Source organism: Vulpes vulpes, chromosome 15 (genome assembly GCF_048418805.1).
Source record: "Vulpes vulpes isolate BD-2025 chromosome 15, VulVul3, whole genome shotgun sequence".
NCBI lineage: Eukaryota > Metazoa > Chordata > Mammalia > Carnivora > Canidae > Vulpes > Vulpes vulpes.
Genome location: NC_132794.1, coordinates 2866894 through 3006259, shown reverse-complemented (window position 1 = coordinate 3006259; position 139366 = coordinate 2866894). Strand labels below are relative to the sequence as shown.

Sequence of the window (139366 nt, the reverse complement as noted above, 5' to 3'; positions counted from 1 at the left end):
CCATGTGGGACTTGATCCCAGGACTCCAGCATCACAATCTAAGCTGAAGGCAGATAGATGCTCAGCCACTGAGCCACCCAGGTGTCCCTTGCCTCACTTTTAAATCCAGTGTTCTGTCTCTTTCTTATGTTTTTAAATAGAGATCTTAAAAATTAGGACCCTTTTTTTTTTTTTTAAACACAGCCACAGTACCTTGATCACTCCTAAAAAATGTTTACAACCAGAGTGTCAGTTCAGTTCTGTATTATGCCCGGCACATTTTTGACATTCTTTCAGTGTTTACTGCTGATTGGCTGCATCTCATCACTAATGTTCTCGCTGTGTTTGGTGAATTTTAGTCTTGTCTCTGCAATCCTACATCATAGATTTATGAAACTGGACTAGTGGCTACATGAGTGGAATAGGGCACTTGGTCATGTGACAGTTTTGGGTGCAGGCATGAGACAGGAACACTGACCTGGGAGTTGGCCTTGGTAGGCTACTACAACTCCCAGTGTAGTTTCTGCCCCTGGAAACAGTTCCTCCCTGCCTGAGCAGGGCCAGCATGAGATGTGCGTCTGTGTCGTGTCCACCATAGAGTGCTTTCAGGTAGGAAGACAGAATGCTGAACCACACTGTCTTTAAGACACATTTCATTTGTGTCTTGTCATTTCAAAATAATTACAATTCTTGTATAAAGAGAAAGACGGGCGCCTGGGTGGCTCAGTGGTTGAGCGTCTGCCTTTAGCTCAGGTCGTGATCTCGGAGTCCTGGGATCAAGTCCCACATCGGGGTCCCTGCAGGGATCCTGCTCCTCCCTCTTCCTGTGTCTTTGCCTCTCTGTGTGTCTCTCATGAATAACTAAATCCCCCCCCCCCCCAAAAAAAAAAAAGAAAAAAAAGAATACTTCTAAATTGACATTTATGCAGGCCTCAGACTGGTTAAGTGTCGGACGCTGAAATGGCTTTTGCCTGCTAGTGGCACATTGTCAGGTCAACCGCTGTCAACTCTCAGGGGCTTAGCCCCAAACACTCAGTGTGAAAAGAAGCTCAAGTGGAAGCTTGCACACAGGGTGCTAAGCACTCACCCGTGTGCTCACATCTCTAGTCAGTGCCTGCCTTAGAGGCAGGACCCCAAGGTTACAGAACACCTGCCTTATGCCCTCCAGAGCTCCAGCTTCTGGTAGCACGTGCTTCCTTCCTGAGGAGAGCCCCCAGTGCAGAAACCAGAATCCAGGGTCTCTTTGTAGCCCCCCCTCCTGCAGAAGCGCCTGGCTCCCCTACTTTTTTTTTTTTTAAGATTTTTTTAAAATTTATTTATTAATGAGAGATAAAGAGAGAGAAAGGGAGGCAGAGGGAGAAGCAGGCTCGATGCAGGGAGCCCAACATGGGACTCGATCCTGGGACTCCAGGATTAGGCCCTGGGCGGAAGGCAGGCGGCCCTAAACCCCTGAACCACCACTGAGCCTTCCCCCTGGGCTCCCCTGGCTCCCCTACCTCCCCTACTTTGATGTTACTTTGAATCTAGGCACTAGGCTGTTTTGCAACAATCAGTACTAAATCATTGACTAGCTCCAGTGTTGCTTTTTAAAGAATCTGTCAAGAAGCCAAAGTTAATTATCCATTTCCAGTCCTTACTTCAGCTTGAAAAGTGAGAAATCTCTGGAAATAGGGATTTGTTGTATTTAATTCTAACCAACAGTGCGAGGCACTGTTCCAAGCACTCCATATATTATCTTATCTGGTCCTCAGAACCCCGTGAGTGGATACTATTAGTAACCCTGCATTATGGATAAGAAAGTAGAGAGAGGAGATCCATGAGCTGCCTGAGGTCACACATAGGTCAGTAGTGGAGCGAGACGTGAACCCCAGCGGTGAGGCCCCACCATCTGTACTTTTAATCACTGTGCTGTCTTGCCTCTGGAAAACAAAATCTTGATTCTCGTGTATTCATTAAAAAAAAAAATCACTTAAAAAAAAATCACTTTATAGTCCTGTACATGTAAAAAAAAAAGTTTTAGCATGTAAAAGTTGAGTATTCTTTCATGTCGTCAAAATATGCCTTTGTTTTGGAGTGTGCTTTGTTTCCAGGATTAGTTTTGTGACCCAGTGACAGGATATGAAAGAATTCTAAGATGGCTAATCTATTTCAAACACCAATACATCATTTTTGCTTTGATAGGGAGGCCGCTAGGGATGCCCTGGTGGCTCAGTAGGTAGACCACACGATTCTTGATATCAGGGTCATGAGTTTGAGCCCCACTTTGGGTGTAGAGATTACTTAAAATCTTTTTTTTTTTTTTTTTTTTAAGATTTTATTTATTCATGAGAGACAGAGAGAGAGAGAGAGAGAGAGGCAGAGATACAGGCAGAAGGAGAAGCAGGCTCCATGCAGGGTGCCTGACGTGAGACACAATCCTGGGTCTCCAGGATTAGGCCCTGGGCTGAAGGCAGCGCTAAACCGCTGACCCACCCAGGTTGCCCACTTTAAATCTTTAAAAAAGAAAAAAAAAATAAATAAAAGCTTTGATCAGGAGATCACTAAAAACTTGAAGGTCATGCCCTCACTTTTCAACTGAGCTGAAAAGATTCGGGAAGTGGAAGTTGTTTTGAGAAGAGATAGAGAAGCAGTAAGATTTGTCCCGGTGCTGTTACTGGTATTCATAGCCCTTAATTGTGTGTAGGCTGATATGGTCATTTGTATGGTCTCTGACAGAGTAGAAACAGTCCAGGAAAGTCTTCGACTTGTGCAGTGTGATGTGCCTCCTCGGTTGACTTAACTTAGGTAGCGTGGTGTTTTCATATACTTGTTTTTCAAGGAAGGTCAGCATCAAACTAAAACATAGAGTATATGGGCATCCTGCCTCTAGGTGAAAGTAAGGGACCTCATGAAAACAGACTGGTAAGGTCATAAGGGGAAAGCCATTGTTCCTCTGCATGATGAGCCTGTTTTCACGGTGACGACATTCTGCTCTGCACGGTTGAATGCAGACGTGATCTGCACCCTGGCACTCTGGAACAGCAGTTACTAGCGGCAGCTCCAGATCATTGTGGCAGCTTCCTTCTGAGTCACAAGAGGACACTGGGCCCCTGCTGCAGTGGGTCAGAAATTGGCTCTCATTAAAAATTAGCAAAATGCATCAGTCAGAGAAAGACAAATATCGTATGATCTCACTCGTATGTGGAATTTAAGAAATAAAACAGAGGAGCACAGAGGAGGGAGGGAAAAGTAAAACAGGATAAAATCAGAGAGGGAGACAAAGCCTAAGAACCTTAGGAAACAGAGAGGGTTGTTGGAGGGCAGGGCCTGGGGGGATGGGGTAACTGGGTGATGAGCATCAAGGAGGGCACGTGATGTCATGAACACTGGGTGTTATATAAGACCGATGAATCACTGACCTCTACCTCTGAAACCAATGACACATTATATGTTAATTAGTAGAGTTTAAATAATATTTTGAAATTTTTTTAAAAAGCATTACTATGTTTTAGTCTATTAGCCTTTCTGTGGAACTCTTCAGTAATTTAGCATGAATAAAAGAAACCTTAAAACATTCTTATTACATATTACAGAAATTTTCTTTTCAAACAGAATTTCTAAATGATACCACTGTTAATCCCATTTGAAATTTTCTTTCCTTTTTTTTTTTATTAAAGATTTTATTTATTTATTCTTGAGAGAGAGAGAGTGTGTGTGTGTCAGAGACACAGGCAGAGGGAGAAGCAGGCTCCATGGTGGGAGCCCGACATGGGACTCAGTCCTGGGTCTCCAGGAGATCCCTGGGTGGCGCAGTGGTTTAGCACCTGCCTTTGGCCCAGGGCGCGATCCTGGAAACCCGGGATCGAGTCCCACATCGGGCTCCAGGTGCATGGAGCCTGCTTCTCCCTCTGCCTGTGTTTCTGCCTCTCTCTCTCTCTCTCTCTCTCTATCATAAATAAATTAAAAAAAAAAAATCCTGGGTCTCCACCTGGGTTGCCCTTCTTTTCATTTTTAATAGATAATAAATCAACCTATAATGTAGTTTTGGTAACTTATTTGCAATTTAAAAAATCTCCACAGCACTTTTTTTTTTCTTAATATTTTATTTATTTATTCGTGAGAGACAGAGGCAGAGGTAGAAACCGGCTCCACACAGGGAGCCTGATGTGGGACTCGATCCCAGGTCTCCAGGATCATGCCTGGACCAAAGACAGCGCTAAACCACTGAGCCACCTGGGCTGCCCTCCACAGCACTTTTTGGAAGATTCAGGCATTGTAATTTTTGTATTCAAAGCAGCATATATAAGATATGCCTATTTTAACTTAACTTTTCATTCTTGGAAAATTCTGACCCCACATAAACATGGATGAATGATACAGGTGAGCAGGCTAGGAGGTTGTAGGGGCCATTAGGGATTTCTGAGCTGATTTAGGTACAGCTGAGAGAAATTCAGTACATGTACACTCTTTTCCTCTTTTTTTTTTTTTCTTTTAAGATTTTATTTAAGAGACAGATAGCAAGAGAGAGCCCAAGTGAGAAGAGGGAAAAGAAGCAGGCTCCCCACAATTCCCAGATTATGACCTGAGCCATAGGCAGAGGCTTAACCTGGGTGCCACCCAGGCGCCCCCCTTTGTCCCATTTTTAGGTTTAACATGATCCTAGAGCTCTGTGTGAGTTCTGAGAGTTAGCTGCCTCGGCACCTGCTCCGCATTTAGAATGCAGATTCTGGACTGGCATGTAGCCACGGAATCACATGGCATGGAGGAGGTACTACTGCTCCTGCTGATGGTGCTGGTGGAGGTGAAGGTGGTGGTGGAGGTTGGTGGGGTTGGATGTTGGAGGTAGTAGTGGAGGGGGTGGTCGAGATGGTGGAAGTGGTAGAGAGATGGGTGAGGGTGGAACTGGGGGTGATAGGTGTGATCCTAGGTGTCCGGGGGGTCCTGGGAGTCCTGGGATCAAGCCCTGAGTCTGACTCCCTGCTCAATGGGGAATTTCCTTCTCCCTCTGACTCTGGCCCTACCCCTGCTCATGTTTGCTCACTCTGTTTTTCCCTCAATCAAAATATTTTTGAAAAATAATAATTGAGTCTAAAAAAAATGCAAGGTTTTATATTAGTACTCTTCTCCCCTCCCCCCATTTTAAAACCTGTTGTTTCCGATGATAGACACATCAAGTTATTTTAGAATTTTTTGGTCATTAAACTTTTCTCTGGCTAAAGAAGCCCCCAGATGACTTGTGATTTTAAAGGACTTTTCTTCCACTCAGGGCATGTTCATTTGTATGACATCATCCCCACCCAGTGATCCCTAGCACTCACACATGTATGTGCACACTCAGATACAAATGAGGCTCTTGTCCCTGCTCTGCTTTGCCGTTTTGTTCATAAGGTTAAGGTTCATCCAGTATGAATGGCTTTCTTTTTTTTTTTTTTTTTTTTTAATTTTTATTTATTTATGATAGAGAGAGAGAGAGAGAGGCAGAGACACAGGCAGAGGGAGAAGCAGGCTCCATGCACCGGGAGCCCGATGTGGGATTCGATCCCGGGTCTCCAGGATCGCGCCCTGGGCCAAAGGCAGGCGCCAAACCGCTGCGCCACCCAGGGATCCCATGAATGGCTTTCTTAATCTTTGAAGATCTTTGTAAAGATTTAAGAAATTACGATTTATAAAATGTATAATAGTCACTTAGAAATCTCTTTATAGCTTAACTGTTTGAAACTTGGATGAAATAGTTTAAAAATTATCAAAGAAGCCCTCATTGTCAAAAGTGGAGACAAGTTTGTTACTTCTGTCAGTAAAAATCCCTGTTTTTTAAATATTTTGGCTGCAAAGAAAAACATCTGCATTTCTTACTGTTCTCTGTCGTGTGGCTTGGCTTTGACCTACAAGTGCATTCCCAGGAAACATTTCTTAGGATGAGTACATTGAAGATTTTATAATAACAAGTTGTTAGTAATAAAATGTGAGTTACTGATGAATTTAGATTGTTTTGCAAAATATTGAAAATAATATTCCTCTTTATGCCATTTCCTAGATGTAGTGGAACGAAAGGAGAGGGGCAGGCTACTCGCCACCCCAACCGCAGCCGAATTGTCTAAAAACTTGTCTTCACCCAGTTCTTACCCGTCAATTGTGAATCGAGGCAGGGTGGTAGCTAGCCCTAGCACCAGTCCCGATGATAGCATGCCATTCACAGATGAAGGGCTTCCAGAGTTTTTATCAAGAAAGACTTTGGTAGAGTTTCCTCAAAAAGTTCTGCCTCCATTCAGAAAACAGGGTTTGGATGCAAAAGTTCCTCAGGAGAGCAAAGGAAGGACAAATGATTCATCATCATCTTCGTCATCTTCAACATCTTCGTCCAGCTCCTCCAGTTCAGACTCCTCCTCGGATTCAGAGTCTGACGAGGAGGGTGATGCCTCCAAGGTTGATCCTCAGATGATGAGCAGGGGCAAAGAAGGGCTTCCGACACCACAGGCCCCCCGTTCCCCTGAAAGTAGAGCCTCCAAAATTGCAACAGCAGCAAGAGAGAAGATCCGGTCACAGCAAGTGCAGCCAGATCTCAGCCCTTCAGAGAGGCCCCGTCAGGCAAAGAAGAAAGGGCCCACCGTGAAGCCATCAGAGGACAGAAAAGATGCTAAACCAAAAGCTACAACCCCCAAGTTACAAGCAGATAAAGAGATTGTGAAGCAAAATATAAAGGAAAAACAAATGGAGAAAATACTTAGATCAAGTGAAAAAGATCAAGAAAGCCAAAAGCCACTTGAAGTTAAAAAAACCTTCCCTGACCCCACAAAGTCAGGATTGTCTACACAGCCAGATGTCAGCCCAGCACCTGGGCAATCGACAGAAAGAACCAGAGCGGCAGGACAGCTGCAAGCATCTCCTGATTCCAGAGAAAGACATTTTGAAAAGCAAGTACTGGAAGGTGACGGGGAGGTGGCATTTCCCCTACCCGACAAGGAAAATGCAGGGAAGCAGGTAACGGGAGGAGTCTTGGAGGCTAAAGAGGAGATTTTGGAAGATCAGACGCCACTGCAACATCCAAAGCCAGTTCCTGCCCCTGATGCGGGTGTGTTCAAGCAGAAGACCACAGGTCTGGAGCCTGAGGGGAAGGACGGGACAGCTGAAGACGCGGCGCCAGGCCTGCAAGAGCAGGACAACACACCGGGTATACCTTCCCTTGTGCCCTCTTGAGAACCTCCTTTCCTGTGCGGGTGGTGGGCCTCTGGAGGCCCCTGCGGGGTGAAGACGTGCTCCAGTTAGTCAGACCCCGCAGGAGAAGTCTGCCCCCTTCCACGGCCGTAATTGTGATGACACACAGCCGAGGCACAGCCCCGGGGCCCTGGATGTTTCCTCTGCACTGGAAGCGTGTTACCTGGGCACTCCCCACCAGCCCACAACCAGTGCCGTTTCTGCCCTCGGGCAGTTCACATCCTCACCCTTAGCCTCGGAGGCTGTCCTCGGAGGCTGTCCACGTGTCTGTTTGGTGAACTTGCAGAGCCTCCTCTTGGCGGAAGGGGTCCTGTGTGACCCCAGAGGCCGTGCTCACCCCCACTGGGAGGGTCTTCTGGGCGACTACACTGAGCAGTGCTCTTAGATTCCTCAGGTCCGAGGGGACATCCACATGTTAGGAGAGAGACCAGTCAGTAACACAGGGACAGCCAGGAGCAGCTTCAGTCTTCTTTCCACTGGATGACGTTTCCTTCTCTGGTTTCCCCAAAAAACACAATGGGCGGCTTTGTTTTTCTATACTGAATTTTTATGAAGGGCTACTTCGCGGTCATAAACGTTTAGTGTTTTATTCCTACTATGCTACCGTCTGGCAGTGCCCTGAAGTTTAGAAAGGGTGTGTGCTGTAGGTGGGCGGTGGCCAGGCAGTAAGGGAGGGCTCTGGGTTCAGAGCCTGGCTCCGCAGAATATCTGTAAAATGCATTACTAACAAACCCAGCCCCTTCCTGTTGGCTCTGTAGTCCTCCTAAAGCCTCTCCTTGCCTGATTTCCACTACGTGCTAATTGTTGTTACTGGTTGTGTGTTATGTGGACAGAATTTGTGTTTTCTTCCCTCCGTTTTCTCCCTCTTTCATTAATATGCAAAGTGCCTGCAGTTTCCAGACTGGTCAAGAACCCAAGAACCGCATTTCCTGAGCCTACTGTTTCACTCATCCTGCCATAAATTGGAGAGGAATACCTAAACCTTTAGGACGACGACAGGGTCCACATTGCAAACCATTTTGAAAACAATTTGCTTCTAATTTTTCACGGATGTGTTCTTTTTCCCACATTCCTTGTGCCTTTCGGAGGCTACAAGCACCACCGCCCTGGAGCACAGCCCACGTGTCGGTGTCCCGAAGCAGTCGTCCTCGCTCCTGCCACCTGGCTTCTTGTCCCCTGACGGGATTGATTTTCATATGAGTTTTCTGAACCCACATGTCCCTTCAGTTACCACGCTCCCTGTATCTGCTTTGAAGATGTGCCTACACCATGGGGAGTCTCTGCTCTTTGAGATTGGAAAGGTGTCAGCTCTGAATAAGACATCATTTTTGTTTAATACAACTAAACACATGAAAAACAAAGCTTTGATATGAATTTAAGTAGGGGCACTATTTAGGTTATTTTTTGTGCAGCTCAAGTAGGAGTTGAGAGAGCCCCGATGGCAGAAGCCCAGGATCAGTAGGCACTTCACCCCACCCTCCACCTGCCGCCCCACATGCCACACCTCCCGTCCTCTTACGCTGCATGTCACATGGCAGGAGAGTGATATTTCTTTTGCTTCAACCACACACTTTTTTTTTTAACCACACACTTTTAGTTCTTCGACTACCATTCTTTTTCACGTAAAGAAATAAAATCTAGTTTGTATATTTTAGTCTGAATCTAAAGCATACGAACAACTTTTTCAGAAAAAGTTGAAAACTATACACCTTGTTTCCATTTCCCCTTAAGTTGGTATTAATGTTATTAAAACAGGGTCTAATTTTCTTGTACCCAGAGACTTATTAGAAGGCTCACTTAAGCTTCTGCTTTTGAAAATTGTTTTCTATAAGTGGTTTATTTCTATTATAAGACAGATTTCTAATAGATCAGGGTTTTTTTCCTGCATCTTTAAGTGGCCTGAAAGTCCCTCCATAATTGTTATAGGCATTTTCAAAATTCTGCAAAGTACAGGATCTAGAAGTGTATGAAGTAAGGTGTTAAGACATCTCGTAAAAACCATCATGTTGCTCCCACTGTTAAGGCTTTGTGTTTCAGAATCCATTTTCAGCTAATTCCTTTATTTTGCTTCTGAGGATCCTGTTGCTTTCACGGGGCTTTTCATTACTAATTAGACAGTTTATTATTTCAGGTAGGGTTTGTGTGACAGATGCTAGATGCTCGGGTGTTTGTGAGCTGAGCCCTGCAGAGGCGCTTCCTGTCCCGTGTTCTCACGGCCTTGCTTTTCCCCACAGAGCCTGCTCAAGCCGAGCCGTTCGACAACACCACGTACAGGAACCTCCAGCACCACGACTACACCCCGTACACCTTCTTAGACCTCAACCTGGACCTGTCCAAGTACCGGATGCCTCAGCCCTCTTCGGGTCGGGAGTCGCCTCGCCACTGAGCGCTCCCCTTGAGAGAGTAAACCTATCGGTGTCTGGGCTACAGAAATAAAATCCGCTCCAGCCATGAGGCCTGACATGTATAATCAGTGTCCCTTTTACGGGAAATGGTGAATTAGTTTATTTAACACCCATTTAGAAACATCTGTGCACAAGGGATTTTTCTCCCGTGAGCCAGAACCTCAGAAAATTCTAGGCACTTTCCATCACTGTGATCCCACTATGTCGAGTCCCTGGTCAGTTTAATGTTAGTCTCCCTTACCAGCTAAGTGTTAATAAATGTAATGATAACTTCTAATTTGGTAGAACGCATTCTCGATAAAGCGAAAGTAGGAGTTTTACTGATTTTAACTATGGTACTGCAAAAGAATTGTAACATTAAGTTCTAGCACTTTGAACAGAATCCTTTTGTTCACTTGAATTCAGGATTAGATGTAAACTCAGGGAAGTTTTCAGCAGTGGCATTAGGGAGCCATGGAAGTTTTGTAGGGCCCAGCAGAGCAGCACTGTTTCCAGGTGGCCATGGTGGACTCTGCGCTGTTTTAGCTACAGTTTCTGGGTTGGCTGAGTAACCTTCCAACACTCATGATAACGTTACTCACGCACCTGGGGGCATAAGTGGTGTGAACAGGCTCAAGTGTGTGTGGGGGGGTGTCTCTGTGCTAGCACCCTGTGGGGACGAAATAACCGATTCCTGGAGGACGTAACAAGTCGAGGTGACGTTACTCCCCATCGCACAAGTGAAGATGGAAGCTGGGGCCATTGGTTAGGGTGGCGCCACTCAGCCTGGCGGGGAAGGCCGCCCACAAATCCGTGTCCTTTTCATGGTTTGCTTTGTTCTCCCACGGCCCCTGTTTATGGGTCCAAACGCCTGGGCCTTCTCTCACTTCATTTGGAATCCAGTCCCTGGCCTCAGTATGGTGTATTTGTTATTATGGTTCATGTTTCTGTAATCCTGCGCTGCTTACATTGAGTTAGAGCGCCGAGATTGAACACTACTACTGTGATCATCTGCCTCGGGTTTTATTACCTCCTAGAGGCTTAGCACCTCGGTGAGATTCTCCTTATCACATTTTTTTATTATTATTATTACAAAAGTCCTAAAACCACATTGCCCAAAAGAAAGGAAATGAGAAATACAACGGTGCCAACCCCGCCGTGACTAACCTGTCCCATGCCTGCCCGGTGCTGGGGCTGCGGATAGACGGTGCTCTTGGCAGTTTTCTATCCTGCTGGGTGTTTCTGTGTAATAGCCAGCTTCATGGACTAACCACTGAGACCTGTGTGGCGTGTGGGGTTCGTGGGGCGGGGTGGCGTAGGGTGGAGTGCAGAGTTGCAGTGGGTTTCCTCGGACTGCTCCTGCCATGGGGTCCTGCAACTCCGGAGCGAACAACAAGTACAAGTATATTTCCATGTGCGTGAAGCTTTTCCCTGGGAACCAGGACTATTAGTTTATCCTCCAGTCTCCAGGAGTTGGCTCCCTCTCCTCTGTCCCCCAGGAAGGCTTGAAAGCAGACACAAGGGGCACCTGGGAGGCTTAGTCAGTTGGCCACCTGCCTTTGGCTCAGGTCATGATCTCAGGGTTTTGGGATTGAGCCCCATGTTGGGCTCCCAGCTCAGTGGGGAGTTGGCTTCTCCCTTTCCCCCTGCTGGTGCTCTCTCTGTCCAATAAAATTTAAAAATTAAAAAAAGCCAAAATGAGCGGTGTCAGCCATGGCTGTGCTTGAAAGACCTGCCATGGTGCATCTGCTAGCAGCATAACTGTTGCCCATGGAGCACAGTTTTCAGATGTGTGCTAGTGCCCGTGCTCTCTTAGCAAGCACTGCCAGAAACATTGATGTGACTATTACTCATGTTGTGTTTTGTATTGTTTCCCTAAGATGGATTTCCAGAACCCAGTCTGATGAATCACATGTGATTCACAAACATTTTTTTTTTAAATATTTGGGGGGAGGGTTTTTTTTTTTTTAATTTATTTATTCATGTTAGTCACAGAGAGAGAGAGAGAGAGAAGCAGAGACACAGGCAGAGGGAGAAGCAGGTTCCATGCAGGGAGCCCAATGTGGGACTTGATCCCGGGTCTCCAGGATCGCTCCCTGGGCCAAAGGCAGGCGCCAAACCGCTGTGCCACCCAGGGATCCCTGATTCACAAACATTTGTGTTGCTTCCATTTCCACAAGGTTTTTACTTTTTTAAAATTTTTATTTATTTTTTAATATATTTAATACCTTTTTTTTTTAAGATTTTATTTTTTTCATGAGAGAGAGAGAGAGAAGCAGGTCCCATGCAGGGAGCCCGACATGGGACTTGATCCGGGAACTCCAGCATCACGCCCTGGTCCAAAGGCAAGCACTAAACCGCTGAGCCACCCAGGGATCCCCTTTTTTTTATTTTTAAAATATTTTTTAAGATTTTGTTGACAGAGTGAGCAGGGGAGCTGCAGAAGGAGAGAGAATCCTCAAGCAGACTCCTCACTGAGCGCAGAGCCCAACATGGGGCTCAATCTTATGACATTGAGGTCATGACCCAAGCCGAAACCAAGAGTTGGACACTCGATCCACTGAGCCATCCAGGTGTCCCTCCACAAGGTTTTTTGTTGTTGGTTTTTTTTTTTTTCCTCTACGGGGTTTTGAAACCAGTTTAATATGTTTGAGTTAAGCAAGGTAATTATTGTTTTGTGTTTTGCCTGTCACCTGAATTCTAGCATCCTTCTAGACATTTGTTCTTTTACACCTGTTACAAATAAACACCCTCAGGCTGGAGGGGATGGTACATGAAGCATAAGTCTGTCCCTCGCTTATTGTGAATTCTTGTCCTAATGTTGACTGGCAGCCAGTTCATAACTGAAAACCAGAAGAGTGTTGTGTGACTTTTATGATTCTGCTTCCAAGCACGTGCTTTGTGTTTGAAAGGTTGGTGTTGTCCTGCCTGTCTCCACTAGCATCCGCAAACCAGGGAGGTGCTCCTCGGCTCTGAGGTCGCCACCAGCACCATCTGGCCGTGGCCCCATACCTTGCACATAGGAAGCACCCACATCGGGCTCCCTGCACGGAGCCTGCTTCTCCCTCTGCCTGTGTCTCTGCTTCTCTCTGTGTGTGTCTCTCATGAATGAATAAATAAAATCTTTAAAAAAAAAAAAAAGAATTTACTACACCCTAAGGGATGACACAATACAAAACCATTGCTTCCCATAAAGCAGAGCCAGCTGGCTTTCGATGAAGGACCAGATAGGAAATCATTTGGGGGTTTGCCACATGCAGTCACTACTGCAGGGTCTTTTTTTCTTACAACCCTTGAAAAAATGGGAAGCCCATTCTCAGTCTTCGGCCTATCACAATGACAGAGAGCAGGGGTTTCCCAGGGGCTGTGGGATTGAAGGGGCTGCTGTAAGCCGCTTAATACAAGGGCCCACTAGACCTTCAGATCACTGGTGCATTTCAGGTACTCAGCACCCATGCTTCTACCGTGTTCTCTCCCGACCACCTTTCTTTACCCTCCTCCTGTCTTTATTCTAGAAAGTTTTGGGGGTTTGTTTTTTAAGATTTTATTTATTCCTGAGAGACACAGAGAGAGAGAGGCAGAGACACAGGCAGAGGGAGAAGCAGGCTCCCTGCATGTGGGACTTGATCCCGGGACTCCAGGGTCATGCCCTGGGCCGAAGGCAGCACTAAACTGCTGAGCCACCGGGGCTGCCCTGTATAAATAAATTCTAATTTTTTTTTTTTTATAAATTCTAATTTTAATGAACATTCATAAACTTAAAAAGTAAATTTTATTGGGCATGCATTTCTTAGTGAAATGTACTGGAACTCTTACTACTTTTTAGTTTTTCCAGTTATTTCCTGTATCCATGAATAAATATTACTTAAGGCTAGAAGGGGTTCAATTAAAACAGCCAAATAAAGAAAAAGAGGGAGAGCAAGTATAGAGCAATCATGGAGAATGGATGCAGGTTTTATGGGGCCTAAAACTTAGAGAGTTTGCGGAGCTCTCTCAAAACTAACGCAGAGTTATGAATTCAAAGTCAAGTGTGACAGTGAATATTATGTAGGTTGAGGAAAAGTAGCTTACAAATCTTAAAGAGTGGTAGATGCTATAAACTGCACAAAATCTAGAAAAATAACCTAGTTTAATTAGCCACACAACATACCTCTATGTGTCAGGCAGCTAATAAAAAACATAACTTTGAGAGGCACCTGGGTAACTCAGTCGGTTAAGTGTCCAACTCTTCGTTTCGGCTCAGCTTGGTCCCAGGGTTGTGAGATCGAGCCCCGTGTCCAGCACAGTGCTGCTGAGTGTGGATCCTGCTTAAGATCCTCTCCCTCCCAGGGCACCCGGGTGGCTCAGCAGTTGAGCCTCTGCCTTTGGCTCATGTCATCATCCCGGGGTCCTGGGATCAAGTCCCATGTGGGGCTCCCCACAGGGAGCCTGCTTCTCCCTCTGTGTCCCTGCCTCTCTCCGTGTCTCTCATAAAAAAATAAATAATCTTAAAAAAAAAAAAAGATTCTCTCTCTCCCTCGCCCTCTGCCCCTCCCCAACACATGCAGGCACACACTTGCTCAAAAATAAAAAATAATGTTGCGCTGTATACTTAAAAAAAAAAAGATGTATTCATTTGAGAGAGGGAGAGAGAGCACACAAGATGGGGGGAGAGGCAGAGGGAGGGGGAGGGAGAATCCCAAGCAGGCTCCCCCTATTGAGCCTGGAGGCGGACGCGGGCCTCGAGCTCGTGACCTGAACCGAAATCAAGAGTCAGCCCCGGGCTGCGTCCTTCTTGATTGCTCCTTCACACGACGATCGGGCTCTGTTTTGCCAGATGTGAAGATGACGCCATCGCTCCTCCCGCACGGCTGATCGAAATTTGGTTTTGGTAGTTCAGGTTCACAAACACGTGACCCCACACAGAAGTCTCGGCTGTGGGTAGCGCTGCTCCAAACGCAGGGGTTCCGCTAACTATTTCCCACCATCCCCTGAAAAGAGGGAAAGTAAGGGCCGCGTTTAACCGCATCTGCTGCGTCACGGAGTCCGTCCTCGCCAGAGGATTCTGTTCGTGCAGATGGGGACCAAGCCCGCTCATAGGAGTTTTCATGATTTAAAAGGATTTTGCACCGAGTAGCTTCTGTTCCATGTGCTTCAGGACCCGCACACTATCCCCCCCCCCGCCCCCCGGCCCGGCTCGCAGGACCCGGTCACATCACGTTTGTGCCGCGCACTCCTGGTCACGTACCTGGTCACAGCCGTGTCTGTGATGGCACACGAGCCCGAGCCGCGTATCCCCTCTGGTCACCGCCTTCACACCCGAGCGCCTGGCGCGTCGGCTCCGTGGGAAGCAGGGCTGTGGTTGAAGCCATCCCCACGCCAGACCAGCGACCCGCTTCAATACATCCCACCTGCCCAGACTGTACCCCCGGGGCGGGCAGGTCAGCGGGCCCCCAGCCACCCCAGCACCAGGCAGGGGACAGAGCAGGCTGGGGTGGAGCGAGGCTGTGGTCGGTAGCAGTTGGGACCCAGATGTCTTCCTTTTGCAAATTTGACACCAGCGATCAGGTGAAGCCTTGCCTGGACCCCACGGCACCCTAGTGGGGGCTAAAGCTTGTGGCCGCATGGGAGTGTCCCCACTGGGCGGGAGTAAGTGTCCTGCTTGCTCACACGGACGCGGTTGGCAAGTGACAGCGGGCAGGATGGCCCCCCACAGGAAGTGAGTGTGGATTTATGGCATTCCATCCTCACAATTGAATCTTCCCCACGAGGCTGGAGAACCCACAGAACATCCGGGGTCTTGAGGGTGTCACCTTGATCTGCCCGGGGTCAGCGGGCCTCTCCGTCTGTCTCCGTGAAGTCGCAGCAAATACGCAGCGGAGACCCGGTCAGCGGGCACAGCGCCACGTCCTTCCTCGCAGTAAAGATCGCGGAAGATGCCCCCGGGCTGGCGTTCCCGGCCTGCTTTTGGCTTTTTGCAAATATTGAATGCTCCTGGAGTCCTGTGGCCGAGGGACTGTCCCGCTGCCTGAGGACTCCCCTCTCGCTCCCCGACAGGATGTGCAAGAGGCACAGGCAGCTGTGACCGCTGCCCCACGCCCCCGGCCCTGGATGCGCAGCACCCCGACACGGGCCGAACGTCCGCGGGTAACACTACGTCTTGCTCTCAGCAGAAATACATATGTGAGGGGCACCCGGGTGGCTCAGCAGTTGAGCGTCTGCCCTCAGCTCAGGGTGTGACCTCAGGGTCCTGGGATCGAGTCCCGCGTCGGGCTCCCCACTGGGAGCCTGCTTCTCCCTCTGCCTGTGTCTCTGCCTCTCTCTGGGTCTCTCATGAATAAATAAATAAAATCTTTAAAAAAAAGAGAGAGAGAAGGAAATGCTTATGTGACACCAGGGAAGAGGGCTCCGCCGTGGGGTCAGGGGCCTGACTACGGGCACTGCCCTGGAAGCGTGCACGTGTCTGGGCCCACGCGGCCAGGTAGGCTGCCAGGTGGGTGAAAGGGCTGCCTGCCACCCCAGCGAGAGGGTGGGCCCTCCAGAGCACGGCCCATGCCGTGGGCCACGCGCAGTCTGCTGCCCTGCAGCACACTGCAGATACCTCCCGTCTGCACCGGGTTGGGCGCCTGCAAACTGACTATAAACCTAAGTCACGTTGGGAATGAAACAGGAATGTTGGCAATGAACCCCCTCCTCGGCCTCTGCGGGTGGAGAGGCCAGAAGGCGGGCTGGGCTGTTGGACTCTGTGAAGAAGCAGCTCTTCTTACCCAAAGAGGATGACATGTCTCTCCTGTGGCCCGGTGGGACAAATCGGGACACTGAACATAGCCCGGGGCAGCCGTGCCAGTCTAGCGTCTCAGACAGGCAGCCGGCAGTTTGCAGACGCACGAAAGGGACAAAGGTGGGAGGAGAGGGAGGTTTCTCTGCACTGTCCGTGGCAGTCAAGGCCTGGCCACCAGCTGGACCCCCTTGATGGGAGTGTCATATGACTGAGGACACCTGCCCGGGCCCGGGGGCAGGACCAATCCCTCCACGTTGGCACCCACTACCCTTTCTCTCTTTCTTTGAAGCACTGGTTTAGAAATCTCTCAAAATCCAAACTAATCAGAGCCCAGGTTACAAGTACATCTTGATGTTTTCAGTTTGTTGGAAGCCTTGCCAAAGCTTTTATTTTTGAGTACGGGGCTTAAAATATACCCTCCTCAGCTCCGAGCCAGCCGGGGCAAGCCAACATGAAACCCCATCTTCCCTGGAACATATGGCAAGTCACTGCTGCTGGAACAAGAGAGAAAGCAGAAGAGAAAGGATGTTCTGGAAATAAAAATGTAGGCCTCACGCATGGCAATAGGCATAGCTTCATGCCACCAAAAGCTGTTTTTTTTTTTTTTTAAGATTTTATTTATTCATTCATGAGAGACACACACAGAGAGAGGCAGAGACACAGGCTGAGGGAGAAGCAGGCTCCATGCAGAGAAGCCTGATGCGGGACTCGATCCCAGGATCCAGGATCATGACCTGAGCTAAAGGCAGACGCTCAACCGCTGAACCACCCATGTGCCCCTAAAAGCTGTTTCTGAGCAAGAAAATGGCAACGATAGAGTTTATGAGAACAAGAAAGGGAGACAAGGCGTCCCTGAAAACAGACTCAGGCCCCGGGACCTGACGTCCTGTCCAAGACCCACGTGCAGGAAGGACCCGAGAGGCGCCCTTTCCACGCTGCTACCAGCGAGATGCTCCTGCGGGAGGAGCCCCCCTGCCTTGGCCTGAATGATACTTAAAGCAGCTACTTTTCTTCCTCCAGCCTCTCGGTGTGTCCACCCTGGTGTGTCCACCCTTCGTCCCTTGGCACTGGGCCCGGGGTCCTCAAAGCATCCTGACAGCGTCCCCAGGCCCCCACTTGCAAACCGAGGTCATGCGCACCCCGAGGGCCGCGCACAGAGCTCATGCTGCTTGGACTGTGTTTAAGGCTGACTTTTCAGCATCCTTTTAATGTCCCCTGTATTTTTTTTTCCAGTCTTTTGGTTATTTAACCTAAAACCATAATTCTCCTCCCATGCTTTTAGCATTCTGGGGGTTTCCATGTCTCTCTTGTCTTTTCAGTGACTGCTGTAATTTATGGTTGTCGTTCCTAAAGAGCTGACAACACAGAGAGTCGGAAATTTTATGTCGTGTTACCGGAGAGCAACGTTTTAGATATTCGGATTTATTGTTGGAGTCAGAGTGTCATTAGGAAAAAATGCGTCCGCCGAAGGAGACCGCGGGTAGTGTAATCGTAGAGGTATCGGGTTAATATATAATGTATAAGTCTGCGTAATGGATAGTTTTTATTATTCATAAAATGTTCAAATGACTCGCAGATGTGCGGCCCCGCAGCTGCTCCCTCCTCGCGAGCGGCCTCGGGCTGTGACTCAGGGAGGAATGTGGAGCCAAGGGGTCCTGGCAGGGAGCGCAGCCCTTGTGATATTCCCAGGGAGGAAATCGCTCATTGTCAGCGGGGGTGATGATGACAGTCCCATAAAAGGCTGAGCGGGGAGGAGCTGCTGGAGACAGAAGCTCCGACCGCGTGCTCCGTGCTCCGTGCTTTCGAAAACAAATGTATTGACTTCAAAATCCTTTCCCGTGATTTACTGTAGTCTGCTCTCTGCGCCCCCCACCCCCCGACCCCAGGGCAAATCAGAGTGGCCCGCGGACACAGGGTCAGGAACGGGGCAGTGGGGAGAGCGGACTCCTGCGTGGTGGCGCCCCCGCCCCCCCATGCACTCCCCACCCCCCTGCACCCCTATGCCACCCCCCACCGAAGATGCAGAAAGCATCCTTCAGAGGGCCCACTGCTCAGCCCTCACGGCATGCCCTGCCCGGGGCACACCGGGGCCCGCGCGGCCCAGCGGCTCACACGTGATCCTGCAGGAATCACCCAAGGGTGCTGGTGGAAATGCTGATTCCTGGGCCCGCAGAGGGCGCTGCCAGGACAAGACCAACAAGCAAGGAGAACGATTTTCTGTGGGCCACTGCAACAAGCGGGGGCCCCATCCACAGATCGGGGGGGTCTCGCCTTGGACTTTTGCAGGGAAGGTGGGACGAGTTACAAGTGGGTGACTCACGGTGTCACTACCACCCGGCCGAGGGGGGCTCGGTCGGTCTGCTGAGCGGGAAATGTTTGTCTCTGTCTAGCCGGTCTTGCTGGGACAATTCGAATCTCAGCTAACTATGGATGAGACAAAGGACGGGAAACTGGAGAGTCTGCGTGTAAAAGGGCATCTTTGTGAGCCGTACGGGAACAGAGAGAACAGAGAGAAAGACGGGCAGGGAGTCTCACCCGAGGCACACGGGGAAGTGGGGGCTTCTCGAGGTTGCTGTTTTCTGGGGGATCAGGTGACGTTCATTATTGTCAGCATCAATAATCTACATTTTTTAATATATATGTTTTAATAATCTACATTTTGACCAATGCCCAGACCTTGAGAAGGTCTGGAAACTTCGGGGGACTCTGCTATGGGGCATCGGAGCCATGCAGGTGCTGAGTCACCCCAAAACTTCGCCCATCGTGTGGTGACCTGAGACGCCGTCACGTGGCCAACCACCCAAGTCCTCTCCGGGGTTTGCTGTTATTCCTGCTCATGGATGTTGGTCTTCCACGTCTCAGACCTCAGAGACCTCGGGCCTCTGCGTTCCCCACGACGACGAGGGGCCTCACCACCCCCGTTGCACAGTCTGTACGGGGATGGCCTGGCCCGCCCAGCACGGGGTACCTGGCCTTGCCTGCTCTCCTCAGTGGCCTTGGCCGCCCTGTCCTCTCTCCTGGACTTGGACTGCCCAGAACGATCCCGGGCGTCTCCGTGACAACCCTTTGTGGCCGGCAGGTGGCTTCTGCTCCTAAAGGGCCCCAGCCACCTCTCACCTGGCCCAGGCTGCTGTCTGCTGCCCTCTGCCCACGTGCTGGCCAGGGCCAGTGGGACACGGAGCGCTCTCAACCCGAGGGACCTGGAGACACTTTATGCGGGCGGCCAAGGGATGCTGCGCTGTTAGTTCCCAACACAAAGTTATCTCAGGCTGGGAGCCCATCAGGAGAGGACAAAGGGAGGCAGCGGTTCGCTGAAGCCAAGGAGGCAGATGAATGCGGGACGCGGGCAGTGGGGCATGGACACCGCACCCACGGGGGCCTGGGCCTGAGCTCCACCTCCCTTCCCTCCTACCCTCTGAATTCTGGGAGCCAGAAGGAGGGAGCCCAGGAAGCAGCCGGTGCGGGTGGCCCCTCTGGGCCCAGAGAGGGAGAGGGGTGCACAGACCTGGCGGGGCCAGCACCTCTGTCCTCCCCGGGGACCCAGGGCCAACCCTTCTCCTCAAAATTGCTGGAATGCCTTGGAGAGTCTGGAAGGGACACCTCTTCCAGGGGATAGTGGGCACCTCCATCTTCATCTCTTGGCTACTATATTTTTATTTATTTGCTTCTGCATTTGAGCTTCTAACAAGGTGTGTGTTATTCCACAATAAGATCCAATACGCCTGTTTGAGGACATAAAGCAGTAGCGCAGGGGGAGGTGCTAGAGCAGCTGACCCACCCCGGATCCACCCTCCGGCCCTGGCCTGGCCCCTGAGCTGCTGTGCTGAGGGCTGGGGCTGGATGCGGGTCTGATTACTGTCCAGCCCGAGGCGCACCTGTAATATCGGCTCAGGGCCATCGCGCCGGGACAGTGTGACCCTGACAGAGGCTCCCGGGCGTGGTGCAGACCCCGCAGCCCCCCTCCCTTCAATGGCCCTCGCTCCAGATGCCAGCTGCGCTCTAGGGGTCCCAGCTTACACTCGTGCTTCTGACCGACTGGCTGCGGATTCGAGAATTCCTACCTCCTCCTCTGGCTCGATCATTTGCTAGAACTACTCAGAGAATTCAGGAAAGCACTTGATGGTGCTTATAGTTTCACCGTAAAGGACACAGATCAAGACCTGCCGGAAGAGGAGACCTCAAGGTGAAGTCAAGGGGGCGGGGCTCAAATGCAGAGCGTCTGGGCCCTCGGGTGCACCATCCTCCCGGCACGTCCCCACGTTCCCAGCCCTGGAAGCTCATCTGAGCGAGGGACTTCTGGAGTTCTTATCAGGGGTTTATCACTGGGGCACGTTGAATCACAGGTCACGTGGCTGAGCTCAATCTGCAGCACCCCCTCTTCCCCAGAGATCAAAAGTTTTGCCTGATATCACTCGGCTCAAAGTCCCAACCCTGTAACCCAGGTTGGTCTCTCTGGCATGAAGGGCTGGCATCCTGAGGCTGTGGCGGGCGTTAGCCACCTCCCTACCTCCCTAGCACAAACGCAGGTGTGGCCTGACGGTTTAGAGGCCGCCTCCCAGGAACTAGCCACAAAGACCTGCCACATTCTTCCTGTTAGGCCACATCGGCTTCCCACGGGCACAGCCAGGGACCGAGGGAGCCACCCTGGAAGCCACAGCCCTGTGGGGGAACCAGAGGACGCCAACGTGTCGGCCGTGCTCCCCTGACGGGTACCCAGGGGTTCCCGAAGCTCGAAAAGTGGTCGGGAGAAAACCCAGACATCCAAGATGTCAATTCTCCTGGCAGGAACAACAAAAGCGAGTAGGGGATGTTATTCAGAGTTGCAGGTGATCGCGAGTTCCCACATTTACTCTTTATGACTCCCTTTGTTTGGATTTTTATGTATTTTTTTAAAAAGATTTTTATTTATTTATTCATGAGAAACACACACACACACAGAGGCAGAGACACAGGCAGAGGGAGAAGCAGGCTCCATGCAGGGAGCCCGACGTGGGACTCGATCCTGGTACTCCAGGATCACGCCCTGGGCCAAAGGCAGGTGCTCAACCGCTGAGCCACCCAGGGATCCCTGTTTGGATTTTTAAATGACTTTTCCACCTAAATGTAACTTTGGGGATTTAGCTTGTAATTAATCCTTTCGAGGGGACTCTGATAGCTTCAGGAAGTGAACTCTTTCAACCCATTTAAATATTTATAGACCGAGATAAATCTGTCTATGTTCTTAATCTGGTTGAGTATCTTGGCCACAGCCAGCACCAGGGAGTTGGTGACCGGCTGTACATGTAACTAAGCAAATCATTTCATGGGAGTTTGTCTGTTCTGAGGAGCAGGGGTGTCGGGATGGAGGGGACCACTCCCGAGGCCTATCCTACCGTAGACTCGGTGTAACGTGTCGGATGAGATGCCTCACTTTACGGTGCCCCTTCTTCCCCATAAAATGGAACGGATCACACTTTCTCCTGCTGCAGTGAAATAACCCGATGTCTGGGATTTGTCTGAAACTCCTTAAGAGGGGGAAAAACAACGGGAAGTGGATGGGCCAAGACTTGGGAAACATTGATAATCTTACAGTGGAACGATGGGTACTCAGAGGTTCATTACATTTCTCTCTCTGCTTTGGTGCATGTGACAATTTCCAAAATAAAAAGCTAAAAAAAAAATAATAATAACAATAATGCCCTCCTTGGTGTGCCGTGCAGGAACGTTCAGCAGTGTCCTCAGAGTACCTTTGCCTCTTGGAGAGGAGGATGGCACATAAATACATTCTGAGTTATTGCTCTGTGGCCCTCAAATGATTGTATCACCCCTGGAGGTATCGTTGACAAGGAGACAGAGAATAGATTAGGACCCACGGGACCCACGGCTATGAAACACGAAGACGAAGCGTCCGGGGCGTCGGATGCTACGCGGAGGCTTTCATCTTAGTGTGACAAACTGGAAGCCCATCTGGGCAAATCGGCAACGTAGGAAATAAATTCGCAATATATCAAAAATATGTTGCCCACTAGCTGATAATTTATCTCTGCATCTCCGTATGTGTCACATTTCCAGGCTCGTGAATGATAAATAATAAATGTTTATTTATAAATCACCGGTTCCCAGCAGCAGATGAGCAGCCTGGATGGAGAGACGCGGCTGCAGACGCTGGTTCATTCCCACCAGTGCGACTCGGTCCACATGTCCCCCCAGTTCGGGGAATCGGGGAGCCAGTAAGAAAAGCGGATACACTGAGGAAACCGGGCCTGTCCTCACCGGCGGCCGATCTCGTGCAAAGTGCATCTGAGGGCAGGGAGCAGCGGAGCACAGGAACACGGGCGGTCAGGTCTGTGCGGTCAGGTCTGTGCGGGCGTGAAGATGAACCAACGCACACGCATCCGTCGTCGGAAGAAGCCTGTTTGAGAAGACGTTGCAGCTGGCTTCCTGCAAAGCCCGGAGCTTTCTGGGGTAGTATAAAGGGAATGACCCGGTGTGAAATATCCCGAAAGGACAAGAATGCCTCCTGGGGATGTCGGCGGCACCCCTCAGAGACCTGGGCTGTACGGGTCCGCATGGGCCACGGCGCTGGCTGGGGGCGGGGGTGCACCTGCAGGTGCTCAGCCGCGCTTGGGCAGCAGGAACCCAGAACCTTGGACAAATATGACAGTTGTGGACAAAAGCAATGTGGTTGTGGCTGAAAATGGGGAGGAAGATGTATGCAGAAGTATCCTATACCTCTAGGCCTCCCGATTATTTAATTATTATTATTTTTTAAAGGTTTCATTTATTTATTCATGAGAGACAGAGAGAGAGGCAGAGACACAGGCAGAGGGAGAAGCAGGCTCCCCATAGGGAGCCCGATGTGGGACTTGATCCCGGGTCCCCAGGGTCACGTTCTGAGCCGCAGGCAGACGCTCAACCGCTGAGCCACCCAGGCGTCCCACAGGGGGATCTTTAAGTCAGCAAAAAGTACCTTTTTTTTGTTGTTTTTTAGTAATCTCTGCCTCCCACATGGGGCTCAAACCCATGACCCAAGATCAAGCATCACACACTCTTTCCACGGAGTCAGCCAGGTGCCCCAATAAGGAATAACTTTTGAAAAGACTTGTAAACTTTTACATAGACTTAGAAAAAGTTAGGCTAATTATAAATGATTCCCCCCTTTTTTTTTTTTAAGATTCTTTAATTTATTTATTTGAGAGAGAGAGACAGAAAGAGAGAGAACACAAGCGAGGGAGAGGCAGAGGGAGAGGGAGAGGGAGGAGCAGACTCCCTGATGAGCTGGGATCCAAATGCGGGGCTTGATCCCAAGACCTGGAGATCACAACCCGAGCTGAGGGCAGACACCCAGCCATCTGAGCCACCGGGCGCCCCTAATTATAAATGATTCCATCCTGTTGGTGACAAACCTTCTAAAGAGCCTTATTAGGCCAGAACGTGTGTCCCTTGTTCACAATGAACAAAGGTAGGAAAAGGGGACACCCAGATACCAGTGAAGAGCACCCGCTGGGAGGGGGACCCGGACCTCGTCTTCTCTGCGCCTTGAACTTGTCCAGATGGTCCCTCCCCATAAAAGGACCCAGAGAGCCTCCCTCCAGCTCTAAAGCTCCGTGAGCTCTTTCTGTTTTCTGGAAAAAGAATCCCTCCCTCCACGGATCCTGCCCATTTGCACACAAGAGTACACGCGTTTGCAGGTACGGAATCGTGTGGAGGTGACAGGCAAGAGTGGGTCCAGCCGGACAGGCCGCGGGGCGGACAGACACACAGCCGCATGGCGCGCGGGCCGTCGGACCCAGCCCTCGGGTCCGGCCCAGGCTTTGTGCTTTGCTTTTTCCTCGTTGAAAACTTGCTACAGAAACAGCAGCTCCATCCTCTGATGTCTCAAGAGATGCTAAAGGCTCATTTCAGCAGGATTAGGAAACAGCCGAGAGGGAGAGGGACGGGCAAGAAGGAACAGAAGACTTTTCTGGCGCGAGGTGTCTGCGTGCGCTCAGCTTGCGCTCAGAGCCCGCCCGCTCCTCACCCCTTGGGCGCCCACCTGCAGCCTCCCCAGAGGCTCCAGTGGACCTGGGTCCCCGCGAGGGCCATGCGGCCTGCCAGTGGGCGGGGAGGCCAGAGAGGGGCCTGCAGCCAGGCCACCACCTCTCTGCCCCCCTGCACCCCCAGGCAGGAGTGTCTGAGCCCTGGGGGCTTGCACGGGCAGGAGGGGCAGCCTTACACCCTTTGTGGGCAGACGGGAGCGGGAGGTGGGATTGGAAGGCACGTTTTTTTTTTTCTTGTTTTTTTTTTTAAGATATTTTATTTATTTATTCATGAGAGACACAGAGAGAGAGGCAGAGATACAGGAGGAAGGAGAAGCAGGCTCCCTGTGGGGGAGCCCGATGCAGGACTCGATCCCGGGACCCGGGGGTCACGCCCTGAGCCGAGGGCAGACCCTCAACAGCTGAGCCACCCCGGCATCCCTGAAGGCCTGTTTCTCTGAGGCTGACACTCAACTGTGTAATCCCGCCAGGAAGAACCACGGGTAAGTGGCTAACTTGGCACAGGCCTTCCAGAACCGTCCACAGCAGCCGTGGCAGTCCACAGTGCCTGCCTGCTGTCCTGACGGCCTCCATGTGCCATCATAAAGGCCTAAATAGAAATGAAGAGGGTGGGACCCCTGGGTGCCTCAGTGGCTGAGCGTCTGCCTTCAGTTCAGGGCATGATCCCAGGGTCCTTGGATCGAGCCCCACGTCGGGCTCCCTGCTCAGCGGGGAGCCTGCTTCTCCCTCTCCTCCTCACTTGTGCTCTCTGTCTCGGTCTCAACTAAATAAATACAATCTTAAAAAAAAAAAAAAAAAAAAGGAGATGGTGTTGTAGCTCAGGGCACCTGGGTGGTGCAGTCAGGGGAGCATCCAACTCTTGATTTCAGCTCAGGTCATGATCTCAGAGTTGTGAGATCAAACCCTGTCTGGGGCTCCAGACTCAGCGCAGAATCTACTTGAGATTCTCTCCTCCCTCTGCCCTTCCCTGCCCTCCCATAAATAAATAAAATCTTAAAGAGAGAGAGAGAGAGAGATGATGCTGCAGCTTGAGTCCAAGGCCAAAGGCTGTCTGCTGGTAGATTCCTGCCTCTGGGGGGAACCTGTCTTTGCTCTCAAGACCTTCCTTCCACTGTTGGGACGAGGCCCACCCCCGAGGCCCACCCCCCTGATGCAGAGTAATCTGCTTTACTGATTTACATGTTAATTGCATCTAAAAGAAACCTTCACGCCCACATCTAAACTGGTGCTTGACCAAACATCTGGACACCATGGTCCAGCCAAGCTGAGGTACAAAACTAAGCATCACAGGTTCCAAAGCTGGGGAGGTACCGCCCCGCCCCCGTGCAGCTAAGCCCGCGCCCAGAGCCAGCTGCACACACTTGGGTCACTTCACAGTTCCTGCCCCTTGTGCTTCCTTCAGCCCGTCTGAGCACGTCGGCAGCCCCCCGTCGAGGGGGACGTGCACACAGCCGCTGTGCCCCCGCGACCCCCGCCTGCTTCTGTTGTGCAGCGTGGGCCCCTCCTCTGCCCGCCGTGGGGTATTAGGTTTTAGCTGATCACTGACCTAGTCTAGAAATTCTCTTTCTCATTCCCTGTCTCTTTTTACACATACACCAGACTATCATTGAGCCTTAAAAGGGAAGGAAATTCTGACCCGCGCCGTAATGTGAACCCCGAGGACACGATGCCAAATGAAATAAGCCGGTCACAAAAGGACAAAGGCTGCGTGATCCCACGCGTACGAGGCACCTGGAGGAGATGGAAAGAAGAACCGTGAGTACCAGGGACGAGGCACAGAGCCCCCCCCCCCCCCCCCCGCCAGATGGAAGCGCTCTGTGGACACAGCAACGTGCCTGCTCTCGAGGTCATTGCCCCCGACATACAGTCAAAGCAGCAAACTTTATGCTACATGTTGTTTATTGTTAAGTGTGTTACATGGTTTCCAAAACTTGGGGATTTTTAGTTCTCTCTCTAGGACTGATTGGTGGTTTAGAGCCACGGAGAGCGAGAACATGCCTTGGAAGACTTAAAATCCTCCTGAATTCCTTGAAACCAGGGCATCCTCGCTGGCTGGCTCTGTCCTGATGCTGGTGATCATGTTTCGACTGTTCATTGACTTCATCAAGAAATGATCTCTTTGAAGAGCCGGCGTCTATCAGGTTGCAGAATCGGATAATTTGGAGAATCGCTGGAGCATACACTGTATTATGGTATTTGAACGGCTCCTGGCACGTGCTGGGTGTGACCCGGAGGAGGGTGTAAAAACTCAACTCCAATTAGAGTAAAAAGCAGGCAGGATTGCACGTAGCATGTAACACCCAGCAGGGGACCTTGCACCTTCTGGGCTCTCATTACAGCTTAATAAGCAAGTGAGAGATGTAGATGAGGGGAAGAAAACTCCAGAAAGAGATCCTGCTGCGTAACAAATCAGAAGTCAGTTCAAAGAACGCCCCCTCTTCTGTGTGACATTAAAGTCCAACCAGGTGGGGCGCCTGGGGGGCTCAGTCGGTTAAGCATCTGATTTCGGCTCCGGTCATGATTTCAGGGTCTTGGGATCGAGCCCCGCATGGAGCCCCACGCTCAGCAGAGCTGATCGTCCTCTCTTCTCTCTCTCTTTCTCTCTCAAATAAATAATATCTTTTTAAAGGGTGTCCAACCAGCTGCTCTGAGAGCATGGCCCGTGGGCCCCAAGGACCCCCTGGACCCATTCAGGGGAGTGTCTGTGGTCAGAACTATGGTTATAACAACACCGAGATGCTACTCGCCTTTTTCCCAGGGACCTGGGCCGAGCTGGTGCGGGAGCAACGGTGGGAAAAACCCGGGCTCCTCGGCACATCCAGGCAGTGGCATCAAGTCATGGGCTCTGCGCCTGCACCCACTCACCATCAAGACAGGATGGTTTAGGGACGCCTGGGTGGCTCAGCGGTTGAGCGTCTGCCTTTGCCTCCGGAGTTCTGGGATCGCGTCCTGCATCGGGCTCCTGCTTCTCCCTCTGCCTGTGTCTCTGCCTCTCTCTGGGTCTCTCATGAATAAATAAATAAAATCTTAAAATAAAAAACAACAGGATGGTTTCTCTAAGGATGTGCTGAGGAAGCAGAATGTATCAACCAATTGCCATAAGGTCTGACCGCTGGATATGCGAGTTTTGATATTCTGTGTAAGGAAATGGGAAGTGCCCTCATCAGTTCCTCCGCTGCGGCCCCAAGTAGGGCGATGCCTGGAGGAAGGCTTGGGTGATGGTTTGAGCCGCCGCGGCTGCTGTTTCTCCATGGAACACCCCTCTCACTTGAAAGCACAAGTGACAGACAAACTTTTGCCTATTTAGACTCGGGGATTTGGCAGACATTTTCTTAAAAATGAACAAAGTAAGTTTGCCATTTCAAGGAAAGCAACGGATGGGATTTGCTCTCAAGTGATAAAATGCAAACTCTCAAGTAAAAATTAAAATTCTGAAAAACTAAAAAAAAAATAAAAATAAAATTCTGAAAAACTTGGGGTCACCTGGCTGGCTCAGTTGGTGAAACATCTGCCTTCAGCTCAGGTTATGATCCCAGGGGTCCTGGGATCGAGCCCCGCGTCGGGTTCCCTGCTCAGCAAGGAGGCTGCTTCTCCTTTTCCCTTCACCTGGCTCATGCTCTCTCCCTCTCTCAAATATACAAAATCTTAAAAAAAAATTCTGGAACTCTGAACTTGATCACATCCCAATGCCTAAAGACTGTTCGGATGAGGTGGTGATGTTGACAATTGTGACTTTTCATACTGTCTAGTGAAATGTACCAACACTTGCAGAATCTGTAGGACTCAGGCAGCCCCGGTGGCCCAGTGGTTTAGCGCCACCTTCAGCCCAGGGTGTGATTCTGGAGACCCCGGATCAAGTCCCACGTCGGGCTCCCCACGTGGAGCCTGCTTCTCCCTCTGCCTGTGTCTCTGCCTCTCTCTTTCTCTGTGTGTCTGTTGTGAATAAATAAATAAAAAATCTCAAAAAAAAAAAAAAAAGAATCTGTATAACTCAGTGGATTACTATTTTTCAAATGACCGGAGTGGCCGTGTGACAAAATCACGAATGGGTAATAGGTCCATTTGAAGTGCCGGAGAGACCAGTGGATTTTAGGCTAACAGCACAAAAAGTTCATTGATGCGGTGTCGGACTCCACATGGCCACACACCTTTCAGAAACATCTACGTATAGGTTTTGCTGGAGTATCTATATAAATACTCCGGCACTTTCCAACTGCACATCTCTGCGAGGCCAAATTTCCTTCACATACATCATCTAGAACAATATACCACGACAGACTGAACACAGAAGCAGATATGAAAATCCAGCCATCTCCTCTTAAGCTACACATTAGAGACTTGCAAAACTGTGAAACATTTTATTCTTTTAATTATTTTTTGAATTTGTTTTTCCTAAAATACACCTTTTATATCATCAGAGAATACTATGGAATAGGTTTCTTTTTTTAAAATATTTTATTTATTTATTCATGAGAGACACACAGAGAGAGGCAGAGCCACAGGCAGAGGGAGAAACAGGCTCCATGCAGGGACCCGATGTGGGACTCGATCCTGGGTCTCCAGGATCAGGCCCTGGGCTGAAGGCGGCGCTAAACCGCTGAGCCACCCAGGCTGCCCATGGAATAGATTTCTTAATGAAAAGAAATTATTATTTTTAAACTTTTTAAAAATTGTATTTATTTATTTGAGAGAGAGTGAAAGAGAGAGAATGAGAGAGGTGAGAAGCAGAGGGAGAAGCAGATTCCCTGATGAGTAGGGAGCCTAACATGGGGGCTCAATCCCAGGACCCTGAGATTATCACCTGAATTGAAGACAGATGTGTAACCAACTCAGCCACCCAGGCACCCTCCTAATGAAATTAAATCAATTAATAAAAATCTTTTAAAAGCAATTTCTTCGTTTGATTCTCTAATGCCATATGTGTTCATAAGCCAAAAGCCAGCTGGGAAGAGTGGCAGGGCAGTGTCTGGCTGGCACAGCTCAGGGCCGGGTAAAGGGATTCATTCCAACTGCTCTGGGGAATGTAAGTCCAAATTTCCCAAATCTTCACATTTAGGAAATGCCTTATCTTATAAATTTAACCTCTTGAGTATTTCAGAAGGCAGGAGGGGAGAGACAGGAGCTAAAGAAACTCAGAACCAAATGGTCTTTAAAAATCATTGATACCATCTTACACTCACTAGAATGGCTACGACAAAAACAAAAACAGAAAATAACCAGTGTTGGCAAGGATTTGGAGAAATTGGAGCCTTTATACGTGGCTGATGGGAATGTAAAATGGTGAAAAACAGGATGGCAGTTCCTTAAAAAATTAAAAATAGAACTGCCATATGATCCAGCAACCCCATTTCTGGGTATATACCCAAAATAATTGGAATCAGGGACTCATGAACTGGAACAGATATTTGGATATCCATGCTCTTAAAAACAATTTTTAAAAAACTTTTTTGGGGCCCCCGGGTGGCTCAGTGTTTGAGCGTCTGCCTTTGACTCAGGTCGTGACCCTGGGGATCCTGGGATCAAGTTCCACATCCGGTTCCCCTCAGGGAGCCAGCTTCTCCCTCTGCCTGTGTCTCTGCCTCTCTCAGGAATAAATAAATAAAATCTTTTAAAAAAACCCAACACAACACTTTTTGTATACCCACATTCATAGCAGCATTATTCACAATAGTCAAGGGGTGAAAATAACCCAAGTGTCCATCGGTAGATGAATGGATGAGTAAAATATGGTATATGCAAACAATGAAAGATTATTCAGCCTTAAAAAGGAAGGAAATCTACATGGAAAGCCAAGTCATTGATGAAAGAAATTGTAGAAGACAGAAAGATCTGGAAAGATGTTCTATGTTCATGTTAAAATGTCCATATTACCCAAAGCAATATACAGATTCATGCCCTATCACAGGCAAGCCCTGTCCAATCTCAATAACACTATTCACAGTAGAGAACAAACAATCTTAAATTTTGTGTGGAACAGAAGATCCCGAATAGCCAAAGCAATCTTGAGAAAGGATAAATCCAAAGGTAATCACCCTCCCTGATTTCAAATATATTACAATGTTGTACTAGTCAAAACAGTATGGTGCTGGCACAAAAACAGACACCTAGCTCAGTGGAACAGAATAGAGAGGCCAGAAATAAGACCATATATATAAGATTAATTAATTTATGACAAAGGAGGCAACAGTATACAATGGGGAAAGGACGGTCTCTTCAATAAATGGTGCTGGGAAAGCTGGACAGCCCCAAGCCAAAAAAAAAAAAAAAAAAAACATATATATATAGAGAGAGAGAGAGAGAAAATATATATATATAGAAATCAGACCATTATCTTGAACCATACACAAAAATTCACTAAACATGGATTACAGGCTTGCATGTGAGCCCTGAAACCATGAAACTCCTAGAAGAAAACAGAGGTGGGGCAGCCCTAGTGGCTCAGCCGTTTAGCGCCGCCTTCTGCCCGGAGCCTGATCCTGGAGACCCGGGATCGAGTCCCGCGTCAGGCTCCCTGCATGGAGCCTGCTTCTCCCTCTGCCTCTCTCTCTGTGTGTGTCTGTCATGAATAAATAAATAAAATCTTTAAAAGAGAAAGAAAAAAAAAGAAAACACAGGTGGTGAGCTACTTGACATCGGTCTTACGAGTATTTGGATCGGATGCCAAAAGCAAAGGCAACAAAAGCAAAGATAAACTAAAAAGGTTTTGCACAAGAAAGGAGACCTATGGAATAAAAAGACGACCTATGGAATGGAAGAAAATATTTGCAAATTACGTATTTGGTACGGGGTTAATACTCAAAATATATAAAGTACTCATAAAACACAACAAAAAACACACAATCTAATTTAAAAATGGACAGATGGGAAAAAATGCACAGATGGGACATGTGGGTGGCTCAGTTGAGTGTCCAACTCTTGATCTCAGCTCTGGTCTTGGTCTCAGGGTGGTGAGTTTAATGTCCACATTGGGTTCCACACTGGGTGTGGAGCCTACTTAAAAAAAGAAAAAAGAAAAGTAAAAAGAGAAAGGAATGCCTGGGTGGGTCAGTGGTTGAGCATCTGCCTTCGGCTCACGGTGTGACCCAGGGGTCCTGGGACTCTAGGATCACGCCCTGGGCCCAAGGCAGGCGCCAAACCACTGAGCCACCCAGGGATCCCCGGTCAAGTATACTTTTTATAAATTTATATATTTATTTATTTGAGAAAGAGAGAAAGACTGAGTGAGTGAGAGCACGAGCGGGCTGGGGGTCAGAGGGACAAGCAGACGCCCCAACGAGCAGGGAGCCCGATGTGGGGCTTGATCCCAGGATCCCAGGATCATACCTGAGCCGAAGGCAGACGCCCAACCGACTGAGCCACCCGGGCTGCCCCCCTCAAGTGTACCTTAATAAAAGCAATGTGTGTACAGGAAGGCCGACCTGTCACATGCGACAACAGGGACATCACAGAGGACCCTCGGGGACGTTATACCAACGGGCGTGAGCAAGAGGCTTTCGAGCAGTGGTTCGACTGGGTCACTCTTCGTAACAAACAATGAAGACAAGCGCACTTCTGCTTATCGGTTCCATCTCTCAGACCAGCGAGGGGTGCCGGCTTGGCTGGCAGCTTCAGGCGCAGGTGGGTGGGCTGTCCCCCCACCTCCCCGGGCCCCCGACCCTGGGCAGCAGCGGGTGGGACAGTCAGCTGGACTCTGCGGGGGCTTCCGTGTTGTGAGTTTTGTAACTTCAACGAGAAACAGATTTTTGCAAAAATGACACCACCAGACAATGCCTCTTGCCTCTGAAGCTAATTTAGAAACGGGCTGGGCAGGCCGGGAAACCGAGGCAGCCGTGGTGTCAGGAGTTGCTGGCCGCCCGGTCACCCGGTCACTCGCTGCTGCCACGGGCAGAGGAGGCCTGCCCTGGTCGGGCTGAGACAGAGGCACCCCCAGCCTTCCGGGGAGCGACAGAGCGTGGCCGGCCAGCTTCAGGCCCCCTCCACTCGCCAGGGTTTGGGTGGTGACCCGGGTGCGACTTCGAATACCTGCTCGGTATTCCCCCCGCCCCCCCCCCCCGGCGGGTGGTTCAGGGGGGCAGGCCTTGCACAGGGGAGCCCTGGGGGTCGGGGCCCTGCACAGAACCCTCTCCCGAGTGGATTTGAAGTTCCCCACCTGGTACCTACAGGGAATAAGGATCACTCTTCCCAGAAAGGCTGGCTCGGGGTCTCTGGTGGGAAACTGCTTTCTTTAGAGCTCAGCCTCTGGGTTACCTGCTTCCAGCTTTTCCTCGCCTGGGAGCTTTTCTACAGCCCAAGTTGTGGAGAGCAGACACCGATGCAGGCGACTTTTGCCCGTTGGCATGAAAACCACGGGCGTGGGGGGGGCAACCCTCACCCCACACCTGCTTGCAAGTCCACGCCAATGTTCCTGGCCCATAAGTGTGTCTGCCCTTCCCGCTTTCCTTTGAACTGCTTGCGATGTGGGAAACAAAGGCCGAAGAGAAATTATTCAATGTCCTGACTGCCTACAGCCCACTGACAAGTCCTTGAAACAGGCAGAGTGACCTCCCTCTACGGAGTCACCTCCTCGATGGTGACACTTTGCTCAGGGCTAAAGGCAATCTTAGCCCCACCCCGGGGACCCTGCAAGTCTGCTTTCACATATAACAATTCCTTTAGAAATGTCATTTATCTCTACTCAGATACGTGTTAGCGATCATCCCCAACACACGGGCCACCCAAATCCATCTGGAGGGTCTCATGCCTCGGGTTTTGTTAGACGGTAATAAATGAGCTTTTCCCAACAACAGCGAACCCCCTTGAGGTCCTGGAAACCTTGCTCCCAAAATTCTTCAGAGACTTACACTCTCCCTCACCCCTCCCAACTTGAAAGTGTATCATGGGCCACTCCTCGTGACCCCAGGGCAGCTCTTCCAGGCTATGGGTCCTGACCCCATGCTTTAGTAAAATCACTTTTTTTTTTTTAAGATTTTATTTATTTATTCACGAGAGATGAGACACACACAGAGAGAGGCAGAGACACAGGCAGAGACACAGGCAGAGGGAGAAGCAGGCTCCATGTGGGGAGCCTGACGTGGGACTCGACCCGGGGTCTCCAGGATCACGCCCTGGGCCAAAGGAAGGTGCCAAACTGCTGAGTCACCCAGGCATCCCACCTTTGTTTTCTTTTTTAAAGATTTTATGTATTTATTCATGAGAGACCCAGAGAGAGAGGCAGAGACACAGGTAGAGGGAGAAGCAGGCTCCATGTGGGGAGCCCGATGCAGGACTCGATCCCAGGACCCCCAGGGTCGCGCCCTGAGCCAAAAGCAGACGCTCAGCCCCTGAGCCACCCAGGTGCCCTAAAATCACCTTTTCGAACCAAAGATATCTCAAGAATTCTTTCTTGGCCGTCGGCTCCGAAGCCTAAGCCTTTCCCCCATCGCTCGCACCGTCTTACCGGTTCTCCGGATTGGGAGTCAGGAGGGCGGGCGTCTGGCACACGCTGCCTGCGGACCCGCAGGCTCAGGATTCTCCTTCGGTCCACAGCTGGTTGGACATCGGTCCGCCCCGCACGTGGCCGCGGCTGCCGTTCCCCGGCCGCGTTTTGCTGGGATCCTTGAGGGATGGTGGTGAGGACAGCGTCTCCTGATCTCTTAGGACCTCACTGTCGGGACTGGTCTCTCGAGAAAGCCAAGGCTTGGGAATGAAAGTGCGCGTCGGGACCCTCCTCCCAGCCGGAGCTCTTCACAAGCGCCGCTAGCCCGGCGCCCCCACACTTTCCATCTGCCGCCCCATTTTCCCCTCTGCGCAAGCCTCTCAGACAGGTACCGCGGCCCCCCTGAAGACAGGGAACTGAGTGAAACTGCCTCCTGGGGTTTACCTGGCAAGTGGCAAAGCCAGACTTTGTACCCGGACTGCGGGCTGCAAGCCCAGGGCTCCTTTGACCATACCACAAGCGTCTCTCTCTAAGATATTTATGTATTGATTGATTGATTGATTCATTCATTCATTCATTCATTCATTTGTTGTAGAGAGAGATGAAGAGAGACAGCAAGCAGAGGGAGAGAGAATCTCCAGCTGACTGATGAGCACGGAGCCCAATGTGGGGCTTCATCTCACGACCCCGAGATCATGACCTGAGCCAAATAAGGGCTGGATGTTTAACCCCTTGAGCCCCCCACAACTGTCTCTTTAACACGGACAAGGAAACTGTCTCGTGTGAGCAGCCCCTGAGGTGGCCTGCTGGGATCCTCTCCTCCTGGAGGTCATGTCTTCGTGTGATCTCCCCTCGAGTGTGAGCGGGACCTGGGACTTGCTTCTCACCAATAGAGTACAGCAAAGGTGATGAGATGTCACTTCTGGGACGCCCGAGTGGCTCGGTGGCTGAGCATCTGCCTTGGGCTCAGGGCGTGATCCCGGGGTCCCGGGTTCAAGTGCCACGTCGGGGTCCCTGCATGGAGCCTGCTTCTCCCTCTGCCTGTGTCTCTGCCTCTCTCTCGAATTAAAAGAAAAAAAAAATCTTAAAAAAAAGTTATTTCTGTCTTCCTAGCAGACTCTGTTCCTTGCTGGCCTTAGCTGCCCGGTCATGAGTTACCCCATAAAGAGGTCCAGGTGGCAAGAAACTGAAGGTGACCTCCTGCCAAATGCCAGCAAGGAGCTGAGACCCTTAGACCATCCGCCCACCAGGAAATGAGCCCTGACAACAACCAGGTGAGCTTGGAGATGGATCCATCCCCAGTGGAGCCTTCCAAGGAGGCCCCCAGTCCTGGCTGGCACCTGTGAGACCCTGAGGCAGAGGACCCAGCCAAGCTAGGCCTGGATTCCCGAGGAGCAGAAGCCGTGAGATGATAAATACGTGTTGTTTGGAGCCACTAAGTTTGTGGTAATTTGTTACAAAGCGATGGACTGCTAACACACCGGGTCTTAGACACCTTCACTCATGCGTTCGGCAAATACTAGTTTGCCAGGCACCCGTCCAGGTGCTCAGCATCCATCAGTGAAGTGAAATTCGTGCTCTTAGGAAGTGTAAATTCTAGTGTTTGCATGTGTCTGGGGTGGTGGTGGTGGTGAAACAGTAGACGGAGTCAATAAGTTACCTCGTCACCCACCTATACAGTATGTTCCACGTAGCTACGCAAGTTCCCTGGAGAAGAAAGTGAGGTGAGCTGCTAGGGAGAGAGCCCGGAGTTTGTGACGACGTTTTGAGAAAGGATCTTAAGAACTGAAGGAAGCCAAGCAGAGCCCTTTGGGAAGAGTGCTTCAGGCAGAGGAACAGCCAGTGCAAACACCCCGAGGCCCAATACACCTGGAGTGAGGGAGCAGCAGGAGGGAGGCTGAAGGGTGTGGGGGCAGGATGACGTCAGGGTGCCCAGGGGCACAGAATTTTTTTTTTAAGATTTAATTTATTTATTCATCACACACACACACACACACACACACACACACACACAGGCAGAGACACGGGCAGAGGGAGAAGCAGGCTCCCTGCAGGGAGCTCGAAGGGACTCCATCCCTGAGCCAAAGGCAGACACTCAACCCCTGAGCCACCCAAGTGTCCCAGGGGCACAGAATCCTGCAGGTCCCCTTTGGCTACTACTGTAAGGACTTGGCTTTTACAGCGAATATGATGGGGAGCCTCCAAGGGGTTGAGCTGAGCAGTGACATGATCTGACTTATACACTTTTAAGGTTTTATTTACTTATTTATTGAGAGAGAGAACAAGAGCAGAGGGAGAGGAGCAGACTCTCCACTGATCTGGAGCCCGATGCGGGGCTTGAGCCTAGGACCTTGGGATCATGACCTAAGCCAAAGGTGACTGAGCCGCCACCCAGGTGCCCCCTGACTCATAGTTTTAAAAGAATCACCCCATCAGGATGCCTGGGTGGCTCAGTGGTTGAGCGTCTGCCTTCAGGTCAGGTCGTGATCCTGGGATCAGGGATCGAGTCCCACATCGGGCTCCCTGCAAGGTGCCTGCTTCTCCCTTTGCCTGTGTCTCTGCCTCTCTTGCGGTATGTCTCATGAGTAAAAAAGTAAAAAGAAAAAAAAAAAAAGATCATCCCATAATTGCAGCCCAGCACTGCTGGTGCCTTGGGGCCCCTGTCCACCCATGCAACCCGGGGCAGTTTATACATCAGCCACCTTGGCTGCCTTAATAAGCTTAGAGACCTGCCCTTATTTTTTTTCTTAAGATTTTATTTATTTATTCATGAGAGAGGCAGAGACAGAGACACAGGCAGAGGGAGAAGCAGGCTCCATGCAGGGAGCCCCATGTGGGACTCGATCCCCGGACTCCAGGATCACGCCCTGAACTGAAGGCAGGTGCTAAACCGCTGAGCCACCCAGGGATCCCAAGACCTGGCCTTATTTTTAAGTGGTTTTCTCGCTCATTTTCCTTACTGATGCCTCCAGATCCTAGCCATCCGTCAAGGCCAGCTCAAGCCCTGCCTCCCCCCACCGCCTGCAGCCTTAACCTGGAGCCCTCCCCCACGCAGGGCATTAAGTACCTTTGTGCCATTAGTGGTGACTGGTGAAGTTTTGGAATACAGGTGAGGCCCGGAGCCGACGACCAAGAAAGGATTCCGGGGGTGTCTTTGGTGCAGAGTGGGGGGGTTTATGGAAGCCCCGGGACGGACCCGTGGGCAGGAAGAACGGCTGCCCCGGGGCCTGGGTGGGGCTATGCCTGGGAGTCCGGGAGGACTTCAGAATTGTCATCTGCTAAGGAGGACCTAGATGCGGGAGGCCTTGCCATTGTCACGTTAAAGATTGCTTCTCCCTCAGGCGAGGCATTAACATGAAGACAATTGGAAACTTCCTGAAGAATGTCACACATCCCACCCTGGCTGGGGGTTGTTTGCGGGTTATCAGCTGGGCTTTGTCCTCAGCGAGCCCTGCTGCACAGCATCAGGGCTGCAAAAACTGGAGGTGATTGCTGGCGGCGCCCCCAGCCCTTTGTCTCCCCCCCACCCCAGTGAAAGGAAGAAAGGTTCGAAGATCAACGGGGTACAGTGAGGAAACCAGAGCACAGAGGCCACAGAGTAGGGGAGCGGAGCCCCGGGGCTCATGGGCCTCGTGACCTGTACCGGCTGTCACGTGACCCCACGCACCCAGGTCCTCTCTCCGGGTTCCAGAACCCCTGCAGAGCGCGCTCTTGAGGGAGAGGCGGGTGGGGAAGGATGGCCAGCCACATCCCAAAGCCTTGTGTGCCCCCCCTCCAGTCTGGTTCAGTGTGGATGGATCCTCATCTTCAACTCCCTCGGGAGGCCTGGCTCTCCCAGTTCCACCAGCCCTACGTTGAGAGGCTCCATAGCAAGCTGATTCGTAGACGTTATGTCACCTTATGTTTTGTCTTCTGTGTGCGTTCTTCAGAGAGTGAACTTGGCATTTTAGGTCTCGTGCATGTGTTTGGGGAAACATGGGACAGGTGTTTTGAAAACACCCATGAGCTGGATTTGACCTTTTCCATCTAGAGGAGGTTCACAGTACTCTTGCTGAAATGGTGACGTGGGGGGGGGGGTGGTTTTGGAGACCAACATGAATGAGATTGTTAACGCAAACCGATGCACGTGATGGGGCACCTGGGTGGCTCAATGGTGGAGCGTCGGCCTTCCCTTCAGGGTGTGATCCTGGGGTCCTGGGATTGAGTTCTGCATGGGGGTCCCCGCAGGGAGCCTGCTTCTCCCTGTGCCTGGGTCCCTGCCTCTCTTTCTGTGTCTCTCATGAATAAATAAAATCTTTTTTTTTTAAGGTTATTTATTTATTTATTTATTTATTTATGAGAGACACAGGCAGAGGGAGAAGCAGGCTCCATGCCAGGAGCCCGACATGGGACTCGATCCAGGGTCTCCAGGATCACGCCCTGGGCCGAAGGCAGGCGCCAAGCCGCTGAGCCTCCCAGGGATCCCCTAAATAAATAAAATCTTAAAAAAAAAATCGATGCACGTGATAAACGAGAACTCTGAGGCTGGCTAGCCGGAGCTGGAGCCGGTGCTATATCGGCTGTGAAGAATATGAATCTTCCTCGGATCCCAAGAAATATCACCATTGGCGACTTCAGTATAAAAGTGCCAAATCTGCCCACTTAGTAATAAAATTAAAAGGGCCACAGCCCCAGGTGAAATCTAGGGGCAAAAGTCATTTAAGCTCACCATGCAGCTGCTCACCAAAAATAGAGACAGTCTTCACTTCTGCTCTTGGATTCAGGCCAACACACTGTATAGAAGTCGTGCAAAGGGGATCCCTGGGTGGCGCAGCGGTTTGGCGCCTGCCTTTGGCTCAGGGCGCGATCCTGGAGACCCGGGATCAAGTCCCACGTCAGGCTCCCACTGCATGGAGCCTGCTTCTCCCTCTGCCTGTGTCTCTGCCTCTCTCTCTCTCTCTCTCTGTATGACTATCAAAAATAAATTAAAAAAAAAAAAAAAAAAAGTCGTGCAAAACCAGGATGGAAGTCTAATGTCGCTTTTCTGCTCAGCGGCTTTGAAGGCACCGGGCAGTTCCGGGGTGATCCTTGTTTCTTTTCTGAACTGCATCCCCACGGCTACCCCAGGCGCGCCTCTGTGCTTTGGCAACTGTGTTTCAAAAAGTGAGACGTTTCTTTAAATGCCGTAGGCTCCCAGATGTCGGTGCTGTGCGCGCATCAGCAGGGCAGCCTCCCGGATCCCAGGGCCCCGGGGTCACGACCTGAGCCAGAGGCCCTCGCCCAGCCGCCGAGCCGCCCGGGGGGCCCCGCGCATCTGCACTTCGCGCTGCCTCCGCACTCCGTGGGGTCCCCGAGCCGCGCCCCCAGCACAGGCCCCGCCGCAGCCCTCCCCGTAAACCGCCGAGCCACAGCGGCTGCAGCGCGGCGCAGGAGCGGCCCGAGGCGCGCAGCCCCGAGCTGGGCACCGAACCCCGGAGGGCGCGGAGGTCACCCCGGGGCGCGGCCGGCCCGCCGACTGGGGCCCCGGGGACAGGTGCGCTCGGGGCCCGGCGCGGCCGCTGCAGCCCCGCCCGGGGGCCGCGGGCGCATGTGCGCACCCGCCGGGGGAAGGCGCACAAAGGGGCCCGCGCGGGGCCCGCCGGCTCGCACCTGCGCCAGGTCGCGCCCCGGCCGGCCCGATGGTTCGGCCCGCCCTCCCCGCCGGCCCGCGGCCGATGGTTCCGCCCACCGCGGCCCCGCCCCCTGCTGCATAGTCATGAGGCGGGCCGCTCCTCGCCCTCCCCGGCGCGCCCTCCTGGGGGCGGGGCCCGGCGCGGGCGCGAGGCGGGGGCGGGGCCGGCGCCGCCCGCCCCCGCCTCGCTCCCCGCCCCCCGCGCGCAGGCCCCGCCCCCGCGCGCAGGCCCCGCCCCCGCGCGCAGGCCCCGCCCCGCGCCGCCGCGGCGCAGGGGCGGGGCGGGGCCCGGGCGGCGCAGGCCCCGCCCCCCGCCTGAATATTGATGCGGCGCGCGTCGGCGTCGCCCTCCTCCCATTGAGCGAGGCTGTGTCGCGTGGCCCAGCGTCGGCGTGACGGTTGGACGCGGGCGCGGCACTGCGGGTCCCGATTGCTGCAGCCGCTTGTCAGTGTGATGAAGATTGGCACCCAGGTAAGCTGTCACTCAAGCGCTCCGCCGCCGCCGCCGCTCCGCCGCCCCGTCCCTATCAATCACGCCGGCCCGCAGGCGCCGCGGCCGTCGCCCCGCCGCCGCCGCCCGGGTCCCCGCGGGCCGCCATCGCCCGGGAGGGCCGCGCCGGACCCGCCGCCCGGGGCAGGGGGCGGGGAGGGGGCGCGGGTGGGGGAGGGGAGCCGCGGCCGCGGGGAGGGGCGCTGGCGGCCGGGCCGGCGCGGGGGCGCGCCCCGCTGGGGGTTCCGTGTGGCCGGAGGGACGCGGAAATTTCTGGAAGGCGCCGCCGCTGCCGCGCGGGCCCCGCTGCGAGGCGCGCGCTCCCAACCGTCCCTCTTGGAGCGCGGCGCGCGGGCCTGCGCGGGCGGGGGCGCGGGGGCGCGCGCGGGGGGCGGGGCCGGGCGGGGGCGCGCGGGGCGGGGCCTGCGCGGGGGCGGGGCCTGCAGGGGGCGGGGCGGCTCGGACCCCCCTGGGGGCGGGCGCCCCGGGTTCCTGGAATCGGCGCAGCGCGCGGGGGGCGGTGGCGGGCGCGGGCGCCGGGAGGTGCGGGGCAGGGGCGGCCGCTCGCCGGCGCCCGCATCCTGCTGGGGCATCGTGAGTCACCCGGGAAGAATTAGGAAAAGTTGAGTCCGCCGTGCCCGGGGCCCCGCAGGCTCGCCGCTCGCCGGCCCGTTGGAACCAGCTTTTCCGCAGAAGCTCCGCGGCCGCAGGGAGCGAGTGCTCCCCCGCTTTGGGGTGAACGACACCCCCAGCTGTCGTGGGGCGTCGGGGTGCAGCGTCTTCCAATTCGGGCTGGCGAGGGGACTCCGACCCGGCGGATCGGTGCATTGCGTAACGCCCCGGGGCGTGTGCCCTAAGCGTGCTAAGGGCGGGTCCAGGCGGAAAGGACAGGCGGGCCCGTGCGCTCGCGGCGGTGCCCCCCAGGAGTCGTGCGCGGGTGGACCAGAGCCCCCCGTGCCCTCGGGGTGCAGGGCGTGCAGGGCGTGCAGGCCCACGTGGGCTCGCGGGTGGCAGGAGCGCGGGCCTCGGCAGCCCCCACCGCAGGGCTCCCCTCCCAGCGGGGCACGGGCGCTTCCCTTGCCAGAGATGGTTTATTTTCCTAATTGCGTTTATTTATGAATGAGAAGCACAGGGAGAGAGGCAGAGGGAGGAGCAGGCTGCACGCGGGGAGCCCGACGTGGGACTCGACCCCCCCGGGACCCCGGGGTCACGCCCTGGGCCGGACCGCCGAGCCCCCCCCCCCCCCCCCCCGCCCCGGGCTGCCCAGTCAGAGATTTAAAAGCGGAGTTAGAATCGGTGAAATATGTGCATGAAGTGTGGCTTGAAAGCCTGTAGCCCGGCGTGCCGAGACCGCAGTGTCAACAGGCTGCGTGCGCGCAGACACATTTTGTCGGGTCTCTGCCCACCGGTTTCCACGCGTTTACGCTCGTGTGTCCGCGTGCTACAGCTTGGGCGGCTCTGCGGGGAGCGCCGGGGAGGTGCTGGGAAGGGCGACGCTCTAGCTGTGACTTTCACTTTTGTTGCAAGTTGTTAAGGCGCTGGAAACTGTTGCGGAGAAAGGCTGAAACCCCGGGGTGAGGCAAAGCCTGTGCCTCCTGGGGCTTTCCCCCGGCCTCTGGGCTCCTCCCAGAAACACTGTAGGGAAAATAGGGTGGAGGAGAGCGGCCTTATATAGTGTTGAAATACAGTCACCAAAATACCGAAGCAAATCTATGCCCAGGATGCTCAGGAGCCCTCTGTTAGGTCACTTACGGCAGGTGAAGTCCCGGCTTCAGCGATTCCTTGTGGAGCAGTGACCAGCAAAACTGATAGTTGGAGGTGTCTGTGGCAGCTCTAGTGCTTTGTGGAAATCTCTGTAGTTTCCGTTGGGGACAAAGTCACAGGCACTGCTGAGACTCCCAGGATTTCACGTCTTCTGTGATTGGGTGGGTGCTGGATTTCAGCGCGAGGTCGTTGCAGACAAAGACGTGATGTGGTTTCTCATCCAGGTGCGCGAAGCCCAGGGTCAGAACGTGTGCAGCGGACATCAGTGCCCTCCCATCACCCATTTGTGGGGATATGTATGTGCCCTTGTGTTTCCTTCCTCCATGGCTGTCCTGGTGGCCAAAGGGGTGAGGGAATAAAAGTGCAGAGGACGGAGCTCACAGCTTAGCAGTCCGGGGTCAGCAGGGGTGAGGGGAGAGCTGCAGCAGCCATGGTCACGGGCGTGGGGGGGGTGGTGCCATCTCATGCCGCCACCAGGATCAGTTGCTGTTTTGTCTTGGACAGTGGAGATAATAGTGTCAAAAACGTTCAGTCTGGGAATTGTTAGAATCAACATTTAAGAGCCGGGAAGCCTTAATTTGGTAGAGGCCTGGCTGCAGGGCCTGTCACATGAGGCTACACCTGCCATACCATCAGCCGCCCCTTGTTTTGGGGTGTCAGCCCCACCACGTTAGTTACTGTTTCTGGAAAGTCGGTTCACACAAGCCTGTGTGACATCACAGCAAACGTGCTGACAGGGTAGTTTGAAACCGGTGACTTGGAAGCACTGTGGTTCTGAGGGTGCCGGGGGTGGGGTGGGGGTAGAGCAGCTTCTGAACTCTCTAGGATTCCTTAAGGGAAAGGTTTTACAGTGTTTTCAAAGTCTTGAAAACTGACCTACCAGGTTACAAGACTGAGAGTCTGTGAGTAGAATTTTTTTTTTTTACTTTTATTTATTCATTCATGAGAGACACAGAGAGGCAGAGACGGAGGGAGCCTGATGCGGGACTCGATCCCAGGACCCTGGGGTCACGCCCTGAGCCACCCAGGCGCCCCTTAGATTCATTTTCTTGTCCTGAGTTTTCCTTTAGGTGATAGCACACAGGTCCTGACAGATGAGCTGCCAGGTCCTGCCTCCTCTCCCCGTAGGGTACGCCGCTCAGTGTGGCTTGTGGGTGCTCCTGCCTGAGGGAGCTCCCCACCACCCAGAAGGCGGGTGTAACTTCGTGCAGCCCCTAGCCCAGTGCAGCCGGTTGGCCGCAAACCTGCAAACGCCTTTCTCTTTGCCGTCCCTGAGTGATGCGTACACAGTGATAAGCGGCTGTGTCAGGTCTCGAGGTGGCGGGGAGCAGGCTGGCTGCCAGTCCCGGGGTTGAGGGTTACACAGCAGTAAGGAAAATAGGAATCTAGTGGGATCCCGGGGCCCACAGAAGGGTCGGCAGCCCGGCAGGAGTCTGGGCCTTCCCGGTTGGGTTGGACTCTCCCCTGCTGCCTGCCGCTCTGCACACGCTCTGCACGCTCCCCGGTGCAAGGTCCCCTCCCCGCAGCTGGGGCCCAGCACCACTGCTCATCCTCTTCCTGTTTCTCGGCGTGTGCACCCCGGGGAGACAGGCTGACTCTCCCTCCGCCTGCCTCCCAGGCGCTGACGCCCCCTGACCCACCGGCTGGGTGCTGCTCGTCCCCTGCCTGGCCTGGGTGGGCAGCTCCTGCCTCCCGCACAGCGCCCTTCCCAGCGGAGGTTGGGCCGCCCCAGGGGCCGGTGTGGGTGGGTAGGTACTGTGGGGCAGGTTCCAGCCGGAAGGTCTGAGCAGACTTGGGAAAATAAAGCTTCGGGAGAGCTTGGCGAGCTCGCAGTACGTGAATTTTAGCTCTGCGTTCTTTTAAGTTGTGTGTGTGTGTGTCCTTCCCCCCACCCCCAAGAATGCACTTTAGCAGAATTTCTTGCAGCGTCAGTGCAAACACTTCTGTGGCCCTGTAGGGCAGGGGTTCTCAACTGTGGAACTCCTGACATGTGGGGCCGGATGCTTCTGTGGTGTGGAGGCCGTCCTGGGCGTTGTGAGCCGTAGCAGATGCCAACGGGAGCCTTACTTCCAGCTGTGACAACCAAAATGTCTTCACATGTTGCCAAATGTCACCCTTGGTTGAGAACTGATCTGAAACGGCATTTCCCAAAATGTAGTATGTGCAACCTGAGTTTAATGGGATACGCATCTGTGTTTACATATTGTTATTTTGTATCGTATTTGTAGTGGGCATTGTTCTATGTTTCCATACACTTATATAACCCACATGTTTCTCTTTTAAAAAATGTATCTAAGATCTCCACATAACTTTGTGATTCTGTTGTTTGTTTCCTGCTTTGTGGCCAGGTCTGATGTTGCACAGCCTTTTGAGCATTTAAGTTTTGATATCTTCTCTGTTCTTCCCATTATTCTCTGGCCTGCCAAGCTTGGTGCTGGTGAGATCACAGGGGATGTGGGTAGGAAGGACGGTGCTCCTGGGTCCATTTCTAGGAGCGCACAGCGCCCCGGGAGGAAGGATTGTCCCTGTGAAAGGGCCCTTGCTTTGAAGAGTCGGCTTTCTGATTTTTCATAAAGTACTCGTTAACTCTTGATAACAAGTCCCTCATGAAGGTTTTGAGTGTCAGTTTTTAATGACGCCGATGATAGTCACAGTCGGAAAAGCCAAAGGTGTGGTGTAATTTTAAATTCTCCCAGCGGTCTCCTGAGACCATCCAGCTCCGAATTTGCCAAAACGGGCACGTTGTTGACTCAGGTTGAGTGTCTGCCTTCAGCTCAGGTCATGATCCTGGGGTCCTGGGGTCCTGGATCAGCGACTCAGGATCCCTGCTGGGGGGTGGGGAGGGGGGAGAGTCTGCTTCTTCTCCCTCTGCCATTCTCCCTGCTTGTTTCCTCTTTCTCTCTTTCTCAAGTGAATAAATAAAACTTAAAAATTACTAAAACAGATTCTTTTGTTTTTAGAGACTTTATTTATTCATGAGAGACACGGAGAAAGAGGCAGAGACACAGGCAGAGGGAGAAGCAGGCTTCTTGCAGGGAGCCTGATGTGAGACTCGATCCTGGAACCCTGGGATCACGCCCTGAGCCGTACGCAGATGCTCGGCCGCTTGAGCCACTGAGGCGTCCCACTAAAACAGATTCTAATACCATTAAAACACCTTTGTTATTGGAACTTTTCTGTGACTTTAATGGATGTGGGAACCTTTGGCTTGGAAATGGTATAAAAATTGTTTTTAATTAATTAATTTAAAAAGATTTTATTTATTCATGAGAGGCAGAGAGAGAGGCAGAGACACAGGCAGAAGGAGAAGCAGGCTCTCTATGTGGGGCCTGATGCTGGACTCCATCCTGGGACTCCAGGGTCACACTCAGAGCCAAAGGCAGGTGCTCAACCATTGAGCCACCCAGACGTTCCCCCCCCCCTTTTTTTTAACACAGAGTTTGTTTTAACAGGATTTAGTATCTGATTTTATTTGAATATTATTATTATTATTAAAGATTTTATTTATTTGATGGGGAGAGAGCACAAGTAGGCAGAGTGGCAGGCAAAGGGAGAGGGAGAAGCAGACTCCCTGGTGAGCAGGAAGCCCAATGTGGGGCTCGAACCCAGGACCCTGGGATCATGACCTGAGCCAAAGGCAGATGCTAAGCCAACGAAACCACCCAGGTGCCCCTTTATTTGAATATTAAACTTCAACAGGTACTCCCCAAACCTTGTTTGAAAAATAATTTCTTGATGAGTGTTTCCCTCAATATGGGTTGTGGACTGAACACCTCCCAGGGAAGAGGGCTGTGAAGCCGGAATGGAAGGCAGCGGACGGGTGGCCTGTGCTGCTGAGCTGCAGACACTGATGACTTCCCACACGCAAAAGGGAAAATCCTTGAACCACAGTGACAGTTTCCTGAAAGGTATCTGCGAAAAGATCTCTTTTTAAATAAGAATTTTGACAGTTTTCTTGGATTCCTCGACAGCTTTCTTAGCTTTATTAATAAAAAGGCTTAGGGATGCCTGGGTGGCTCAGCGATTGAGCACCTGCCTTTGGTTCAGGGCATGACCCCGGGATCCTGGGATTGAGTCCCCACATTGGGGTCCCTGTGAGGAGCCTGCTTCTCCCTCTGCCTGTGTCTCTGCCTCTCTCTCTGTGTCTCATGAGTAAATAAATAAAATCTTAAAAAAAATAAAAAAAGCTTAGTTTGAATGCTAAGTATTCTCTAAGTAGTCCTGTGCTGGCTACATAACCGGCTCTTCTAGAGACAATAAACCTGAAATTCCCCTAGAATTTCTTGCATTTCTTGATCGGTGGAATTGATCATGCTCCTTAGTTAAAGCAGCTTTTGAGAGCAGCTGTGAAGTGGCCCCCTGGGAAAATAAACCCCTTGCTAAGTCTGGCAGCTAGGGACGGATGGGGCTGCTCCTGCATCAGGCATGTGTGTAGAGTCACTGAAAAATGCAAATGACTCCATGTCACCAAAACTGAGTTAGCAGATTTTAGATGGGTTAAAAATAGTATAGTTCAATTTTTAAAGTATCACATGTCTCTTTTGGACAGCTATACTCTAGGCCAGGGGTTGGCAGGGACAGAGTCCCACTGTGGGCTGTTCTCGTGTGGCCCTGGGGCCATGCATTATACATTTCAAAGGGTCATAAAAGAAGGAAAGAAGACTACATGATGAAGATAGTATGTGGCCCACAAAGCCTAAAGTTTACCTAAAATCTGGCCCTTTACAGAAAAAGTTTGCTGACCGCCACTCAGTTCTGAACTGAAATGTGGAAGTTGCTCTGGATCTAAATGGATAAAATTGCATAACTCTGTTGGGGATAAACGGAATAACAAAAGGGAAGAAGTAGGATAGTTTCCCTTGGTGGACTGTCCCCTGCTGGGGCTGGTCTGTGATATCATCTGTGTAAAAACACGGCTGTGTAAATAGCTCCTAAACCAGAATTAGAATCGTGAAGGCTTCCATGTGACTACATGCTGGAAGCTAAATCTAGAAGTCTGCTTTAGTGACTAGTTCCTGTTGCTTCTGTGCTCAATTGTTTTTCTCTGTTGTTGGCATCTGAGCACTGGGAAACCTTGCTTCACTGATGAAGTCAGTACATAGGATTGAATTTTCTCCTGGGTTCCACCACCTCGCCCAGAAGCAGTTGTTCTGGGACCCCAGATGCTGCTGGGAAAGCGGGGGTGGAGGGGTTCCTTGGTCAGGAGCCTCTCCTGTGGGTAGTGCCCCCTGTGTGGGCCGGGCTCAGGGATTGAGTGTGTGCTGGGTGCAGGGACTGAGGGCGGGTGGGCCCTGGGGTGTGGGGTGTGGGGCTGGGCTGGGGCGCCCTCGCTGTTCTTTGGTTGTTCTTTCTAGAATCCCCCCCCCCCCCCCCCCCCCGCCCCCGACCTTTTTGTTTGCTTGCTTTCAAATCTGTTTCAGCATTTCCTTTGTTAAAAGGAAGAAAAAGGGGACTAACAATCTTCAGCTCCTTTATGACAGCTGTCTTCTCCCGGATGTTTTTAACCTGTCAGGATAATGTCAAGTTAACTTGCCTGAGGATGCGCTATACCTGTTGTGGATTTAAATGTTTGTTTATCTGTTTCAATTTTAATGTCAGTCCAGTATATCCTTTTCCAGTGTATTCCTTATAAAGAATATAACCTTTAACGGTTTTAAGTTTTTAAAAAAGTTATCATTTTGTCTGTTATTTTCCTTGTTTTTTTAAATCTTTTTTTTTTAAATTTTATTTTATTTATTTATGATAGTCATACAGAGAGAAAGAGAGAGAGGCAGAGACACAGGCAGAGGGAGAAGCAGGCTCCATGCACCGGGAGCCTGATGTGGGATTCGATCCCAGGTCTCCAGGATCGCGCCCTGGGCCAAAGGCAGGCGCCAAACCACTGCGCCACCCAGGGATCCCTTCCTTGTTTTTTTAAAAATATTTTATATGAATTGACTTCCAAGTGGATAATTTAGTTAATTGAATTTACAAGGAGTGGAAAACATTATGGAACATTCCCAGTATCCCTGCCTTCAAGCTTAAAAGAATGTTTTTCTAATGTTTTTTAATGTAATAAATAATACTGAAAGTGACGAGTATAGTGCAAATAAAACATTTAAATATTTTTTCTTTTTAGTTATATTCTTGATAGGGTGTCAGTTAAATTATCTGAAACCTGTCTAGACTAGTGAGACTAATTAGATGTTCAGAATAGTTAATGTAATATGCTTTGCTGTGTTTGATGTGGCTCCTCATTAAAAGGAGGCATCACACTACTGTACTAGGAGTATATAGAATATTAAATGTGTGGATGTGTACATTATGGTATAATACAGGCTACATGGCATTAATTGGGAATGAAGCATTACAGCTAAGAGAAACCCACAGACGATAAAGTTTAACCTTTAAGTGCCCTGAAATTCATTTTAAGGGGTTAAAAATGTTCCAAAATGATCCTAGATGTGTTTGCCCTCCCAGACTGTTCTGTATGCACAACCAGCACTGAGCTTGTTAAGGACACAATGTCCCAGCCCCTTCTGCTAGAGGACAAATTCACGGGTGGAAGTACAGAGAATGTAAGTGTATGTTTTGTTGGTGCAGCGAGGACTGTTAGAGCCATGGCTTGGGAAGCTGGGGTTAGTGTTGATTTTGGGTGGTTTGAGAGCCGGCGGTAGAAGACCGAAGGGGGGCTGTGGGATTCCCAAAGTACCAGAGGGAAGTGATCACGAAAGAACTTCATTTCAACAAAAGTGTGTTAAGAAGAACGAAGAGGGGTGCCTGGCTGGCTCAGCCGGTGGAACATGTGACGTGTAAGATGAACTTCCATCTTGGGAAGTAAGTTCAAGCCCCACTTTGGGTGTAGAGATTACTTGAAAACAAAAACTTAGAAAAGGAGAAGAAAACAAGGAGGTTTACTTGGTGTATTAAAGCCAAACAACTAATAGTAGATGGCATGAATAACCCCAAAGGTATCAGTAACTACAATTAATGTAAAAAGGTTTAAATCTCCCAGGTGATGAGAATTCCAGACTTAGGAGAAAAGTGAAATCTAGTTAAATGCTATATGTAAGTGATACATCTAGAGCACAGGGAAGTGGGAGACTAAGGGATGGGACACTATATATCAGTCTTATCCAAAAGAAAGCAGGTTTAGAAACGTTAAACCGGACACAACTAGATTCAATTTACAAAGCTCTAGGGGAATACGTCATATTACTCAAAGGTATGGCCAATAACTATAAACTAATGTAACAGTAAAACTTTCCAAAGTAGAGGGTGATGGTTCTGTGTGTAAAGGGGAGGACTCTCATGTGACTCTTTGCTAGCTGCAAACCAAGTAGACCAAAAAGGAGAAAAGATATGGAAGGGGAGTTCTTAACCTGACTGTTGACATTTGGGGCCAGACCATTCTTTATTAGGGAGCCACCCTGTGCTCTGTAGGTTATTTAACAACATCCCTGGTCTCTACTCACTAGATACCAGTAGCTACCCATCTCCCTGATTGTGATAGCCAGAAATGGTTCTGGACGTTGCCAGATGTCCCTGGGGAGCCAAATGACCCCCAGTTGAGAGCCACTGATACAAAGGATCTAAATAATGCGGCCAATAGGGGGGATGCCTGGGTGGCTCAGTGGTTGAACAATCTGCCTTTGGCTTAGGTCATGATCCCAGAGTCCTGGGATCAAGTCCTGCATCAGACTCCCTGCAAGGGGCCTGCTTCTCCCTCTGCCCATGTCTCTGCCTCTCTTTGTCTCTCATGAATAAATAAATCTTAAAAAATATAATGTAACCAATAGATATGTACAGGAATTTGTACCCAACAAACATTAAAATGTGGATTCTCTTCATTTACATGGAACATGGAACAAAACTGACCACATATAGGCCACAGAGAAAAACCCCAAGTTTCAAAAAGTAAGTCCCGTGGGCCAGATTCTCAGACCATAATGTACCCTAGTTATGAACTTAAGAGTGAAAGGATAGCCAAGAATAACTCCCTGAAAATGTTAGGACCCCCTTCATTATATCTCTTGGACCAAAGAGGAGATTGAAAACTATTTTCAGACAGTATAAGTGAATGGGCTACATACCACAAGCATGGGATCAGGCAAGAACAGTTCTCAGGAGAAAGAAAATGTATAACTGAAATGCATTAGAAAACAAGAGAAGTAAATGCATTCAACTTTCAACTCAAGAAGCCAGGAAAATAAAATAAATCAAAGAAAATAGACACAGATCTATTTTTGCTTTTTGCAAATCTGATTAAGAAGAAATGAGACCATAATATTTACAGAGGCGATCTAACTGCATATCTGAAGATTTATAAATAATATACCAGGTACAATTTGTTGGCAACACTTCTGCAGAGTTGTGGATGGTGTAAGTGACCAGAATTGACCTTGGAGGTGGAAAACTTCCTCCTACAGACCAGCTTTAGATGAAATTGAGAAGTTAAAGATTTATCTGTTTAAAAAGACACTAGAGGGGCATGTGGGTTGCTTAGTCAGTGAAGCATCTGCCTTCAGCTCAGGTCATGATCCCAGGATCCTGCGATTGAGCCCTGCCTTGGGTGCCCTGCTCAGCAAGGAGCCTGCTTCTCCCTCTCCCTTTGCCTGGCACTCCCCCTGCTTGCTTTTTCTCTGTCATATAAATAAATAAAATGTTTTAAAAAATAAATAAAAAGACACTAGGAGCCATTGTGTGAGTTCGATTAAACTTTGTATAAATTGTAGCAACCATCAACTTGATAAAAATTTATTTGTCATTATGTTACATGGTCAAGGTTTTCAGGGTAAAGAAAAGATACACAAGTATGAAGTCAAAGTAGTTAGGTACATACCCTGTAATCCCAAATTTGAATTGTAGACATTAACATTAGTGTTAATCTGTTTTGAAAAAAAAATTTTTTTTGAAAAATTTTTAATGAGAAAACATTTCCTGTGTCCTCTGAAAAGCCTAGAAACAGTGACCAAGCAGTAGCAGTGAGCACCCATGGCATCTAGATTGTGGTCTCTACATATCATTTCCCACTGAAAGGAATCAGGGCCCTGTGAATGGATGGGAAAGTCAGAGTTTGGTGTAGAAAATGAACAAAATGAGCCTGGAGTAGCATGTTTTACCTGAAAGCAAGAAAGCTATCGAGAAATAGGGCGTATTAAAGGCTCTAGGATGGGCAGCCCGGGTGGCTCAGCGGTTTGGCGCTGCCTTTGGCCCAGGGCCCGATCCTGGAGACCCGGGAGTCGAGTCCATGTTGGGCTCCGTGCATGGAGCCTGTTTCTCCCTCTGCCTGTGTCTCTACCCCTCTCTGTCTGTTTCTCATGAATAAATAAATCTTTTTTGTTTTTTTTTAAATAAAGGCTCTAGGAGGTAACTAAAGGGGCTTGCATTGGCCAAAGATGGGATAATTTGGAACATCAAAAAATATATACATTTATATAAAACTGTACTTACTTTTTAAATGTTCAAGCCCATGAGATCATAATGTACTAAAAAGAGCCTCACTGGTCACTATTGGAGGATGCTGGGGAACCGGCACATTATTCTGAGAGTTGATAGCTCAAGGTAAAGAAGCAAGCCTGGGGATGCCTGGGTGGCTCAGCGGTTTCACGCCTGCCTTTGGCCCAGTGCGCAATCCTGGAGTCCTGAGATCGAGTCCCGCGTCGGGCTCCCGGCATGGAGCCTGCTTCTCCCTCTGCCTGTGTCTCTGCCCCCCCCCCCTCTCTATGTCTATCATAAATAAATAAAAATAAATCTTAAAAAAAAAAAAAAAAAAAAAAAGAAGCAAGCCTTAAGGAACCCCATCACTGGGGCTGCAGTGGGGAGGATGGACTTTGGAAGGTTGGGGTGTGGTGGGGGTTGGGAAGAGTGGCCATGGGAGAAACATCTGGAAGCATTGCTGGGAGGTCAGGAAATGGAGACTTGGGGGGGGGGGGTCCTTCACCCCCTCCTCAGTGATTGTTTCAGTAAACTTGTTGAATCAAAGCTAGATGACTTTTCTCCAAAGTGAAATTCTGGAAAATAATCTTCACAGTTGCAATTAGAGTCTTTGTTGCCCAACATTTTAACCCTTATATGCTCACGAGTAGTGTCAAGAATCCTTCACTTGCTACCATATACTTTTTGCTACATCGGATATTTTTTGTATGTGTTGATGAGGCACGAGGAAGGAGTTCTTTCCTTTTCAGTAATTCGTCTTATGGTATTTTGGAGATGCCTGACTTCCAAACCATGACTGTGGGAGGTGCCACTTCTACACCTAAGCACCAGGCTGTCACTCTCTTTTGACTCTCGTTAATGTTTGCAGAGCAGTTACGCATGTGGGCAGCATCAAGCATTACATCCTGGCTGGGATTGAAAGGCATTCCTGTGTGCCCGTGGATCTGCGCCTTCCTCCACGCTCAGTGTTTCCCATTCGGAATGACACCATAATTCATAGATTGGATTCATGAACTTAACATTGTAGGCATCAAAGTTGCACAGGTTACCAGATACTGTACTGATTTGCCTGCGAGTTCTACGGTTCTGTTAGAACCAGGGTTATCGTATTCTCAGAGATAATGTGTCAAAGACACAGCAGGGCTTCAGAGCCAGACTGACCTCACAAGAGGATTTCACATCTGAGGACCCTGTTATAAATGATCTACCAGAGTGTTCTGATTAACCACTAGTGTGAACCCGATCACTCCAGAAAGCAACCATTTCATTATGCTTGTGGCTGTGTGGATCAGGAATTTGAGAAAGGGCTACAGTGGGAACGGCCTGTCTCTGCCCCACAGTGTTTGGGTCCTGAGCTAGGAAGACTCAGGCTGGCAGTGGCTTGATCGCTGAGGGCTGGAGTACTTCGGGAGGACTTTTCTCAAATCATTTCCACTGCCTTCGTGTTCTGAGTGAATCACTAAGGTCAACCCAGATTTAAGAGCTGGGGACAAAGACCCTGCATCTCAATGCGAAGTCAGTGCATTAGGGGATACATGAATATATATATATATATACATATATATATATATATTTTTAAAGATTTTATTTATTCACGAGAGACACAACACACAGAGAGAGAGAGAGAGAGGCAGAGGGAGAAGCAGGCTCTCTATGGGGAGCCTGATGCAGGACTCGATCTTGGGACCCTAGGCTCATGCCCTGAGCTGAAGGCAGATGCTTAACCACTGAGCCACCCAGGCACCCAGGGGTATGTTTTAAAAGCATTTAAAAGTCTCAAAGAGGTCTTGACATATGGAGTAGACATTTAGCTGATATTTCTTCTCTCATTTTCCCTTTTCTACCCTTTGTACAAAATGAAGAGTGAGCCTCTTAGGACAAATTGCCCATGCATCCATGCATTGGCATGGACTACATAAATAGGACTATGACACAGAGCTTTGAGGCAGTGTCCTTCCAAATCGGTAGCGATTTTATCTTTTGAGTGCTTCTGCCTTAACCATAACCAGCTTGGTCATCAAGAGTCAAGGTGTCCGTGGCTGAACAAGAGAGCACATGGTTGATCGTAGCGCCCTTGGAGAGTAGTGCCAAAACCAGTTTTGCTAGCATTTTGCAGGAATTGACTGAGTTCTGAGATTTTTGTAAAAGCATCAAAATTGCAAAGTTTTGTGCATTTTTGTTACTACTTCAAGCCTTGGCAAATCTCAGGTCTTATTTCTTCTATTCCATTGGCCTGTTTATTTGTTCCTGTGCCATTACCCACGTTTGGTTGTTACTGTGGCTCTGTAGGAGGTTTTGGAAGTTGGTGTTTCTTAAACCTTTCAAGAGGGATTTGGCTATTCATGGACCTTTATTCTCCTGTATGCATTTTTAGAATAGGCCTCTTGAGTTTCTCAAAAACAACAGGAATCTTGATTGACTGCATGTGCCAAGAACAACTGGTCTCTCCATGAACTACCAGAAGGAGAGGCAGGCCAAGCAAAGTTGGCAGGTACGAGGTTCGTGCGCACAAACTGGGGGCATTTCTTATCCGGCAGCCCACCAGAAAGCATATAAGAACAATGGTATACTTTTGACAGTAGTGAGAAAAGCCACAAGATACTTAGGAATAAATGTAGCCAAGAATACAGAAGACCTCCACAGAGACCACCCAACTTCATAAGGGACGTGGGAGGGGGCCCCATGTTCTTAGATGGGGTCACCTGGTCCTAGAGAGATGTCTCCTCTCCCTAGATTAATCCATAAATACCTTTTTGACATTGTTAAAAAAAACTGTGTCTTGACAGCAGGAACCTTGTTTTTGTTTCTGCTCCATCCCCAGCATTTAGAACCAGAGAAGACTGTCCCTAAATATGCCGACTGAATGAATGCACAGCAAATGTATGCCCCCGCCCCCTTTCCACTGCACAGGTTGCTGGGAGCCCTTTCCAGGCGGCTCTTGGATGTGACCATCCTGTTAATGATTGATGACAGGTGACTATAGTTGATTTCACCATTCCTCTGCGGATGACATGTAGGTTCTGTTTCCACTTTTTCTTAAGGTGGCTAAAAAACATTGTTAGCATCTAGCTTTTCTTCTGTGAGTTTTTTGGCCTTTGAGGCTTTTGAGCATCAAAAAGAGGTTATTTAACAAAAAAATTTTTAAGGATTTTATTTATTTGACCGAAAGAGCAAGCAGGGAGAGCAACAGGCAAAGGGAGAGGGAGAAACAGGCTTCCCATTGAGCAGGGAGCTGATGCAGGGCTCAGTCCCATGACCCTGGGGTCATGACCTGAGCCAAAACTAAGGGTAGGATGCTGAACCCACTGAGCCACCCAGGTTCCCTATTACATACTTTAAATGAAGAGTCAAGGCTAAAATGTGAGATTAATTTGCCAAATTTTCTTAAATACTACAAATACCTTAAATAAAGGTCAAATACATGTTTTATTCTGAAGCTTAACATAAAAATATTAAAATCTAAATCTTCACAGGGCTGAACAACCCAACCCCCCTGCCCAAAGCCATCATTGAATCCTCTCAGACCAGCAGGAGCTCCCTTGTGGGAGCGCCACCTTAGCTAGGGGGCTGTGGCTGGGGTGACAAGAGAAGACAGGCCCACCCTCCGCCCCACATGCAGTGTCTTCCCTGATTCGTCCACCTGGTCAGAGCACAAAACACTTCACCACTTGGTGGAATTCAACCAATCCGTTTATATCTCTCCTTTTCTGAAAAACTAAGCTTACTCTTCTCATCCACCTGGACAGGAATGCATGAAAAACGGTAAAATGCCTGCCTATCGGATTTGGACCATGTTTCGTATTTTTGTCCACCTTTAAGGTCACAACACTAACACTATATTCTTAGGTTGATTTTGAGAAGACTGTGACCTGGTTTTTGGCTAAATGTGCTTATGGTCAGATTGCTCTCCAGACCAGTTACATGGTTCCTGAGTCCCAGGACTCCTTCAGGATTCCAGGTGTCACTTCATCTTTGCTAGGGAAGTGTGGGACTCTTATTTAAATGTAATAATTGCTAGGGATCCCTGGGTGGCGCAGCGGTTTGGCGCCTGCCTTTGGCCCAGGGCGCGATCCTGGAGACCCGGGATCGAATCCCACGTCGGGCTCCCGGTGCATGGAGCCTGCTTCTCCCTCCTCCTGTGTCTCTGCCTCTCTCTCTCTCTCTATGACTATCATAAATAAATAAAAATTAAAAAAAAATGTAATAATTGCTAGATGAAAAAGGATTATTATTTAAAAATTTGTGTTTCTTTAGTTACTAGTGAGTTTTAATATTTCTGTACATAGAGATTGGAAAATTGTGTTTTTTTCATCTGTACTAGTCCGGCTAGAACTCTTGAAAGGGCACCAAAGTAACAACTTCAGTAAATGATGTGTCCCCTTTTCAGAGCGCCTGGGTGGCTCAGTCATGAAGTGTCTGCCTTCAGCTCAGGTCATGATCCTGGGGTCCTGGGATCGAGCCCTGTGTCGCGCTCCCTGCTCAGCGGGGACCCTGCTTCTCCCCCCCCTCCCTGCTCATGCTCTCTCTAACTATCTCTGTCACTATCTTTGTCTCTCTCTCTCTCTGTCACATAAGTAAATAATAAAATCTTTTTTAAAAATGGTGTGTCTTTTTTTTTATTGTATGAAATTTTTAAAAGAGATAGATAAAAACTACATCGAACCCTTTGACAGCATGATATTGTAAGCACATCGGATTGGCAGTTCTTTGAGTTGCATTTTAGAGCTCTGTGTAATGTTAAGTGAAGACAGTGTTGTGTAAGTTTGAACATAAGAGGAATTTATTTTTCTGTGTAATGGTGAGAAGAGCTAAGAACTGATTGATTTTCTAAACCTCATGTTAGCCTTGGTTTTTACATACTGCTTAACAAAGCAGGTATTTTATTTTATTTTATTTTATTTTTTCATGAGAGACACACAGAGAGAGGCAGAACCACAGGCAGAGGGAGAAGCAGGCTCCCTGTGGGGACCCCGACATGGGACTCGATCCCGGGTCTCCAGGATCAGGCCCCGGGCCGAAGGCGGTGCTAAACCACTGAGCCACCCGGGCTGCCCACAAAGCAGGTTTTGCTACAGATGAGCTTGCTGCCTGCCCATCCTTGGGGCGGGTGCCTGTCGTGTAGCCCCCAGTGAATGGTGGCTTTCCCTTGGGCGCCCAGATGGAGGCTTGGGCCTGGCTCGCTGGCAGCCTCCTCCTGAGCCCAGGAAGTGGTGCGGGGAGCCGCGTGGCTGCCTGCTTGCGGCTATGGGCCAGCGTCAGTACCTAGGGGTGGTGGAGCGCTGTGCCGGGCAGCGGGATGTGGAGGGGGCTCCGCAGGTTAGGGGCAGCACAGTGGCAGGTGGGTGGCCCCTGCAGGGGACGGTGCTGCCTGTGGGCTCACGGCGCTTTTGGGCCTCTTGGGTCAATGGCGCCACCTGGTGGCTCCTTCCTGCAGTTCTGTGCTGTCCTGTCTGCGCGAATGTTCTGGCCCCTTCCTGCTCTGCCCCTGTTTTTACTCAGCAGAGGGAGTTTCCCACCCCTCACCCCCTTTAAAGAATTCCCTGCCTGATATCCTATTGTAGAGGGAGCACATGTTTTCAAAGCTTTGGGCACAGATGTCAAATTTTCCATTTACAATGGTTGTACTAATTATGTCAGACCTTGAAGTTTTGATGGAGAGAAGGACTGCAAATCCCTGGTTTTGAGATAAAATTCTGACTTTCCTCCAATATTTATGATGGACGTTTTGAGACCTAAAGGTTAAGAGTAGAAGGGAGATCCCCTACCTCCCTACCTCCTGGATTCAGCAGTTGATGGTCTGGCCACGGTGTCTTTGGCTCTGTGTGTGCCTGTTGCGCATGTCAAGTAAGTTCTGGGTATTGTGACCACATCCCCACACACTGCAGCCCTCGCTCCTCAAAACAAAGGTGCTTCTCGAGGTTGGCAGCCCCTGCATCGCCTCTTACAGCTCTTGTAGTGGGCACATCCGGTGGTTCCTGCTTCTCTCTCTCTCTCTCTCTCTCTCTCTCTCTCTTTAAAGATTATTTATTTATTTATTCATGAGACACACAGAGAGAGGCAGAGACCCAGGCAGAGGGAGGAGCAGGCTCCCTGCAGAGAGCCCGATGCGGAACTCGATCCCGGGACTCCTGGGCCGAAGGCAGGCGCTCAACCAGTCAGCCACCGGGCGTCCCTCTCATTGTGGTTTGATGTGTATTTCCCTGATGCCAAGTGATGTTAAGCATTTCTCCATGGGTCTGTTGGCCATGCGGCCATGCGTATGTCTTCTTTGGAGAAATGTCTGTTCATGTCTTCTGTCCATCTCTTGACTGGATTATTTGTTTTTTGGGTGTTGGGTTTGATAAAGTTCTTTATAGATTTTTGCGTACTAGCCTTTTATCTGCTAAGACATTTGCAAATCTCTTCTCCCATTCTGTAGGTTGTCTTGGCCTTGTCAACTGTGTCCTTAGCTGTGCCAAGGCTTATTATCTTGATGAAGTCCCCGTAGTTCGTTCTGGCTTTGTTTCCCTTGCCTTGGAAGCCATGTCTAGCAAGAAGTTGCTGTAGCTGAGGTCACAGAGGTTGTGGCCTGTGTTCTAGGATTTTCATCGTTTCCTGTCTCACATTTAGGTCTTTAACCCATTTTGAGTTTATTTTGTGTAAAAAAAAGTTTCTTACACAAAATAAGTTTCCAGTTTCATTCTGCATATGGCTGTCCAGTTTTTCCAACACCGTTTGTTGAAGACACTGTCTTTTTTCCAGTGGATGTTCTTTCTTGCTTTGTCAAAGATGAGTTGACCATAGAGTTGAGGGTCCATTCCTAGGTTCTCTATTCTGTTCCATTAATCTATGTGTCTATTTATGTGCCAGGACCATACTGTCTTGATGACCACAGCTTCAAGTCAGACATTGTGATGCCATCAGGTTTGGTTTTGTTTTTCTGTTTTTTTTTTTTTTTTTTAAGACTTTATTTACTCATGAGAGAGACGGAGTGGGGCAGAGACTCTGGCAGAGGGAGAAACAGGCCCCATGCAGGGAGCCCGACGTGGGACTCTATCCCAGGTCTCCAGGATCATGCCCCAGGCTGAAGGCAGTGCTAAACTGCTGAGCCACCCCGGCTGCCCTGGTTTTGTTTTTCAACATTCCTTTGGCTCTTTGGGGTCTTTTTGGTTCCATACAAATCTTAGGATTATTTGTTGCAGCTCTGTGAAAAATGTTAGTGGTATTTTGATAGAGATTGCATCGAATGTATAGATCGCTCTGGGTAGCATAGACATTCTAACAATATTTATCCTTCCAGTGCATAAGCATGCGATGTTTTCTCATCTCTTTGTGTCCTCTTCGATTTCTTTCATAAGTGTTTTATAACTTTCAGAGTACAGATCTTTCCTTTACCTCTTTGGTTAGGTTTATTCCTAGGTATCTTAGGGTTTTTGGTGCAGTTGTAAATGGGGTCAATTCCTTAATTTCTCTTTCTTCTGTCTCACTGTTAGTGTATAGAAATGCAACTGGTTTCTGGGCATTGATTTTGTGTCCTATCACTTTGTTGAATTCCTGTATGAGTTCTAGCAATTTTTAGGTGGAGTCTTTTGATTACTCAACATAGAATATCATGTCATCTGCAAAGAGTGAGAGTTTGACTTCTTGGCCCATTTAGATGTCTTTTATTTCTTCTTGTTGTCTGATTGCTGAGCTTAGGTACTATTTTGAACATCAGTGGTGAGAGTGAACATCCCTGTTGTGTTCCTGACCTTGGAAAATTTCTGTTTTTCCCCATTGAGAATGATATTTGCTGTGGGCTTTTCATAGATGGTTTTTGTTTTTTGTTTTTTTAAATTTTTATTTATTTATGATAGTCACACACACACACACAGAGAGAGAGGCAGAGACACAGGCAGAGGGAGGAGAAGCAGGCTCCATGCACCGAGAGCCCGACGTGGGATTCGATCCCGGGTCTCCAGGATCGCGCCCTGGGCCAAAAGGCAGGCGCCAAACCGCTGCGCCACCCAGGGATCCCTTCATAGATGGTTTTTATGATTTCAAGATGGTTCCCTCTTTCCCTACGCTGTGAAGAATTTTAATGAAGAAAGGACACTGTGCTTTGTCAAATATTTTTTCTTCATCTGTTGACAGGATCGAATGGTTCTTGCCCTTTATTAGTGCAGTGTATCACATTGATTGATTTGTGGCTGTTGAACCACCCTTGCAGCCCAGGAATAAATCCCACTCGGTTGTGGTGAATAATCCTTTTAATATACTGTTGGATCCTATTGGTGAGAATTTTGGTATCCATGTTCATCAGGGATATTGGTCTGTAATTTTTTGTTTCTGGTGGGGTCTTTGTCTAGTTTTGGGATCAAGGTAATGCTGGCCTCATAGAAAGAGTTTGGAAGTTTTCCTTCCATTTCTATTTTTTGAGATATCTTCAGAAGAATAGGTATTAATTCTTTAAAATGTTTGGTAGAGTTCCCCTGAAAAGTCATCTGACTCTAGACTCCTGTTTGTTGGGAGATTTTTGATGACTGCTTCAATTTCCTGGCTGGTTATGGGTCTGCTCAGGTTTTATATTTCTTCCTGTTTCAGTTTTGGTAGTTTATACATCTCTAGGAATGCAACCATTTCTTCCAGATTAGTCTAAATTGTTTGCATGTAGTTGTTTATACTATGTTCTTATCATTGTATTTCTTCAGTGTTGGTTGTGATCTCTCCTTTTTCATTCATAATTTTACCTATTTGAGTCCTTTCTCTTTTCTTTTTGATAAGTCCAGCTAAGGGTTTATCAATCTAATTAATTCTTTCAGAGAACCAGTTACTAGCTGATCTATTCTGCTGTTGTTTTTTGGTATCTAGTTCATTGATTTCTGTACTAATCTTTATTATTTCTCTTCTCCTGCTGGATTTAGGAGAAATCTGCCTCCGTTATTTGCTGTTCTCTGCCTCCGTTAGGTGTAGGGTTAGGTTGTATAGTTGAGGCTTTTCTTTTTTCTTGAGAAAGGCTTGTATTGCTGTATACTTCCCTGTTAGTACCACCTTTGCTGCATCCCAGGGTTTTGAACACTTATGTTTTCATTTTCATTTGTTTCCATAGATGTATAAAATTCCTCTTTAATTTCCTGGTTGACCCATTTATTCTTTAATAGGATGCTCTTTAGTCTCCATGTATTTGTGTTCCTTCCAAATTTCCTCTTGTGATTGAGTTCAAGTTTTAAAGCATCGTGGTCTGAAAATATGCAGGGATCATCCCAATCTTTTGGTACTGAAAGACTTGATTGAGACCTGATATATAATCTATTCTGAAAAATATTGAGAGCTGATATATAATGTGTTCTGAGACCTGATATTGAGACCTGATATATAATCTATTTTGAAAAATGTTCCATGTGCACTCAAGGGTGTGTATTCTGTTGCTTTAGGATGAAATGCTCTGAATATATCTGTGAAGTCCACCTGGTTCAGTGTGTCATTCAAAGCCCTTGTTTCGTTGTTGGTCTTCTGCTTAGATTATCTGTCAATTGCTGTGAGTGTGGTACTGAAGTCCCCTTATTATTATTACCAATGTGTTTTTACAATTTTTTTAAGGCTAAAATAAATTTATTCATTTTAGAGAGACACGCAGAGAGAGGCAGAGACACAGGCAGAGGGAGAAGCAGGTTCCCTGCAGGGAACCCGATGCAGGACTTGATCCTAGGATCCTTGGGTCATGCCCTGAGCTGAAGGCAGATGCTCAACCACTGAGGCTCCCAGGCACCCCTAAATTTTTTATTGCTTGGTTTATATAATTGGCTGCTCCCAAGTTAGAGGCAAAATATATACACTGTTAGGTCTTCTTGTTGGTAGATCCTTTTATTATGATATGGTGTCCTTCTTCGTCTCTTATTACAATCTCTGGTATAGGACAGCCCTGGTGGCTCAGTCGTTTAGCGCCGCCTTCAGCCCAGGGCCTGATCCTGGAGACCTGGGATCGAGTCCCACATTGGGCTCCCTGCATGGAGCCTGCTTCTCCCTCTGCCTGTGTCTCTGCCTCTCTCCCTCTCTCTCTCTCTCTGTGTCTCCCATGAATAAATAAATAGAATCTTAAAAAAAAATAAAGTCTAGTTTGTCTAAGGATGGCTACCCCAGCTTTCTTTTGATGTCCATTAGTATGGTTCTCCACCCCCTCACATTCAATCTAGAGGTGTCTTTGGGTCTAAACACACCTTGTAGACAGCATATCAGTGGGTCTTGGTTTTTTTTTTTTTTTTTTAATCCAATCTGATACCCTGTATCTTTGGATTGGAGCATTTAGCCCATTTACATTCAGAGTAATTATTGAAAGATACAAATTTAGTGCCATTGTATTACTTGTAAAGTTACTGTTTCTGTGCATTGTCTCTGTTCCTTTCTGGTCATTGTTACTTTTGGGCTCTTTCTTTGCCCAAAGGATCCTCTTTAATATTTCTTGCAGAGCTGGTTTAGTGATCACAAATTCTTTTAGTTTCATTTGTCCTGGAAGCTCTTTTTTAAAAAAAAAAATTTTTTTAAAGATTTTATTTATTTATTCATGAGACACAGAGAGAGAGAGAGAGGTAGAGACACAGGCAGAGGGAGAAGCAGGATCCATGCAGGGAGCTCGATGTGGGACTCGATCCCGGGTTTCCAGGATCATGCCCTGGGCTGAAGACGGCGCTAAACCGCTGAGCCACCGGGGCAGCCCCCTCCAAAAAAATTTTTTTTTAAGATTTTATTTACTCATGAGAGACACAGAGAGGGGGCAGAGACACAGGTAGGCAGAGGGAGAAGCAGGCTTCCTGTGGGGTGCCCAATGGGGGACTCGATCTGGTGACTCCCGGATCATGCCCCGAGCCAAAGGCAGACGCTCAACCACTGAGCCATCCCAGTGTCCTTGTCCTGGAAGCTCTTTATTTTCTCTTTCTGTTATGAAGAACAGCCTTGTTGGAAAAACTATTGTTTGCTGCGTATTTTTCTCATTTAGCCCCTGAATATATCATACCAGTCCTTTCTGGCCTGCCAGGTCTCTGTGGACAGCTCTGCTGCCAGCCTTATGTTTCTACGCTTGTAGGTTAAGGACCTCTTGTCCTGAGCTGCTTTTGTGATTTTCTCTTTGTATCTGAGATTTGCAAACTTCACTATTAAATGTTGAGGTGTTGACCTATTTTTATTGATTTTAAGGGAGGGGAGGTCCTCTGTGCCTCCTGGAATTGAATGCCTGTTTCCTTCCTCAGATTAGGGAAGTTTTCAGCTATAATTTGCTCAAATAATCCTTCTGCCCCACTCTTTCTGCTTCCTCTGGGACCCCAGTTATTCCATATTGTTTCACTTTATACTATCTCTCTCTTTCTCAGATTCCTTATTCTTCATCATTTTGTCTTCTATATCACTGATTTTTTTCTTCTGCTTCATTTATCCTATCAGAGCCTCCATTTTTTATTGTATCTCAATTATAGCCTTTTTGATTTTGACCATTAGATTTTAGTTCTTTTATTTCTCCAGTAAGGGATACTCTAGTGTCTTCTATGCTTTTTTTCAAGCCCAGCTAGTATCTTCATAATCATAATGTTTTGAATTCTAGTTCTGACCTCTTAGTTATATCCATATTGACTAAATCCCTGGCAGTGAGTACTGCCTCTTGTTCTTGCTTTTAGGGTGAGTTCTTTCATCTTGTCATTTGTCCAGAAAAGAATAGATGAAAGAGACAAAATACAAAATAGCAACTATGACACCAGAAAAATACACACTAAACAAATCAGAAGAGAACAGAAACCCAAAAAACCCAAAAAATCCAAAAACAAAAACACAAAAAAACAAGAATACAATCAAACAAGAAGTTAAACAGAACAATAAACTAGATCCTGGGTGTATTTTAGTCTGTTTGTTAGAAGTAACTAGATCCCAAAATAGGAAAGAAAGAGAAACTTACATATATACAAAAATAAAATTGAATACAATGAAAGGAAGCAAAAAGTGGAAAAAAGATGACATGTAAATGTAAAAAAGAAAAAAGATTTAAAAATTGATAAAATAAGAAAATAGCTAAAAGGGAAATAAAATCTAAAACTGAAAGACTAAAGAATCATAAGAAAAAACCCACAAATGCTATATGCTGTTCCCCTCAGAGCTGGAGTTTTGCAATTCTGCATAATTAATTAACTTGGTATCAGCCTGAAGTCCCTGCTGGTCTTCTGGGGGAGGGCCCTGTTGCCCTGATTCTCAGGTGTCTGTGCCCCTGGGGGTTGCACCCCGGTTGCTGGGGGAGCGGGGCTCTGTGAGCGTGGCTCAGGAACCAGGTGGGGATGAAAGAGGTGGCACCCCGATCTCCAGCCCCCCACTCTTCGTGAGCCCCCACAGAATCACTCTTGACTCCCTGTGTTTACCTGGGGAGCATTTCTATCTCAGGCAGGAACACCCCCTGCCCCTTGGAGTCTCTGAACTTTGCAGACCCCTGCTGTGTGCTCCTGCTCTCTCCTCCCAGGGCAGGGAGGGGGGTCCCGCCACATTCTGCCCCTGTTGGGCCCCTGCGGGGAGAGGGTCCACCCTCAGGGCCTCAGTTCTGCTTTATGGCCACACCTAGCCGGATCCCCACTCTGATGCCTGGGAACTCTGCCACCATTGGGTGCTTTCGTTTTTTTTTTTTTGTTTTGTTTTGTTTTGTTTTGTTTTCAATATTAGATTTTACTTTATCATAATTTAAACTGAGCAAAAATGAAGAGACAGTAAATACTTTCCAACTATTATAATTCTGACAGAGAACAGTGTTTCTGTAGATTGGTGGTCCAATCAACGTAGCCAACATTTACTGGATACCTTCTGCATGCCAACTAAGCATTTTGCAAATGCTAGCATTTAGTACTTATAACAACACTTTAGGTAGGTATTTTTTTTTTAAATTAACTTTTATTGGTGTTCAATTTCCCAACATACAGAAAAACACCCAGTGCTCATCCCGTCAAGTGTCCACCTCAGTGCCCGTCACCCATTCCCCTCCAACACCCGCCCTCCTCCCCTTCCACCACCCCTAGTTCATTTCCCCGAGTTAGGAGTCTTTATGTTCTGTCTCCCTTCCTGATATTTCCCAACATTTCTTTTCCCTTCCTTTATATTCCCTTTCACTATTATTCATATTCCCCAAATGAATGAGAACATACACTGCTTGTCCTTCTCCGATTGACTTATTTCACTCAGCATAATACCCTCCAGTTCCGTCCACGTTGAAGCAAATGGTGGGTATTTGTCGTTTCTAATGGCTGAGGAATATTCCATTGTATACATAAACCACATCTTCTTTATCCATTCATCTTTCGATGGACACCGAGGCTCCTTCCACAGTTTGGCTATTGTGGCCTTCCTTAGGTAGGTATTATATTTTTTTCAGAGTGTAAAGATTATTTATTAGGGGGGGGGAGGCATAGACAGAGACAGAAAGGGAAAAAAGAACCTCCACCAGACTCCTCACTGAGTGAGGAGCCTATTGCAAAATTCGATCTTATGGCCCTGAAACCATGAATTTTTTTTTTAAGATTTTATTTATATTTTCATGAGAGACACACACAGAGAGAGAGAGAGGCAGAGATACAGGCAGAGGAAGAAGCAGGCTCCATGCAGGGAGCTCGACATGGGACTCGATCCTGGGTCCCCAGGATCACACCCTGGGCTGAAGGCAGACGTTCAACTGCTGAGCCACCCACTGAGCCACCCGGGCTGCCCAGCAAATTGAATTTAAATAAAAAAAGAAAAAAGAAAAAAAGCTGGGCAGCCCAGGTGGCTCAGCGGTTTAGCGCCACCTTCAGTCCAGGGTGTGATCCTGGGGATCCAGGATCGAGTCCCACGTCGAGCTCCCACGTGGAGCTCCCTGCGTGGAGCCTGCTTCTCCCTCGGCCTGTGTCTCTGCCTCTCTCTCTCTCTCTCTCTGTGTGTGTGTGTGTGTGTGTCTCTCATGAAAAAAAAAAATCTTTTTAAAAAAGTCTACTTCCTCAGGTTTTTTGTTTGTTTAGTTAAAGGATAAATATGCAGATTTTTAAGGTTGGGAAAGAAGTTCTAGTAAAAAAGACACATAAATGTCTTTTTAGACACATAAATATTTAGACACACAAATATCTTATGTGTCTTTTAAAAACACCTAAATATTTGCCAACATATAACATCCAGTGCTCATTCCATCAAGTACCGTCCTCAGTGCCTGTCACTCTTGTTCTTTTTGTGACCCCGGGGGCCCTGAGATGACACTGTCCCACCTGGGATCCCGTCCCCATGATCACCTTTCAGGAAGACTACAAAAGTTCTGATTTTTGTGTTCACTGCTTCTAACACTTTCCAGTAGCGGCTTTCGGAGGCTCCCTACCCCTGCGGTTTAGCTTCCCATATATGGCCTCCGAGTCACGTCTCTAAACCTCCTACCTTGCAAAAAGTAGTTGCTTTTCTATTGGTAAAACTGCAGCAATTCTTTTCTCAGATCTCCGGTTGATTTTGCAGGTGTTCAGAATGATTTGGTAACTATTGAGCTGAATACCAGGGACCAAAGTTAGGGTCCTCTACTCCTTCTTCATCTTAAGTCTTCTTGAATTAGTGTTTTTGTATTTTTTTGGGGTAAATACTCAGTGGTGCATTTGCTGGATTAGTAGGACAGCTCTATTTTTAACTTTCTGAGGACCCTCCATACTGTTTTCCAGAGTGGACGCACCAGTCTGCCCCCACCAACAGTGCAAGGGGGTTCCCCTTTCTCTGCGTCCTCGCCAACACCTCTTCTTTCTTGTGTTGTTGAGTTTAGCCATTCTGATGGGTGTGAGGTGGCTTCTCATTGTGGTATTGATTTGTATTTCCCTGACATTAAGTGATGTTGAGCATCTTTTCGTGTGTCTGTTGGCCATCTGGATGTCTTCTTTGGGGAAATGTCTGTTCATGTCTTCCCATTTTTAATTTGGTTATTTGTTTTTGGGTGTTGAGTTTTATAAGTTCTTCAACTATTTTAGACATTAAACCTTTTTAAGATATGTCACTTGCAAATATCTTCTCCCATTCTGTAGGTTGCCTTTGGTTTTGTTTCTTTTGCTGTGAAGAAGCTTTTTATTTTGATGAAATCCCAGTAGTTTACTTTTGCTTTTGTTCCCCTTATCTCAGGAGATATATCTAGAAACATGTTATGGCAGATGTCAGAGAAATTACTCCCTGTGTTCTCTTCTAGGTTTTTTTATGGTTTCAGGTCTGACATTTAGGTCTTTAACCCATGTTGAATTTATTTTTGTGTATGGTGTAGGATAGTGGTCCAATTTCATTCCTTTTTTTTTTTTTTTCAAGATTTTATTTTATTTTATTTTTTAATTTTTATTTATTTATGATAGTCACACACACAGAGAGAGAGAGAGAGAGAGAGAGAGAGAGAGAGACAGGCAGAGACACAGGCAGAGAGAGGAGAGGCAGGCTCCATGCAGGGAGCCTGATGTGGGACTTGATCCCGGGACTCCAGAATTATGGCCTGACCCAAAGGCAGATGCTCAACCACTGAGCCACACAGGCGTCCCTCATTCTTCTGTGGTTTTCCCAACACTGTTTGTTGAAGAGACTGTCTTTTTTTCCCTGGGATAATTATTTGCTGCTTGGCTGAAGATTAATTGACCATAAAGTTGTGGGTTCATTTTTGGGTTTTCTGTTCTGTTGATCTATGTATCTATTTCTGTGCTAGTACCATACTGTCTTGATGATTACAACTTAATAATACAGCTTAAAGTGTGCAATTGTGATGCCACCAACTTTGGTTTTCTTTTTCAACATCCCTTTGGTTTTGGGGGATCAAAAGATGTGGTGCCATGCAAATTTTAGGCTTGTTTGTTCTAGTTCTTTGAAAAGTTCTGTTGGTATTTGATAGGGATTGCATTAACTGTGTAGGTTGCTTTGGGTACTATGGACATTTTAACGATGCTTGCTCTTCCAATCCATGAGGATGGAATGTTTTCCCGTATCTTTGTGTCATCTTCAATTTCTTTGATCAGTGTTTTATAGTTTTCAGAGTATAGGTCTTTCACCTCTTTGGGTGAAAGGTTTAGATACCTAGGTTTATTCCTAGGTATCTTATTGGGCTCAACAGATTCTTGTTTTACTCCCAATTACTATCATACTTCATTGCTCACATTGTCCCACTTTTGGCCAGTGAGAGCTTCTGCAAGCTGGTTTGTCCACATTCCCCATGATTTTTTGAGCACAGGTTCCAGGCTCATCTTGTCCTTTCCAGCCCTAGGATCAAATCAGCCACTTCTCTAAGGAGCCCTGATTCTTTGTATTGTGGATTGATATTTATCAACCAAGATCTGGATACCAAGTGCTACTTGCTACTGGGTGTCACTGCTTCTCAAGCCTCTCAGTGGACAGGGCTGGGCCAGTGTGTGCATGTACTGCACCTGTCATGTGTATGTAGGTGAGCTCACCTGTGCATCTATGGCTCTATGTTTGTGTGTGTTTTTTATTTTTTTTTATTTTAAACATTTGATTTTATTTATTCATGAGAGACAGAGAGAGAGAGAGAGAGAGAGGGGCCCAGGCAGAGGGAGAAGCAGGCTCCATGCAGGGAGCCCGATGCGGGACTTGATCCCGGGTCTCCAGGATCACGCCCTGGGCTGCAGGCAGTGCTAACCCGCTGAGCCACCCGGGCTGCCCCTGCCTATTCTTTAAGTGGAAGTTTTATAAAATATTTTCTTTTCCACTTTGAATAGTCTCAGACCTTCAGATGGCTGATGGAGGGAGAGCTCCGCTCCCGCCGTGCAGCTCTGAGCACGCGAGCCCCTGGCAACCCAGGCTATCTCCTGGCCGGTCCCATCACTTTCTGGGCACGTCCCCTGGTCTGGGTTGCCTTCTGGGTAAGGTGGTGCCCGCACCTCCCGCTGCATCTGTACAGGGTTAAATAGTACAAATGTGGAAGCAGCCCCCGACACAGGTGCGCTTACCTGACGTCTCCGCGGCCGAGAAGGTAAAGGTGTGTAATCAAGATACTTTCCAGTCTGCCCGTCGGTTCGTAGATGTTCCCTTTGCCAGGGTGGCTTTCCCATTGAGTATCGGATGACTCTGGATGACTCGGGGACTGGGGACTTAGCTCCTCCCACAAAGCCTCTGCTGCTCTTCCAGTGACTGTTGAACCAGCCTGGTGAGCCTGTGGCTGCCCTGCCCTCTGCAGGCCTAGGATGACTCAGCCAGAGCCTGGCCTTGGGACGGGACCCTTCCTGCCAGCAGCCACAAAAGTGACAGTAATAGAGATCGGAAGAGGTTGAAAGCACAGCCAGTTGATGTGGGCACCGGGGCAGGCGGAGCTGGCGTGAGCCGCCATCCAGACCATGCTGTGGATGGTGCTGGTTGTCGGGGACACAGCAGGACAAGGTCCTTGACCCTTAAGGACCATGTAGAGGAAGGAAAACCACGAGGCACCACAGGACTGAGCAGAGGCTGGACGTGAGGCCCCAGGAGAGATGTGCAGGGCTGGTGCGGGCGCGCCACTGGGCAGACGCTGGGGATGATGATGGGGATGAGGAGTAGTCCCGTGCGGGCCGCGCCCAGAAAAGGCCCGAGTGTTCCAGCAGAACTGCCAGGCAGCGGGAGGGCCAGGCAGGGGGAGGAAGTAGTGTGGTGCCCTCTGACTGTTGGCACAGCTCCCAGTAGGAGAGCGCTGGCCAGGGCCCTGCTGCCCACGACTTGACCTCCTGGGGTTTTCACCAGGTTTGCATTTCTGAAAAGCGGACAGTGGAGGGGAGGAGGGTGAGACCAGAGGTTCCCGTGAGCCGCTGCTGTGGTCAAGGTCGTGGGGAATGCTGGCTGGAGTCACTGCCCTGGGGTGGAGGGGAAGGCAAGATGCTAGGAGGAGGGGCAGCTTTTGGTCAAGACAGAGACCATTAGGAGGTAACAGTTGGGGGTGCCAGGGGCAGAGGGGGCACCTTCAGTCATGACTCTGCATGGTTCACTTCCCAGCCTCGGGCTTGCCACGTCCTGCTCTCTCTCCTGCCCGCTCCCATCAGGTCCTCCTCTGCCCGGCCCACGGACACACCCCTGCAGGTCCCCATGGCCGTGGTCAGCCGCACGGGTGTGACTGACACCCCGTCCTCCATCCACCTCCTCCACTGGCATCAGTGGCACCACTTGGTTCTGTTCTTGCCCTGCTGGCTGCTCCCCATTCTGTGCTGGGGGCCCTGATTTCCCAACCTCCTGACTCTTACATGGCCTGCGCCCTGCCCCCTGGGTGGCCTCTCCCGGGCTGGACGCTCTGCCCACTGTCTCAGTGTCCTGGGGCTGCTGGCACAAAGTCCCACAAGCTGGATGGACAAAAACAACAGATACATCTTTTCTGGTCTCGGCCAGAACCTGCAGTCAACCCAGGATGTGAAGGCTTAGGGGAGGGTCCTTCCTGCCTCTCTCAGCTCCCGGTAGCTCTAGGAGTCCTTGGCTTGGGGCTGGCTTCTGTCTTCACGTGGCGGTCCCCTCTGAGTGTCTCAGATCTTCCTCTCGCCACTCTTAGAGGACACCAGTCATTGGATTTAGGGCCTCCCCTAAATGCAGGATAGTCTCATTTTAAAATCCTTCATATAATTCCATGTATAAAGACCCTTTTTCTAGAGAAGGTCCCATTTGCAAGGACTAGGGACTGGGCTTTGGCTGTCTCCTGTGGAACTGTTCAGCCCCGGCTCGTACCAGCCATACCCTGGTGGTCAGCAGGTTTGCATTTCTGGTACAGTCTCATTGGTTCAGAATTTGTATGAGAAGCATCTCAAACCTAAAATATCCCAACTCTTGCTTTCTCCTCCCAGGCCGCAGAACCTGCTCCTCTCCATCTGCTCCATTTTGGGACATGCGGCTCTGCTCTGCCCGTGGCTCAGGTGGGAACCCCGCATGGGCCCCTGCCTGCGCAGCACTGCACACCTGTCCTCTGTGTGTCCCTGTCACGTCCCCCTTCTGCTCAGACTCTCCCACGGGTCCCTGTCCCCCCATGAGACTCTGTGGGACCTGGTCCTGTGCCCCCTGCTCCCTTACCCTCCCCTTCTTCAGCACCCTGCCGGGTCACACTAGCCCCCCTGCCCCCGGGGGTCTCCTGCAGGCACCGTCCCCGACCTTCCCCCCGCCCCCCGCCCCGAATTCTCTGTCCCTGCCTGCTTGTCCACATCTCATCCCTTCCTGACAGCCGCGTGTAAGGGGGCCGGGGTGTGCCTCCCCCTCCCCCACGACCTGTGTGTGCCAGTCTGGGCTGGCGCATAGGATGGTACCTAAGACAGGGGCGCCTGCCGAAGGAAGGAGGGTGACCCCGTTTGTCCCCACGTCCTGCTGCTCCCCGGGCAGGTGGGCAGCCCTTGGCTCCCGTGACAGCCTGGCCAGCTGTGCCTCTGGCCAGTTACTTGGGCTCCCCAGGGTCAAGCGGCCCCGGGACCCTGCCCCGGGGTGAGTGTGAGCACCGAGAGGGTCAAGATGCCGAAGCATTTAGGAGCTGGGCTGGCTTTTCCGGCCACCGCTGCCCCTGGTCGTGGGCTTGGCGCCTTGTTCCTTACAGCTGTGCCTCGGGACATGCTTCTCCCTCCTTCCCCGGCCGCTAGTCTCGGGCTTGGTTCCCCACCCCCCACTGAGCATGGTCTCCCGCAGCACCCCTTCCCCCGTGACCCCTTCCCCCATGACCCCTTCCCCCGTGACCATCAGCTAGCGAACAGGTGAATAGCTGCCCTTGACTTATGACCTTCTCAGCACAGCCCGGACTGTCACACAGGGACCTGACTGGTTCCCGTGCCACACTGCGGGTGCTCCAATGGGGGGTGCTTGGGGGGGCGCTCTGCGTAGCCCCCACTCCAATTAGTCTTAATTTGAAGCTTTGCCTTGTCGTCAAGGACACGAGGCATTATTTCCATCTCCTCCTACATACGGGTGGTAGGAGAGTGCCCTGTGTGGTTCCCATGTGTCCACCGGGTGTCCCTGACCTCCCAGGGCCGGGGGCTCTGGGCCAGGGCTCCTGCCCAGAAGGGGTGCTCGTCACACAGCAGGGGGCGCCGCTCGCCCACCCTGAGTCAGTGCAGGCGCCACTTGGGTGAATAAATCTGGATGGCTGCAAAACGTGAAGACAAGTCAGGGCCCAGTGCAAGTGTAAATTGGTCACGCTGAGGGGGTTGGCTTATGACGCATCAGGGTGGGTTTTTCCTCTCCGTGTGAAAATATGCATTTTTACGCAGTGTATGCATGCTGTGGAATAAGGGGGACCAGAGATGCTCTGCAGTGATTAACGGACACTTTTCTGCTTTTGTTTCCCCAGACACCATTTGCTTTTGACTCAAGATGATTTGATGTTTTGTTATAAAACTCATTAACCATGATGGCTACACAGACATTAAGCATAGACAGCTATCAAGATGGGCAACAAGTGAGCGCCTGAGCTTTGTTCTGCATTCTAAATACAGTCGATGGATCGGGTACTGAAACACGACCAGTGCTTTGTATATTTATAATTCAGTTTCCGTGAGGTTGCGAGTTCGATTTTAAGCATGTGATGCATTTATTATATGTTGATCTCAGAAAGGGTAGCTGTAGAGTTATTCAAATCATTTCTTCAAGGGATACCAAGTTGCCAGTAATTCTGACTCCCCTAAGTCATAGTCTTTGGGAAATTGACCTTTTTGATGTCTGTGTGAGTGAGGGTTGTTACTTTTTAAAGAAAAACTGGGTGTTGATGAAAGCCAGATGACTGGTTGCTGACCTGAGCAGGAACCATGGGGTTCCCCCTCCCCAGGTGTGAGCGGCGGAGGGGCCTGTCCCAACGCTCTGGGTGGCCTAGTTGCTGTGCTGTCCCCTCACGTTGTGTGGCTGTGCCCGGACAGCTTCCTCTGATAGAGTGTGGGTGGCCTCTTGCCTGCCCTTCCACTGTCCGTGGACTTGATTGTCCTTGCAGCTGCAGTGAAGGTCTGGGGGTTTCATGTTCTGTGCCTTGAAGGAATTGGGAAGGAGGGGAAGGGGGGAGCTCAGCCTAGTACTGGGAACTCTCAGGGGACACCTGAGGTCTTGGGGTGCTCAGTGTGTTCAGAATGGGGGCCACTCCTCTTCTGACTCTGAGCCCTGGAGCCTCTTCCATTGAAGACCTTCCAGGCTTTGCTTCCTGCTTCCTGTAGTCAGGAGCGGTCGGAGAGTGCGCAGAGGCTCTCTTTTCGCCCTACTTGAAGGTATTAGTGAGCTGGGTCACTAAAGGGCCAGGTGGACTTACCCAAATGAGGTCACCGCCCAGCATCAATGAGGTTCCAGGTGGCGCCCGGGACCTCAGGCTGCCTCCCTCTTCTGTTGTGTCTTTCCGCGGTGGCCAGTTTTGTGCATTCCTGGTTTGGTTCTGTTACACAGACTTTGTTTTTGTTGGCTTGTTGTTGTTGTTGTTGGCTCTTAAAAAATGTTTAAGTGTCTTAGCTTCTCATAGGAATTGAGGGGTGGGGGTCCTCTTCAGCCTGCTCTCTGCCCCTGGAGGTCCTTTGAGAGTTCCAAGTGATTTTTTTTTCTAAAATGCAAACCTAGTGTTGTCCTCCTCCCCCCGGCGGAGCCCTGCCTTGTGGACTCTGCATTGCTCTGGTCCTCCCCTCAGCACCCCGCTTCTGGGGATCCCTGTCCTGTGGCCTTGGCACTGGCTCTTCCCTCAAGCGGCAGTTTGGCCAGGGCCCTCCGGTCCTGCTGTCTGTGCTTCCATTGCTTCCTGTTGAAGACCGTCCTGCCTGCCCTGGTCACCACCGTAGCCTCCTCCCTCCCACCTGCCACCTGCCTCTAGTCCTCCCTCCCTCCACTGATCCTTATTCTCCAGTGTTGCACAGATCCCCTGCTGTGTCCCGGGCAGGGCCAGGCACAAGGAGGGAAAGAGCCTCACTTTTAATAGCTGAGCGCTTTCCCTTGATGTGGAAAAGTCCTTGTCCACGGTGCTTTGAACATTTACTGTTCTGCAGTATAGATGTGCCCCATTCACTCGGCCACTCCTCTGAAGTTGGACATTTAGGATTCTCTTTTTTCACAATCATTTAAACACACACACACACACACACACACACCCTGGAATGATTTTTTTTTTTTTTTTTTTTGGAATAAATCTTTTAAGGCTCTTTCAGATTTCCCTCCTGAAAGGTTGTGTTTGATTGGGCTTTTGTTAGCTGCTTCAGTGTTTTGTGTTTATGAGAGAGAAAGAGAGAGGGAGAGAGAGAGATCTCCCAGGCCCACGGCACCATCTACGGGCAGTGGGCCGCAGGTATTCATGCACAGCTGGACCATGTGAGAGGCAAGGGCGGTGCTAGGGCCCACACTGCAGGGCTCCCCGCTTGGCCTGCACCCACCCCCGGCTGTCAGAGCGGGCTTCATGCCAGGTTGCAGGCTCTCAGGGTACATGGGGATAAGCCCCTTCCCTTGAGTGCCTGCACCCGGCTTCTTCCTCGAGGGACGGGGTTGTGGCAGCCGGGGGTGGGTAGGTGGGTCCTAGTCCTGAGGAGTTCAGGGGGCTGGTGATCTGCTCACGGGTAATTATAAGGTTCCTGCAGCAATTTGGGATTTCTTTCTGTAAACCGAATTCCTTATGTTTAAGGATTTAGATACCTTTCACCTAAGTTAGGAATCAAGTAGCTAGTGTAAAGCAACTTAACTGCTAATATCTTTTAATACTGTTTCTTTAAACACAGCTGTCTTTGCCTTCTGAATATGACTTTTTTTCCTCAAAATTTGTATAGCTTATGTATTCCTGAAATTAAAGAGTAGATGGGGAGAATTTCAGCCCTGTCCAGAATAGAAGGTAGGGTCTGAGTGGTTTCTGTCACAAGAGTTTGAGCTATTTGTGTGTATTTCTCTTACTGCACTGTTAGTGTGAGGATCTAGAGAGAGAAGAGATTATTTGTGTGCCACTTGCCTTCAGCACTGTGTCGTAGTATATTTTTGAAAATCATAAGCATTTCTCGGATACTGGTCCTCTCGGTTTTCAAGATAATTTGGAAATTTGACCTTTGTTGCAGCCATTTTCAAAGCCTATTAAATTCAAAGGAGTTTTGTTGGTAGCATTTTTATGTACTATTGCCAGTCCTCCCGCTGTGTAGCAATTTACCATTTCTGTTGCATTTGTTTCTGTTTGAGAATAGAGTACGTAGTAGCAGTTTATGTTGTGTTTAGTAACCAAATTCTCCTCCTCCTTTCACAGATGCAAGTAGTAACAGAGTTAAAAACGGAGCAAGATCCCAACTGCTCTGAACCTGATGTGGAAGGAGTGAGCCCTCCACCCGTGGGGTCCCAGACGCCAATGGATGCAGACAAGCAGGCCATTTATAGGTAGCAATGAGATGTGACGCATGTGGGTTTTTAGCAGGAATAACAGGAGTGGAGAACCTTGTTAAATGGAATATACTAGAACTATTAGGTAGGCAGGGTAGGGAAGTAGGTGATAACCACTGGAGTGAGAAGTTTGTCAAATTAAGATGTTACTCCTAATACCTTAAAAGTTTTGGAATAGAAATGTATGTTTTAGTCAGTCTTGTAAAAAGAAACCTTTAGGCCAGGGTAGTTTTACTGGAGAATCCCGTAAAGGAAGAGAGAATGCTTCCCAATACATCACTCTGGTACTAAAGCCAGATACAGACAATACAAAAAAGAAAAATACACATGGGTGTGCCTCATGAACTTAAGCATAAAAATCACTAATCAAATATTAAATCCAGCAGCACATAGAAAGAATAACATACACTGACCAAGTGGAATTTATCCCACGAACTCAAAACTGATTCACTAGTCAAACAGTCAACCAGTGAGGCCCACAACATGATCATACCAAATGACACAGGAAAGCATTTGACAAAAGTTAGCAGCTAATTATGATTAAAAACTGTCAGCAGAGTGGCAATAGAGGAAAACTTCCCTGACCTGATGAAAGGCAACCTCAAAAGGTCTATAGTTCTCATCATAGTTAATGGCCAAAGACTGTTTTCCTCCGAGCTTGGGCATAAGCAGAGATGTCCACCCTGACTCAACCCATTCACACCGCCATAATGAAAGTCCTAGCCAGTGCAGTAAGGCATTTTTCTTACTTATAGAAAAGGGATACCAGATTAGAAAGGAAGAAATAAAACTGACTCTGTGTACAAACAACATAATTGTCTATGTAGAAAATCCCAAGGATTACCGAAAAACTCCCAGAACTAGTTAAGTAAGTTTAATAAGGTCACAGATTACAAGAGCTACCAATCCCATTTCTTTCTTTCTTTTTTTTTTTTTTTTTTAAGATATTATTTATTTATTCATGAGAGAGACACAGAGAACGAGGCAGAGACACAGGCAGAGGGAGAAGCAGGCTCCATGCAGGGAGCCCGACGTGGGACTCGATCCCGGGTCTCCAGGATCACACCCCGGGCTGCAGGTGGCACTAAACTGCTGTGCCACTGGGGCTGCCCACCAATCCCATTTCTATATGAGTGATATACAATTGGAAGCTGAAATTTAAAAAGACAATACTATTTACAAAAGCTCCAAAAAATTTAGGTATAAATCTAACAAAACACAGAAACTTTATGCTGAAAAACTAGAATGCCAATGCAACAATCAAAGAAAACCTATATTAATGGTGAGACACACCATATTCATGGTTTGAAAGGGTCAACATATTAAAGATGTTCTTTCTCCTAAAATTGACTTGTAGATTTACCACAATTCCAATTAAAGCCTTAGCAGGATATTTTTGTACATATGGACAAGTTAATTCTAATTTTATACGGAAGGCAAAAGAGCTAGACTTGCTAAAACAGCATTGAAAACAAAGAACAAAGTTGGATTTTGAGATGTACTATGGTGTTACAGTAACGAGGACGTGGTGATGGTGGTGAAGGCATAGGATCAGTGTCACTGATAGAGTCCAGAAGTAGATGGACAAAAACATGATTTATTTGATCTTTGACCAAGGCACAAACACAGTTGTAGAGGTAGAGTTTCCAACAAACGGTGTTGGAACAATTAGACATTCATATGCTAAAGGAAGATCCTTGACCTAATCTCACATTTTATATGGAAATTTACTCAAAATGGAGTATAGATCTATTTTTTTTTAAAGATTTTATTTATTTATTCATGAGAGACAGAGAGAGAGAGAGGCAGAGACACAGGCAGAGAATCAGGCTCCATGCAGGGAGCCCGATTCAGGATTCGATCCTGGGACTCCAGGATCACGCCCTGGGCCCAGGGTAGGCGCTTAACCGCTGAGCCACCCAGGCATCCCTGGAGTATAGATCTAAATGTAAGATTTAAAACTATATAAAACTGATCTGTCCACACAGTAAAATATTATTCAGCCACAAAAAGGAACAAAGTACTGACACATGTTACAACTTGGGTGAGCGTGGGAAACACCACGCTAAGCGAAAGAAGCTAGATGCCAAAGGGCACATGTGGTATAATTCCGTTTATACGGGATGTCTAGAACTGGCACATCTGTAGGACAAGTCGGTATGGTGGCCTGGGGCTGGGCTTTGGGGGAAAATGGGCAGTGACTGCTCATGGCTACCAGGTTTCTTTGGGGGAGGATGAAAAAGCTGCAGAATTGACCTTGGTGATGGTTGCAGTGCTCTGTGAACAGAGTGGACACCATTGGATTGTACACTGTAAGTAGATAGATTGTAGCGCGTGAACTGTGTCTCAACAAAGCTGTTACACTAACGAATGCGTACATACCTGCTAAAATATTCTCGTGCAAATGTAGAACATATATTTTACATTTTTTCCCCCCAGGCATCCACTATTTCCATTATTAGCTTTGTTGTTTGAAAAATGTGAACAATCTACACAGGGCTCAGAAGGCACAACTTCTGCCAGTTTTGACGTAGATATTGAAAATTTTGTAAGGAAGCAAGAGAAGGAAGGAAAACCTTTCTTCTGTGAAGATCCGGAAACTGACAATTTAGTAAGTAAAATATGTGTTTTATTCTTATTTTTTTACTTCTTCCAAATTTAAAATCCATTCCATAAATTTTAAACTTCCAAGTAGGACTTTAGAATGTAGTTCTGCTCAAGGGGAGAATCGTGTAGTTCATGAAATAACTTCCCATGTGTGTGACCTGTCCCCACGTCTTCCAGCCTTCTCTGGTGACCTTTACTGTAGGGATCAAAGGAGATTATCTGAGCCTGCATCACAGAGGGACTGAGGATTCAGTTCTTTTGTAAATATTTGTGAAGTTTGTTGGGGTTGGTGTGCTTACGTGCCCTGCGTCTCGGGCATGTGTGTGCCCCACTCCCGTTCTTGACTTTTCCCTGATCGTGGCCACACAACCTTATTGTCCAGGACAGACCTTTAGCTCTGTCTTAGGCTGGCAGTAAGGTGTGGTGGGCCACAAGGCTGATGCAGGCACAGAGCCGGCCAGGCTTAACAAAGGGCCCCCACACTTCTCATCCCGTCCCCTGGCCTTTCTGCCTCACGTGGTGGGTGCCCTCCTCCCTGCCTCGGGAGGTTCGGGGTTCCCTGTGCTGTCTAAAGGAACTGCAGAATTTGTCAGAGTTAACATCCCTGCTGCACCCAAAGGAGCACTGCCCTTCTGTGCCGGTGGAGCACGTTAGCCTGCGCTGGGGGGACACGCCCCTTCCCTGGGTTTCCTTTACCGCCTGCCAAGCCCCAGCCCAAAATCTTAGGGCCCTTATCAGCAGAAAAGCATCTTTAGAAAACTTTTTCCTGGGGATCCCTGGGTGGTGCAGCGGTTTGGCACCTGCCTTTGGCCCAGGGCACGATCCTGGAGACCCGGGATCGAATCCCATGTCGGGCTCCTGGTGCATGGAGCCTGCTTCTCCCTCTGCCTGTGTCTCTGCCTGTGTCTCTGGCTCTGTCTCTCCTTCTATCTCTCAAGAATAAATAAATAAAATCTTTAAAAAAAAAAAAAAAAACTTTTTCCTGAATAAATGTCTCGGATCTTTGTTGTTTGTATGTATGTGTGTATGTATTTAAGATTTTATTTATTTATTCATGAGAGACACACAGAGAGGCAGAGACACAGGCAGAGGGAGAAGCAGGCTCCCTGCGGAGAGCCCGATGTGGGACTCGATCCCGTGCTCCAGGATCACGCCTTGGGCCGAAGGCAGGCGCTCAACCGCTGAGCCACCAGGCATCTCTCTTTGTTGTTTTTTAATTTCTCATTATACGCTCAACTCTTGGTGCCTAGTGGGCTTTACCAATGCACTGTCTGAGCTGGAGTCAGCCTCCTCAGCTTTGAACTGGGTCCAACAGTGCCCGCCCTGTGGGGTGAGCAGCAGGAGCTGTCCCCACCTCTGGATCTCTGGTCCTCAGCCAGCAGTGTGTGGGCCGCGGGTGTAGCTGGAGGGACCCAGGCTTTCTGACTGGCGTTCCAGCATAGGGCCTAGCAGAGCTGGGCGCCCAGTCACTCGCTCTAGTGACCAATGGACTGGTTCGTTCCACAGCACATCCGGATTACTGCCTCCAGGGTCACAGGGAAGGAGCTGGGCGTGGGGTTGTGGATTCACAGGCCGGTAGTGCTTATTATTACGGACCCTTACCTACTGCTGTGGGCCGGGTCACTCTGAAACTTAGTAAAGTCACCGTAAAACCTTTGTAAAAATCTTAAAAGGGCTGATCTAGTGCTGGGGGCAGAGTTCTTAGGCTTGACACCGAAAGCACAGTCCATAGAAGGCAGAGCAGGTAAATTAAGTTTTACCAAAATTAAGAGCCGCCTATGAGATGGGCATGGATTCCTCCCCATTTACAGGTGAAGAAACCGGAGCAGAGGGAGGGGGAGTACCTTGCTCTTTGTGTAGCAGGTCAGTGGGGCCGAGTCGAGGCCCGGCTGCCTCCGGGTGCTGTGACTCCCCAAGGGCGGCACGGGGACCATCTGTGTCCCCACATGCCAGATGCAGCGAAAGTGCCAAAGGTCTGTGGCGCTGGGGTGACTCGTCGTCTTGCCTGGTTTCTGATGGGATCCCCCTCCCGTCGGGGGCTGTGCGGCAGTCAGGCCAATACCCAACAGTAGTTACGTGCTGAGGATTATAATTTACCCTTAAGCTGTCATTTCCTTGTCTGAACGCCTTCATTTTCTCTGCTTCTAGATGGTCAAAGCGATCCAGGTTTTGCGTATTCATCTTCTTGAGCTGGAAAAGGTTAATGAACTGTGCAAAGATTTCTGCAGTCGCTACATTGCTTGTCTAAAAACGAAAATGAACAGTGAGACTCTCCTGAGCGGAGAACCTGGAAGCCCGTACTCCCCTGTCCAGTCCCAGGTATCTATGTGGGTCCTGCTGAGCTTCGGGGTGACTGTACGATCTGCAGGGGTGACGGGTGCTGACCTCTGAGACCAGTAGCCCTGTCAGAGTCCCTGGGCTGTCTTAGGGCCAACCTCCAGCCAGGAGGACAGGCCCTCGAGGTGTCGTGCAGTAAGTGGGGTGAGGCCTCAACCTGTGTACCAGACCCTGGATCCCACCTTTCAGGAGGATGGACTGCCATTCACTGCTTTCCTTTTTCTTTGGAATATGGTTTTTGTTATTTCTTAAAATTGTGGTAAAATACACGTCATAAAACGTAGCATCTTAATCATTTTTAAGTGTATACTTCGGTGGCATTAAGCATCTTCCCGCTGCTGGGCAAACCATTGTCACCATCCATCTCCAGAGCTTTCCATCTCCGTAGACTGAAATGCTGTCCTCATTAAATGCTGAGTCTCCACCTTCCCTCCCCCACCCCTGGCTCCCACATTCTACTTCCTGTCTCTGTGAGTTTGATTAGTCTACGTACCTCATGTAGGGGATCGTACCGTATTTGTCCTTTTGTGTTTGACACGATGTCCTCAGGGTTCATCCGTGTTGAAGCACTATTATACTTGAGCCATTCTGTTGGTACATAGTGACACTCGTGGTTGTAGTGTGCGCTTCTCCGATGGCTAATGGTGTTGACCTTCTTTTCATGAGCATGTTTGCCATCGGTGGATCCTCCTTGGTAGAATGCCTGTTCATGTCTTTAGCTCATTTTCCTTCTTTTCTTTCTTTCTTTCCTTTTTTTTTTTTTTTAAAAGAATCTTCTAAAAAAAAATTTAAAAAAATAATCTTCTTTTTTTTTAATTTTATTTATTTGTTTATTCGTGAAAGACAGAGAGAGAGGCAGACACAGGCAGAGGGAGAAGCAGGCCCCATGCAGGGAGCCCGACATGGGACTCGATCCCAGGTCTGCAGGATCACGCCCTGGGCTGAAGGCGGCGCTAAACTGCTGAGCCACCTGGGCTGCCCTAAGTACCCGTCTTTTATTGGCTGTATGGTTTGTAAATATTTTTGCCCAAGTCTGTAGCTTATCTTTTCATCCACTTAACAGGATTTTTCACAGAGCAAACATTTTAAATTTTGACCAAGTCCCCTTTATCAACTTTTCCTTTGATGAATTGTGCTTTTGGTGTTAAGTCTAAGAACTCTGCCCTGCCTTAGATCCCAAAGATTTTCTGTAGGTTTTTTTTTTTTTTCTGAAAGTTTTATATTTTACATTTAAATCCATGGCCCATTTATTTTTATTAAAAAAATTTTTTTTTTCCATGACCCATTTTGAGTTAACTTTTGTATAAAGTACAAGTTTAGGCTGAGGTTCTTTCTCTGGCCTCTAGATGTCCAGTGCTCCAGCACCATTTGTTGAAATTCCTCCACTGAATTGCTTTTATGACTGATTGTCAAAAATCAGTCAGGGGTATATGTGTTGGTTTGTTCTGGTGTTCTCTGTTCTGTTCCACTGATCTGTGTGTTTATACCATCCACTCTTGGTTATGGTAGTTATTCAGTAAGTCTCAAACTTGAATAGACTGTTTCTTCCTACTCTATTCTCCTTTATAAAAGTTATTTTAGTTCCTTTCCATATAAATTTTGGAATAATCTTGTCTATATCAACAACAATAAAATGAGATTTTTGGGAGGAATTGCATCAAGCCTCTGTATCATTCTGGGGAGAATTGATGTCTTTACTCTGTTGACTCTTCCAGTTCACAGACCTGTTATGTGTCTCCATTTATTTACTCTTCTGTCATTTCTTTCATTAGTGTTTTGTAGTTTTGTTAATAGAAGTCCTGCACATATGTTTTTAGGATTAACGCCTACATGTTTTGTTTTGTTTTAGCAATTATAAATGGTATTTTTTTTTAAGATTTAATTAAATTAATTAATTTTTTTAAAAAAGATTTTATTTATTTATTCATGACAGACACAGAGAAGGAGAGAGAGGCAGAGACACAGGCAGACGGAGAAGCAGGCTCCATGCAGGGAGCCTGATGTGGGACTCCATCCCGGGTCTCCAGGATCACGCCCCTGGCCAAAGGTGGCGCCAAACCGCTGGGCCATCAGGGCTGCCCTAATTTATTTTTTTAAAAGATTTTATGTATGTATCCATGAGAGACAGAGAGAGAGAGAGGGGCAGAGACCCAGGCAGAGGGAGAAGCAGGCTCCCTGTGGGGAGCCTGATGCGGGGCTCGATCCCAGGACCCTGGGGTCACGCCCTGAGCCGAAGGCAGAGGCTCCACTGCTGAGCCATCCAAGCGCCCCTAGTATTATATTTTAACTTCAGTGTCCCTATTGATATTTAGAAATACAGTAGATTTTGTATGTTTATCCTGCATCTTGTAACCTTGCTGAGCACACATATTGTTTCTAGAAGGTCCTTTTCACAGATTCCTTAGGATGTCCTACCTGTTTGGTTATGTCATCTGCAGATCTGAACTGTCCCCTTCCTTCCTGATCTGTATGCTTTTCGTTTCCTTGTCTTGCTGCGTTGGCTAGAACATCTGGCAATATCTTGAATACCATTGGTCAGAGTGGACATCCTGCCTTATTCTCAATCTTAGGGGAAAGCGTTCCTCCTTTCGCTATCAATTGTAGTTTTTTTTTTTTTTTAAGATTTATTTATTCATTATTTATTCATGATAGACACAGAGAGAGAGGCAGAGACACAGGCAGAGGGAGAAATAGGCTCGATCCCGGGACTCCAGGGTCATGCCCTGGGCCAAAGGCAGGTGCCAAATAGCTGAGCCACCCAGGGATCCCCTCAATTGTAGTTTTAGTGGCAGGTTTTTTCTAGATGATCTCATCAAGTGGAGGCAGTTCCCCTCTAATCCTATTTTTCTGAGAGTTTCTATTAATGTTGAATTTTGTCAAATGCTTTCCCTGCATGAATTGATACGATTGTGATTTTTCTTGTTTCTTCTGTTAACATGGTAGTAGATCACATTACTTGACTGTTCCACTACTGAACAATCCTCACATTTTTTGAATCAACCCCACTTGGTATGGCACACAATTCTTTTTCTGTAGGTTCCTGAATTCTGCTTGCTAATGTTAGGCGTTTGTGTGTCTGTATTGAAGGATATTGGTCTGTAGTTGCTTTTTTGTTACCGTCTTTGTGTAGGTTTGGTACCATATTCATTCAGCTTTATGGAATAAAAGGAAAAGTGTTTCTTCCTTTTCTGTCTCTGGAAGTGATTGTGTAGAATTGGTGTTAATTCTTTACATGTTTGATAGAATTCTCCAGTGGCACTAGCTGGACCTAGAGATTTCTTTTTTGAGTTTTCAGATTATACATTTGGTGCCCTTAGTAGTTCTAAGGCTGTTCAGATGAGCTGTTTCATACTAGCTCCTGTCTCAGATGTCAGATGCATGTGTGCCGGGTGGTCCACAGCCCTGCTTCTTGCCTGCTGATGTGTGTAGGGTCTGCAGTGCTCTCCTCTGTTTTGTTCCTGATATTGGTAATTTGCCATCTTGCTTTGTTTTTTCTAACTCTTATAGAGGTTTGTCAGTAGATTGATGATTGATCTTTGCAAAGAACCAGCTCTTTTTTCATCGATCTCTGTTGTTCAATTTTCATTTTCATTGACTGCTTTTGATCTTACTATTTCCTCCCTTCTTTTTAGAAAAAAAGTTTTTTTAATGATTTTATTTATTTATTTATGAGAGACACACACACAGAGAGAGGCAGAGATGCAGGCAGAGGGAGAAGCAGGCTCCATGCAGGGAGCCTGATATGGGACTCAATCCCAGGACCCCGGGGATCACGATGTGAGCCGAAGGCAGACATTCAACCATTGAGCCACCCAGAAGCCCCTCCTTTCTTTTTGCTTTGGTTTCCTTCTGTTCCTCTTTTTCTAGGTTCTGGATGATGGGTACTTGGGTTATTGATTTGGGTGAATTAACTTTTATTCTAACCAAGTTAATGGGCTAGATTCTATATAAGCTGTACCTACCAAAGCTTATACACACATTCAAATTGATGTGGCGTCCTGCAGAGTCATGGTCTTTGGATGATGTCCACCGATGCTGTTTAACTGCTCAAATATCTGGGTGTCTTCTGCGTGCCAGGCCCAATGCCTGGATGCCAGGTGCAGAGCTTCCTTCCCTTGCCAACCACAGTGCAGCCATCAGAGTAAATGGATAGATTGGCCTGTTGGCATGTACCTTCAGATGGGTGGAATCTTGATGTGGTGTTGATGGTCATCTTTGTGGAACCTGCTGCGGGCCGGGCCCAGACCTAGCACTCTACAGGCATGAGCACCAGGGGGCTCACCTCTTTTATGATGATTAATATGATGACAAGATGAACGATAATGTTTTGGAAGCCAGATTGAAACTAGTATCTCAGTATTGATCGTCGTATTTGGTACTGGGTCAGTCTTGGATCTCTTGGTCTGCAGGTATGTGAACTGTGCTTTACAGGACACTTGTCGCCTCATTACATCTCTTTGTCTCAAATACCTTTCCTTCATTAATGATACCATTAGGCCACTTGTTTTAAAGTTTTACATGTGGGTTTTCTGTTTTCCAGTAACCCCTCCCTGTGTATTTCTGACCCACAGCAGATTCAGAGTGCCATCTCAGGCACGCTCAGCCCCCAGGGGATCGTGGTTCCAGCATCTGCCCTGCAGCAGGGGAACGTAACCATGGCAACAGTAGCAGGTATGCTGGCGGAAGAAAGGATGCTCTTTCCTTGAGCTTTTGTGGAAAAGTCCTTTATGTTACAACAGAGAAGTGTGTAAATGTAATTTCTAATTAATGTCAGTTTCTGATACAGGAGTGGCAAAATCTAGAGCTCTTAGAATTGAATGCCTGTTTCTTGGTTTAATTCTCAGTAACAAATATGTTATGCAAATTGTGTTTCCCTACCAAAAAATTTGAGGGAGAAAGGTTTTGTTTTTTATTTTTTTTAAAGATTTTATTTATTTATTCATGAGAAACATAGAGGGAGGAGCGGGCTCCCTGCAGGGAGCCTGATGCAGGACTCGATCCCAGGACCCCGGGGTCACACCCTGAGCTGAAGAAGGGCGCCCAACCACTGAGCCCCACAGGTGCCCCAGGGAAGTTGTTAATAATTTATAGAGACAAGTCAACCAATAAAGTATTGATCATTTGAAATGATTTAAAAACCAGACTGGAGATTTTATTCCTTTCACACATACATTCAGTATATTGAGAATATGGTTTTAAACTGTTGAGACTCACGAGTATTTTCATTTCTTCCTTCTTCAGGTGGCACAGTGTATCAACCTGTCACAGTTGTCACTCCTCAAGGCCAGGTAGTGACACAAGCGCTGTCGCCTGGCACGATCAGGATCCAGAACTCCCAGGTGCATATGCCATTTCTGTGGGAGGGCTTGGGGGCGAGTTGCACGAGTTGGGGGGCAGCAGGAGATCCAGGCTTGGTCTGTTCCCTGGGCCTGAAGATGGTTTGTCTCAAGCTGGCTTTCGTGTAGCGATCTCCAGTTAATCTCAGTGTCAGTGTTTTGTCTCATTTATCCTTCATTTTCCTCATTGTAAAAAAGTTGGCAAAGTTCAGAAAGTCTAAGGAAGCAGAGAAAGTCATCCATTACCCCTTCTCCTAAGCATCCACTGTCTTCAATTTTAACACCGGATCGTGTAGTTGTCTCTGGATCAGGAGACTTGCCGTGTAGAGACACTCTTCCTGCCCCCGTGGAGGTTCACAGCAGACCCAGCACGCCAAGGCCTTTGTGCTGTGCACCTGCTGGGCCAGCAGCGCTTCAGGCTGGTCCTCGGGGAGGCCAGGGCACTTCCTTAACATCCTCCCACAGCCTGGTGGGAAAGCTGTGCAAGGGCTGCCCCTCCCCTGCTCCGGGTTGCCCAGTGGAGGCCCCGCCCCAAGGAGGCTGGTCTGCTCCTCCTGCCACCTGGGGAATACCGGCTCCCAGAACAAAGGAGGCAGCTTTCTGGCCAGAAGCGGCCGGTGGACATGCTGTTACGTGCTGTGCTGAGGTCATGGTCCTCTCCCTGGGCCTATGCAGTAAGAGGAGGTTGGACTCGGCTGCATCTAAATTACAGAGACACACACGGATACATACAGCCTTGTTTATCACATTTAGCTAGGGTTAAATCAGTTAATGTTTCTGTTATCAGCTCCTATGTAAGAGCAGATTCATTCTTTCTGTTAGTTCTTCGTCTTTGGCCTGCACACGTATTTTGCACAAGCTCCTGACGACTCGGAGGCCCAGCCTGGGAGATGTTGGTGTCTCCCTCAAGCAGAGAGCAGATGTGAGAGGGCCTGGGGCAGCCACAGGCTTGCCCCACCAATCCAGGGGTTACTGCCTCTCACTTCAAGGACAGAATTGAGCTGGGGCAGGGGGCCTTGTCATCTGGGCACATGAGGGCTCGCCAAGCCTGGCAGTGGGTAGAGGAGAAGCTGGGCTCCACCAGCATTGTCTTTGGATTCTCCAACCAACCCACTTTCCCTGGAGCTTTCCATTTACCATGGCTGTGAACACAAGGCACCATCTGGTTTGCAGGTGCTTTTAGAGAAAGACACTTTAAAGTGAGGTGCCTTCCTTATATAGTAGAGGTTTATTTGCCCTGTTGCTTAAGAAGAAAACTTTCTGGGGTGCCGGGGGCGCTCAGTCAGTTAAGCGTCCAACTCCTGATTTCAGCTCAGATCATGATCTCAGAGTCGTGAGATCATGCCCAACTGCTCACATTGGGCTCCATGCTCAGCAGGGAGTCGGATTCTCTCTCGGCCTCTCCCTGCTGCGTGCTCTCTTGCTCACTCTCCCCCTCTTCCTCTCTCAAATAAATGAGTCTTTAAGAAAAAAAAAAAAAGAAATTTTTCTACTTAACTGAATTTTCTTATAGATGGACTTGACTAGTTTAGCAAACACACAGAGTTTGTATTCAGCATAACCCCTTCTGACACGGGACGTGCATGTGACCCTCCCCAGCCCCGTTAGGCAGACTCTTTGCAGCCTGTGCACTGTCCCGGCACTGGTGCTCGGTGGTTCTCCACCAAGGTGGTTCACCCTGCACCTGTCCCCTCCCCGTCACACCCCTGCCCAGTACAGCTCCCGGGGCAGCAGGGCCGGAAGCCAGAGACACGAGCTGCCCCAGGTTTGGAACAGAAGAATAAACAGATGGACTGCCTGGGGGTAGGCAGGTCCATGTGATTTTTATTGTGGCTATTTGGGCTGCTCTGGGCTCCTTTTTCCCCCGTTTTCTTTTTTTGGGGGGGATTGGTTCTTGCTGGGCTTCAGATAATTGGGGAGAGTGACTTAACCACTGATAGTTTCTGTTTCTGTGTCAGAAACTATGGGGTAGGTTTTACCAAGAAAACTGCTCACTGCCCGTCATGGCTCCTGTTGTCGCTCTGGCCCGCGTCATTCCAGGCAGCCGAGCAGTGGCAGTCACTGGTGAGCCCTTGCGATGCTCATCCTGTGGTGTCCCCGACCTGCTCCGTCCTGCCCCGAGTCTGGCTGGGGCAGACTTTAGCATCGCCACTGCCCCCCAGAAGAGCATCGGCCACTGCAGGCCACGTCCTGACCTACTGCCCATCAGCAGGAGGCAGGATTTGGCGTCTCCTAGGACATCTCCATGGAAAGGTGTTTCTACTTCTTAAATATGTTTTCAAGAAACGAGAAGTAGCCAGGGGGATTTCATTGGTTTCCTGTCCCTCCAGCCCACCCCTCTTTCCCAGGAGAGTCTTATTTATACGATATTTATACATTTTAGGTTTCTGCTATTGTTTGGCTTATGACAAGGTTTTTTGCCTCGTTTTACTCTTATTTTGCTTTTTTAAATCTGCTGTGTGTCCAGCTGAGGGTGCAGGGAGCTGAGAGGCATGGAGCAAACCACCGCCCTTCCCGCCTGTTCCCTCCTCTCCCCTCAAGCAACTGCTTTCTGATCTTGCTGCTCTTTCCTCCCCGTTTCTAAGTAAGAATCCTCCCTCTTCACTCCCCCGTAAGCCCCTGGATTGGGCTCTCGTCCTGGTCAGGGCCTAGGCCATCTGCACACTCCCCTCGCTGAGGCTCTTCCCCGTCCTGCTCGTGCGTCGGTGTGGCCAGACCTGTTCTCAGCATTAATGTCATCATGACCGGTCAGCACTGCTCTCCACGGAGCTAAGTGTGACGCTGTGAGCACCGGGCTTCTCCGCCTCAGAGGTGTCTAGCCCAGTTCAAAGTGCTCTGAGGGTGCCCTCGCCAGCACCCTGGCCTGACTCCCAGGCGCCCCGCTGGCGAGAAGGCACAGTGGTGCTGCGTGTCCCCAGCAGCTCTCCCCTCCCGGCCTCAGGGGCTCTTCCCTGTCCAGGCTGGACATTGGGCATGTTCTTGAACTTTCCTTTGACATCCCGTTGAAGGAGTTCTCTACTTTCTTGGTTTTACTCTCCACTGTGAACATTTCCAGTGAACATGTGCATGGGAAGTACATTTTGTTGAGTCTCTGCAAACCTGAAAAGACTTTATTTTGGTGTCGTACTTGATGCAGTCCGTTTACAAGTACGGTTTCGGATGACATCGCGCGCATCAGGACGGGGAGCGAGGCATTCCTGGGCTCTAGTGGCAGTGTCGCCCTGGGGAGGAGGTCAGCGTTCCCTGCTTTTCTGTCGCTGTTTTCTCCTTTCAGGTGCTTCTCTGAGCTGTTGCTGAGCCCCTGGAAAACCTCGTGTTCCTGAGTCTGAGACCTCTCCTTGCAGTCTGGGACAGCCCTGCCCCCACCCTGGCACGCTCCTTCTCTCTTTCCAGAACCCTTGCTAATTGAACATTAGACTTTCTGAATCGAACCTCTGAGTTTTTGTGTTGTTTTGTATTTGTGCTCCCGTTGTCTGCTTTCTGAGAGGTTTCCTTTTACCTCCCGGCCCACCCACGCAGGCTGACCTCTTCAGCTCAGTTTGGATTTCCTAGACTCTTCCTCGCCCTCCGTGCTTTCTTTTGAAGTAGCTCTTGTTTTTGCTTCATGGGAGGTTGAAGTTGTCTTCAGTTTCTGCATTCTCTCTGTTTCCTCTGCGTCTCAATGTTTCTTCGCTTTGGTATCTTTGGTTTCAGTGGAGGCTTTCAAGTGTTTGGGGACAGTTGGCTGTCCTCGAACTATAAACATGAGCTGCCGGAAAGCCGTTGGGTGCAGGGCAGGTGTGGGCATGGCGGGCCGCCTTCCCCGCTGGCTGTCCTCCGGAGTGTGTTCTCCACCCAGTGTCTCCAGAGAAGGACTGTCAGATTTCTTGCCCAGGGCCTAGGCCTGGCTGCAGGGGCGGGAGTGGGTTGGGGTCTCCCATTTTGTGGGTAGACTTTTCTCATCCCCATTCCTGGCTTTGCATCTTGTTCCCACTGTCCAGCTGGGCCCATGGGTCCCCAGGCTCCTGCAGGGCAGAGGGCAGATTGGTCGTCTGCAGAGAATGATAGAGAGGGTCTGGGGGCTCTCGCTGCTTCTTAGACTTCTGACCAGTCTCCTAGGCTTTTAAAGTCCCCACTTGTCCAGTCCTGGGCTGTGCTGGAGCTCAGCAGGGCCCGTGGCCATTCCGTGCAGAGGCCCTTGGCTTCCTTTCTCACGCCACCTTGTTGGCACTCAGGCTCTCTTGGGAGCATCCGTGAGGTCGAGTCACGCAGCCAGCTGTCACTTTGCCTCTCTTTGAGCCTACATTTGCTTTAACCGTGCACAAAAAAAAGCAACACTGAGCATTTGTCAGATTTCATGAAGAACATATATTAATTGAGACAAGTAAGGCAGATGAGCTAAATTTTGGCCCTGGGTGCTTTGGAGTTAGTATTAAAAGTTCATTTCCTATTCTTTTTCCTGCACACGAACATGAGTGTCGAGGGGGTGCCCAACACCATGGCTCTCAGGCCTTTAAGAGATAAATACATTTCACAAACACTTAGGCCTTTATTAGTAATCTTGAGTTTTAAACATTTCAGAGGCAGGTAGTGTCTTGTCTCCTGTAAGTCAAAAATTCCGCTTCGATGTCATTGAGGCTTTTAGAGAATACATCCGAAGTGACCTAGAGCCAGAGGAAGTAGAGATAATACAGTGACCTCCCGAAATTGAGTTCCTCTCCTTTCAACTGTGTCTGTGAAAACATCACATGGACGGTGGTTGGTCTCTTCAGTCAGATTCCCGCATGAGTCCTGGGTTGCCGCGTGCACAGCAGCAGAGCTGTGCCCAGTGTGTCTGCACCCGGGCCCGAGCGAGCGGTGCTGCTGGCCTTCCTGGTCCGTGTCGTGTGCGCCGACACCACCTCCACAGGCGTGCTGGGCGTGAGCGGCGGCGCCTGGGGCCTGGGGTCGGTGGGTCGGCAGCCTGGCCCTACAGACCTCAAATCTTTCTTACGTTTGTGTGAAAGACACGCATGTAACGAGTGCTGTGTGGGTCCTTCCTTTAGGAGGGGAACAGGCAGAGTGTGTCCCTGCTGTCCTCAGGGGCGATGGAGGCCGCGTCTGCGGTGGCTCCTGAGGCGTCTGGGCCAGTGGCGGTCGCCTCGGTCCCCCATGAGCCGGGTGTCTGCACTGTGTGTGCCTCTGTCTTTCCCTCCGTTCAGCCCACGTGGCCGCCTCTCATTCCTGCCTTCCTGCCCGTTCCTGCTGACTGCTCCGATCTCTAGGCCAGGGTGTGGGTGTTGTCACGGGCGTGACACGAAGCCGAGCGGTGGGCTGGCTGGGGCCGTGGGACTCCCCTGTCTGTGGGGCAGTGGCCGCGAGGCCCTCTGGGCTCCTGCATCAGCGCCTCGCCGGCCGAGGGGCCACTGAGCGTGGGACAGCAGGGTAAATAGAGAGAACGCAGAGGGAGCCGACACGCGCCTTCGCTAAATGACACGCGTCATTTAGCCATGAGACCTTTGCTTATTTTCTCCATCTGAAGTCGTAAGCTACTTGCATGTGCCGTGATTTTCTGTACTTTCTAACGTTGTTTTTCAATTGTTTAAAAGCTTCAGTTACAGTTAAACCAAGATCTAAGCATCTTGCATCAAGATGATGGCTCATCTAAGAATAAAAGGGGTGTTTTGCCGAAGCACGCTACCAACGTGATGAGATCTTGGCTCTTCCAGCACATAGGGGTAAGAACGCACGTGACCGCGCGGCCGGCAGCGCCCGGAGACGCCCGCTCGCTGGCTTACTCTCCAGGAAAAATGTACTGCGTGTGGGGACAGGCCTGGTGTGCGTGTCGGTGTCTGGTTGACTGTCCCCGTGTCAGGGCGGAGCGTGGGTCAGACGAGGTCCCTGCCTCAGGGACGTCACCAGGAGGGCCCCGCTGCCAACACAGGAAGTACTTCCCGCCCGTGTTAACCATCTACGGCCACACAGGGTGACGGGGCGAGGCCACCCTAGAGGAGTGCTCAGAGAGGAAGAATACAGGCAAAACCTGGGGAAGCAGTGACATTTTAGATCTCGGATCTCAGAGGAAGATGAGGTAGGGTGGAAGGTCGAGCCGCGGACAGCGGTCGGCACATGAGCTTATTGACCTTGAGATAGCCTATGGCCCTGCAGACAGCCCCGGCCCGTCCACACGGAGCCTGCACACCTGTTTGCTCACCTAGATCAGGGCCACACCTGTGAAGGTGGCCCATCTGAGGAAACAGACACTTGCTCGTCCATATACTGGCCAAGACTTGCTCATTACCCATTCGCGATCCTCATCCCCGTGCCCCTGAACTTGGGGGAGGCCCATGACCCAGAGCAGCTTTCAGGAGTGACAGCCCAGTGTAGCAGCCAGGGTCAGGAGCGATGGGCTTGGCTAGGGGAGTGTGTGACGAGACAGAGGCAAGTGGCCACTACCTGCTGCGTGCAGCCTGACTGGGGGAAGGGGGGCGCCCACGGGGTCGTGCAGGCACAGGTGCAGAGGCCGCTCTGTGTCCGGGAGATGAGGAGGCCCTGCAGGGAGCCGGCTGGCAGCCTCGGGAGCCAGCTTTGTGGCCAGGTACTTTCATCGCAGCTTCCATTCCCTCGGAGGGCACATGCCACCAGCCCCCCTGCAGCCCTGGCCGCCTCCCTGTCCCCCGTTGCCCACGGCGCCAGCCGGCTCTGCCTCTTTGCTTCACCACCTCGGGCACCCACTCGTGTCTTTGGTCACTGACTGCTTCCTCCGCGGCCCTGCCTTGCTCATCAGTGTCCCAGGGCCCTGCGGCTGTCAGTGAGGTATCCCTTGGGCCCTTTCTGCGCATCCTCCCTCTGGGGCACCCGCTGCCTGGGCCTGAGGCCCGCATTTGTTCCTGGCATTGGTCTCCATCCTCGCCCTGACCGTGGGCCCCCAGGCCAGCGCCAGTCTCCGTCATCTCCTGTCTTCCGGGGTTCAGCCCTTGTCACTGCCAGCCAGCACCCCCTTTTCTCTAACTGGTGCCAGGCTCTTTCCCTGGGAGACAGCGGTGCAGGGTGGCAGCCGACCCCGGGCTTGGAACTGGGCCCTGAAGTCGCCAAGCGACCTCTCCCTTTCCTGGTCCCCAGCTTCTCTCCTGTCCTGCTCTGTGGCTCCGTTCTCTGCTGAGCCACCCTGCCTGCAGGCCACGCCGCCCGTTCGGGGAGCAGTGCTGTCTCTGAGCAGCGGGGCCCACGTCCGGATGGTTGTCCTGGAAGTGAGAGCTTGTGCAGACACAGTGGTTCGGCGATGTTCACTACAGCGGGGGGAAGGCTCAGGATATGATTCGGGCACATCCGTGGCCAGGCTGTCCCATAGCTAGTTCCCGTGGTAGACGAGGGCCCGAGCCCCCGGCAGGCCCAGGGGTGGCAGTGAGAGGGCGGGCCCTCCCCGCCGCTGGGCACGGAGGTGGTGCCGCCCGTGTGCGTCTGCGCCGCAGGATCGCAGACGAGTGCTGGCCTGGGCGGCTTCCTCGGAGGTGCCCTTTAAGGTCGTAATAATTTCTAAAACAATAAATCAAAAAATAAAATAAAATAAAATAAAAAAATAAATCCTGTTTGTTCCTTTTATTTTCTCCTTTCCTACGAAGCATTTTCTGTCCCCTCTTGCCCATGTTTTTTTGAGACCCAGTCGTCTTCGCTGGAGGCCAGCGGTTTACTGCACGAGGGGTTTGCTTTCTGTCTAGTGCACTCGGCTTCCTGCCCCCTTTTATTTTTTGAGCTTTTAAATGGTATTTGCATTTCTGTAACCTCTGCCCCGGGGCCATATGTGGTGGCCGAACACACCGAACAGCTGTCCATCTGAGGGGAGAGCCAGCACGGGGGACTGTGGCACCACGCCGCGGTGACTGTCCCTCTTGCCGCGTGCTCTCTGGGGTCCTGGACAGTCCAGAATAAGGGACTTCGGTGCCGGTAGGTTTTCCAGTAAATGTCTTAGGGTTTCTTTTTTTTTTTTTTTTTTTTTTAATTTATTTATTTATGATAGTCACAGAGAGAGAGAGAGAGAGAGGCAGAGACACAGGCAGAGGGAGAAGCAGGCTCCATGCACCGGGAGCCCGATGTGGGATTCGATCCCGGGTCTCTAGGATTGTGCCCTGGGCCAAAGGCAGGCGCCAAACCGCTGCGCCAGCCAGGGATCCCTGTCTTAGGGTTTCTACACGTGGGCGGTGATTGGGCCTTGGAGAAACTGCTGATTACTGTAGGTAGGGCTCATTTTCCTTTGGTACCTCTGACAGTTTTGACAGGTACTTCTGGTTTAATTCTGTTCTTTAAAGTGAACTGTTTTCATCCTAAAAGAAAGACTGTAACAGGCACACATACCCCTGCCCCCCGCCCCTGCCCAGCCTTGGGCCTGGCCCTTCCCCGGGCGGCACACACGGACCCAGCACGGGGTGGTGAGCAGCCCTCCGTGCGTGCTTGTGTCAGCTTGCACTCATGTGCCCGTGATCCAAATGTGTCGCCCTGTGTCTGGCTGCCCTGCCCCTCTCCCGCGTCCTCCCTTTTAGCCAGCTGAAGGATGGGGAGCATGTGGACTCTCCGGCCTCAGCTTCCTCGTCTGCAGGACGAAGAGGACGGCCGGCCGTCTCAGAAGTGACTGTGAGGCTCAGTGATCCACTGTAGGGTGTGCAGCGTGACCGCCGTGCTGTGTCTTGCTGGGTCAGAACTCGACCACATGTCCCCAGCATATGGCTCATAGCTGGGGCCTCAGTGAAGGTGTCCCTAAATGACAGATTGAATCCCAGGCTCCGGGGAGCGAGGCCCCACAGCCACAGCAGCTGGGGGCAGGGGTGGCACCGCTGGCCGCATCTCTGAGCCTTCTCACCCTGTGCCCGACCGCGCCTCGGCCTGCGCTTTAACTGCTCCCGGTGCGGGTAAACGCATCCTTCTGTTTGGGACACTTGTTAAAAAAAACAAATGATAAGACTAAAGAGGTTGGGGCAGAAAGCAGTATCGCTACTTAGCAGCTTTTGACTAATAATTATTCGTATGCTTCTGTTCTACCTAGATAAGCGGGAGTTCCTTTTTAAAAACTGAAGTTCACATTAACCCTTCTTTTTATATTGTAGCATCCCTACCCGACAGAAGATGAGAAAAAACAGATTGCTGCTCAGACAAATTTGACACTGCTCCAAGTTAACAACTGGTAAGCGGCGCCCATCAGCATGACCGAGCCTCGAAAATGCACTAATAAGTAGTGGAATTTGCTTGAAAATATCTTGAGTTCTTTTAACTAGCAACAGTCTGCTACCACAGGGGTGGAACTGGTGGCAGGATATTTGAGAATAAATCAGCACACACTTTGAACCTTAACCTTTGATGATCGATAATACTTCACTGTGGACTTTATCCTACATCCTGCGTGTCCGGTTAGAAGTGTGTTTCTCCAGGGGCGCCTGGGGGCTCAGTCGCTTCGATGCCCGACTCTTGATCTTGGCTAAGGTCATGATCTCAGGGTTGTGGGACCGAGCCCTGCGCCAGGCTCCACACTGAGCATGGAGTCTGCTTAAGATTCTCTCCCTCTCCCTACCCGCCCCCGCTCGCTTGCATGTACTCTTTCTCTCTCTCTCTCTCTCTCAAAAAAAAAATGTGTTTCTCTTTTGTGTTACTACTACCCCTAAGCCCCCACAGTCATTCAGAAATGTGATGTTTTTATCAATGAGCTTCTTTAGGCAATGGATGGCAGCGATGAGGCATCCTGAGTCCCCCTGTGGCTCTCCCACCTTTGGAAATCCTGTGTCACTTTGTCCCACTCTGAGTGGGGGAGGCAGCCCCTCCGCTGTCCATGTGGTCGTCCTGCCCCACGGCAGGACTCGTCCTAAGAGGGGAATGCCTAGGGCAGTGCTGACTTTATTAATGAAATATCTTGTTCTAGTTTCGGTGTCACAAACTGCTGTGAACACTTGGTCCCACGTTTCTAAGTGTGTTCATGTCTCACTTGTACTCACAGAGGTGGGAAATGGTTTCCTCTCAGAAGATGGGCATCGATTAAAGAGAAGAAAGCACTAATTTTACCACTTGTAAACACTTCTCTTTTTAACTGTTAAAATTTAAACTTGAGGTTCTGGTAAATTCTGATATAAACGACAATCTCCCAACATATGCAGTCGTATATGCGGGAGCTGTGCTTTGGGCTGCACTAAATATTTGTTATCGTGCTTTTGGGTCATTGTTTTAGCTTTGGGTACCAATAATATAGGCCATGCTCTTATTTCCTGTTGAATCTCACAAACAGCATCAGAAAAACAAAGGTTTCACGTATGTTGTTGCTGTGACATTCATGATAGCCTAGTATGCTCCGTTTTCTCGCGCATCTCATGTGACACTTCCTGTCTGGGTTCACTCCACATGATGGTCAATTGATTGATCGGGGGTGGACCTTAGAGTCACTTTTTTGGACATTCTGATACTTCTGAGGCTGAGCAGCAACAAAAGCATCAGAATGTTACTTTTCATCTGTTGACATCCCCCAGCTTGTTCGCTTGCTGCTCTATTATGTTAACACTCGTCTTATCTGGAAGGTTTGACATCAATTTTTAATTTTTAAATTAATAGTTTACCAGCATGACTAGCATAAAATTTCTAAAATCTTTTCATATTTGTAGCTACTTCTCTTTTTGTGAGTTTCTTTCCTTTTACATTTACAAAAGTTACATGTTGGCCTGAGCTCGAACGCCCTGTTAGCTCGTGCCCGCACCTGGCAGCCTTGGATGGGAAGGCTGAAGAGGCAGACGCTGCAAGCTTCCCTCCCCAGGCGGCGGTGGGGTCAGGGCCCAGCTGGGGGCTCTGCGACTTCCAGGGCCCACCTTGCTTGTGTTCCAGGGGCCAGGTCACTGCCTGAAGCTCTGCAGCCTCAGTCCCCTCATTTCCATTGTAGAATGTATCGTCCGGTGATTGTAGATGCTTCTGAATGCTAGGATTTTAATTTTTAAACTCTGTAATCTCTGCACCCAACGTAGGCCTGGAGCTCTGGGCTGCAGATGATGAGTGGCAAGCTCTGGGCTGGCCAGGTGCCCCTGAGGGTCAGTCAGGATGTTAAGTGGCCTTGGAGCAGGTGCAGTTCCAGCTCTGCTGTGCATCTGGGGACCTGGAGAGCGGGGCTTGGTGGCACAGGGCCAGGACGAGCCTAGAGCCCAAGTTTCCAGGGGAGCTTGTGTTTCTCTTACACTGGGAACACAGCTCCTCACCCTCAGAGGCCTCTGCTGGGGTCTGGGGTCAGGGGAGGTGAGGTGATCCCCCTCCTCACTGCTACTCCTGGAGGTGGCCGCGGGACGGCCCTAAACCTGGCAGGTGCAGCTGTGTCTGCAGCAAAGTGTGTGGTCCGGAGTGCCGCAGGCTTCCGCGGGGGGCGGGAATGGGGGCCCGGAGCTCCCCTGCCCCCCCCCCCCGCCCTCCCAGGTCCTCTGACGGCACCACTTGGGTGCTGGGAGGGAACGGGCTGAGGAAGTCAGTTTTCCCTGCACATACTTACAGTCAGTACCGCGTGTTCCCACGTGCGACCGTGTGCTCCCGCCACTCCACCTGGGTGGGGTTGGTCCCTGTGGTTGACAGTCCCTGGGGGGGCGGCCCCAGGGTGCCGGCAGGGCGCCCGCACAGCTGAGTGACTTAGGGCAGGGGCCCCTCCGCACCCCGTCACCTGTCGAGGGCCGAAGCTCCGGCCGAGGCCGCGTGGAGGTGAGCACGAGTGGTGTCGGGCGCTGTTTGTACCGTGAGGTCCGGGCCGGAGGGGACCGCGGGGGATGCAGGGTCACTGCTCGCAGGGCGATGGGACAGGGGATCGGCGGGCAGGGCCGCCAGGTCCGGTCTGGTCCCCCGAGCTCAGACGTCTCCCCTCCCCCCCCCAAGCTGGGGGCTGGACACAGCGCCCTGGTGACCGCGCCGTGTTGCCCTCCATCCCCAGGTTCATCAACGCCAGAAGACGGATTCTTCAGCCTATGTTGGATTCTAGCTGTTCCGAGACTCCGAAGACGAAGAAGAAAACTGCTCAGAACAGACCAGTCCAGAGGTTTTGGCCTGACTCCATCGCCTCGGGAGCTGCGCAGCCGCCGCCCAGCGAGCTGGCCATGTCCGAAGGTGGGCGCCGCTGGGGGGGGCGGGGCGGGTGGCCTTGACCTCCCGGCCTGGCCGCTGTGAGCCGAGGGGCGCGGCCGCGGTGTCCCCATGTCCCGCGGGGAAGGCGCCGTGTGCAGGGCACCCTGCCGGACAGCCGGACGCAGCACGCCCGCGCCTCGGGGGCCCCCCGTGTGCTCTGTCCACCGTCACGGCCCAGGCCGCCCTGGTTCATCCTCTCGGACCCCATCCCCTCTCCCCGCACCACGTTCTTACGTGTGTAGACACGGTGTTGTTAGCTCCTGTTCCCATTTCCCTTGTTCCTATTTCTGCCCAGCACTGAGGACACTCTGGGGCCCTATTTCTCAAATCCCCGTCCTGCAGGCCCCCGCCCCGGGACCCCGGGTGCACATCTGTCCTTACCACTGTGCTTTCCCCGGCTTTGGATGCTGCTGCTTATTTCCATTTTGACGGTTTCTGCGTAGGTCTTGGGGCTTCACTAACCCCTCTTCTGTGGCTAGGCCGCCCCCGGTCCCCCCTGAGAGTCTTTTCCTCCATTCATGGCTCCACTTCAGAGATTACGGTCACCGTCACTGTTATCAGGGTCCTGACATCTGTGGGTCCCAGGCTGGTTCCCTCCCCAGCATCCCTCGTTTCCCTGCTCACGGGCCTGCCTGGCCATTTCTAAGTGGACGGGAGGAGCTGGGACCACCCCCTGGCCAGAGCTGGGGCTTCTGCTCTGTGGCCCGGCTTCTAAAGTCTGTTCCAGCACTGAAGTCACTGGGACCCCCTGACCCTCTGGTGCCTTGCTTTGTGTGATCGGTCCCTGTCGGTGACCCAGTGGTGCTCAGTCCTGGGCATCCCCATAGCCAGGGCAAGACTTTGGATTGCCTCCCTCCCGCAGCCCCCATGCAGTCAGCGCTCAGAGGCCTGGCCAGTGTCCTCTGATCTCCGGTGGTTCTCCGCCGGGGCCTGATTGTTTGCTGTGTGCGTGTGCAGACCCGTCTTCCTCTGAGTGTACAAGGGGGCTTTGCACAGCTGCGCTGCCGGAGGGCTGGGTCGGGCCCCTCACAGTGGACTGTAAACCATGCTTTATCTTGTTTCTTGATTGCGCTTGTGTGCATTTAGAGCTGCGGCTTCATCATTTGGGTCTTGATATGCGGTGGTCTTATAGTTAAATAATTTATGGTTTCAGTTTTTGTTTTCTTTTTTAATTCAAGAATTAGTTTCAAAGATAATAGTTCTCTCTCCCCCTTCCCCTCTTTCTGTCCTTGGAAAAGACAATACCTATATACCGGGAAGAAGTTCCAACAAAACTATCCAGTGATAAGTGACTTTTCCCTCCATCCTGGCTTCACATCTTCTCCAGAAACCATCCTTATTACACATTTGTGCTCCCAGTTCATAGATGACACGATATACTGTGCACAGACAAAAGTGAACGAACAGGTCTCTCTAGAAATGTTTCCCAGACTCTGGTATATGACACTATCTTCTCCTGCCACTGTCCCCTATGACTCCTTCTGCAGACCTTCACGGATGGGCATGCGAGACCCTTGCGTGTGTGCAGTAGCAACAGAGCACCTCACTGTCCCTTGGCTGTTAGGCTGGGAGGCACAGGGGGACCAGCATGTTATAAGGTCCCTGGTCTCTTTTGTGTTCCTCGTGGCACCTGCTTTCTGCCCTGCATGTCTGTGTTCTTACAGTCCTGACCACTGTGGCCTTCGGTGGACCAAGAGCTTTTAGAGCATATTAGCTGAGGGTGGAGGCTGGTTCTAGAGACATTTCCTATTCCCCGTTGAACATCCCAGAAGCCTATACAGGGGTCCTAGCAGACAATGCCCAGCTGAGTAACGGGGTGTCTTCCTGTGTGGCTGCTAATTTTAACGTTCTGCTGTAGGAGCCGTCGTGACGATCACCACGCCCGTGAGCATGAACGTGGACAGCCTCCAGTCTCTGTCCTCGGATGGTGCCACCCTGGCAGTGCAGCAGGTCATGATGGCGGAACAGAGCGAGGACGAGTCCGTGGACAGCACGGGGGACAGTGCGGCCACGCTCGCCCCCACCCACCTCAGCAGGCTGGTCCTGGAGAACAGCGACTCCCTGCAGTAGGGGGCCGGCGCGGCCCAGAACCACGGGTGGGCTGGCCTGACTTTTTATAGTTTGCACAGCAAACATTTTACACAGTTTTATTTCTAATATGTTTTATATGTAGATAGAGAAGAGTGCACTTTTGTATTTCATAGTAAGCTTTGAGAGCATCTTTGCTGGTGCAGCGACTTCTTTCAAGTGTGTGTGTGCGTGTGTGTGTGCGCGTGCGTGCGTGTGCGGGTTTTTAAGGAAATTCTTTAAAGGTTTAACGCTAAAAACGTGATGAATGACAAACACCCCCATGAGCCCCTACTTAGACTAAGGAATAGTGCTGCCATTTTCTAAAAAATTATGCAGTTTTAATTTAGTTCTGTGGTTGAAGCAGGTCTCGGTGGGCTGAATTATTTATGTGGCCCATGGATTTGAAAGAAGCTTCTGCATCTTAAAGCTGCCAGTGCGAGGCGGACACCGCACAACAACAAAAGTGGGCGTGACTCCGTGGTGGTCGCGCGGCGGTCTGAATACGCTTAGGTTCTCGCACATTCGGTGAGCCTGTTTCATTTGCTATAGATAAAAAGAAATTCCTATTTTTACCTTGCTGGAATTATTGGATAAAAAGCTATTTTTATAAATTCGTTATGAATTGGATTATGACTATATTGAGGATAAAATTTCTAGAGAAGAAACAATACGCGGTTACTCTTTCAATTTGGAATGTTGTGAACTGACCAAATTTCATGAACCTCCCCAAAGTTAGCTAGCATTCCATGGTTCTCTGTCATCCCAGGGTAGTGGTTTATATTTACTACTATGAAAGACACAACTGTTGAATGAAATTTTGATACCTGCAAATTTTAGTTTATATGTAAATGCTTACACTTGATCTGAACATAGATCTAAAGGTATTGCTAAATAGGACTAGGTGAGTCAGGTGAAGTGGTGGCCAGTAATCGATTAACAGCTCTTACCACCCGTATTTCTGATTTAAATCTGACTACAGTTAAATGGTTACCCTGCCACTTAGCTGTGTGTTGTTTTAGGATGTTTTAGTCGCCATATGTTATGCATAGAATGTTTATTATAAACTAATATAAAATGTCCTCTACCCCACTGGCTCAGAGTGAGGGCCGATAACCCATGCTCAGCTCCGCTCAGCCCTGTTACGTAATTGACATCTCCCCAGAGTGACACGGTGCCCCGGACAGGGGTGACGGCACGACGGCAGACTCGCCTGCCTTTGGTCCTGGTGTCCGTATTTTCTCCTTGTCCGTTGTTGCTTTGGAATTTCCAGAGCCCTCCCCCTCTGACTTGATCACAGGAGATTTGGAATGATTTTAGGACTTCCATTTCCTGGCCACAAGACGAACCAAAAGAGTAGACTGGGTTTTATTGACTTCGTTTTCATGTATTTGCAAGGGGGGCTCTTTCTCAGAGCAAAACAAGCCACCTTGTCTCATAGTAAAGTCTTTATATGGTCTTACCTGGGATGCCCACAGTTTGTGTTTGGGGAAGTCGTCCGTTCTTGCGGTTCAGCAGCGGGAGCTGGCTACAGACCAAGGTTCCACTGAGGGGTATTTTGAGCTAGGGCAGATTTTGTTCTGCAACTGATTTTTCCCCCCAAAATTTATCGACTAAAGCTAATCACAGAGGAGCATTTCCTAGATAACTTAGAAAGCAGTTAGAAATACATGGAGATTTCTCTTAAAATATTTCAAGAGCTTTAGAAGAAAAACTTGACTATCAACTCTCCGCAAGAGAATCACATTTTAAAGCAGCAGTTACATTCCTTATTTATAAGCGATTTGTAATGTTTTCAGTAAGTCTACCCAAGTTTAACAGATCATTTTAACTTGACCTAAAGTCTGACATTGTTGGACTTCTTGAAGCTAGGACCGGTGGAGGCCATCCAGCCTTCCTCCATCCCCAGGTCCCCAGCCCCTCCTATAGCCACCCTGCTCTTTGGGTGAGCACAGTTCTCCAGAGTGTGGACTCCGCAGGTCACCGTCCCCCTCCCTGCCCCGGGATCCCGGAATCACACTCCCCGAGTCTCCGCTTGTTAGTTGAGGGCTGCACAGACTTGGTCAGTTGGGAGACGGGCTGTGGCCAGGGTCCCACCGCCCATACTGGCCTGAGACTCGGCCCCCTGTGCCCAGTGACACATTATGCTCCCTCTGGCTGAGGCTGGTTTTCTGAGGCTCTAAATCCTTACTGGGTTCTAGGATGAGCCATTCAGAGAGAGGCGCTTCGTCTACGGCCATACCACCCTGAACGCGCCCCATCTCGCCAGAGAGAGGCGCTTCCGGACAGGCCCGAGGTGCCTTCAGACCCTTCCTGGAATCACAGGTGCTCGGCCACGGCCCTGGCACGGCCAGCTGGGCGGTTCGCAGATGGCCGTCCAGCACGTTTGTCGTCAGTCTGCAGGTTCGAAAGCCCCGATCTCCAGCCCTCGGGCCATCCAGGGAATCTTTAGGAAGGGGACACCATCGAGCGAGCGTGCATTTTCAGTGAGCAGATTCGACCCTGACTTGCCGTAAGGATGCTGTGGATGCGTCCTGAGACCCACAGGAAGCATGTTGCTGCCCCGCTGTTCGGAGGCCGAGGGGTCACCTGCCAGTCCTCCCGGCGAGCTGCAGCCCGGGACCAGCTCCGCGGCGGCCTTCCGACGGCAGACGGCCCAGTAAGTTGGGGGATTTATCCAGTATGCAGAGTAGGGTGGGCGGCCAGGTGCCCGGCTTGCTCCCGGACCACAGCACTGCCCACGCCCTGCCCTCCAGGGTCGCAGGGGCCTTTCCTCCCCCGCGGGAGCCAGCACCAGGGCACTTTGCTCCCAGACGGGCTCAGATGTTCCCGGACGGTGGGAAAGGCCCATCTCTGGCAGTCAGTGACAGAAATGACTCCGCAATCTGCCTTTGTTGTTATGTTTGGTCTATGAACTGACAATCTTTAAAATGTGAATACTGTAACAATATGTTTTCTTGGATTGTTGTCTTTAAAAGGGATTTTTGTGAAGCGATTGATTTATCAAAGCAAAAAAATTAAACATAGAAACATGCTTTATGGATGTTTTCTTTTCTAAAGCTGATGTCACCACAAGCTGCTTTTCCATTTTGAGTAAAATGTTGAGATGGTGGACAGGTTTTGCTGGTGACCTGGGGTTCCAGTGACCCCGCGCACTGTTGAGGAATTCGGATCGTACTGCACTGGGACACTCAGGGCCATTTGCATTTTCAGAAACCTTTCTTAAATTACTTATTTCAATTAGTCATTGGTATTCTGGGGGGAAAATTGGAACGTTTTTGGTTTTTATTGTAGTTTATCATCAACCTAATTATTTTGATAGTAACAAGAAAACGATTCGTCAGTGAGGTCTCGCCTTTCACAGTGCGTGTTGTAAAATGACACCCAAGGCCGTTCGGGACTCGGTGAAGAGCTACATTAAAACAATTTCGGAGAGTTTTTCTTTGTAGTCCAGTGTGTTCTGACTACCCCACCCCACCCCCGAACTGTTTATGCTTAGAGGCCACGGTAAGCAGACTTCAGGATTTTTAAAAAGGGCATCTGCAATTGTAAATCTTGTGGGCAGCAAGGAGAGCCAGCTCCGAAGTACATGGTTTCAGGAAATGTTCTGATTGGACAGAAAATGGAGCCTCTGTGTCGTCTTTCCACCTGCTCCAGGTCAGGAGGACAGGTGCACCTGAATTTTTACCAGGTGAGACCTTGGCCCAATCTTTGACCTCTTGAGGCTTCAAGTGCTTTGTTCATAAAAGGAAGAAGTTGGTTTATAAGGTTTATTCTAGCTCAAAAGTAGTATTTATAACTAATAAAATTCTATCCATCTATCTAGGGCAATAAGTAAATAAGTAGTGATCTAGCAAATCCTGAAAATAAGAAATATATTTGGATTAATGTTTTGTTGTTTTGTTATATTATGCAGAGGTCATAAGTCAGGAATGTTTAGCGCGTAGGCTGTGTGTATAGACACTTTGTGATGAAATTCTTAACAGCAGTGATTTTTGCCGTTCTACAATTAGATCCACTTGTCTTCAGTAGGATCTAAGATCCTCGAACCATTTTTAAACTAAACTTTGCAAAGCTGCAGAGCTGTAGCATCTGAGCACAGGTGCTGAGATGATGACCGCTAGCTTTCCAGCAGCCCACTGTCCCCGTCACCCTGGCCCCCCACCGGGTCCCAGGTCCAGCCGCCTCCTCCCAGCAGCGCCTCCTTAGCTCTCCCGCGGCAGTCTGTGAAGGGCTACTTTATGTGGCTAATTGAATAGTTTAGCATTTTACATACAAATAGTATTTAGAAGGTATTATCTGGCACAGATGTTTCCATTTCTTATGTCTTTATTTTAAATGGACCCAAGACTTCAGCCCATGGAAGCCAGTGATGGCTTTAATATAAATGAGGAGTTCTTTTATTGTGGTGTTTGAAAAGGACACTTTAAGGATGGTGATGGCTTCCTTCCGTTGCTTAGACATTTTTTAAGAAAACGGCTTGTGGAAAAGAATTAGGTATGTTTTAAAATCTGTTGCTTTATGGTAACTCTGTTTTCTCTAATATTAACACAGCAGTCAGGTCGGAAATAAGTAGTGAAGCCTGTAAGTGTCTACACTGTGTGTTAGTGTAGACCAGAGATCTCAAGCCCAGAGTTCTGTTAGAACGGAACGGTGGGGTTGAGCCAGAGAAGCCAAGACAGGATGGGTTCCAGCAGTTGTCGAGTGTGTGCAGGGCACTGGGTCGGGCCCCCGGGAGGTAAGCGGTGGCATGTGTCAGAGCAGAGAAGCGGGGTGAGGCAGACGCCGTATGTCGGGGCTCCCGGGGAGAGCACTGTGGATCAGTAGAGGAGGAGGAGGGAGCTTATCTTTGTTACCCCGTGGAAGACCTTCTAAGGCCCCAAACACACAAAAGACAGGATAAAAGATGAGGGGATCTGGCCAGATCCGAAGGAAGCCTTCCTGTTCAGTGAAGGACACTGCGGACGTGAACAGGTGATAACCTGCGAGAAGGGTTTTTCTTTTCTAACATCTGCACCCGATGAGGAGTTCAGACTTAGGCTTAAGGGCAGAGTCCTACAAATCAAAAGAAAAAAATGAAATCCAGAGGAAAATGACAGAGGATACTACTCGGCAGGTCACGGAAGGGCACATCCGCACGGCCCACGGGCACGGGCACGGGCAGGAGCGCCGGCCTCCTACTCAGAGCTGCAAGTCACAGCCTCCTTGTCGCTCGGGCCCAAGGGGGTCGGCGGTCCTGAGCCTGTGTAGAAACGGGGGGCCTGTATCCCGGGGTCGGAGCATCGCTGGGAGCCCTGCCGCGGGGCTCTGCTCCGGTACTCGGGGTACCGCCCTGTGCCCTGCCGTCCTGGCGGGGAGCCGGGACGCGTACCTGTGCGACGTCCGCACGATGCTCCCGGTGGCGTTGTCGGGCGACACCCTGGGAGTCCAGTCGGTGCCGAGGGGCAGGGAGGGGCCGGGGGTGGGCGCCACCAGCTGGGCGAACGTGGCAGGCGGGTGCTGCTGGGGCTCTTGGCGGGGGGGCGGTGCCTTCGCCGTGCGCCCCCCAACCTGTGACGGAATGCCGCTGCGCTGGGCGCGGCCTCCTGGGTGAGGGAGCGTCGGGGCCCACGTGCTGGGTGTGGGCTGCGCCGGTGCTTGGTGCTTTGTCGGGGCAGGAGCGGAGTGGGGAGGTGGAGGCAGGGCTTCTGTTCCGGCTCCTGCTTCTCAGGGGTCCCACCCCTCGGGCCTCTGCCGGCCAGCTCCGGCCAGCTCCGACTCACAGGGCGAGGAAGTGGGCCTGGGATCGGGGCTGGACCCAGGGTCCAGAAGCTTCTCTGGGCCTCCCCAGTAGTGGTCTTTACGGGGGCAGCGGAGGTGGCCCCTCCCCTCGTGGATTAAGGCCTTTACCTCACAGGAGGGAGCGTGGGTCACGCCTGCACGCCCCGAGGGGTCTCCCCGGCCCCGGGCTGCTCCCCACGCGCCCAGCAGTCCCCGTGGGCGTGAGCGGCTCTCCCTGGGCCAGGGTAGGGGCAGCTGCCGCCTCCAGTGCTCTGCTGCCGCTCGTCCTGCCCTGGGGGCCTCTGTCCCTTCGGAGTGGAGTCCCCGGCGGCCCTGCAGCGCAGCTCTGCGCTCGCGAAGAGGAGGGTCTTGTCGGTTGTCGGCTGTCCCCGTGGTGGGTGCCTGCGGTCACGGCTTCTCCGGAGCCCCGGGCCTGTCCAGGCTTCCGGCAGGTGAGTGGCGGCTGCACGGAGCGCACCTGCCCCAGGACGCAGGCTGCGAATCCAGCCCGGGGCCTGCGTCCCGCAGGGGGTGCCTGGGGGGGGGGGGTCACGAGCTCTCTGCCCCGCGGGGGTCCAGGAGTGAAAAACGGGAACCAGGAAGGAGAAATGGGACTTGGAAGTCATTTTTACTCAGTGTTTGAGGGGTGGTTTCACGGTGGTCCGCTTCCCGCTGGGCGCCCTAAAACCGCTGCGTCTCCGTGCGGCGGGAACGTCTGTGTTCGGCCGTGGGGCGCCCGCGGCTGGTTCGGATCCTCCAGCGCTGTGCGCCCCTCCAGGACTTTGTCCGTAAAGTGAATCCCTTCTCTGAAACCTGGCTGAGGCTTCGGGAGCCCTGGCCGGGGGACACCTGGCACTGTGCCCGAGCCTCTGACCGCCCTGCAGCGCTTCCACCGGGACCCCTGGGCCTCTCCGGTCCCATCCGTGGAGGGGAGGTTTCTCAGGGTCCACACGGTGCTTCACGGGTCTTCGCCTTTCTTTGAAGTTGTCGACTTTTAGTGAAGCAAATACCCGTTCGAGACAAATGCAGCTTGTGACTTTAGTCACTGAATTAAAAAAGTCGGCATGAATTTGTTACAGTGCGTTACAGAAAATTGGAGTCAGTTTTACATTTGAATCCTGGGGCCGTCAGCCCGTAGACGCTCTGCCCCCCCCCCCCAGGGCTGTGTTTATCAGGCACCAGGGGGAGCCCCTGACACCTGCGGGTGAGCCCCTGGCGGGGCGCCCATGAGCACCCTCCCTGGCCAGCCCGGGGGGGTCACAGCCGTCAGAGCAACCCTCCAGTTTCAAGGCTGGCTTTCAGGGGCCCCAGTGGGAGCCAGGCTGTGAGGCCCAGCCTGGGCACAGAGCCCGCCCCCATCCCTCCTGGTACCTGGTCTGTGTGCCCCCCCTCCTCTCCCCCTTGGTTGTGGCAGCGCTGCCCCCCACGCCCTGGCCAGAATCCTGCAGACGCCACATGTCCTCCTCTCTGGTGGGCTGGCGGGGGTGGGGCGTCCGGCCTGCTAGGCCCGTCTGGTGCCTGCATCCTAGCCGCAAAGGATGTTGGGAGAGCGATTGGTGCGTCTGGGTCTGCAGCTTGAAGGTGGGCTTTGTCTCTCCCCTGGGCGCGTCAGGAGGGGAGGCAACCCACAGCCCAGGACGACTCATGGCCAGGCCTGACCCATGCTCCCCAGCCCGACTCAGTGGGAAGACGGGTCCTCCAGCCCTGTAGGACGGTCACAGCGACCCAGGGAGCTCCATCGGCTGGCTCTGTGGGACACTGGTGTCCTGAGCCAGCTGTCACTTGGGGATTCCCTTAAAAAGGGCACCCTCAGGAAAGGGCAGGGCACGTCCCCACCCATCTCTGGTTTTTCTTTTTCCTTAGGACCTGGCACCCCCCCGACCCCCACCTGAGCTTATGGCCAACTGACTGAAGACCCCCTTCCCAGCTTCCCTTGCAGCCCGGTGTGGCTTGGTGGCTCCTGCCACCGCCGAGCTGAGCGTGGCCCCGACCTGCGCAGGCCTGCGATACCAGGCAGGAGCCTCCCTCTCACAGACAAGGTGTTACTGACAGAGGAACCACCGTTTGTAAAGGTGCGTCCAGCGGCACCTGGGCTGCTCCGTGCGGGAGGACGTGGACACGGGAGGGACACATGCCAGCAATAGGAGGCTTGTCGTGGAAGGCCTGCTGCTCCGGAGAAGCGATGTCTGAAGGTGACAGAGGGCGACAGCCCCAGGGACCTGCTGGAGGCGTCTCCTGAGCCCCGTGCCTGCTGCTTCCACCGCAGCCCTGCCCAGCGAGGAGGCTCATAAAGTGCCCCCCGAGACCACCCCATGTGGCCACAGGCACCATCCCCCGGGTGTCAGGTCCTGGGGGGGCTACTGTCTTCTGTGGCCAGCATGAGCAGCAGGGGCAGGAGGCTCCTGACAAGGTTGAGGGGCCACCAGGGAGGGTTGTTGCCACCAGCCTTAGGGCACAGACCCCACGGTCAGGCCCAGGACAGGGGAGGAGAGGCTCTGAGCTCCACGTTGAGCATCCTGTCTTACGTTCTACCCATGGACCCAGGGACCCAGGGACACACACTATGAAAGTGTGTTAGCAGTTGTTAAACACCCGCATTGTTGCAGGAAAGTCAAGTTCCGACCCGTGGGGTTCTTGTAACGACAGCATCAGGTACTAATGCAAACCCCACTTACTACCAGGCCTGTGACTGAGGTCCACAGGGCTCTGATGTTCCACCCCCTCAAAGCATCCCCTGGAGCCCTCTGTCCTGCTGCAGCGGGAGCAGCCCTTTGTCAGGGGACCTGCCTTCCCCACCATTCTGGGTGCCCTCCAGGATCTTATTGGCTGCAACACCCTTCCAGTGCTTTTCAGGACCAGGGGGCCAATTTGCCTGGGTGGAGATGTCTATGTCCCGTCGTCCCCACCCCCCCACCCCCGTCCCCCAGCCATGATCTTGCTGTTAAGGGAGGGTCTGGCCTATATTCCTTCTATTCTGGATGTTTTTTAGGCTCTGCTCCCTTGTCTTCCAGCCTCCACAAGCTAGAGATCAAGTCAGATGCTTTTCTCATTCCCAAGACTTTCCCCTGTCCCCACCCACCTCTGGAAGCTGCTTCTGGATCCTGTCCCTAGTGATCTGAGATGTCACAAGGATGTTCCCTGTGAGCGTCTTCCCTCATGCATTGTGCTTGGGTGCTGGAAGGACCCTCAACCTGCAAAACCGTCTTTCAGTCCGGTCAGGTTCTGGAACTATTTCCAGTCAAGTTGTGGGATCCAAGAAGCTCAAAGAATTCTGAGCACAAGACACGTGAAGAAAAATACACCAAGGTACATCATGATTCCCAAAATAATACTGAAAATGAACAAAGCTGGAGGGCTCGCAGTTCCTGATTGCAAAACTTACTACAAAGCTCTAGTCCTCAAAACAGTGTTATGGGCCAAGGACAGATCTCTTGACCCATGAGTAGAATTCAGAGTCGATTTTCACCAAGAGTGTGGAGACCACTCAGTGTGGGGACACACACACACACTCAACAGATAGACCTCCATTTACAGAAAAATGAGGTTGGATCCCTACCTCACACATGTATAAAAACTAACTCAAAATGGGTGAATGAATCAAGTATAACAGATAAAACTATATAGGTCTGAGCAGAAAACAGGTAAAATTTCATGACCTTGGATTTGGTAATGGGTTCATAATTATAATACCAAGGGTATAACAAAATTAAAAAATAAATTGAACTTCAAAGTTTAAAATGTGCACTTAAAAGTCATCATCAAGAACTGGAAACGTTACCCCACAGGAGGGGAGAAAATACTTGCAAATCTCATACCTGGTAAGGGTCTAGTATCTAGAATACATAAAGATCTCCTACAACTGGGCAATAAAAGATAACACAATTTAAAAATGGGCAAAGAACATGGATAGGCATTTCTCCGTATGACCAAAAAGCACATAAAAAGGTGCTCAGCATCAGTAGTCACGAGGGAAGTGCAAGTGAAAACCACAATGAGATACCACACACCATCAGTTATAAAGCAAACAAACCCCCCAAAACTAGAGAAATGACAAACGTGGACAAGGATGTGGAGAAACTGGAACTTTGTGTATGGCTGGGGGGACGTAAGGGGGCGTGGCCACCGGGGAACAGTCTGGTGGGTCGTCAACCTGGAATCACATGACCCAGCACTTCAGCCTCGGGGATAGAACCCAAAGAATTCAAAACAGATCTTCAAACAAATGCTCATTCACGGCAGCCCAGTTCCTGGCAGCTGATGTCCTAGATGAAGGGACCAACAAAACGTCCATCCACACAGCGGACCATTACGCAGCCACGAAAAGGAACGAGGTACGGAGCCTTGCTACAGCGCGGATCAACTTCAGGAACATCGCGCTGAACGAAGTAAGCCAGACGCAAAAGGTCAGATTGCGTGATTCGTTTATATGACGTATCCCAAACCAGTAAACCCACAGAGACAAAAAGCAGATGGGCACTGCCAGGAGGGGGAGGGGAGGGGAGAGGACCTGGCTACACGGCACCGAGACCGTAACATCTTTAAACTGTTCATTTAAAGGTATGAAAATTTCACCCCAATCACAAAGCCCCAACACTCCAGTCGCTCTGACCGCCCCAGGCCCCAGCAGACACACGGACCCCACCTCCCTAGCCACCTTCCCGCTGCTCCCCAGTCTGGATTCTTCTCCAGAAAAGGCACCTTCTTCTGCTTTTACCCTCCCACTCCCACCCCGGTGATTGCGTGGCCTCATCCACCTGGCTGACTTCTCGTTGAAACTCAGATTTTCTCATTGAAATGTTTTAGAAGAAAGTTAAAGAAAAGCCCATGCGCTCCAATAAACCATAAACAGACTCATTTAGGTAGCCAGGTGTCACTAGGGGGGAAGCTAGCACTTATGCGGGTCCCGGGCTAAGCACCCTACACCTGCTCCTCGCACCCATCACGTTAGAGCAACCCCAGCGTCAGGCGGTTAAAAATCACATGTTGGTTGGTTCAGTGTCTACAAGAGCAAAGGAGAACGGAGCCCACCGGCGGCGTGGGGGCCGTCAGAGCTGGACCGTGGCCGAGGCAGGTCTGGGCTCCGGCCCGCTTCCTGACCTGGTCTTCTGCTCCCGCTCCCGGGCAGCCACGAAGTTCAGCAAGTCGATGGCAGTGACGACCCTGAACACCGTCTGCCTCTTACTGGACTTCTCACTGCCATGGCCTGAGGAGGAACAAGGCGGTCGGTCTAAGGCCCCTCCACGCGAGTCGGGGGGAGGCAGCCACGCCCACACCCAGGCCCTCGGGAGGCAGAGCTCCCGAGCCCGCCCCAGCCCGCAGGTGCCTGGGTGCCGGAGCCCGGCGGCTCCCAAGCAGACCCGACACCAAACGCCGTCTTCTGACACGAGCCGTCGGGGCGAAGCTGCAGAGAGCGGGGCCCTGGCCTCCCCGCCCCGGCTCCCGCTCCGTCTCGCTCCATCTGCACGTCCCCCTTGGTGTCTGACACTCGCGTTGTGGCGTGAGGCTCCCACCCTGCCCACACCCATGAACTCCACCGGCTCCCGGCTCCGGCCCGACGTGAAGCCCATGCTGTTCTCGGGCCTGGAAGGAGCGCCAGCCCTGGGCGGCCGGTGTGCTGACGGCAGAGGGTTGGGGGACGGTTAGTTTGATGTGTCCGCTTGACTGAGTCACAGGGTGCTCAGATATTTGGGCAGAAGTTACTCTGGGCGTCTCTGGGCCAGACCCGATACTGCATCGGGGACACGGAGTAGAGCCGATGGCCCTCCCGGCCTGCTGAGCCTCCCCTAACCAGTCGAAGGCCTGAACAGAAGGAAAAGTCTGGTCCTCCCCGAGTAAGAGACCATCCCCTGCCTTTGGGCACAAACCCCAACATCGGCCCTTCTTGGGGCCTGAGCTCTTGGGACCTGCCGGCCCAGTCCTCATAGCCTCCTTCCCTATGAGGAGCGGCTGCAGAGGCCCAGGTCCCATCTCTCCCCAGCACCTGTCTGCGGCCGGCCCTCACGCCTCTCAGGGCAGCAGCCACACAGGGTGGGGGGCTGGCACGGGGCCCCCGAGGAGACCGGCCACGCGCAGCCCGCAGGAGTCAGTGGCCCTGCAGCCCCTCCCGGAGGGTCGCCCAGCGCCAGGGCATGCAAGCGCCGTCAAGGATGCGGCCTCGGGCCTCTGGGCCGAGCCCTTGCTCTGCCAACACAGCTGGAAGCAGCTGTTGGAAAGTGCTGCCACGTGGGCTTGGTCCAAGGAAATGTCACTCGTGGACCCTCAACCTGGAACCCCTACCTTTTTGGTTCCCTAGATACTCGAATACGAGTGTGAGACCAGGAGGGCGAGCCTCCCACTCAAGCCTGGACACCCTCCTTTGCCCGCGGAGGCTGCGATGCTGATGCAGAGCCCACTCTGGGGGAGGGGGTACATACCTGCAGGCCCCCCCACCACACCCGACACGACCAGGCCCCGTGCTGTGGAGCCAAGGACGGGGGAGGCAGCCCAGGCCCAAGACCAGCCCTCACCCTCCCCAGAACTGGAGCGGCAGCCCCTGGCCTGCGGGGACGCGAGGCGCAGCCTGGAAGTGGCCGTCGCGTGGTGCTGCGAAGGCCCCGTGCCTCCCCGGCAGTGGGCACCCAGGCAGGGCCCGGGCTGCCGGGGGTGAAGGTCGGCCCCACCGACCCCCAGATGCCCTTCGAGGGAGCTCGCGGCAGGAAGGCGCATGGAAGCGTGGGCCCAGGCCGTGGCAGTCGGTGCCCCCCACCAGCCCCCCGCCCCGCCCGCGGCAGGCCCCACTCACACTGGATCTGCTCGTGGACCACCAGGGCGAAGTGGTCCATCTCCAGGATGTGCGAGAGCTTGCCCAGTGGGTCCGTCGGGTGGATCTGGAAGGGAAGCGGAGGTCAGCGCTCACCGGGGCCGCCCAGCCAGGCCTCGAGCTGGCCGGAGCCTGAGGGCCGCTGCCCCCGGGCCCTCCGGCAACGGAGCAAACACAGGAACGGGCCCGGAGAACACGACGACGGGAGCCCCGCCTCTACTGCGCTTTGCCGCCTGTCACCACGAACGAGCACCGACCCAGCCTCGGGGGGAACCGTACAGAGAAGGGGAGAAGGTGGGGACTCGCCCTGCACCATCCGCTCGAGGCCCATCATGGGAACTTATGGGAAGAAAGAAAACAGTCACTTTGGGGCCCCCTGGAGTGGCCCATGTGCCACCCCACAGGAAGCATGTTCCCAACGAGATGGGAAAGGGATTTGGGGCTACAGGATGGACAGGAGATCCGGGGCTAAACCGGGGGCCGGGAAGACCAGCCACGGATGGAGACCCCGGTCCCCACGGCGGGGGGAGCAGGGGCCACCACCTGGCCCGTCAACCCGCTTGGGCCCTGGTTTACCACCAGCTGACCCAGCGCCCAGGTCCAGGTTGGCGCCCCCCACACGCTCACACCACAGGAAAGACCTGAAATGGGGTTTCTCGGCCCAGCCTCCTGGGACCTGGCTGGTCCCAGGGTCCTCGTGTCCAGGGGGAAGCTGTTTGCTCTCAGCGAGAGGCCTGGATGCCCGTCTTCGTCTGCACGTTCTCTTAGCAATCAGCCCGAGAAGGCCGCTCCGGGGACCAGTCCCCCTCAAAGGCCTTCTAGCACTCCCGATGGACAGACCCTTCCGCCCCGGGCCACGGGGTGTGCGGCCACCCAAGGCGGCCTCTCGGCGAGCTCATCCGAGGCTGTAATTCCAGTGGAAGGCTCTTTCCGGCCTCCAACGGCCCAGAGGGAGAGGCGGGGTCCACGAGGCGGGGTCGGTGGACGCCTGGGCCCACAGCCCACAGGGAAGGCTCGCGGCCCGGGGGCTCTGCGTGGGGTCCTCCAGCGACCCCGTCACCCCACAAGGTGCCCAGGGGCTTAGATGGGTGTCACCTGCAGTTAACCATGGCACCCGGCGGTCCCCTTGAGGGACCTGGACGGTCCTCCGTCCCCACGGCCTCCACTGCCGCCGGCTCCCAGGGAGGGGCCCGGGGGCTGCACCAACCCCAGGTGATCTCCTAAGCCCAGCGGCCACACCACAGCCCGCTGGCGCCCTGCCCAGCTGCCCTGGCCACGGGGGAGCTCTGGGGAGTCCAGGAGGCAGGTCCCACAAGCTTTACGCTGTGGCCCTGAGACCCCGGCTCCACCCGCAGCAGCCCCTCAGTGTGTGGCCCCCGCCAGCCCTGCCCGGCAGCTCAGCGAGGGACACGGACACCTGGGGGCCCTGAAAGGAACAAAAGGGACGCGGGCATCGGGGGGGCGCCCCCAGCTCTGCCTCCAGCCCTCAGGCTCCGTCGGCCCGAAACCCAAAGCACCGTCGGAGCAGAGGCTCCCCCATCGGCGAGGCTGGCGGGAGGCACGGCTGGGTGCAGCCAGTCCCGGGGGAGCGGCCAGGCGCCCAGTCAACCCCAGAAGGCCCGAGACGTGGCAGGGGGCGGGCAGGACAGGGCGCTGTGGGCAAGAAGCTGCACACATGCGTACGCGCGAGTCCGGAGAGCACAGGGCACTTGCAGGGGCAGGGACGTGCACGGCCTCGGCGTGCTGGGGGTCTGCGAGGGATGGAGGACGCCTCTGGGTGACCGTGGGGAACATGCTCACGGCGTGGCAGTCACCTCCATACACGGGAGGGAAGGAACCCAAAAGCCTGTGCTTGGCAGGGCGCAGGGCCAGCCAGCCACGTGTGTGCGAGGGGACCTGGGGGTCGGGCGGCCTCACAGAGCTCTCCCATGTGCTGGGTGCTCTAGGGGGTGACCAGGGGCTCAGGGAGGCCGCGAGGAGGGACGACTGAGCAGAGGCCAGCAGGAGGGGCGAGGCGGGAGGGCCAGGGAGCGCAGAACAGGGTGCAGTGGGGGACAGGGATGGGAGTGAGTGGGATGGGGGGCGCGGAGCAGTAGGGGATGGGGGGCAGGGAAGCAGTGGGTGGTGGTGGGGCAGGGGGATGAGGGGGTGGGAAGTGGTGGGGGATGGGGAGCAGTGGGCAATGCAGGGGGATGGGGGGATGAGGGGACTGGGAGCAGCCTGCCCTGCCCGCCTGCCCAGGGCCCCACCGGCCCCAGCCCATCTCCCGGAACATTCTAGTTCTCATTGGATCCGGGGCTTGCCAGGGATTCTCCAGGAGTGCAACCAGGAAAGGCCGGGGCCCCGCGTGGGGCACGGTTGCCCCCAGATGCCGGCTCGGCCGAGGAGATGGCCTCTGGGCCTGCTGCAGACCCCCAGCCGCACGCTGCCAGACCTGGGGGTGCCCACGCCCTGCCCCGTGGCCTGGCTGGGGCTCCCACCCGAGCCGCGCCTGCCTCCAGGCAGCGGCGCCCATACCTGCTTGAACTGCTTGTAGAGGACTTTCTGCACTTGGTCTGACGGCTGGACCTTCCCGGCGCGCAGGGACGACAGCATGTTCCCCAGAGTCACCATCCCCAGAATCATCCTGGGGGCGGGGGTGGGGTGGGGGCCAGGGGTCAGCGCGGGCACTTCCCCGCCCAGGGCAGAATAAGCCCACGGTCGCCCTCCCCTCTGACCAGTGTCGAGGGCAACCACCCGGCAGCGTCCTGGGACACGGGCTTTGGGGCTACAGTTGGATTGTGTGGGGAGCCCGGGCACGCGGTCATCTGCGCGGCCTTCCAGGGCTGGCCGTGTCCCCTGCGCCTGCCCCGTGTGCACACTGAGGCCACGGTGGGGGGGCGGCAGCAGGGCCCGGCTGTGCACATGACCAGCCCCCCGCCCCCCAGCATCCGAGGCTCCAGGCACAGCCCGGGGGTGGGGGGCGGGGCGACACTGACCCTGACTCATCCACCACGGGCACCTGGTCGAAGCCCTTCTCGCGCAGGATCTCGATGGCGTGCTCGCAGGTGACCGTGGGCAGCACTGTCAGCGGCGCCGACAGGCTCAGCTCCTGAACTTGGAGGTGCCACCACCTGGGGGGGAGCAGGGCAGCCGTGACCTGGGGCGTGGGGGGCCAGGAGCGCGTGTCCTGTGGCCACGGGGGGACCTCGGGAGGCGGCCTCACCACGGCTTGGTCACCGTGAAGTCCTCCTCCTTCAGGAAGCCCTTCTGAAGCATCCACTTGTCACTCAGGAACTTGGACCTGCGGGTGTCGGGAAGTCACCAGGTGGGACGCAGGGTCTGCCCGCGTGGAGGGGGACACGGGGGTTCCCAGAGGAGGCGCAGCGCCCCTCAGCAGACACCCTGAGGCCTGGGGGGCGGACTTGGGAGTCCCCGGAGTCTGTGTCTGAGGAGCACAGGGCACCGGGGCTCCTGTCCCCGGACCCGAGCCAGCAGGGCCCCTCCCAACACTCGCCCATCACTCGGGGCAGGCACGAGGGAGTGCGACCTGCCGGGGACAAAGGATTCAGGCCCTGCCCTGGCACCCACCTGGGACCCGCCCGACCAGGCGCGTGACCTGGGGACGAGGGGTGAGAAGACACGCTCTGACCCCGTACAGCCATCCCCGGGGCTCACCCACACCCTCGCTCGGGCCCGCCCCACCCCTCACACCCGCGCACACCCACACAGAGGCCGGCCACGCTCGCGGGGCGTCAGGCGTTCGTGGGCAGCCCGGCTCAGGGCCGTCTGGCCGCAGGACCCCAGACGTGAACCCACCTCTGGGGAACCAGCTCGGCATGGTCACAAGGGGCAGCTGCGTGCCCTGGGCACGCGTACCCACGGCTCCCACACTATGGAGGAGGTGGTGAGGGTTCGGGGGGCGAGATGGGGGTCTCTAGGTCCCTGCGCCCCGGGGACCTGCTGCAGCTGGACCCGTGGTCGTCAGGCCTGGGACACGAAGCGCACAGGTGCTCGGCACCATCAGCCTGAAGGGGCCTCGGAGGCCACTGGTCACACATGCCGGGGCAGAGCCAGGGGCCGTCCCACCCCAGCCACAGGGGGACCGAGCTATGGGGCGAAACCGGGGGGGTGGGGCCTTCATCCTCCTCCTCCCCCCGCTGAAGCGCTCGGCCCCGAGGTGTGCAGAGCCATGGGGGCAAGAGCCCCTCTGTGGGGTGCACTGGCCTTAAAGGGTGTCCCAGGCCCCAAGATGGGGATGGGACCTGCAGGGGGACCCCCGGGCCAGGAGCGGGGAGCAGAGGCGGCAGGGGGTGGGGGGCAGTGCCCTTACATGTAGTTGCGCACGGAGTCGGGCAGGATCACCACGCAGCGCTGGCCCTCCTGCAGCTCCTGGGCAGCCTTCACGGCCACCGACACGGCACTGCCGGCGCTGCCACCTGCGGAGCGGGTCGGGGTGAGACGCCCCCGCGGGGAAGCGTGTGTGCACATGCATACGTGCCCGGACGAGCTCTGGAGGGATCCTGGGGGGCCACCCACAGGGGCTGCCTCTGGAGAGACCCCACTGCTTAGCGCCCCCACATGCCTCTGGCCCCGAGCTCACACCACCCGGGCGGTCAGACCACCCGCTCCCCCAGGAGCTTTGCACGGAGCGCGTGCGCCGTCGCAGGTCCTGCAGCTCAGGCAGGCGGCCTTGGGGGCGGCGGCAGGAAACAGCTGGTGAGCAGAGCTGTCCCGTTGCGTGTCCCCCGAGGCCCGGGCAGCGGGCACCCTCCAGCCTCCCCGGGGCGACCCGGCACCCTGTCCCAGTGGCGACCCCAGTCGATGGTGAGCCCCCCTGTGAGATCAGTGCTGGTCCTGAGAGCTCTGGCCTCGCCCCCAGACACCCCGCCCCACCGACAGCACCGCCAGGACACGTCCCTCGGCTGGGCCGGGCCAGGCAAGGCCAGACCAGGCGGGAGGCAGGTGCCCAGCGCACACCCGGGCCCCGACGCCTACTGTGCCAGGAGCATGGTCTTCCCGGGACACTACTGGGGGTCGCCTAGGTCCCCCGGCCCCTCAGCTCGCACGCCCCTTCCCTTCCCGGTCCGTGGGCCACACCCCGTCCTCAGCAAGGCGGTTCAACACAGAAAACCAAGCACACAGACCCTCCCAGGACCCAGAGCTCCGGCCACCTTCTGGAAGGACACCTGCTCCGTGGCCCTCCCGCCCCGCCCGTGGGCACCGCGGACTCCCGAGGGCAGGTGGGCACACGGCCCCGGAGGAGCACGGCCGCCGTCCCGCAGCCTCAGGACGAGGGTGCCGTTCACACAGCGCCCGTCCGTCCCCCGCACCCCAGCCGCCAGCCCGGCGCCCGCCCCGCGCTCACCGCACAGCAGACCCTCCTGCGCGATCAGCATGCGGGCGAAGGCGAAGGCCTCCTCGTCGTTGCTCTTGAACCACTTGTCCACCACCTGCGGCAGGACCCACGCCCGAGGCTCTAGAGGGGCTCGCGCACTGGTGTGGGGGTGCAGCCTCTTGGACGCCCTGGGTCCAGGAGGCCATGACCCTCCACAGACGCGGCCCGGCCCCGCATGTGGGATGGGATTCTTGTGCGTGAACACCTAGAACTTTCTCTCTCTCCCACGTCCCATATGTTCTCCCTCTGGCAGCCAGAGCTCTGCTCCGGCCCCGCTGCACGCCAGCGTCCCCCAGGCGGAAGCGCCCTCCAGGCTCCCGAAAAAGAGCGTGCCTGGGGTCCTCCTGGTCCACCTGGCTCACCTGCCCTAAGCTCCTGCGCAGGGCTCTGATTGTGCACCGGCTTCGTCTGCGTCCACAGCACACGCCTGGGACGGGGCGGCCTGTCACCTAGCCTCGCCCCCCAAGGCCACGCTCCACCCACCTGCGGGTGCAGTGCTCGCTTTTCCGTGCTCCCTCCCCTAGGAAAGCAGGTTCAAGGGGGCACGGGGGCAGAGGCTCGGACCCCCTTGCAGGGGAAGCGCCCTGGCTCTACCCACCGTCCGGTCCAGCACCGTGGGGATGAAGTCGTAGCCAATCCCCTCCACCTCGTACGTGGTCTGCTCCGACTGGTTCAGCTCCTCGGGCTCTGCTAGGATGGAGCCCTCGGGATCCACCCCAATGATCTGCAGGGTGGGCAGCACGAGGGCCCAGCTGGCAAAAGTCTCATGTGGCCACGCCTGGCCTTCGGGGGTGGGGTGGGGTGGGGTGGGGGTGGGGAGTGGCAGTCCCACCCTAGCAAGCACCTGATACAGACCTGCCCCCGGGGTGCAGGCTCAGGCCTCAGGCAAAACTGGAAACCCAGGAAACCCAGGCCGACAAATGTCACCCCGGGGCACTCAGAGGGACGGACAGGTGGGGCAGGGGAGCAGCCTCGTGGGGGAGATGCTGGTGAGCAGGGCACCCCAGGAAGGCCGTGGGGGACAGAGGGCACTCAGGGCCACCAGCTGCACGTCTGTACACCCCTCTCCCCAGGTCCACACTCAGCCCCAAGCCCACATGCCCTCCCGGCTGGGGCACGTGCGGCACCTGAACCTACAAGCAACGGGCTCTGGAACAACCCTCAGAGGCCACCACCACCACCCCCCAAGGACATGAGGGCGCCTTGGTCGTGGGCCGTCTCCCCGCAGGGATCTGAGCCAAGTGGGGGGCAGGGCGTTGTCGTCAGGCTTCTGGGCGTCGGGCACCAGAGCCTCTGCCCTGGAGCTAAAGGTCCCTGTCCTGACCCCGCTTACCGCCTGTGTCTAGGACGGTGTCTGATGACAACCCCCTGCCCCCTCCCCAGCCCAGGCCCCCGTGGGGAGACACACACAGGCAGGGCCCACGACCCTCTACCGCCCGCCGCGGCCCCGGGTCACTTACTTTGCACCCCGGGCATTTCTCCTTCAGTTTCCTGGCCACGCCCGTGATGGTGCCACCTGTGCCCGCCGAAGCCACCAGCATGTCCAGCTTCCCTGATGGGAGAAACCGCATCAGGGAGAACGTCCTCAGGCCCTAACCCAGCTGCCCCACCACACTCCGTGGTTTTTTTTTTTTTTTTTTAAGATTTATTAGGAACGCCTGGGGGGGGCTCAGGGGTTGAGCATCTGCCCTCGGCTCAGAGCATGACTCCGGGGTCCTGTGTTGGGCTCCCCGCAGGGAGCCTGCTTCTCCCTCTACCTGTGTGTCTGCCTCTCTCTGGGTCTCTCAAAAATAAATAAAATCTTAAAAAAAAAGATTTTATTTATTAGAGAGAGAACGTAAGTGGAGGAGAGAGGCGAGGAGGGAGGAGCAGGATCCCCACTGAGCAGGGAGCCCAAGGATTCAGGACTCGATCCCAGGACCCTGGGGTCATGACCCGTGCGGAAGGCTGACCTCCGACGGAGCCCCCAGGTGCCCCGCCCCCGGAGAAACCATTGTCACGTTCCCACAGCCCTTCATTTGGGGGCCAGAGCTTTTTAAAAAGTGCTCGTGACCCAGGGGGGCTTGGTTCCAGCCTTTGCTGAGCGACACATGGCCACTGAGATCCCAATCTGGCCTGAGTCCCCAAGTGCCACCCGGAGGCCCAGCCAGGACGTGCCACCTGCAGGGGCTGCAGGGGACGGGGAGGCCGGTCACGGTCACGGACGTGGCCGAGGGAAGGGAGTCACAGAGGAGACAGGCGGCGGCCCGCCTCCCACGCTGCCGAGGGGCTGGTGCGGGCGCCCGCAGACAAGTCCCCACCCGCGCCGAGGCGCTTTGGCCAAACGCGCAGATTTGCCCACGGGAAGCCTGGGCGAGGACAGGCCCGGACCTCGCCACGGACGCCCGCGGCAGCACCGGATTCCAGACGGAGGCCAGGGAGCAACCGCCCGGCAGCACCCCGCTCAAGTCTGGGGAGACCACCACGCCCCCACGGGCCTGGGCTCCCAACGTGCGCAGAGGCTCCAAGGAGCCTCCCCCGCCTTCGGGGAGGAGAAAGCCCGAGCGCGGAATTCCACACTGACGTCGGGGCCCGAAAACCGCGTGGAGCCCCGCGGCCTGGACACAGAAACAGGGTTAAGGAGGTGTCCCAGGAGACGCCAGGGCGAGGGCCCAGAAAGCACAGCGGAGGCAGGAAGCCTCTCGAGGGAACTGCTCTGGAGAGCTTGTCACAGGGAGGGACAGCGGGGCTGGGTTTTGAGGGGCGAGCAGGAGTTGGCCAGGGACAGCGTGGTGACTCGTGTGCCCCAGGCAAGCAGGGAGAGGCGCGTGGAGCACAGGCGCGCACCGTCACACTGCTGCAGGATCTCCTCGGCGGTGGCGTCGTAGTGAGCCAGCGGGTTGCTGGCGTTGCGGTACTGCGGGGACAGGCGGCGAGGTCAGACACGCGGCAGCGGCCACGGGGCAGCAGGTGCACAGCCCGGGGCGAGCCACAGGGCACCCCGGCAGATCGGGAGCACGTGGAGCGTTCAATCCAGCCCCCCCGAGGGTGCGCTTCCTCAACTAGCCCACTCCCGCCGCCCGTGTGGCGTCCCCAACCCCAGCAGGTCCCCGGAGCCCCCCGCACAGGTCCCCACCCTGAGTGCACACGGGCCCCCAGACCCCAACCTCACCTGGTCCAGGATGTGGGAATTGGGAATCTCGTTGTGCAGCCTCCACGCCACCCCTACGTGCGACTTGGGGGAGTCAAACCGGGCGTTGGTGGGCGTCCTCACGATCTCGGCCCCCAGGGCCCGCAGCACATCCACCTGCAGGGCATCGGTGAGGCCTGTGTCCCCACCCCCCGCCCCCCAGGCCTGGCGCGCAGGGGCCACCCGGGAGGTGACCCTGCCCCCACCTTCTCCATGCTCATCTTCTCCGGCATCACGATGACGCAGCGGTAGCCCTTCACGGCGGCAGCCAGGGCCAGCCCGATCCCTGGGGGCGGGCACGGGGTCAGGGGGGCCATGGCGCCACCCCGGGGCCCCTACCCACCCACCCACCCACCCTCCCTCCCCCTGGGACAGGTGCAAGGGCTGAGCAAACTGGAGGGAAGGGCCCGGCCACAGAGGCCTGCACGCGGCAGCAGTCACCGCAGGCCAGGGGACGCCCCCACCCCGGGCTGTCCCAGCACCCACCGGTGTTCCCGGACGTCGGCTCAATGATGGTGTCCCCGGGCTTCAGAGTCCCCGCCCGCTCGGCGTCCTCGATCATGCGCAGGCTGATGCGGTCCTTCACGCTCCCGCCCGCGTTGAAGAACTCACACTTGGCCACTGCGAGCCAAGGATGAATCACAACAGGAAGCGGCCAGCCCCCCGGCCCTCTAAGTGATCCCTGACCCCACCCCCCGCATTCTGACGGAGCCAGGACGTGGGGACACACATGGTCTTGGCTGGTTCTGTAAACCAGCCCCTGCGGTCCCGCCTGCGCCTGGCGGAGGGTGTTGGCGCCCTGGGAACCTCCCACCTGCCCGTGCACCTGCCGTCGCCCAGTGGCAACAAGAAGCGTCAGAGAGAAAAATGCCGAGGACCCCTGCTGGGTGGACGGGCCAGAACGAGCCCCCCCGTGGGGTCGCATGGTCCCCACAGAGAACAGTTGGACATGCAGCCGGCGGCCCCTGGGTCCCGGCCCCGCGCCCTCCCACCGGGGGCTGCAAACCCCCAGGCCTGCCTCCCGTCGCCGTCACCCTCACGGGAGGAGCCCCTCGCCCGGGCCACGGGGCTCCCCAGCCATCTCCCGGCAGTCCTGGGCCAGGGCCTCCGCTCTTCCTCCCAGCTCTTAAAAACATGTCGTGCTTGCATCGGGGTGTGGACATGGCACCAGCCGCGGCCGGAGGGACCCGGCCGGCCTGCGGGGAGGGGCACAGGCACCTCCCTCTGGTCCCTCCCGGTTTGGTTTCCTCCCGCAGACCTCGGCCCCAAGAGCCAGGCTCGGCGCCCCCGGGACTCGGCAGCCTGCGCTGGGGTCCCTCCAGGCCCCACGCATGGACGCGGTGGTGATGGTGCTGCTGCTCCTGCTGGGCCCCGAGACTGGCCTAAGCCGCGCTCGGAGGGACTGTCGGGGGGACTCGCTGACCTCGCCACCAGCACAGCCACCCGGCTGGGCCCTGGGGGCTGGCGCTGATGCAAGGCCAGGGAGTGGGCCCGTGCCCCCAGCGGCGCCCCCAGCTCAGCCAGCCATCGCGGCCTCGGGCCCTCCTCCAGCCCCACCCCACGGGGGCTCTTGAGGCCCTGTCGCCTCCGTCCCCTTGGGGGTCAAGCTGCCCGAGGGCACCAGGCCTGGTCCCCTCCACCTGCTGCCCGCCGTGCGACGGCGCTGCTACGCAATGCAAGCCCGGGAGCCGTGATGGTGAAGCCATGCCCCCCATTCCTGCACAGAAGCCCCTTCCCCACGACCCCTAACACTCGCGGGTGGTCCCCTGCTTGCCGAGGACCAGGCCACACACGCTCCCCACGTGCCCACCGCCTCGGGATACACAGAGGGACCGTCTAGCCCTGTAAAGCCAGCGGAACGGAGACCAGCCCTTCCCGCCCCGCTGGTGCCCGGGCCCCCTGTCACATTGCCCCCTCCTCAGATGGGCTCCTTCCTGCTTCCGTCCCGCCTTCCCCGCTGGCCCACGTTCAGCCTGGACCGGAGTGGCTGGCTCAGTCACCCCGCACGTCCCCTGCTGGGCTCTCCCCCCACTGCCCGCCCCGTCTTCCTGGAAACAGCCTGGACATCCGTGAGCCGGTGGGTTCCCGGCCCCTCTGCGCCCCCCACCCCAACCACGAAGGTCCCCGGCGGGGGGGGGGGGGGGGGGGGCATCCCCACGTCCCCGGGCCCACCCACCGGGCCAGGTACTCACGAAGCTCGCACTTCAGGCCAAACTTCTTGCCAATCTTGTTGATTCGCACCATGGGGGTGTCCCCAATTTTCTTCAGGATATCCGGCAAGATTTTGGGGGATTTCGCCCTAGAACAGAGTCATCCGTGATGAGTCAGGCCTGGCAGTCCAGCACGCTGTGTCAAGTAAGTCAAGAAGCAAATCGAAGACCTGGCTTCACTGGGATCTGAGTGATGACACAGACCTACAGGCGGGGTGAGAGGTCAGGGCACACTCACACACGGGTGTGCACACAGGACCCCCCCATAGGATTTCTGCAACTGCTTGTGTTACGTTATTTCCAAGGAAGAAAGAGGCCGTAACAGCACGGACTTCAACGGGCCCTGGTCCGTGTGCTCGGTACGTCTTTCCCGGGAACCTTCACTCAGTTCCCTCTCTCAAGCCGACCCCTGAGTCCTCCTCCCTTCTCCCCCCGGGGTCCTCCCCCAGCCCCCTCCCAGCTCCCATCCGCCGGCCAGCTGTCCCCCTTCACATTCAGGTGACCGGCTTCCTCTCCCCGCTCTTCCACCTGCTGACGGGTGTGCACAACCCAGCTGGCGGTGTGCAAACCACGCTATGTGCACTTCCTGAAGGGGCCCCTCCACCTCTCCCCTGTCCTCCCGCTCCGGGACGGATGCCAATCCCACACCCTCCTCCTGTCCGCGCCAAGGATGTGCTCACCGAACTTTCGCCTGGGAATACGCACCTCTGACCGAAGGTTCCAGAAATGCAATCGCTGCCTACACCCTCTAAACTACGGGACGGGCCATGGTTCTCAGGCTGCAGGGAGCCCAAGGCACTGGGCACCCATCCACCCTGCATTCCTGGCCCCACGCCCAGCCCCAGGGCCCGGCTCCCTGGGGGGTCCGGAGGCGCTTAGGAGGCAGCATTCCACCCCCGGGGCCGAACAGGCCTCCACGCCCACAAGGTGGAGTCCAGCCTCCAACTGCGGCCTCCCAACAGGAGGGACACCCGGCCAGGCGGCCAGGCCAGGCGGAGGCCGGGACAGCAGGGAGCACCTCACGGACGACCTCAGCCCCGAGGGAGGCCGGGCCCTCAGGCTGAGGCTGGGCCTTGATTCAGTGACTCCAGCTGCATCCTCTCGGGGGCTGAATCGTCCTGCCCCAGCCCGGGAGGCCCGCCCGCTCCAGGCAGGAGGACGTGGGCCTCCCGACTCCGGACCGGGCCTCAGGTGCCGGAAACCCCCTGAGCACCTGCCTGACGTGACCAGGGCAGGAGCCGGGGATCAAACCGACCAGGGAAGGCACAGGAAGCCCCCGGGGGGGCAGCCCCACAGCGTCTGGCCTTCCCCTCCTGCTGCGCCCACCCTGGTCCTCCTTCTCAGCCATTCCACCTGGGAACCATCTAGAACCTCCCCCTACCGCCCACCCAGACCCATCACACCTGCGGCCTCACCATGAGGAGCCCCGAGCACCACAGGCTCCGGGGCACCTTGGCCGTGCACTCTCCCCGCCCAGCCGGCTTTGCAGGGGGGTTAATTAGGCCCGCAGGTGAGGCGCAGGTGTTTTGCACCCAGTCGGGGGGCCTCCCTCCCACCCCAGGCCTTCCGACTCAGGACCCCTCAGGAAGCCGGGTCTCTCCCTGCGGCCCTGCGGCCCTGCGCCCCCGCCCCAGGAGCCACCCCAGCCTCCCTAGCCTCTGCCCACCGCTCATCCCCAGCTGAGCCTCCGCAGCTCCCAGCTCGGAGATGGTTGGATGTTTGCAGCTTCCGAGCTTGGGGAAGTTTCCATCTCCATCTCCATCTGTGGGCCCCGCTGGGGCCCGCGCCTCCCCACCACCCCTCACTGCCGAGCGTGGGTACAGCAGTGTCTACACAGTAAAAATCAAACACCTTGACTTATTTGTTCACTTCTGGAAGATTATCCTAAGGACGTAAGCACTCAAGTTTTATCGGGGGTAAGAGATTTTAGTCTTTTTTTATTCCTTTCCCACAGACGGATCTCCTACACTAGAACAGGGCATAGATGACTGCAAACATCTAAATATGCAGGAGAGGGACGCCTGAGGCCCCAGATCCCGCCCTCTCCGCAGGGAGCCTGCTTCTCCCTCAGCCTGTGTCTCTGCCTCCTTGTGTGTCTCATAAATAAAATCTTTTTTTCCATTAATAAAATCTTAAAAATACTTAAAAGAGGGCTTCAAAGTTCTTTATGCAACAGTCCCAGTTCAACCACGAAGAGAGCCCACTGCCAACAAATATCTCGTAATCAGAGAAGTGTTCACTGCTCAGGCTTAAGGGGAGGCGCGCAGGCTGCGTCCCTAATTGCTGCAGCTGCGCGCTCACCTCCAACGGGGGCATACGGCCTGTGGGGCTGGGCTAGAAAGTCCCCTCGGTGGGTCCCTCAAAGCCTGTGACTGGGGCACATCCGTTTAGTTACCCAGCGTCGACTCTTGCCGGGCACTGGTCTCGGTGCCGGGCTAGAGCGAAAACCAGCCTTGGCCTCTCTGGGCCTCGGTCGCTCATCTAGAAGGTGCCCCCACCCCCACCCCAACCCTGTCCCAGCTCACCCCCACCCCGAGCAATTACAAGGGGGGACCAACCTCAGGTCTACATGGCCATGTGGCTTCCAGGTGACAACCTCCTCTCTTCAGGACAACAGACAAAGCAAGAAAAGGTCACCGACCGGCACTTACAAGGCAGTGTGGTGATGCGGAGACTCCGCGAGGGGCCTGCCCAGCTTCCAGGAGCACCTGCTGGGGGTGTCGGGACGGATCCAGAGGCGCTCCTTGGCTTCTTTATCTGCTGGGGGCCCCTTCTCCAGGGGTGCCCCTGAAAGGTGGGGGCACCCTGCAGCCCCCGCTTCTGCTTGGGGTGTCTCGGAAGGCATGCTGGGACCTGGCAGAGGGAGAGGGAGAGACTGAGTTGGTTCAGGCTGTTGTTTTTTATTATTTTTAATAAAAGATTTTATTTATTCACAAGAGATCATTTATTCATCTCAGGGTCCCAGGATCAAGTCCCACGTCGGGCTCCCCGCATGGAGCCTGCTTCTCCCTCGCCTGTGTCTCTGCCTCTCTCTGTGTCTGATGAATAAATAAATAAAATCTTTTTTCTTTAAAAAAAAAATTCATTAAAAAATAGAATGATAAAGAGGATATCACACACTATCAGAAATTTAAAAATCGCACACAACCTTCAAATAGATGAGACAAGAAGACATAAGAGCAGGCGGATGTATGGATGGGCAGGAGGGAGGGAAGGAGGGAAGGAGGGACGGGGCGAGCTCACTCCTGGTGAGGCCCCACTGGGCTGCAGCCCTGCCTGGCTTCTTTGGGGTGACAACCAGCAGGTGCCACCCCCATCTTTGCAGACCGTGGGATTGAGCTCAGCCCCTCCTCTGCCTCCTACTTCTGTTTCCCTGCACTGACCAGGAGGCCGGAGCCCCACTAAGCGCAGACGGATCACTGAAACCCCGTAGTGCCAGCTGTGTGAGGGGACGGGACAGCTGCGCAGATGAGGTATGTCCCGCATGCCATCCGGGAGAGAGGAGGGGCTCGGGGAGACTAAGGCAGTGTCAGTGAGCTTGGACGTCAGCGAGGAGTCCTGTGCACTAACTGTCACACGGGTGCCTACTAATGCAAGAGGCTACGCGGGGAAACTGCGTCAGGAGGCAGGCATCTACCCGCGAACCCTCCGTCCCGGCCTCTCCATTTTTCCTATAACTAAAACCACTCTAAGAAACATTAAAAAAAAAAAAAAAAGGCTCTGGAATCCTGTGGGTTTGGAAGAGTCCCGTCCAGAAGCTCAGGGCAGAGGATGTGGCTCAGGGTGGTCGCTGAGCACAGCCCCACGGCTCCTCTGAGAAGCAGAAGGGACCCCAGATCCCAGCCCTGCACCTCCTCTGCTCCCCAAGAACTTCCTAAGGCAGCTCTGCCGTGAGATGGTGGGGGGTCCTCTCCTGGAGATGCAAATCCAGGCTCTTGCAACCCTCCCTAGCCTGCTCCCTTCCTCCTCTGGAGCCATAGGGCCAGGCTGGGTGCGGTTCCCATCACCGCCTGATGCAGCCGGCCCAGGGGCTCCCCACATCGCCCCTGCCAGACCTGCACTCCGGGAGCCTTGCCACCCTTTGCAAGTCACGCCCCTTGGACAGTCTCCAGGCCCCCGGGACTGGGGGCGATCAAAAAGAAACCAGCCAAGAAAAAAAAAAGAAACAAAGAAAGAAACCAGCCTCCCAGCTTAGCCCCGGGTGCACAGACTTCTTTTATGGGGGTGCAGATCACCCCCCAAGCCACTGAAGGACAACCTCCACCAATCTTTTGAAAAGCCCTAAGCGGAACAGTGCCTGTCCTCGATGGGGCGCCGGAGCAGGCCAAGGGCAGGGGACTCTCCCGTCCTGCAGGAGTCCCGGGGTGCAGGGGTCCCTCAGTCCCCATCAGAGGCCCCCGGGTGGGCCAGGTCGCTCGCAGACGTGGCCCTGTGCCTCCTTTCTGGAGACTTGCTCGGCGCAGCCCGGGTCCAGGTGAGGAGCTGCTGTGGACCCAGATGGAAGCCGATGGGGTCTCCGCGGCCCCCAAAAGCACTGGGCCGGACGCTGGCTCCGGGCTGGACTCCCCAGCGGCCGAGCACGTGCGTCCCGGGGAGGCGGGCTCACCTGGCGCCACCTGGGCTCACCTGGGCTCACCTGGCGCCACCTGGGCTGGCTCCCGCCCCACCTTAACCGCGAGACCCCAGGGCAGCCTGTACTCTGCAGACACGTACCAGTCCGCCCGGTGGGGTCACGGGCGAGAGTGCAGATGGTAGTAAATCTCTCTTAAAACGTGAGGTTCCGGGCAGCCGGGGTGGCCCAGCGGTTTAGGGCCTGCTTTCGGCCCAGGGCTGACCCCAGGGTCCTGGGATCGAGTCCCACGTCGGGCCCTGCATGGAGCCTGCTTCTCCCCCTGCCTGGGTCTCTGCCTCTCTCTCTCTCTCTCTGTCTGAGTAAATAAAATCTTTAAAAAAAAAAAAAAGTGAGGCCCTACGGGGCTTTGGAGAGCGCCCGGGGGCACTCCGGGGTCCTTGGGAAGCTAAGTGTCGCTCCCCAGGCCCGGTCGGCCGCCGCCTCGCCTCGGCCTCCTCCCCCGCCCCGCGCCCCTCCCCCAAGGGCGCCCAGCTCACGTGCCGCCCCGCACCTACATCAATACTTACTCCCCCCACAAACGGCGAAAAGAGCAATTTGCGAAACAGCCGTTTCCCGTCCAAAATGCGATGAAAAATCAATGGTCGCGCACCGGCTCCCGCCCCGCCCGCGCGCTCCTCGGCCCGGCCACGTGGGTGCAGCCCCTGGGCCGCCGCCGTCCGCGCGGGAGCGGGAGGGTCCGGGCGGGCGCAGACCTGGACTCACCTGGACGGAGACGGGGGCCCGCGGGCCGGGCTGGGCGCATCCGGGGGGGCTGCGGCCGACGGCGGGGACCCGAGCGCGAGCGCGAGCCGGGAGCCGGGGGCCGGGGGCCGGGGGCCGGGAGCCGAGCCCGCAGCCGATTGGCCCCGGGGAGGGCGGGGCGGGGCGGGGCGGGCAGGGCGGGGCGGGGCGGGCGGCCAATCCCGAGGGCCGAGCTCCCGCCCCGCCCCCCGGCCGCGGTCCCGGGCCCGCCCCTCCGCACCCCTCCCCTCCCCCACCCCCTTCACGGCCCAGGACCCGCCCCCCGCCCCGCACCCCTCCCCTCCCCCACCCCGCCAACTCCCGCCCCTACAGCCCGGCCGCAGTCCGGGACCCGCCCCCACCCCGCACCCCTCCCCTCCCCCACCCCGCCAACTCCCGCCCCTACAGCCCGGCCGCAGTCCGGGACCCGCCCCCACCCCGCACCCCTCCCCCCACCCCACCCCCTTCACAGTCCAGGACCCGCCCCTCCCCCACCGACCCCCGCCCCCGCAGCTCGGCCGCAGTCCCGGACTCGCCCCCTCCCCGCACCCCTCCCCACTCTCCCACCCGCCCCCCCACCCCCCTTCACAGCCCGGGACCCGCCCTCTCCGCACCTCACCCCCCCACCCCTCCACCCCCCTTCACAGCCCGGGACCCGACCCCCCCGAACCTCACCCCCCCACCCCTCCACCCCCCTTCACAGCCCGGGACCCGCCCCTCCCGCACCTCACCCCCCCACCCCTCCACCCCCCTTCACAGCCCGGGACCCGCCCCCTCCCTACTCTCCCACCCGCCCCCCCACCCCCCTTCACAGCCCGGGACCCGCCCCCTCCGCACCTCACCCCCCCACCCCTCCACCCCCCTTCACAGCCCGGGACCCGCCCCCTCCGCACCTCACCCCCCCACCCCCCATCCCCCTTCACAGCCCGGGACCCGCCCCCTCCGCACCTCACCCCCCACCCCTCCACCCCCCTTCACAGCCCGGGAACCACCCCTCCCCCAACCCCCCCGCCCAACTCCCTGCCCCCGCAGCCCGGCCGCGATCCCAGGCCCGCCCCCGCCCCCCACCCCCCTTCACAGCCCAGGACCCGCCCCTCCCCGCACCCCTCCCCACTCGCCCCTCCCCCCCCACTCCCTGGCCCCGGGCCCGGGCCCCGCCCCCTCTCCCCCGCCCTCACCCCCGCCCCCCTGCCCAACCGCCGACCCCCGACCGGCTCCCACTCCCCTTTGACGCCTCCGCCGCCCGAGCCCGTGTCTCCCCCCGCCGCCCCCCCCCCCCCCCGTCTCCCCCGTTCCCGGGGCCCCGCCCCGCCCCGCCCCTGCGCCCCCCCAGGCCCGCTCCGTCCCCGCGTCCCGATCCTGTTTCCTGGGCCCAGTGCCCGAGCCCTTGCTGTGCGGGAGCTGCCGAGCTCACAGCCCGCGCCCCGGAGCGAAGGGCTCGTGAGGCCCGAGGCTGATCCCGCCCGGGTCCCCGCGGCCTGGGGTCAGGGGCACCAGCAGGCGCCGGCCCGGTCCCTGCCGTGCAGGTGCGGCCCTTGGGAGCCCCCCGCCCCCCCCCCCCCCCCCCCCGCGTCTGCGCAGCCCGGCCTCGCTCCCCCAGCCCTGGGAAGGCCCCGGGGCGCAGGGGACTTGGCCAGAAGAAACCCGTGTTACACAGGCCTCGCCATCACCCCGGGGCGCGCCCTGGGGCACCCAGCCTCCTCTCCAACCCCTGTGCTCTCTCCTTTTAAAGAGCCTGCCTCTGGGTCCCTGCTTCCTCCTGGCACCTGCAGGGACTGACGAGCCAAGGCGGTGCCACCAGGTGTGGGCCGAGGTAGCAGCCTCAGAGGCTCTGCCCAGCACCTGGCGTTGGGCTTGGCCGTCCTCTGCCATGGGCAGGCTCTGGCCCTCAAACAGGGCCCCTACCCCTGGGGTGCTTCTCTTCCAGGGGAGGGAGCTCAGCACCTTATCTTTTTCTTTTCTTTTCTTTTCTTTTTAAGATTTTATTTATTTATTAACAAGAACTAGAGACGCTGGCAGAGGGGAGAAGCAGGCTCCCCTAGAGAGCCCCATGCAGGACTCGATCCCAGGACCCGGAGCCAATGGCAGATGCTCAACCGCTGAGCCACCCAGGCGCCCCAAGATTTTATAATAAAATCTCCACTCATGAGAATGAATCTGAAGATTGATAGAGGCAAGAATGGGGCCTAGTATTAGATCAGGTGGTCAGGAAGTCTCTCTGTCCCGACAGGTGACAACCACCTCTTGTTCTCAAGGAGGAATGTTCCAGGCTGAAAACAGCCACCGTGCAAATGCCTGGGGCAGGAACACGCTCAGGCTAGAAGAGCTGAGGAAAGGTCAGGGTGGCCAGAGCAGGGAACGCAGGTGGCCCAGCGGAGGGGGCGGGCCAGGCTCCAGGCTTCAGCCTCCACAGGCCAGGGGGGTTTACGTTATGCTCTGAATTACTCTCTTTTCTGGCATAATTTCTGCCGGTCACTCAAGAACAGAATGGGAATCCTCAGATGCTCACCCAGATTCCCAAATATTAAACTTGTACTAACTCCTGGAATCTGTCAGTAGGACCTGATTTGGAAATAGGGTCACTGAGTATATCATCAATGTAAGAGGGGGTCGGGCCACCTGGGGGGCTCAGCGGTGGAGCGCCTGCCTCCGGCTCAGGCCGTGACCCCGGGGTACCGGGATTGAGTCCCGCACTGGGCTCCCTGCATGGAGCCTGCTTCTGCCTATGCTTCTGCCTCTGCCTATGTCTCTGCCTCCCTCTCTGGGTCTCTCATGAATAAATACATAAACTATTTAAAAACATTGAAAAGTAACTTAGAAAAATCACCAGCCCTACTGTTCAAGGCGCACACGGCGGTCAGCAGGCAAATAAGGAGAATCAGTGTTCAGACAGGCCACCGTGAGGTCGCACCGTAAGGTCCCTGTCACTCGGAGGAGCCCTGTGCCTGCTTCTAGCCCCGGGGGCACCCAGTGCAGGCGCCTACAGGCCTCAGTGGCCTGGGCCCACTGGGTCACTGTTTTGAGGCCCAAATGGCCTTGGATGAGGACTGGACAGGACCCTGTGTCCGTCGTGCTATGAGCACCTCCTGTTCCCTGTGCGTTTCCAGCCCACCTGGACTCCCTGCCCCAGTCCTGCGATGACAGGGACACGTCCCCCGTGGGCCTTCGTGCGGGCTGAGCTGTGCCCTCCCCGGGTTCCTGAGCGGGGCCGCAGCCTCACAGCTGAGATGGGAACTGTGCGGGTAGGTAGTCATTAACGAGGTGATGGTGAAAATGAGGCCCCCGGGGTGAGTGACCTGTGGCCAGGCTGCTCTGACCTCTGACCTCCACCAGCCCCCTGCCCCCGGGTTTAGCGGGAGTCCCACAAGGTCAGTTTAGAGACCCCCCATCCAATGGCTGTCACCTGATGGAGTGCCGCATGCCCCCCGACCCCCCAGTGCAGCCCAAGTCCTTGGCCTGCCTCCCTGCCTTCCGCGAGGCCCCGCCCCCCATGCCCCCACCCCCTAGCTGTCAGCCCCCAGCTGTCCTGTTTGGGGCCGAGCCCAGACTCTCTCCTTCCGCCACACACCTGTCCACGGAGCCTGTGACTCTTGATCCCGGGGGCGTGAGTTCCAGCCCCACGCTGGGAGCGGAGATCACTTGCAACAGAAAGTCTTCCTTACCGGTTCACGGTTCACGCAGCGTGGAAGGCACAGCGTCCTCAACAGGAGGTGCCTGGCTTCCTCAACACACGCGCGCATTCCTCACACTCGGGAGGCTGGTGGTCCAGCTGTGGCGCGGGCCTGCGGAGGGCTCTTGGGAGCACCGGGGCTTCAGTCCTCAAACCCGGGGCGGGGGTGGGCGTGGGGGACACAGCCACTCAGCGTTCGCAGACCTGCACCCCGTCTGACCGGTGGCCCAAGACGTGGGAGAGGCAGGGATGTGCACACAGGAGGCAGCAGCGTCCACGTGGCCAGGAGCCAGGCCTCCAGAAGAGCCAGCCCTGACCAGGCCCCGACCTCAGACTTCTCCGACTGGGGGAGAACAGGTGACTGGTGGTGGTGCTGGGGGGTGTTTCCTGCTGCTGCACCCAGGACCCCCAGGGCTGCAGAAGCCTGTGCAGCTCACAGAGGATCAGGGGCCCAAGGAAGGTGGGAGTCGTTCTGAGGAGGTGGGATTGGGAGATGGGGGTCTTCTAGGTGCAGGAGCGCAGAGAGACCATCCCCACGGGGGGGGGGGGGGGGCGGGGGGGGGCGGGGCAGCCTCTGGCCTCTGCCCACCCCAGTTCCAGGGCTCAGAGCCAATCTCTTTGGCCATCTTTAAAATTTTTTATTTTTATTTTTATTTTTTAAAATTTTTTTAAAAAATTTATTTATGATAGTCACACACACAGAGAGAGAGAGGCAGAGACATAGGCAGAGGGAGAAGCAGGCTCCATGCACGGGGAGCCCGACGTGGGATTCGATCCCGGATGTCCAGGATCGCGCCCTTGGCCAAAGGCAGGCGCTAAACTGCTGCGCCACCCAGGGATCCCTAAAATTTTTTATTTTTTAAGATTTTATTTATTCATGAGACACAGAGAGAGGCAGAGACACAGGCAGAGGGAGAAGCAGGCTCCCTATGGGGAGCTCGATGCAGGACTCGATCCCAGGACCCCAGGGTCACGCCCTGAGCCAAAGGCAGACGCTAAACTGCTGAGCCACCCGGGCATTCCCCCCACTTTTTTTTATTCTTATGGTATTCATTTCCATAACAGAGATAAATAACCTGTATTTCTCTTCTTGATTCAGGAAATTCATATAATATCTATTTTATTTTTTGACAATATCTATTTTAAATAGTAAAAATAAATGCCATTTATTGTCCCGACAACATTTTATTTGTAAGCTGTATTGCTGCAGTTCCAACACTGTACAATCACCCATTTGAAGTGGACCGTTGGGTGACTTTTGGTGTATTCACAGAGTTGCACAACTATCACCAGGCCCTTTTAGGACATTCTTATCACCACAGCAAGAAGCCCTTATCGGCCACTTGTCCATCTTCTCCGGGCGGCTGTCCATTCGGATCCTTTGACCCCTTTTAAACTGGGTTGTCTTCAACAACTGAGTGGTTAGGAGTTCTGGACGTATTCTCGATACTGCACCCATGACAGGGTTTGCAGATATTTCCTCCCATTCTGTGGGGTGTCTTTTCACTGCCTCCACGGTGTGTCTTGCACAAAGGTGCTTCGATTCCTCAGTTTTGATAAGCTCCAATTTACGTGTATTTTTCCTGTTGTCACTTGTGCTTTTGGCATTGGATCTAAAAAACCAGTGCCAAGTCCAAGTCATGAAAAGCTTCCCCAGGTTGTCTTCAAAGTGTTTCATGATTTTAACTCTTTTTTTTAAGAAATATTTTATTTATTTATTCATGGGACACAGAGAGGCAGAGGGAGAATGCTGGCTCCCTGTGGGGAGCCCGACGGGGGACTCGATCCCAGGAGTAAGTTTTGAAATCAGGAAATACAAATCTTCCAACTTGGTTTTTTGAGATCTTCTTGGCTATTTAGGATCCTTTAAAATTCCCAGGAGGGCAGCCCAGGTGGTGCAGCGGTTTAGCGCCACCTTCAGCCCAGGGCGTGATCCTGGGGACCCGGGATCCCGTCCCGCTTCGGGCTCCCTGCATGGAGCCTGCTTCTCCCTCTGCCTCTCTCTCTCTCTGTGTCTCCCGTGAGTAAATGAATAAAATCTTTTAAAAAATAAAAAATAAATAAAATTCCCCATGAATGTTAGGGTCAGCTTTTCCATTTCCGCAAGAGGGCCGTTAGGGTTATGGTAGGGACTACTTCAGATCTGCAGACGGCCGTGGGGGAGTACTGACGTCTTAACACTGGTAAATATTCCGATCTGTGAACACAGGCTGACTTTGTTTATTTGGGTCCTTATTTTTAAAAAAAGATCTTATTTATTCACGAGAGACACATAGGGAGAGAGGCAGAGACACAGGCAGAGGGAGAAGCAGGCTCCCTGCGGGGAGCCCGAAGTGGGACTCGATCCCGGGACCCCGGGGTCATGCCCTGAGCTGAAGGCAGATGTTCAACCGCTGAGCCCCCCGGGACCCGTCGTGGGTCTTTAATGTCTTTGATGTTTTGTAACTTTCAACGTACAAGTCCTACATTTCCTTAATTAAGTGTATTCCCAGCTGTTACTCCTTTGGATGTGGGGAGTGAGTCTCCTGGTCTGTGAACATGGGATGTCTATTTCTTTTTTTTTTTTTTTAAGATTTTATTTATTTTTGAAAGAGAGAGCACAAGGGTGGGGGCAGAGGGAGAGGAAGAAGCTGACTCCTCTCTGGGCAGGGAGCCCGGTGCAGGACTCGATCCCAGGACCCTGAGATTGTGACCTGAGCTGAAGGTACCCGGGTGCCCCAGGATGTCTATTTCCTTCAGTTCTTTCTTTCTTTCTTTCTTTCTTTCTTTCTTTCTTTCTTTCTTTCTTTCTTTCTTTCTTTCTTTCTTTTCTTTTTCTTTCTTTCTTCTTTCTTTCTTCTTTCTTTCTTTCTTTTCTTTCTTTCTTCTTTCTTTCTTTCTTCTTTCTTTCTTTCTCTTTCTTTTCTTTCTTTCTTTCTTTTCTTTTTCTTTCTTTCTTTCTTTCTTTCTTTCTTTCTTTCTTTCTTCTTTCTTTCTTTCTTTCTTTCTTTCTTTCTTTCTTTCTTCTTTCTTTCTTTCTTTCTTTCTTTCTTTCTTCTTTTTCTTTCTTTCCTCTTTCCTTCTTTCTTTTTTTCTCTTCTTTTTCTTTCTTTCTCTTTCCTTCTTTCTTTCCTTTTTTTTTCCTTTCTTTCTTCCTCCCTGTCTCTCTCTCTCTCTCTCTCTCTTTCTTTCCTTCTTCTTATAAATATGTAGAAAGAGCTCTACTATGAAGGATGAGCTCACGCAGTCGTGGAGGCTGAGCAGTCCCACCGTCCGCCATCTGCAGGCTGAAGTCCCAGGGAAGCCGGCCCCACTGCGGAGGCCAGAGGAGCCCGAGAGTGGAGTCTCCACGGCGGGAGAAGGCGGCTGTCCCAGCTCAAGGACAGAGCGGGTCCACCTTCTTTCAACAGTGAGTGATTTGTCACGTTCAGCGTGTGAGTCTTAAACTCACAGCTTTTTACACTCCCTGCCAGCTCTTGGCTTTGTAAAGCAGGCCTGGCCGGGCCCCTCTCCTCGTCCCTCCCGGCGCGGCCCACGCGCTGCCTCCGGGGACCGCTGCGGCGCTCCTAGCACCCACTTGCCAGCAGGTGCTCCGTGCTGTTCAGGACCCGCACCCACGTGAGCAGAGACTCCTACGGTGGCCTGAGGGGGTGCCCACTGCTTCATCGTCACCTGACAGGGCAGGGCCGGCCTCCGGACCAGGATTCCGCCCCCGGCCTCCGCCTGTCCCCGCCGCCGGGCCCGCTCCTCCCGCCAGGCAAGCAGCCCAACCTTGGGACACGTCAGGCTGAACCACGTCAGACTGCTGATGTGTGACCTTATTCGACCTATAAACAATGGCAATTTCATGTGATTTCACTTGTTTAAAACAAAAAAAAGAGCTGGGATTTGAAGCAGGTGCCTGAGTGTATTTACCCAGCGGGCGTGGGCTCCAGCTGCGCGTGAGCCAAGTACACCTGGGCGCGCCTGGCATTTTCTGAGCCAGAGGATGCGGCGTGTGCTGAGATGGGGGAGAGCTCCTGTGCTCCGACGGTACACCCCACGGGGACGGAGGGCAGTTCCCCCCTGCCCCGGTGCATGCCTATGAGTTATCCGTCCTGCAGGGACCCACGGCCAGGTGCGGGCACGGGTGTGACGGAGGCTGGGCCGGGCACCTCTCCTGACGGGCTCTGCGGACACGCAGTGGCTCGATTTTCGGGCCTGTCCTGCTGCTCCTAGAACAGCCTGCACGGAAGGCAGCACCCGGCAGGCCTCAGGACTGTCCTGGGGAAACGTTTCCATCAAGGGAGCAGTGGTGGCGGGAGAGGCCCTGGAACAGGGATGGTGACTCAGCCTCGGGCGAGCTGTCCCAACGTCACACCACGGATGCTGTGCTGTTTTGTTCGGTGGGACTCCAAGTTCCCGTTCTCCAGTGAGCGCCATCAGCTGGAGCTGATGAAGCCTTCGCCACCTTCCAAGTTCCCCGACATCCTCGCCCCCGGAGGCAAATCCTGTGGGCTCTCATTCATGCCGAGTCCGCACTGGGCTCCAGGAGGTCTACAGACCACGGGACAGAAGAGAATCCAGAAATGGCCTGGTCTACACAGGCATGTGCAAGGGCACCCCTCGCCTCGGCACGGAAGAGGTTGTTTTTTCTTTTTTTTTTAAAAGATTTTATTTATTTATTAGAGAGAGAGAGAGTCAGAGACACAGGCAGAGGGAGAAGCAGGCTCCATGCAGGGAGCCCGATGCGGGACTCGATCCCGGGACCCCAGGATCACACCATGGGCCGTAGGTGGCGCTAAACCGCTGAGCCCCCCGGGCTGCCCGAGGTGGTGGTTTTTACCTCCAAATGGTGCTGGAGCAACACGATGTGCACACGGAACCGGAGCTAACCCCACGCCACACAGCCGCTGTGAGCCACGGACCCAACGTGAAGAGGGTGAGACCACCCAGCTTATGGCAGAGAGTATCGGCGGGAACCTGGGGGGAAAGATCCCGCAAACGGGGGCCTGAAAACACCGTCCGCAGACCCAAGGCTGATACGCTGGGACCCGATTAAGTTCCAGAGACAGCCCTGAGCGGGGAGAGGCCAGCCACGGGCCAGAGAAGCACCTGCAGCGCCCATCGACCACGGCCGCCTCTGTGCACCACGTGTCACCAACTCCTGCGACACAGAAGAAAAAGACAAAGTGTTTCATTTTATATAAAAACGGGCCAAGCCTGGAACAGGTGCCTCCCGGGAGGCTGAGTGGCTGAGGGGCCACAGCACGGGCCTGTGCCCGCCAGGAGAGCCTCAGCGACCCAAACTGGAGCGGCCTCCCCCGGACCCAACCGCTGTGCCCCCCAGACCTGAGCTGCCCCTCTGCTCCCCGCTGCCCCAGCCACCCCGCTGGGCCTTGGTCTATTGTCCACATGCCTGAGACACGACCTCAAACACATCAATCAGATCACTCTCCCCGTGCAAACCCGTCCTTGGGCCCCTGGGGCCCTGTGGGATGTCCCCCCACTCCCTCCTGCGTGGTGTGCCCTCAACAGGCTGTGCCAGCTGCTGCCGCCCGCCTTGCGACCCAGGGCCCTCTGTGGGCGCCCCTACGCCCCCCCAACCCCCGCACCGTCCTGAGCGGGGCCTGTGGGGTCAGCCAGTGGCCCTCCCTGAGCCTGCAGCCGCCCACACTCCGTCCCGGCGGGGACTGCCCCCTGCCGGGCCCCAGCGAGGACCACAGCTCCCGGGTGGACACCCGGTGAGTGGGAAGGGAACCAAGGCATCAGGGGTGCGTTTTGCCCATAGGGATCCGGGTGCACCCAGCGGGGACTCCTCCACCTGCCACCCCCCCGCCCGGGGGCGTCCTCCTGCGGCCTCCCGCTCTTGCAGCCACGGTGGCCCTGCGCTGCTCCCCCGCTCCCTTCTCTCAGGCTGCAGACGGCAAGTCCGCTGTGTCCAAGCCACACTGAGCGCTGAAAAGCAGCCCGGCCAGAGCAAGGCAAGTCAGACGTAACGGTTCCGTTTCTGGAAAACTTAAAACCTGGGGACATAGGGCAGCCCGGGTGGCTCAGTGGTTTGGCGCCACCTTCAGCCCAGGGTGTGACCCCGGGGTCCCGGGATCGAGTCCCACATTGGGTCCCCTCCTCCCCCCCCCCCCCCCCCCCCGCCCCGCATGGAGCCTGCTTCTCCCTCTGCCTGTGTCTCTGCCTCTCTCTGGGTCTCTCATGAATAAATAAATAAAATCTTAAAAAAAAAACAAACAAACCTGGGACACTGTTGTGTTTAAGGAAGTTTAAGGAAGCAGGTTTAAGGAGCTGGTGACAACCGAGGGACCGCAGCTGCTGAGCGGCTTCCTCTGGGAAGAGAAGAGCCCTGCGGGGAGGCCAGACACACCACGTAAGCAAACAGGTACCTGATAGCGTGTCATTCACCTTGGAACCCTGAGAACAAATCCCACTTCACGGTGGCATATTGATTCTGATTTTTTTTAAAGATTTTATTTATTCATTAATGAGAGATACACACACATACACACACAGAGAGAGGCAGAGACACAGGCAGAGGGAGAAGCAGGCCCCATGCAGGGACCCGATGTGGGACTGGATCCTGGGACCCCGGGATCACGCCCTGGGGTGAGGGCGGCGCTAAACCACTGAGCCACGGGGCTGCCCTGATTTTGATTTTTTTTTTTTTAATTAAGCAGGCTCCACGCCCAACGTGAAGCTTTAGCTCAGGACCCTGGGATCAGGAGCGGCGTGTTCCACCCGCGGAGCCAGCCAGGACCCCCCCCCCCCCACAACGCGTGTTTATTTTCAAGGGGTGTGAGATTCTCTCTGCCAAGATCTTATTTAACAGGTTCGTATCCACATTCAGAACGGAGACTCTCCTGCAGTTTGTGGCTCTGTCCCCTTTGTTGTGAGGTTTTATCAGTTTTCACTCATTTCAAAATATGAAGGACTTGGAAGATGTTCATTTTGTGACGGGGAAAATGAGTTGCACCCGACGGGGTCAATGGGACAGGAGACCCTGGGCGGTTTTGGGGGAAGAGGTGTCCTTCCCCAGGCCCAGCCGCACACACCAAGGTTAGGCCTAGCTGAGCCGCCCGAGGAATGCAAACCCACGTGGGGCGGAGGGCACCCCTGACCCCACAGCCCACACACCTTTCCTTGTTGCTGGAAGGCGTTGGCAGCGTCGTGCAACTACGTGCCCTGGGACAGCGGTCAACGACCAAGGCGGTTTCCTCAATTCTCGAAAGGTGGTGTGCGACCTGGGACACAGCCCGATCCCACGAGGTCCCCCCACCGCTGCCATGTCCGGGCTGCCCCAAAGCCCCGCACCTGTTCGGACCGGCGAGGAGGGGCTGGGCCTCCGTGACCCTCCGTGACCCGACTGCTTCCCACTTCCAGCCCTCAGAGCGTCTCATCCCCACGCCCCCTGGGGGGCTCGGCGCTCGTCCCCAGGGGCTTGTCTGCAGCCGCCGGTCCCGAGCCGCCTCTCCATGGAGCGCCCACCTCTCAGAGCCCTGGTCTCTCCCCGAGGCGCAGCTGAGGAGCCTAAGTGCCAACGGGCCTCTCCTCCAGCCGGCCCACTCGGTGCCCCCTACGGGCGGTGCCCCCTACGGCGGTGCTGGCCGAGCCTGGGGCGCCCACACCGTGGGGAGGCCCAGCCGAGGCCCCGGGGGCACCATGTCCTGCCGCTGCCGCGTGGCGGAGTCCACAGGCCGGAGCCGCGCACCTAAAGCTCCCAAGCTCACGCGTCTGGGGCTTCCTGACGGTCTCGACTCTGCGTGTTTGGGAATTTCCATAATAAAAAATTAAAATGCTGTTTCTTTCATGAAATGATGGTGAAATTTGACAAGAGCATTTGAAACGGTCTCACTTGGCAAATCACAAGCGGAGACTCCCACGCGGATCAGGGCTGTGTCTTTGGGAAAAGCCCCGTGTCTGGGCAGCACTGGGCTACAGGTGCGCCCCTGGGATGGCCCCGTGAGGGTCACCCCGCGCCCCCTGCGATGGCACCCCGAGGTACCCCATGCCCCCTGGAACGGCCCCGAGTCACCCTGTACCCCTGGGACGGCCTGTCTGTTCTAGAAGCGAACGTGTGGTTCTATCCTGTTCGTGCTGTGAATCAAGACTTTACTTTTTAGGAATCATTTGCAGTTGTATCCCCTTTCGGTAAATGAGGAACCCTGAACATCACGAATGGTGTCGGGGTAATGAACCACTCAGTGTAGACGCTGCAATCACGTCACCCATCTTTCTCTAATAGGAGCTCATTCAGAAGTGAATTTTGAGCAATTTGCAGGCATAGGTGACCCCGTTCCCCCGTGAGAAACCTT

General features: G+C 53.1%; 3 protein-coding genes and 1 pseudogene across 21 annotated transcripts in view; 3 read left to right on the top strand and 1 right to left on the bottom strand.

Moving 5' to 3' along the window:
- Positions 1-12332, top strand: part of NDUFV3 (NADH:ubiquinone oxidoreductase subunit V3) — a 15599-nt gene extending 3267 nt beyond the window's left edge. The window contains exons 3-4 of one of the 2 annotated variants that reach the window (XM_025983354.2): positions 5993-7126; positions 9405-12332. In XM_025983354.2, coding sequence (XP_025839139.2) covers positions 5993-7126; positions 9405-9556 — 1286 coding nt within the window. In that variant the 3' untranslated portion in view covers positions 9557-12332. The remainder of the gene's footprint in view (positions 1-5992; positions 7127-9404) is intronic. The other variant, XM_025983355.2, reaches the window with a different exon arrangement.
- A 23332-nt stretch (positions 12333-35664) lies between these two features.
- On the top strand, positions 35665-38392 carry LOC140595781 (AP-3 complex subunit sigma-1-like; annotated as a pseudogene).
- A 1309-nt stretch (positions 38393-39701) lies between these two features.
- Positions 39702-101780, top strand: PKNOX1 (PBX/knotted 1 homeobox 1). Of its 12 annotated transcripts, none has more exons than XR_011997516.1 (14): positions 39702-39869; positions 69821-69889; positions 71302-71409; positions 74191-74318; positions 76761-76932; positions 79077-79247; positions 83837-83936; positions 84507-84604; positions 90169-90297; positions 93658-93734; positions 96489-96661; positions 98538-98775; positions 99114-99274; positions 100948-101780. XR_011997516.1 is itself a non-coding variant. In XM_072739554.1 (13 exons), exons 3-12 carry the CDS (start codon positions 71359-71361, stop codon positions 98747-98749), a joined length of 1311 nt encoding a protein of 436 aa, XP_072595655.1. In that variant the 5' UTR covers positions 39702-39869; positions 69821-69889; positions 71302-71358; the 3' UTR covers positions 98750-98775; positions 99114-101780. The 12 variants fall into 12 exon arrangements, 8 of the variants coding, with proteins under 8 accessions (XP_072595655.1, XP_025839179.1, XP_025839174.1 ...); XR_011997517.1 differs by lacking the exon at positions 39702-39869 and adding an exon at positions 67835-69728 and having other exon boundaries at positions 71302-71458; XR_011997515.1 differs by lacking the exon at positions 39702-39869 and adding an exon at positions 68851-69728.
- Positions 101781-107793: 6013 nt separating this feature from the next.
- CBS (cystathionine beta-synthase) lies at positions 107794-127549 on the bottom strand. Of its 7 annotated transcripts, none has more exons than XM_072739548.1 (17): positions 127397-127549; positions 124713-124914; positions 122044-122150; positions 120338-120472; positions 120058-120137; positions 119834-119968; positions 119509-119578; positions 118143-118234; positions 117281-117406; positions 116653-116737; positions 115618-115723; positions 114511-114588; positions 114284-114418; positions 113823-113931; positions 111288-111372; positions 109535-109709; positions 107794-108882 (listed from the first exon to the last, which is right to left on the bottom strand). In XM_072739548.1, exons 1-16 carry the CDS (start codon positions 127434-127436, stop codon positions 109552-109554), a joined length of 1743 nt encoding a protein of 580 aa, XP_072595649.1. In that variant the 5' UTR covers positions 127437-127549; the 3' UTR covers positions 107794-108882; positions 109535-109551. The 7 variants fall into 7 exon arrangements, with proteins under 7 accessions (XP_072595649.1, XP_072595652.1, XP_025839152.2 ...); XM_072739551.1 differs by lacking the exon at positions 127397-127549 and adding an exon at positions 127201-127332; XM_025983367.2 differs by lacking the exon at positions 127397-127549 and adding an exon at positions 126775-127142.
- Between the last annotated feature and the right edge of the window lie 11817 nt (positions 127550-139366).

What these genes read in the sequence shown, in the direction of transcription:
- PKNOX1 (XM_072739554.1), top strand. Translation starts at nt 71,359, where the DNA reads ATGATGGCTACACAGACATTAAGCATAGACAGCTATCAAGATGGGCAA. An exon ending in ATCCGGAAACTGACAATTTA is followed by an intron (nt 76,933 to 79,076) that starts GTAAGTAAAATA and finishes CTCTGCTTCTAG; the next exon opens with ATGGTCAAAGCGATCCAGGT. An exon ending in TCAGGATCCAGAACTCCCAG is followed by an intron (nt 84,605 to 90,168) that starts GTGCATATGCCA and finishes ATTGTTTAAAAG; the next exon opens with CTTCAGTTACAGTTAAACCA.
- CBS (XM_072739548.1), bottom strand. Translation starts at nt 127,436, where the DNA reads ATGCGCCCAGCCCGGCCCGCGGGCCCCCGTCTCCGTCCAG. An exon ending in CCGCATCACCACACTGCCTT is followed by an intron (nt 122,151 to 124,712) that starts GTAAGTGCCGGT and finishes ACTCTGTTCTAG; the next exon opens with GGCGAAATCCCCCAAAATCT. An exon ending in TTCACGGTGACCAAGCCGTG is followed by an intron (nt 114,419 to 114,510) that starts GTGAGGCCGCCT and finishes GCTCCCCCCCAG; the next exon opens with GTGGTGGCACCTCCAAGTTC.